Source organism: Thalassophryne amazonica, chromosome 9 (genome assembly GCF_902500255.1).
Source record: "Thalassophryne amazonica chromosome 9, fThaAma1.1, whole genome shotgun sequence".
Classification (NCBI taxonomy): domain Eukaryota; kingdom Metazoa; phylum Chordata; class Actinopteri; order Batrachoidiformes; family Batrachoididae; genus Thalassophryne; species Thalassophryne amazonica.
Window position 1 is genome coordinate 61,865,286 of NC_047111.1, and position 144,179 is coordinate 62,009,464.

Sequence of the window (144,179 nt, forward strand, 5' to 3'; positions counted from 1 at the left end):
GTCAAAATGAAAAAAAAAAGCATATTATCAATGGGTAACGGCCCATACATAAAATTCCTGCATTCAGGTGCAGTTTATATAACAAATAATTTAATCTCCTAGTGTTGTGAGGGCAAATAGTAATTGCAACTTAGGAGCAGGTCTGAAATATTCAGAGGCTGAGTAAAGTATTTTATCCTTGTTTTTATATTAGTCTTATGAGCCTATAGTTATTGAAGATTTTTTTATTTCATCTTAACAGATTATTATGTCATAGTACTTAGTACAGAACATTCACCCTGGTATCACTTTTCAATTACATTTAGACAATTTTAGGCATTACTTAGATTGTGTTTTAGTTTTGGCTATTCATTTATTTATTCTACAAACTGATTGATGTCTTGTTTTTTCTGGCAGCGCACACATCCAAGTTGTAAGTCAAAAATACAGTAGTTGCAGTTGTTATGATCAGTGAGGTTCAGTGCCGTGTGCAGGAGGACCTGGTTTAGCACTGAATCAATCTTACATTTGATCACGCACAGCGCACACTAATTTGGAGAGCAATATACTGTGTTTAGCGATAGGTAGGTGAGTAAAATAAGCACTTTTCAGAAAGTTGCACTTGCTCTTCACATTCAGAGACATAAACTGTGAATAAATACCTTGCAAATGTGACAGTCACCTGGCAATCACTTGACAGCGCGGCTGGGCGAGGTTACCACCAGTGCTCACAGGACAGCACCTCTGCTAAATGAGCGCCACCCACAGCAGCACCACACGACACAAACACGTGCCAGAGCAGAGAGATAGATGAATGTAGGCGTGCTTCGTGGATTGAACCATTTGCCCAAGAATGGGAGATGATCAAATTACTGTGTTCTTGTAATACATACGTATTTTGGCATAATGTTGGAAATAGGTTGTTTAAAAAAAATAGTAGTATAGAAGCATATATATATATATATATATATATAGTGAGGAAAATAAGTATTTGAACACCCTGCGATTTTGCAAGTTCTCCCACTTAGAAATCATGGAGGGGTCTGAAATTTTCATCTTAGGTGCATGTCCACTGTGAGAGACATAATCTAAAAAAGAATTCCGGAAATTGCAATGTATGATTTTTTTTAATAATTTATTTGTATGTTACTGCTCCAAATAAGTATTTGAACACCTGTGAAAATCAATGTTAATATTTGGTACAGTGGCCTTTGTTTGCAATTACAGAGATCCAACATTTCCTGTAGTTCTTGACCAAGTTTGCACACACTGCAGCATGGATTTTGGTTCACTCCTCCATACAGATCTTCTCCAAATCTTTCAGGTTTGCAGTTTCAGCTCCCTCCAAAGATTTTCTATTGAGTTCAGGTCTGGAGACTGGCCAGGCCACTCCAGGACCTTGAAATGCTTCTTACGGAGCCCCTCCTTAGCTTCCCTGGCTGTGTGTTTGGGGTCATTGTCATGCTGGAAGACCCAGCCATGACCCATCTTCAATGCTCTTACTGAGGGAAGGAGGTTGTTTGCCAAAATTTCGCAATACATGACCCCATCCATCCTCCCTTCAATACTGTGTAGTCGTCCTGTCCCCTTTGCAGAAGAGCACCCCCAGAGTATGATGTTTCCACCCCCATGCTTCATGGTTGGGATGGTTTTCTTGGGGTTGTTCTCATCCTCTAAACATGGTAAGTGGAGTTGATTCCAAAAAGCTCTGTTTTGGTCTCATCTGACCACATGACCTTCTCCTATGCCTCCTCTGGATCATCCAGATGGTCACTGGTGAACTTCAAATGGGCCTGGACATGTGCTGGCTTGAGCAGGGGGACCTTGCTGCCCTGCAGGATTTTAAACCATGACAGCATCATGTGTTACTAATGTAATCTTTGTGACTGTGGTCCCAGCTCTCTTCAGGTCATTGACCAGGTCCTCCTGTGTAGTTCTGAGCTTTCTCAGAATCATCCTTACCACACAAAGTGAGATCTTGCATGGAATCCCAGACCGAGGGAGATTGACAGTCATCTTGTGTTTCTTCCACTTTCTAATAAATAAATCATAACAGTTGTTGTCTTCTACCAAGCTGCTTGCCTGTTGTCCTGTAGTCCATCCCAGCCTTGTGCAGGTCTACAGTTTTGTCCCTGGTGTCCTTAGACAGTTCTTTGGTCTTGCTATAGTGCACAGGTTGGAGTGTGATTGACTGAGTGTGTGAACAGGTGTCTTTTATACAGGTAACAAGTTCAAACAGGTGCAATTAATACAGGTAGAGAGTGCAGAATAAGAGGGCTTCTTAAAGAAAAATTAACAGGTCTGTGAGAGCCAGAATTCTTGCTGGTTGGTAGGTGTTCAAATACTTATTTGCAGCAGTAACATACAAATAAATTGTTAAAAAATCATACATTGTGATTTCCGGATTTTGTTTTTTTAGATTATGTCTCTCACAGTGGACATGCACCTAAGATGAAAATTTCAGACCCCTCCATGATTTCTGAGTGGGAGAACTTGCAAAACCGCAGGGTGTTCAAATTCTTATTTTCCTCACTGTATGTATGTATATATATATATATATATATATATATATATATATATATATATGTATTTAGGGGTGCTTAAAATATATTTAGGGGTGCTAACTCCGCCCCCGTTCAATTCATTCATTCACATTGTGGTACTGTAGTGAGTAGTCTCTTTGAAGTTGCTGAAATGGATCAGTTTTTGCTGCCCAAATATCCATGAGTGGAACTGGAAAGGAGTGAAGCCTGCGTCGCCTAAAGAACTACCTGAGGAACAGCAGTGGGGACAGACAAACCAGTGACCTGTCACTCCTGCCATTTAACCCTCAGAGAACACGGGCCGTGGACAGCAACCAAATCATTGATGCTTTTGCTCTCAACCACAACAACGGCGCATTGTGCTGTTATGAAGACATCAATGGTAGGTAAAAGATTTTCTCTCCGCCTGCTGTTGGCATTTTTTCCCTTAGGCTATAGGCTACGTGTGTAGGTCTGTGGATATTTGTATTGAAAAGTAGCCTAGGTTTGTGTGTGATTTTGTTCATTCTCCATGTCATCAGTGACTGTTGCAGATCAGGACGTGGCTATGTGTAAGCAAGCACATGAACGTGGCAAAGGTGTCGCAAAGTGCGGTCACAAAATTCTACCCTTATTTCATTTGGTTATTAACCAGGGTTAAATAACCCTGGTTAAATAAAAAGAAAAAATGCGACTCATAGAATTTGAACCTGTAAGCTCTGATTACCAGATGGAAACTTTACCACTGCACTACCATCACTGGCTTGTAATCAAAGCAGAAAATGCTTGAAATCAACAAGGACATAGAGGAGGTGCACTATGTGCAACTGCTGCAGCCAGGCACAAAGGCAAAAGTTGCTGTATATTTCCACGTGAGGACAGCAGGCAGAGACACGCGCCGGATGGATGAATGTTGTAAGTTCATGTCCATCCAAGCATGGAATGTGTTCTCAAGCTGGGATGTCCAGGAGCAGAGATCTTTACAGCCACGGCTGTGAGCTGACACCCCCCTCACCATCTGTTCAGAGCCCAGACCAATGTGTCATTATGTGGTCATTCATTTTTGTTATTTGTTATATAGTTGGGTATGTAGGTGTTGTCGTAATTATTTATATAGCTGTCCTGGCGGTGGATTCTGTGTTTGTAATGTGTGCACTGAGCTGTCATCCAGCTGTCAGTGTTCTGTGATTAGCTGACAGGCACCTCCCCATGCTGTTCGTGATCAGAACATGTGATCGGTACATACTTATAAGGATTTTATGCAAATGTGCCCCCCCCCCCTGCCACGCCCATGCACCATACATGCACACATGACAGACACATGCACCGCGTGTGTTGCTTTTTGCAACTCCACAGTTGTGGGGGAACTTAGACAAATTTCACATACCAGTGGGGTGAAGGCCAACCAGCATCAGCAAGTCACAGCAACCCCCAAAAAAAAGGCCAGTTATCAGTAATAGTGTGTTTTAATTGAATTTGGAGGAAATACATTTTACAAGAGTGTATTTGACATCACTCGGCTACAACTTTGTACAGTAATAAATTTGGCATTAACACTATTCCATATACATCGTAACGTTGTACAGCACATTCCTCAGAGTCAGTACAGTGTTGTACAGAGATACACACACATGCAACGCACATGCTGCAGGCAGACAAAGTGCAGATTCAAACTGGTTAGTCAACAACACCATTTTGTTCCTAAAATTTAAGGTAGAAGAAGTAAATAACTACAGGGTATGCTGCTGGGTGCGATTGTACTCAGAGTCACAAATTATGTACACCCAGTTCCTCTTTCATAAGCGTGTGTCACTTGAAAAATAAACCTGTTTTTAACAAAGCACCTGACAACACAACAGCTGTGAAAATGCGATGTGCAGGGCAGGGACAAAGAAATTTAAAATAAAATAAAACTTTCAGCTGCATAAGTCTAGAGAACATTTAAATTAATAATAATAAAAAAAATAATTTTATTCACAGATTGTCTTTTGCAGGCACAATTAATAGCTTTTGAGGGAAATGAAAATCCATTCTTCATTCTGTGAGTCCATCACATTACCACCCTGCTCTCAGTGGTGGGCACAGCTAACCAAAAAGTTAGCTTCGATAACATAATCAGCTAACTGAAAAGTTATCTTTTGTAAAGCTGAACCAATAAACCACTCAAAAATGTATCAGAAGCTAACCAATAGCCGATAACTTTCAGTAAACTACTAACAAGCTGATTTTGAGTTTTAACACCACGATCAATTCTGGTAGCATCAAAGGCAACCACAGACCCAAACGAGTCAGCACTTCTGTCTTTGTTTGCCCTGCCCACTGCTGGAAGCTCCTGTTTACTACATATTTTACAGCAATAAAACAGTTGAGAGGAGCTAAGCTCAACTCTACACACACAAAACAAGCCATTGTTATGCTGCGTTTACACATAGGCAAGACGCGTTACGAATGTCATATTTGAGTCATTCTTGGCACATTCCTGACATTCTTAATGTGACTTAACGCATCTGAATAGGTTTCTTAATAGTGCGTGTTGTTGCATGATATTCTGATTTTCGTGGAGCATGTTTTTGGCTGTCAAAAAATCTTCCACGAATGTCACACACCACCCTCATTTCACCTCATGTTGTGGAGGTCGCAACTGAGTGTACTGATCTGTCTTGATGAGTGGTGATTCTTAATAGAGTGTGACAGCATTCTTCTCTGACGTGCGCACAATTAAACCCTGCTGCACCGCATTCAGTTTCATTGCTGCAGTATGCAGAAGGACAGTGGCACCAAGTCGGCTAAAAGTCTCGTTCCAGTGCTCATCAGCGCACTCCTGCAGGTGTTCCACCTGCTGCTGTGCCTGGTGTTTGGGAAAATGAGCGAGACAAGAGCCACGTGGAGCCACACATCTGGCTCTCAGTCGCTTCCTCCTCTCTGCACCACTCCATGGCACAAAGCCCAACTAAGCATGCAATCAAAAAGTTGTGTTTTGGATTTTCCTTGTTTTATCATTAGTGTTATGATGTGTTTTTATTCTTGTATGCTTTTATGGTTGTCTTTTTATTGTGTTTTAAATTTTTAATTCAGTTTTTTTATGTTGTGTGAAGCGCCTTGAGACGATTTCATTGTGAATTGGTGCTATATAAATTAATAAATTTGAATTTGAATTTTCGGTTAATATGGATTTTGAGGAGAAAACTGGAACGATCTGAATTGTTCAGCAACTGACGGTTGGATGAATATGGGGGTGTGTGTGGACACAATTCATCTCATTCACAACGTGACAGAACTTAACGATGCGTTGTTCTGCACTATCGCACGTAACGGCGCGCAACATTATTCTTGACCGTGCAAATGGTTCCTGATAATTCTCCAGCAACACGTGCCAACACGTGGTAACAGGTTGCAGCAGTTCCTGAGGACACCTGACGCCTCTGCCTCAAATCATCACATTTGTGATTAGCAGCCAAGAATGTATACTTCATGGCATTCTTGACTTGTCGTCATTATGTGTAAACACAGCATTAACAGGATATGGCAGTGCCACTGTGAGGCAAAGGTCTTGGAAAATAAAGCAGTTTTGACTTATGGTTTTGATTAAAAAATTAATCCAGATAGAATATCTCCATTAATGTCAGTTCTGTCATTTGTACAAAGTTAAAATACGAGGTCTGTTAGAAAAGTATCCGACCTTATTATTTTTTAAAAAAACCATATGGATTTGAATCACATGTGATTGCGTCAGACAAGCTTGAACCCTCGTGCGCATGCGTGAGTTTTTTCATGCCTGTCGGTTGCGTCATTCGCCTGTGAGCAGGCTTTGAGTGAGGTGTGGTCCATCCCTCTCGTCTATTTTTTATTGCGAATAAATGTCTGAATGATTTGGAGCTTTGCTGCATCAATTTTTTTCCAGAAACTGTGAAAGACCTCCAGGTGGACACCGTTCGAAAAATTAATATGGCTTTCACGGCCCATTTTATGGGGATTAAACAGATTACGGGGTGTTACTGCTGCTTTAAGGATGGCCCACAACTGCTGAGAGCACGGTGCCCTCCCAGCCCCCATCGACAGGCTGACACCCCGCTGGAACAACCAGATCATTTCCAACGTGAAAGCTTTGTTGATCCGGGACCTCGTCTGACTTTCACAAAAAGGCAGAAGATGTGGACATCAGCACTTTTTCCGGCACATTCCACCATTACAGGAGTTTTTTTCATGGAAAGAAAAGTGGAGGGACGCACCACGGCTCTGTTCATTACGCGGGACAAAACCACCTCGGTGCTGGTCTCTCAGGATAGCTTTCAGGTGGATTTCAGATTGATTCCGGTTGCTTTCCAGTCGTGTGAATATCCGATTGTGATTGTGCATGAGCTGGACATGCAGAACATGTCCCATGAGGCTTCATCACGGCGTTGCTTTGTGCCGAGCGGCTGCACCGCGACACGCGGTGGAGCAGCTTCTCTTTCCATGACAAAACTCCTGTAACAGTGAAATGTGCCGTTCATTTTTAAACTGGACGCTGTCTTGATCCGGTATGTCATCTGACTAGCACAGGAATTGTGAAAAGACGTGGACATCAGCACTTTTCCGGCACATTCCATCGTTACAGGAATTTTTTTCATGGAAAGAAAAGCGGAGGGACGCGCCACGGAGCCATTCATTACGTGGGACAATACCACCTCGGTGTTGGTCTCTCAGGACGGCTTTCAATCAATCAATCAATTTTTTTATATAGCGCCAAATCACAACAAACAGTTGCCCCAAGGCGCTTTATATTGTAAGGCAAGGCCATACAATAATTATGTAAAACCCCAACGGTCACAAACGACCCCCTGTGAGCAAGCACTTGGCTACAGTGGGAAGGAAAAACTCCCTTTTAACAGGAAGAAACCTCCAGCAGAACCAGGCTCAGGGAGGGGCAGTCTTCTGCTGGGACTGGTTGGGGCTGAGGGAGAGAACCAGGAAAAAGACATGCTGTGGAGGGGAGCAGAGATCGATCACTAATGATTAAATGCAGAGTGGTGCATACAGAGCAAAAAGAGAAAGAAACAGTGCATCATGGGAACCCCCCAGCAGTCTACGTCTATAGCAGCATAACTAAGGGATGGTTCAGGGTCACCTGATCCAGCCCTAACTATAAGCTTTAGCAAAAAGGAAAGTTTTAAGCCTAATCTTAAAAGTAGAGAGGGTGTCTGTCTCCCTGATCTGAATTGGGAGCTGGTTCCACAGGAGAGGAGCCTGAAAGCTGAAGGCTCTGCCTCCCATTCTACTCTTACAAACCCTAGGAACTACAAGTAAGCCTGCAGTCTGAGAGCGAAGCGCTCTATTGGGGTGATATGGTACTACGAGGTCCCTAAGATAAGATGGGACCTGATTATTCAAAACCTTATAAGTAAGAAGAAGAATTTTAAATTCTATTCTAGAATTAACAGGAAGCCAATGAAGAGAGGCCAATATGGGTGAGATATGCTCTCTCCTTCTAGTCCCCGTCAGTACTCTAGCTGCAGCATTTTGAATTAACTGAAGGCTTTTTAGGGAACTTTTAGGACAACCTGATAATAATGAATTACAATAGTCCAGCCTAGAGGAAATAAATGCATGAATTAGTTTTTCAGCATTACTCTGAGACAAGACCTTTCTGATTTTAGAGATATTGCGTAAATGCAAAAAAGCAGTCCTACATATTTGTTTAATTTGCGCTTTGAATGACATATCCTGATCAAAAATGACTCCAAGATTTCTCACAGTATTACTAGAGGTCAGGGTAATGCCATCCACAGTAAGGATCTGGTTAGACACCATGTTTCTAAGATTTGTGGGGCCAAGTACAATAACTTCAGTTTTATCTGAGTTTAAAAGCAGGAAATTAGAGGTCATCCATGTCTTTATGTCTGTAAGACAATCCTGCAGTTTAGCTAATTGGTGTGTGTCCTCTGGCTTCATGGATAGATAAAGCTGGGTATCATCTGCGTAACAATGAAAATTTAAGCAATACCGTCTAATAATACTGCCTAAGGGAAGCATGTATAAAGTGAATAAAATTGGTCCTAGCACAGAACCTTGTGGAACTCCATAATTAACTTTAGTCTTTCAGGTGGATTTCAGATGGATTCCGGTTGCTTTCCAGTCGTGTGAATATCCGATCGTGATTGTGCATGAGCTGGACATGCCAGAACATGTCCCGTGAGGCTTCATCACTGCGTTGCTTTGCACCAAGGAGCTGCACCGCGACGCGTGGAACTCCTCCGCACGTCTGTCTTAATGTGCCGGAAAAGTGCTGATGTCCACGTCTTTTCACAATTCCTGTGCTAGTCAGATGACATACCAGATCAAGACAGCATCCAGTTTAAAAATGAACGGCACATTTCACTGTTACAGGAGTTTTTGTCATGGAAAGAGAAGCTGCTCCACCGCGCATCGCAGTGCAGCTGCTCGGCGCAAAGCAATGCATGATGAAGCTTCACGGGACATGTTCTGGCATGTCCAGCTCATGCACAATCACAATCGGATATTCACACGACTGGAAAGCAACCGGAATCCGTCTGAAATCCACCTGAAAGCTGTCCTGAGAGACCAACACCGAGGTGGTTTTGTCCCGCGTAATGAACGGAGCCGTGGCGCGTCCCTCCGCTTTTATTTCCATGAAAAAAACTCCTGTAACGGTGGAATGTGCCGGAAAAAGTGTTGATGTCCACATCTTCTGCCTTTTTGTGAAAGTCAGACAAGGTCCCGGATCAACAAAGCTTTCACGTTGGAAATGATCTGGTTGTTCCAGCGGGGTGTCAGCCTGTCGATGGGGGCTGGGAGCGCGCCGCGCTCTCAGCAGTTGTGGGCCATCCTTAAAGTGGCAGTAACACCCAGTAATCTGTTTAATCCCCATAAAATCGTCCCTGAAAGCCATATTAATTTTTCGAACGGTGTCCACCTGGAGGTCTCTCACAGTTTCAGTTTCACAGTTTAATTATAGTGGGCGATTTTAACATCCACACAGATGCTGAGAATGACAGCCTCAACACTGCATTTAATCTATTGTTAGACTCGATTGGCTTTGCTCAAAATGTAAATGAGTCCACCCACCACTTTAATCATACCTTAGATCTTGTTCTGACTTATGGTATGGAAATTGAAGACTTAACAGTATTCCCTGAAAACCCCCTTCTGTCTGATCATTTGTTAATAACATTTACATTTACTCTGATGGACTACCCAGCAGTGGGGAATAAGTTTCATTACAGTAGAAGTCTTTCAGAAAGCGCTGTAACTAGGTTTAAGGATACCGCTCCTTTGCCTGCGTCGAAGCAGACAGACCAACAGCAACTCCTCACCCGCCACCCTCCAGCACTAGCACGCTAACACTTCAGGAACACGAAGTGAGATGTGTGCTGAAGGGTGTGAACCCCAGAAAGGCGGACAGCCTGGGCGGTGTACCTGGAAAGGTACTCAAAGCGTGCGCTGACCAACTGGCTGGAGTTTTCACCTGCATCTTTAACCTGTCCCTGTCAGAGGCCATCATCCCACTCTGCCTCAAATCTTCCACCATCATCCCAGTCCCAAAGAAGTGAGCAGTGGAGAGCATAAATGACTACAGGCCTGTGGCACTTACGCCTGTGGTCATGAAGTGCTTTGAAAGACTGGTCTCTCAGCACATCAGGGCCTGTCTGCCTCCCACTCTGGACCTCCACCAGTTTGCCTACAGGGCAAACCGCTCCACAGAGGACGCTATCACCACAGCGCGCCACACCGCGCTGAGCCACTTGGAGCACCGGGGGAGTTATGTGAGGATGCTCTTCCTGGACTTCAACTCAGCCTTCAACCACATCATCCCGGAGGTCCTTGTCCAGAAACTGACACATCTGGGCATCCCCACCCCCATCTGCCAGTGGATCAAGGACTTCCTCACAAACTGCCCACAGTCCGTGAAACTTGGCCCCCACCTTTCCCCCACCATCACACTCGGCACCAGCTCCCCCCAAGGCTGCACTGAAAAAAATGCTACTTTGGATCAACTTAAAAAAATTGATGTAATTTGTTACAGCTAATTTTTTTTAGTTTCTCACAATGTATATTTAGGATTTTGTAAAGTGATTCCAGCTGATTTAAACTGGAAACCACAATTTTCCATTAGACCAATGTAAATAAGTACTTTGAATGAAGTGCACTGTGTTTCACTTTTTTCAGTGTATGTACTGAGCCCCTTCCTGTTCACCCTTTACACGCACGACTGCTCTCCGACCCATCCCACAAACACCATCATAAAGTTTGCGGATGACACCACCGTGGTTGGGCTCATCTCAGTGGGGGATGAGTCTGATTACAGAGATGAGGTCAGTCGACTGATAGCGTGGTGTTCAGCTAACAACCTGCCGCTGAACGCCACAAAAAAAAAAATAATAATAATCCTGGACTTCAAGAAGGGCAGGGCGGACCCAGCCCAGCTCTACATTCATGGGGACTGTGTGGAAAGGGTCAGCTCCATCAGGTTCCTGGGGGTGCAGCTCTCGGACAGCCTCTCCTGGACTGCCAACACCACAGTGGTGGTGAAGAAAGCCCAGCAGCGATTCCACTTCCTAAGGGTGCTCAGGAGGAACAATCTGGAGGAGAAGCTGCTGGTGTTGTTCTAGAGAACCACCATCGAGAGCATCCTGATGTACTGCATCACAGTGTGGTACGGGGGGTGCTCAGCAGCAGACAGGAGAGCGCTGCAGAGGGTGATCAAAACGGCCCAGGGGATCACTGGCTGCTCTCTGCCCAGCCTGGAGGACAGTGCCAGCTCTTGCTACCTCAGCAGAGCTGCCAGTATCAGCAAAGACACATCCCACCCCAGCAACCACCTGTTTGACCTACTACCTTCCGGCCGACGGTATAGATCAATCAAAACTAGGACAAACAGACTCAGGGTCAGCTTTCTCCCCAGAGCGATCACTGCACTGAATAACAAACCACTTTAATCTGCACTTTTCAAGTTTCTTGTGCAATATCTGTAAACCATGTGCAATATTTCCCATGCAATATTATCCCACAGTTGTATATAATTCTCGTTTTACATTTTACTTGGTCCACATTTTATTTTATTTAGTTGTACATATACTTTGAATAATTTCTTGTTAAATTTTATTATCTTCTATTTGGCTAACAATTACTGGCACCTCGGAAAAGCACCTTTTGAAGTTGCACTCAAATCTCGTTGCAATGCAAATTACAATGACAATAAAGGCGATTCTGATTCTGATTTCAATAGAACAGCATACAACCCAAGCGTGTTTTCACCGAGCGGCCAGTCACAGAAATACAAATTCAACAACAATGTGAACAAAAAGCACAACCTGTTTATTTGATCCTATACCAACAAAACTGTTTAAGGACCTGTGGCCCACTCTTGGGCTGACTGTGCTGGAAATTATTAATCTTTCTTTAAATTCTGGATTTGTTCCTAAATGTTTCAAATCTGCAGTGATTAAACCATTACTTAAGAAACCTGATCTTGACCCTAGTGTATTAAAAAACTAATCGGCCGATATCAAATCTATCATTCTGCTGTAAAATTCTGGAAAAAGTGTGTCACGGCAGCTCGTAGACTATCTTACTGAGAATAATCGCTTTGAGCCACTGCAGTCTGCTTTTAAAAAATATCATTCCACAGAGACAGCTCTCACTAAAGTAGTGAATGATCTTCTGCTTACGATGGATTCGGACACCACTACGGTTCTGGTGCTGTTAGATCTCAGTGCTGCATTTGATACCGTGGATCATCATATTCTATTTGATAGGCTGGAAAATCATTTTGGGATTACTTGGAGTGCTCTTGCATGGCTGACGTCATACTTGACCAGTCGTACTCACTGTGTTTTGTACAGTAACACTACCTACAACCTTAGTGACATGAAATTTGGGGTTCCATAGGGGTTTGTCTTAGGCCCCTGCTTTTCTCCCTTTATAAAGCACCCCTTGGCTACATATTGCTGCGTTTTGGGATTACCTTTCACTGCTATGCTGATACTCAGTTATACATGCCGATAACTGCTGGTAATCTCGTTCACATAAAATCCTTAGAAGATTGCCTTGCATCAGTGAGAAGCTGGATGTCTAGAAACTTTCTACTTTTAAACTCTGATAAGACTGAAATGATGGTTCTTGGTCCAGTGAGACATCGGCATCAATCTGACCAGTTAACACTCAGCCTCAGCTCATGTGTCATACATCACACTGACAAAGTGAGGAACCTTGTGGTAATTTTTGATCCTACATTGTCCTTTGACCTCCACATTAGAAATATTACAATTTCCACCTGTGAAATATAGCGAAGATTCATCATATCCTGTCTATGGCTGATGCTGAGACCCTGATCCATGTGTTTGTTTCTTCTAGATTGGACAACTGCAGTGTTCTATTTTCTGGTTTACCGCAGTCCAGCATTGGGGCTCTCCAACTGGTTCAAAATGCTGCAGCCAGACTTTTGACATGAAGTAGAAAGTTCGACCACATTACACCCATTTTGGCTTCCCTTTACTGGCTTCCTGTCCCAGTGAGATCAGATTTCAAGGTTCTGTTATTAGTCTATAAAATTGTTCACGGACTGGCACCTCCCTACCTCGCTGACCTAATTAAACCTTACGTACCAGCCAGGGCATTGCATTCTCAGGGTGCAGGACTACTTTATGTCCCTAGGGTGAATAAGAAGTCTGTGGGTCACAGAGCTTTCTCTTATTGTGCCCCTGTTCTGTGGAATGATCTCCCTGCGTCAATAAAACAGTCAGTTTCTGTGGAGACTTTCATGTCCAGACTTAAGACGCACTTATTTTCCCTTTCGTATGGCTAGCATACTGGTATAGTTTTGTTTTATGCTTTGTACTTTTAATTCATTTTATTAGGAAACTGAGTGGGCTGCAGCCTCAACTTTACCTAAATTCTGGGTCTTTTAATGAAGTTTAGGGCTAGTGGCCGGCGATCACCTTAGTATTTCTTGTTTTTTTCTTGTTGTTTAATGCTGACAAATTATACTGTAGTTCTTGTCTTTCTGATGCCTGGTTCTGTTTTTTCTCTCTGTTTAAGGTGCAGCTCCATCCAGAGATGGGAATTGTATTTGTGCTGGAAACCCTCCTGTCCTGTGCACCAACAGCATTTCCTGTATATTCGTTTTGTGAATTGTTTCTGTGAATTGTTTTGAAATGTATGTCTATAGCATGGCCCAAGCAGAGAATCACCCCTTTGAGTCTGGTCTGCTTGAGGTTTCTTCCTCAGAGGGAGTTTTTTCCTTACCACTGTTGCTCTGGGGGTTCGTAAGGTTAGACCTTACTTGTGTGAAGTGCCTTGAGCTAACTCTGTTGTTATTTGGCGCTAAATTAAAATAAACTGAAATTGAATTGAAGAACATTTTACCATTGTGGCTACTGCAAGTGTTTCACTGGTGCCTCCACAAATGAGACAGAGAGCGAGAGAGAGAGAGAGAGAGAAGGAGAGAGAAAAGTAATGGGACAGATTTATATGAGTCGCGTTTACTTTGGTTTCCATCTGAACTTGTGCTTGTATAAGTAAATGATTAATGAAAGGAGGAGAAAGGGCGGGGGGAGGAGCCTGAGGACTTCTCCTTCTCCTGCCTTGTGCTTGCTGGAGATTAAACTTGACTCTTGTTGGACTTGGTCAAACCAGAAGAAGGCACTCGTTCGGGACCTGGTTGTTCCTTCACATGTTCACCAGCTGGGATATGAGGCAAGAGATCTGGACTGTGAAGCATAGAGGTCAGAGGTCACTGACACAATCAAAGCAGGACATCCATCCCAGAGAAATGGTCAGATTTGCCTCAAGACAAAAAGTGTGACGGTGTTTTGAGCTAATGGAGGTTTTTCTGTGGGAATGCTTGGTGTCTTTGCTGCCGTCTGTGGTGTTTGTGCTGCTGTCTGTGGCCCTGCACTGGCCCACAGTCCGATACTGGTTGGGGTTGCTTGTCAGGGATGCAGGCTGGAGCCTCTGGATCATAATGTGCCTGCTCTTGAAACTGCCACTGCACAGACGTTCTGAAACATTGACCAAGCAGGTCAGTTCAGCTGGGACAGACATTTGGCCTCACGTGTCAGAGAGCCCAACGCTGATCTGTAAATCCACGGCGCTGGCCAGCTACCTGCTGCAACACTGTGGCTCACTGACTTTGCCCAAATTGTCTCCTGGTTGGCCCACAGGAGACCCACACCTCCAGACTCTAAGCAGTCTGCTGTGGGGACACAAAGAAGACTCAGTGCAGTTCAGCAGAGACCACCTGTTGCTGAGCGATGGGGGGATTGTGGCTCTGGACTGGGCTGTGGGGACACAGACGAGTGAGGCTTTTGGGAGGAAGAGGTGGGATGGGAGGAAGGAGCACCACTCAGGGGGAAAGACGTTGGGCTGTTTCTCCTCCACACCGCCTGTCCTCCTCCTCATCCCTCAGGTGTGGGGAGGGATGACGCTGCACCTTAAAGCGCTGTCCCGTGTGGCCCTACAGCAAGGCTTCTATGTGGTTGTGTTTCACCCACGAGGCACAGCAGGGTGCCCGCTGACCACGGCACGCCTGACCGAGTTTGGAGACCCAGCTGACCTAGAGCAGGTACTGGAACACAAAATTATGATATTACCAATATGGTTCTTGTGAAGAATATAAATGAAGTCGCCAGTTACCAGCCCCAGGGCCAGTTTGATTCAGAGACTGGAATGAAAACTTCATCTTCACCAACAAAGCTATCACCTCCCACCTATCTCGGATTCCAGAGAACTGTTAGGGTGCGACTAAAGAAGACTAAAGTAGAGACAGCTGCTATTACTACTACGTTGCTGTTACTTGCAAAAATGAAGAGGCAAAAAGTTTAAAGGAAAAAGAAGTGTCTCTCCCTTTAACTAGTACTACTACTAAAGTGCGCAACAGCCAGTGTCAATCCCCATATGTCAAAGTATATGTGTTCCACGTTTGGCTCAATTCAGCAGCACAAAAGTGTTTCTCCCCTTAACTACTACTACTACTACTACTACCACTAAAGTGCTCAACAGCCTATGTCACGTATATGTTTGCCAAACTTGGCAAATATATACGAGGTACTTTGGCATAGGGGGGTATGTCAAAGTCCATGTTTGCCAAGTTTGGCTCAGTTCAGCAGCACAAAACTGTCTCTCCCCTTAACTACTACTAGTAAGTCCCTTCGGCTGCTCCCTTGTTTGCACTCAAGGTTGCCACAGCAAATCCAAGGTGGATCTGCATGTTGAATTGGCACAGGTTTTACGCCGGATGCCCTTCCTGAAGCAACTCCACATTACATGGAGAAATGTGGCAGGGGTGGGATTTGAACCCGGAGCCTTCCCTTAACTACTACTACTACTGTACTAAAGTGCTCAATAGCCTATGCCACTCTCTGTGTGTAAAAGTATGTGTGTGCCAAGTTTGGCGCAATTCCAAGCTGCTGTTTGGACAGGAGAGGGACAGATACACACATACAGTTGTCTCTTAGTGCATCTGGAAAGTATTCATAGTGTTTCACTTTTTCCACATTTTGTTATGTTATAGCTTTGTTACAAAATAGATTAAATAAACAATTATCACTTTAAAAACAAATCATGACACACACACACACACACACAGAGCTCTACTCTATTGCACTGAGCTTCGCTGAAAGCGCTCTACTCAAAAAGAGAAAATAATCTGCATTGTATTTTAATTTTAGTCTTTAATCTTAACCTAGCATCAAAGTGACTGTGCAGCCAAATCCACATTCAAGCAGAAAATGATTTATTCAAGACGCAGTGATGAAATAATAGTCTATAAATTCAAAATAAAACACATATTACTGCTGATCTAGGAGAACTAGGAGACTAGTCAGGTATGAGGAAAACATAAATGCATCAATGTCCAGAGACATTCTGAATGAAAACCTGCTCCAGAGCGCTCTTGACCTCAGACTGGGGTGATGGATCATCTTTCAGCAGGACAATGACCCTAAACACACAGCCAATATATCAAAGGAGTGGCTTCAGGACAACTCTGTGAATGTCCTTGAGTGGTCCAGCCAGAGCCCAGACCTGAATCTAATTGAACTAATGGAGCTAGAGAGGTGCTGCACCAAGGTTGTGGTATCATATTCAAGAAGACTTGAGGCTGTAATTGCTGCCAAAGGTGCATCAACAAAGTATTGAGCAAAGGGTGTGAATACTTACATACACGTGATTTGTTACTTTTTTCATGTTGTCATTATGGGGTGTTGTGAGTAGAATTTTGAGGAGAAAATGAATTTACTCCATTTTGGAATAAGACTGTAACATAGCAAAATGTGTAAAAGGTGAAACGCTGTGAATACTTTCCGGACGCACCGTAGATAAATGAAATCTTGGCAAGTTTTCCATGTGCCTTGTAGGAAACTGTAGCATAGATTTTCGCATTCTTTCTCTGTTCCACTAAAACTATGAAGCTGTGACTGCTGAATCAACACACAAATGTTGCACTATCAGCAGTTTCTCTCCAATCACAGTCACAGAAGCTTGCAACTAATTCTGAATTGTCAGAGATGGCTTAGTGGCTCCCCTCATTCATCGCACTGACAACTGCTTACTTCAGACAGAGTTACAGAGTAACGTACCTTTTTGGGGGGGGGGGGGGCAGGGGTGGTGGAAAGAGGTGCAAGACATATTCAGTGCCTTGGAAATATTCATGTAGCCATTATGTTTTTCTTTCATATATTATATTTACAGTGGAGGAAATAGATATTTGATCCACTGCCAGTTTTGCAGGTTTTCCCACCTACAAAGAATGGAGAGGTCTGTAATTTTTATTGTAGGTACACTTCAACTGTGAGAGACAGAATCTAAAAAAAATCCAGAAAATCACATTGTATGATTTTTAAATAATTAATTTGCATTTTATTTCATGAAATAAGTATTTGATCCCCTACCAACCAGCAAAAATTCTGGCTCTCACAGACCTGTTAATTTTTCTTTAAGAAGCCCACTTATTCTGCACTCTTTACCTGTATTAATTGCACCTGTTTGAACTCGTTACCTGTATAACAGACACCTGTCCACACACTCAATCAATCACACTCCAACCTGTCCACCATGGCCAAGACCAAAGAGCTGTCTTAGGACATCAGGGACAAAACTGTAGACCTGCACAAGGCAGGGATGGACTACAGGACAACAGGCAAGCAGCTTGGTAGAAGACAGCAACTGTTATGGTTATTTATTAGAAAGTGGAAGAAACACAAGATGACTGTCAGTCTTCCTCGGTCTGGGATTCCATGCAAGATCTCACTTTGTGCGGTAAGGATGATTCTGAGAAAGTTCAGAACTACACAAGCTGAAGAGAGCTGGGACCACAGTCACAAAGATTACATTAGTAACACACGATACCATCATGGTTTAAAATCCTGCAGGGCAACAAGGTCCCCCTGCTCAAGCCAGCACATGTCCAGGACTATTTGAAGTTCACCAGTGACCATCTGGATGATCCAGAGGAGGCATGGGAGAAGGTCATGTGGTCAGATGAGACCAAAATAGAGCTTTTTGGAATCAACTCCACTTGCCATGTTTAGAGGATGAGAACAACCCCGAGAACACTGTCCCAACCGTGAAGCATGGGGTTGGAAACATCATACTCTGGGGGTGCTCTTCTGCAAAGGGGACAAGACGACTGCACCATATTGAAGGGAGGATGGATGGGGTCATGTATTGCGAGATCTTTGGAGGGAGCTGAAACTCCAAACCTGAAAGATCTGGAGAAGATCTGTATGGAGGAGTGGACCAAAATCTCTGCTGCAGTGTGAAAACTTGGTCAAGAATGACAGGAAACGTCTGACCTCTGTAATGGCAAACAAATGTTTCTGTACCAATTCTTAAGGTCTGTTTTTCGGGGATCAAATATTTATTTCATGCAATAAAATGCAATTAATTATTTAAAAATCATATAATGTGATTTTCTTTTCTTTTTTTTCTTTTTTTTAAGATTCTCACAGTTGAAGTGTACCTGTGATAAAAATTACAGACCTCTCCATTCTTTGTAGGTGGGAAAATCTGCAAAATTGACAGTGGCTCAAAAACCTATTTCATGTAATAAAATGCAAATTAATTATTTAAAAATCATACAATGTGATTTTCTGGATTTTTTTAGATGCTGTCTCTCACAGTTGAAGTGTACCTATGATAAAACTTACAGACCATTCTTTGTAGGTGGAAAATTGACAGTGGATCAAATACTTATTTCCCCCACTGTTGATCTGTATTCCAACTGGGAAATTAATGGTCACAATTTTACAAGTTTTCACTTTGCAGAAACTTTGTTATAGGTGCAAATTTAAAAAAAGAAATCCCATATATTGAGGCACAACTGTATAATCAGCTATTCTCCAATAGAAATGTGTAAATATGTATGGAAATATTTATATAACAAAAATTTGATTGGTAGTGTATATTATCCGGTTTATTTGGGTGATTTGCCCTTGAGAGAGTAAACCACTGCTGTTATCTTTGATTTTGATGTTCAGGCGGTGGCATACATCCACAGCCGTCACCCGTCCTCTGTGCTGCTCGCAGTTAGTGAGGGATCTGGCTCAGGGATTCTGCTCTCCTACTTGGGGGAGTGTGGGTCCAGTTCACACTTGACAGCAGCTGCAGCCATCTCGCCGGTGCTCCTGGGCCAGCTGTGGTTTGAAATGGATATGCCTCCTCTGTATCACTGGGGGGCCCTATTTTTCAGGAAACAGCAGCTAAGGAGGTAAAGAAGGAGGGAGATTTGCATTCAGATGGCTCCAATCTAACCATAGAAGTAGAGAAATAGAATGCCAACTTCTGATCTTCGGGGCTGGGGTTGTGCCGTGCATGTGCCAGTAGAGTTTTGGTTATTTACTTCCATTGTTTGGAGCGCCATTCTGCTGAGAATAAGTGATATCAAACATCACAAAATAGGGTTAGAGATTAACCGATTATTGCTCACAAAGTCACTTGCTGTCAAAATGAAAATGCCGCACTGTTATTGCTGTGAAGGTTTGCAAACAACCGGTTAGGTTGAAAGCTCAAGATATAACCCACGTATCCCACACATCTGGAACTATTCAGATAAAGTATGCCTTATATAAAATCTAGATCTTGCAGTCGATTAGCAACATGGCAAGTTTTAAAAGACACTTAAAGTCAAGTTTATTCAGTCAGTTAAGGGAAGAGAAACTCAAGCCTTTTATTTGTTTTTATGTGATTCCTGGTCCAAAACACTAGTTTTTCTCTTCCATTATTTTGTAGTCTGAATCTTAGTGCTAAATTGTTGTTTTGTTGTCCAAAATGTGGTGCTGAATTTGTTGTCATCTACACATCCACAGGGATACAGTTACTATTTATTTTAATCTTGTTGTTCTCTGTTCAATTTGTACTTATTTTATTTTAATGGTATCTCAGTGTAAATATATATACGAGGGCTGTCCGTAAAGTATAGGTCCTTTTTATTTTTTTCAAAAACTATATGGATTTCATTCATATGTTTTTACGTCAGACATGCATGAACCCTCGTGCACATGCGTGAGTTTTTCCACTCCTGTCGGTGACGTCATTCGCCTGTGAGCACTCCTTGTGGGAGGAGTCGTCCAGCCCCTCGTCGGAATTCCTTTGTCTGAGAAGTTGCTGAGAGACTGGCGCTTTGTTTGATCAAAATTTTTTCTAAACCTGTGAGACACATCGAAGTGGACACGGTTCGAAAAATTAAGCTGGTTTTCAGTGAAAATTTTAACGGCTGATGAGAGATTTTGAGGTGACACTGTCGCTTTAAGGACTTCCCACGGTGCGAGACGTCGCGCTGCGCTCTCAGGCGGCGTCATCAGCCTGTTTCAAGCTGAAAACCTCCACATTTCAGGCTCTGTTGATCCAGGACGTCGTGAGAGAACATAGAAGTTTCAGAAGAAGTCGGTTTCAGCATTTTATCCGGATATTCCACTGTTAAAGGAGATTTTTTTAATGAAAGACGTGCGGACGGGTCCGCGCGTCGGGACGCAGCCGGCGCGGAGCGGCGGCACAGGAAAAACACCTCCGTGTTGATAACCATTTGTAAAATCCAGGCGGCTTTTGATGGCTTTCAGTGGAGTGAGTATATGAGAAATTGTTTAACAGCTGGACATGTTCCAACTTGTCCTTAAGGCTTCCAACAGAGAAAAAAATTGTACTTGTTCCCCTGCTAGAGAAATGGAAATACCCCAAGTTTTAATGAGCCAGCTCTAATACTTTAAGCACAGGAGCAGTTTTAAAATCGCAGCATTTTTGTTCTTATTTGAAAAAAGCACTTTCTGGCCAACTTTGGAGAGCAATATAGCCTAGCCAAATTAAGTGAAACCCTTCAAACTTACCACTTTAGGTAAAATCATGCTGGAAAAGCCATATCTGGCATCAAAACAATGATATCTGGCTTCATTTTTTATCCAACTGTTCTTAAAACCTACCAAAAATGGTATATTTTCTAAACGAGGTCTGACTTTGAGCATGCACTGTGTCAAAATAGATTAATGCCCATGCTTCTTACAGGCATATACTCTCATGAATCAGTTACAACACCAGAATGTTTCATTTTTCTATTTCAGCCAAAATTGTGCTTGTGAGGGAAAAATTGAAATCGTGCAATTTCGATTTTTTGCAAAAAATACCCTCTAATTAACTACACAAAAATCACCAGGTGAGCAATTGATTCAACCATCCATGCAATTATATGGATGTAAAGATGATATATACTAAATTTCAAGTTGGGCAAGAAATATTTCTATTTTAATTATTTTTTTACAATAGGCAATATTGTGTGAAATCGCACATCGACTATATGGTGTTAAGTCTTAATCAATGGGCTAAAAATGTGAATATATAGTTATTATATAATAACTATAATAATTATACAATTATTTTAACTTGGTAAAAAACTGTATTGCTGATGGATGCAACAGCACAGGGTACCCAAATGAATGATAATTTTGACAATTTCCCAGAAAAAGGTCAGGTTATATTTAGAATTTCCCAGAAGGTGGGATTAACTGAACAACCTAATTTCAACCTGGTTTCCCAGAAATAGGTCAAAGAATTTCTGGGAATTTTGACCACTGCCTAATCATATTCTCATCAATCATGGAGGCAAAATGTGCTCTAGGGTTGACTTTGCAAGATGAATGTCATCGAAACATTGTGTAAGACAGTTGGCTTTCACAATTTTGTTGATTTGAGTGATGCTGGTGCTCGCAAGTACAGTCTGAATGACAGTGATCAGAACAAAGTTGAGTCACTTCTCCCAGGGTTTTTGCACACATAACTGATGACAAATATTATTACAGTAGCTGATTTACTATTAGCCTTTTTGCCTGTGCTGTGTCTGCAGAAAACACGTTTTCCTGTACATAACCCAAGAACATATTTTTCAGACACGATGGCTTTGTTTGGTATACATGGTATACCTAGATTAAGAGCACTTTGTTTGCAAATGTGTGCATTTTAAATATTATGTAGGAAATATTACTTGTTCACTGTGTATTTGTACTAGGCTGGACTATTGTAATTCATTATTATCAGGTTGTCCTAAAAGTTCCCTGAAAAGCCTTCAGTTAATTCAAAATGCTGCAGCTAGAGTACTGACAGGGACTAGAAGGAGAGAGCATATCTCACCCATATTGGCCTCTCTTCATTGGCTTCCTGTTAATTCTAGAATAGAATTTAAAATTATTCTTCTTAGAATGGGAGGCAGAGCCTTCAGCTTTCAGGCTCCTCTCCTGTGGAACCAGCTCCCAATTCGGATCAGGGAGACAGACACCCTCTCTACTTTTAAGATTAGGCTTAAAACTTTCCTTTTTGCTAAAGCTTATAGTTAGGGCTGGATCAGGTGACCCTGAACCATCCCTTAGTTATGCTGCTATAGACTTAGACTGCTGGGGGGTTCCCATAATGCATTGAGTGTTTCTTTCTCTTTTTGCTCTGTATGCACCACTCTGCATTTAATCATTTGTGATTGATCTCTGCTCCCCTCCACAGCATGTCTTTTTCCCGGTTCTCTCCCTCAGCCCCAACCAGTCCCAGCAGAAGACTGCCCCTCCCTGAGTCTGGTTCTGCTGGAGGTTTCTTCCTGTTAAAAGGGAGTTTTTCCTTCCCACTGTTGCCAAGTGCTTGCTCACAGGGGGTCGTTTTGACCGTTGGGGTTTTTCCGTAATTATTGTATGGCCTTGCCTTACAATATAAAGCGCCTTGGGGCAACTGTTTGTTGTGATTTGGCGCTATATAAATAAAATTTATTTGATTTGTGTATTTAACTATTAAATAAATATAAGAAATGAATCATTCAGGTAAACCTTGAAAGTATTTTTAGATTACATGACATTGTATATCATGTGTTGTTGGATCTATATTCATAAAAATTATGACTTTTCAGAAAAATTAAAAATATATAAATATTTCTTGCCCAAACTTGAAATTTAGTATATATAATCTTTACATCCATATAATTGCATGGTTGAAATTTCAATTTTTTTTATCAATTGCTCACCTGGTGATTTTTGTGGTCAATTATGGGGTATTTTTGTGAAAAAATCTAAATTGCGTAACTTCAATTTTTCTCTTGCAAGTAAAATTTAAGCTGAAATGCAAAATTGAAACATTCTGGCATTGGAACTAGTTCATGAGTCTATGCCTGTAAAGAGAAGTGTGGGTATTTATCCATTTTGACACAGTGCATGCTCAAAGTAAGACCTCGTTTAGAAAATATACTGTTTTTGGCAGTTTTTAAGAACAGTTGGATAAAAAATGAAGCCAGATATCATTGTTTTAATGCCAGATATGGCTTTTCCAGTATGATTTTGCCTAGGATACTAAGTTTGAGGGGTTTCACTTAATTTGACTAGGCTATATTGCTTTCCAAAGTCGGCCAGAAAGTGCTTTTTTAAAATACGAACAAAAAATGCTGCGATTTTGAAACAGCTCCTGTGCCTAAAGTATTAGAGGTGGCTCATTAAAACTTGGGGTATTTCTATTTCTGTAGCTGGGGAGCAAGTGCAGTGTTTTTCACTTTTTTTGGAGGGGGTCATGTGGGGACCACTGGCTGACTTGGCATGGAATGACCCAACTTCATTCAAGCTACACTTTGAACATATTTCGAGGGGATAACTTGCTGAAGCCACAGCAGAAAGCACAAGAAAGCTGAAGCAGAAACTGTCCTTTACAAGCGCATCTGGTGTTATTACTGGCAGACGACCAGAAGTAAATTACCCCAGCTTTCGCAGCGGAGTGGCTGAAATCTCGGGGTTGCAAGCTCACAAACAGAACTCAATGGAATGAGATCTTGAGTTGGCATTCCAGTCTCTCTACTTCTATGTCTAAACTAGACCCAGTACCAACAAGGCACACACCCAACTACACCTAGTACTAAGTTGTCCCATTACTAGCTAGCACCACTACTTATGATAAAAACCTATACGTACCTGTATGTAACTCATTACCTCATGGTCTTTTGTTACAATCCTTTGGAGTATTTCACATAAGAGAAAACTGAACAAATCAGACATTTTTACAATGACTGAAAACCAAATAAGCATTAACAGGAACACATTCATATTCTACATTTTTATTTGAAGTCATGTTTAACATTTAACTAAGTCAGTGATTGCTATATTTAAGGTGTTTGGCTATATTTAGTACTTGGCACATATACAACCCCTGGCAATAATTATGGAATCACCGGCCTCGGAGGATGTTCATTCAGTTGTTTAATTTTGTAGAAAAAAAGCAGATCACAGACATGACACAAAACTAAAGTAATTTCAAATGGCAATTTTCTGGCTTTAAGAAACACTATAAGAAATCAGGAAAAATAATTGTGGTAGTCAGTAACGGTTACTTTTTTAGACCAAGCAGAGGGAAAAAAATATGGACTCACTCAATTCTGAGGAATAAATTATGGAATCACCCTGTAAATTTTCATCCCCAAAACTAACACCTGCATCAAATCAGATCTGCTCATTAGTCTGCATCTAAAAAGGAGTGATCACACCTTGGAGAGCTGTTGCACCAAATGGACTGACATGAATCATGGCTCCAACATGAGAGATGTCAATTGAAACGAAGGAGAGGATTATTAAACTCTTAAAAGAGGGTAAATCATCACGCAATGTTGCAAAAGATGTTGGTTGTTCACAGTCAGCTGTGTCTAAACTCTGGACCAAATACAAACAACATGGGAAGGTTGTTAAAGGCAAACATACTGGTAGACCAAGGAAGACATCAAAGCGTCAAGACAGAAAACTTAAAGCAATATGTCTCAAAAATCGAAAATGCACAACAAAACAAATGAGGAACAAATGGGAGGAAACTGGAGTCGTCTGTGACCGAACTGTAAGAAACCACCTAAAGGAAATGGGATTTACATACAGAAAAGCTAAACGAAAGCCATCATTACAACCTAAACAGAAAAAAAAACAAGGTTACAATGGGCTAAGGAAAAGCAATCGTGGACTGTGGATGACTGGATGAAAGTCATATTCAGCGATGAATCTCGAATCTGCATTGGGCAAGGTGATGATGCTGGAACTTTTGTTTAGTGCCGTTCCAGTGAGATTTATAAAGATGACTGCCTGAAGAGAACATGTAAATTTCCACAGTCATTGATGATATGGGGCTGCATGTCAGGTAAAGGCACTGGGGAGATGGCTGTCATTACATCATCAATAAATGCACAAGTTTACATTGATATTTTGGACACTTTTCTCATCCCATCAATTGAAAGGATGTTTGGGGATGATGAAATCATTTTTGAAGATGATAATGCATCTTGCCATAGAGCAAAAACTGTGAAAACATTCCTTGCAAAAAGACACATAGGGTCAATGTCATGGCCTGCAAATAGTCCGGATCTTAATCCAATTGAAAATCTTTGGTGGAAGTGGAAGAAAATGGTCCATGACAAGGCTCCAACCTGCAAAGCTGATCTGGCAACAGCAATCAGAGAAAGTTGGAGCCAGATTGATGAAGAGTACTGTTTGTCACTCATTAAGTCCATGCCTCAGAGACTGCAAGCTGTTATAAAAGCCAGAGGTGGTGCAACAAAATACTAGTGATGTGTTGGAGCGTTCTTTTGTTTTTCATGATTCCATAATTTTTTCCTCAGAATTGAGTGATTCCATATTTTTTTTTCCCTCTGCTTGGTCTAAAAAAGTAAGTTACTGACTGCCACAATTTTTTTTTCTTGATTTCTTAAAGCCAGAAAGTTGCCATTTGAAATGACTTTAGTTTTGTGTCATGTCTGTGATCTGCTTTTTTTTTTTTCTACAAAATTAAACAACTGAATGAACATCCTCCGAGGCCGGTGATTCCATAATTTTTGCCAGGGTTGTAGTAGGAACTAGTTGGTGATGGTGACTAGTAGACTTTTAAACAGAACAAAGAATATCTTAGGACTTTTTGGGTGCTGATTCCCCTATTTTTTCCCCCACCATGCGAAGGCCAAGTTTCTTACCAGGAGGTATAGGCAGAGGTGTCAAATCCAGCTTCAGAAAGTAAAAGTCCAGCCACATATTTGTTCCATCTTCCCAATAAATCAGCTGATTGTAATTAGTTTAGCTCTTCAGGCAGGTAGATGAGCTAATTATTGAGATCACCTGTTTTAGGTGCACAGGTAGAAGCAACACATGAGATGGTTTTTACTTTCTGAACGCGGATTTGACACCTCTGGGTATAGGTTAGGGTTTAGGGCTGGGGTGGGCATGAAGGCCTAAGAGAGTGCAGGTTTTTCTGGCTCCGATTACATCAGCAGATGACTTCACAGATGATCAGGACTGTAAATTGAAGGGACCCCTCAATAAAACCAACCGCTCAAGCCATCAGTTGTTAAAAAAAACCTGCTCAATCTTAGCTCTTGGTGGCACACTATTGCCCAGTCATGGTTTAGGGTCAGTATGAGGGAGTTGGCGAATGGGGTGACAGGAAATTGGCACCCAAAATGTCCTTGGAGAGTCTCACAAGAAAACAGCTAGGAAAGTACTTACTTACAGGACTGAGAACTTTGATTTAATGTTTTCTTCCTCTGTTGTGTTCTAAGATATGCAAGTTCCTTCAGCGAGTTCCTAGATGTGGATCGGGCCCTCAACTGCTCCTCCCTCAGAGACTTTGAGGAAATTCTTTTCTGTTCTTCAGTCCAGTCTCAGCGCAGCACTGCTGGACCTACAACAAACTTATTCACTTCTGCGGGAGTAGACCCTGGATTGAGTTCAGCACCTCCTTCTCCACAGGGCCTGAAGCCCTCAGTCACCCGGGTGCTGGTTGAGAGGGCATACTCAGCCAATAATTGGTCTGATTACTGGGAGAGGAATGAACCGCTGAGAGAAGCGGATGAGGTGGCGGTCCCTGTGCTCTGTATCTGTAGCCATGATGACCCTATCCTGCCACCTGCCTCCACTTTACCCCTTAACCTTTTCCAGAACAATCCTTACTTCCTCCTGCTCATGACAGACAGAGGAGGACATTGCGGGTTCACTATGGAGGACCAGAAAGAACGAGAAGGAATGGAGCATGAGCCGAGTAACTGGAGTCATGTAACAGTTCTGGAGTATTTCAAAGTAGTAGCTGATTTCCTAAAAGCAGAGGATGCTGCAAGGTGGGGAAGTTCAATGGGAGAATATAGCCAGGTGATGCAAAGGACCAGGAGCAGCCCCACGGATGCTCTTCGCAGGAGGAGAGCCACTGTGATGAAGAGACCAAGGCTACAGAGACTCAAACAAATCTGCACAGAGTCGGAGAATGAACACTTCACTTGGAAGAGATCATACACACGTTAATTATCATCAGGTTTTCAAACTTTTGTCCACCCTTGAAATAATCATGCACATCTAAAGCTTCCATTAAGAAAAATAACCACATTTAGTCTTACAATTGTGATACTTAAATTGTTTTTCTGTTACTGGAGCAATCTGGCTACAAGCCCACGAAGTCGACCATTGAGCACATCCCACTTATGTAAATAATCTGAGTGCAAGCACAAATATCTGCAGTGCTTTGTTGCAGCCTATGTTGATTTTCACCAAGTGTTTGATTTGGATGATCAGGCTGCTCTGTGCGACAACCTGAAATTCACTGGACCCTCAGTAAGTTTCAGGACATTATGTCTGAGAGACACGCAGGCACTTTAAGTGCTGGCTTCTTCCTAGAAAATTCTGATGTTCCTCATGGATGTGTTCTGGCTCCTACTCTATTTATTTTTTGCATGGACTGAGTATTGTATAGGACTGTGCAGTCTTGCTAGGTTGGTGCCTGTGTAAACAAGAAAATGCTCACTAATCTTGACTTTGTATGATGCTGTGAACTTTGTGTTGTAGCAACCAAGCTACACCTTTGAGACACAAACTGACCATAAACGTCTTTCATTCACCAAGCACAATGTCATATGTCATTTCACTGTGTTTGTCCCTGTCTGCCACTCAAAGCTGTATCCCAAGCAAATTAATGTCTGCCGAAAGAATTCCAGTCCGGGTCGCGACCTACTGCATTATACATGTTAATGCATTTTCATGTCCCAGGACCGGCAGCGGGCGTTAACACGGTAAGGTACAACGCGTATTCAATCCAGACGTTAAAGGTCTCTTTCATGTCCCCCCACAAACCGCAGGTAGCAAGCGACCACCTGTTCTCGGTCATATACAAATGATCAACAGTACAGATCGAAGTCTGTTGCCCGAGTCTCACTGTCCTTTGTTGACAAAAACAATCATTTCCTACTTCATTGTTGATCAATTTGTATAAATGCTGTACATCTAGAAAATAGTCTATTCACTACTAAGCTCACTCAGTCGACTCATTTTTCTCTCATGCTTGCCTGTGACGGCACTGAGATATGTAGAAGTCTTGCTCATTGGCACGGTGCTGGTTGCCAGGAGCCTGGCTTAAAGGCTCAACGCTGGTAACACCACAACCTTGAGAGCGGCGACCCCCGACTTCTACATTGGTGCTCCCAACGTGAGCCTCTACAGTGTATTGAATGGATGCTGAGCACAGCACTTGAAAAAGTATGTTAGGAATCAAGTGTCTGGATTTGTAAACTGTCCAGGATCAATACTAAGGCCTTGTTTATAATGCCTGCTCAAATAGGATTTATTGCAAATCTGGTTCAAATCAGATATCGCAAACACTAATTGACTGTCCACATTATGTATAGCAAGTGACCAGATCTATCTGTGTGTCCACATTGACATAGTTCTATCCATAGATTGCTATGGTAACAGGCTAAGCCCAGGATAAACATGAATGACAGCAAATCTTCTGCAGATGAATCCCCCCAGAACTTTCATTATTATTCTTCATGCTGTGTTGGCAGTTTGACATTTTTCCCCACTTATTCTGATTCCACAGGTAAAGCACCTTGAATCAACTTCAGTCTCTCTGGAACTACGTCGTCGTTTGTGTCACACTGCGAGCAATGCAGAGAACACTTTGAAATCCTTTTGGAGTGACTGAGACATTCAGATTGAAATGGATTTGCAAAAATGTGATTTGAATCGCATTTGAAATCACCTCATGTGGCTCGAATCTCCTTTGGAAAAGTCAGATCTCGTGGTTTTCCACTATACAACTACCCCCCCCCCCCCCCCCCCCCCAAAAAAAAAGTGAAAACTGAAGAGTGGTAACGTGAACAAGGCTTACAATCCAGAGTTTAAATTGTCAGGTGGAGATACTTGTAGTGTCAAAATAGTTGATTCACTTATCTTGGCAGTGGTGTTCATGTTTCTGTGACCTTGGCCTTTACGATGTAACGGCTCCTGGGAAGAGCCATAAGGCTGCTGGACAGAGGTATATGTGATATGTGATGGGATCCTGGGATTCCACTGGATTAACTGTGTTAAATGAAGGATTACTTCAGGAGACTCCAATGAGGCATGCTACTTGATCATGTTATAGCTGTGTGCATGATCCAGAGCGCAACCACCTCAATGCTGAGGACTCCAGCAACCAAGGCCAAAGTGATATTGACGAACGGTAATCCACCAAAAACAGGAAGTCCAGATTAGATTCTTGAGTTGAGTGAAATTTAAAGTGCAGTAAAACAAAAGTTATCTGTACTTAAAGAGTTCTGCTTTTAAATAGTTGACATTCATCATGTTTCTTACACATAAAACCCATGCATGAAGAAATATTAAAATTACTTTATTACAGATGATTCTTTATCCAGTAGCCCTCTTCCAACAAAAATAGTAATTACAAACAAAATATTACATTTATCCCCTAAACTTTGTTTCAGAATTACTTTTATACATTTTAAATCACTGTCATCAGTAAGGAATAGCTTTTCTCTTCTGCTATGCAACATTCAGCTTTTTTGCACAATCTATACAATTTAATACAGGTCTCTGGACCAGGGAGAATAAAACAGCAAGATCCACCAACGACAGGAGCGATAGAAGGAATACTGATAAACAGACTGTATAGAGACGTAACCGTGCCTCCAACACACGTCAGCCACGCTGACAATGATCACAGTAGACACACAATCAAACTAACACTTGTGCAATCAGTGCAACTGATCCAGTTCAGTGACCAAGGTCGAAAACTAGACTCTGCCCGACCGCTCATTCTAGTAAACACAAGAGGTCTAACATACTGCCACACGTTTGGCCCTCTGAAGACATCATTTCTAAAATTAAATGACTTTCTGCAATGAAAGCATGAATGTCTTATTAGACACTACAGAAACTGGGGGGGGGGGGGGGGGGGGGAAATAATGTTTGATAAAAGAGCCTGAAAACCCTGTCTTTCTCACTGCACTAGAAAAGAGCGACACTACTGTGTTTTGGCCTGTGTTTCACTTTGACATGAGTTAATAAAATAAAATAAATAAATAAATAAAATACTTATGGGGATAAGGACTGATTGTGTGTGTGTGTGTGTGTGTGCATGTGCGAGAGAGTGAGGGAATAATGTCACTGAACAAAAAACTGAAAACATCACAAGATGTGCATTCAGAAAGTTTAGAAGTCAAGAGTTAGTAAAGTTCTGTTTTGTGTGCTGACATTTAGATATAGTGCCCCCCCCACCACCACCACAAAAAGCCCCACTACAGATTGGGCCTCGACAATAAAATGAATCCATCTTTCAAATTATGTGCAAAATGTTCCACAGTGAGCATTGAAGTGTTGCTGTCTGTACAAGGCAATCTGACCTCCGTTTGTGTCATCAGTTATTACGGAGTATCTGTAACAATTTTTAGAATTTGCACGTGTGAGAAAGATGGTGAAAAACTGACACCTGTAACTCCCCCATGCTCATCATGTTCACTTTGAATACTGCTGGTCAAAAAACAAAACGGTTTTCTGTTGTTGCATCACAATCGGTTAATCTGTGAATTACATTTGTTGTTAGGTTGCAGTGTTCTCCAATTCAAAATGATCACAACAAAAGTGTTAATCTTTCTGTACATTCCATATCTGAAAAACAATGCATAATCTGTGCATTTCACCACAAGCTTGCTCTCTCGTTCCAACCCCCTGCCCCCTTTTTTTTTTTTGTAAATACACAGAAATTTTAACACAGATTTGTTTTAGTCTTTTCCCTCAAATAGCCCCCCCCAAAAGTGAACAGGAAGGAGGTGAAGCCCACACCACGCTCAGGGGAGGAGGTGGAGAAAAGCAGGGAGAAGGTGACGGTGGGGTGATGGAGAGCGGGTCGTTTCAGCGAGGGAAGCTTGCAGAGGCACGGAGGTGGAGATTACAGCATCACTGCCGCTGAAACATTCAGCGGTCAGTAACCAACACCAGCGCACCAGTGCAGTTTCAAGTGTCTCTGTATTGACCCCCGCTTGTTCGGAACCCTTAAAAAAAAAAAAAGGAAAAAAAATTGGGAAAATTAAAAACAACACACTGTGCAATTTTAGGCAGCTGTGATGGATGTTGACCTACAATTCACTAATGACATCAGCAGAGTGCATTTGTCATTTACAGCAAACGGAGCTAAGAGATGTGCACCACAAAAAAAAAACAAAAAAAAACAATCAGCTCATAAACATCTTTTTACACTGACGAGACCAGATCAGGCTTCAATTTAACACCACTTTCTCAAAATTTACCCCAGTACATGCATTTCTTAGCCAATTAAACAAACAGGCAAACTGTAGGCTTTAATGGCAGATTTAATAATAATAATAATGATGATAATAAAAAGTTTATATGTAAATATGTTACTGTTATGATTAATGCTTAGTGCATGTGAAGGCTTGCGCCACAAGCACGAGCCATTCAAGTCATGAAAGCTTCATGTGGCGAGTGACTGGACCATGTTCTAGAGGTAGGCCAACAGGTAATGAGTCGACTGATGAGAGAGAAGTTTTCTACTGCATAGTGCAACACTTATCAACCCCACAACAAGCCAAATTCCACCTTGAAGCGACTGAAAACAACACCAGACACCAGTTTTACAACTATTCAAGTACAGGTAAAGCGCCGCTGAAAACGTGGTTGTCGTAACAGCTGTGACTTGGTAAGGCCACCAACCAGTCAGACGTGTGCAATAATCAGGTGCGAATTAAGGGCGGAGGGTCTGTGGAAAGTCAAGCGCCAAGCCAATCAGGATGAACGTGTGAGTGAAACTACTTCACTGGCAGTTGGTCACAGTTGTAAAAGTGACATCTGTGGCAAAATCTCTGAATATACGATTCACTGGCATCAATCATCTAAATCATGAATTCCTGTCTACACACTGATTTTGGTCTTTTTTCTTTTTTGCAGCCACATAACCGATACAATAACGTGCACACCACTGACAGCTGAGCACGTACAGACTTTCTACTGAAATACTGCAGGTGAGTTCAGTGATACCAAGCAGCTCCATTAATTCACTCACTGTGCTTTGGGATTAACAATTACACATTCAATCATCTGGAAGACCGTATCCATCGCCACCTGACGACAGCAAAACCACATATGCACTAGTCTTCACTTACTGCATTTTTTCTTGTTTAAACCTGTCTATTAACTTCTGAAAATCTCATCTAATTATGACAACTTACATCTACTTTACCCACTGTCTTTTTGCAGGAACAATCTCATTAAAACATCAACCAGTAAAACTGTCACTTTAAATCACGTTCAAAGGATACAACCTGCAGACGTTGCCACTTTGATCAGTTACAAAAGCTCAAATTATATCTGCATAATGTGCATCTTAAATACCGTGCATAATCACGCCCCGTTTACCCCCATACGTCAAGGATAAGTTCACTTCCCCCACCTAACATTTGTTCCATTAAAACATTTTCAGGAATCAAGCCTGTCAGTGCTCTACTCTCCTTTAAAAACTGCTTCATATGTAAAAGTACTTTTTAAAAAGGAGTTGAGGAAAGAATGAATGATGGTGGACGGACCTGCCTAGAGTTACAGAACTCCACTGCACGCTGAAAATGGCAACACAAAATCACAAAAAAATCTACTGTGTCTGAAGAAGTGTGGCCAGCTCAGTGATTTTTCAAATATATCAGTTCATATAAATCTTGTATCAGTCTTAGAAGATACAAACCTGTTCACACAGCTTTTTAGGTTGTTAAATAAGTCAAAGATATGTCACGAAAATTTTAATCAATAGCTGAACATTCTGGACCTGTGAAACATACAATGATTATTTGTGTTAATGGAATATTGTTTTCCAGATGACGTAGAGATTGGGATTGAGGTGGGACTGGTCTGTAATTTTCTTGTAGTTTGCATTTCTAAAATCAAAACATACTGGCAGGAGTCTTAAAAAGCACATCAATCTGCAGTTAAAAGAGTGCTTTAGACCATAATCATCTGTTCGACTCAACAAACTGAAAGGAACCCCGTCACTGATGATATGGAGTTCTACGACAGGTAAAGGGCCAAGGCGAGATGACGGTCATTCACTCAGCATTCAATGCAGAGGTGTACAGTGACATTTTTCACTTTGTGTCCATATAAAATTGGTTTGGTGATGACAAAGAATTTTCAGTACGATAATACAGTGCATCCACAAAGTATTCACAGCAGTTTTTCCACATTTTATGTTACAGCCTTATTCCAAAATGGATGAAGTTCATTTTGTTTCTACAGCTTAATTGCAGCCTACCCACGGTAAATTCAGTTGATTGGACATGATTTGGAAAGACACACACCTGTCTACATATCAGGTTCCACAGTTGACAGTCCATGTCAAAGCACAAACCAAGAATGAAGTCAAAGGAATTGTCTGCAGACCTCTGAGACAGGATTGTCTCGAGGTACAAATCTTGGGGAAAGGTACAGAAACATTTCTGCTGCTTTGAAGGTCCCAATGAGCACAGTGGCTGAGCGCTCTTGACCTCAGACTGGGGTGACAGTTCATCTTTCAGCAGGACAATGACCCTAAACACACTGCCAAGATATCAACGGAGTGGCTTCAGGGCAACCCTGTGAATGTCCTTGAGTGGTCCAGCTAGAGCCCAGACGTGAATCTGATTAAACATCTTTGTAGAGATCTGAAAATGGCTGTGCACTGATGCTCCACATCGAACCTGATGGAGCTTGAGAGGTGCTGCAAAGGAATGGACAAAACTGCCCAAAGATGGGTGCACCAAGCTTGTGCCATCATATTCAAGAAGACTTGAGGCTGTAATTTCTGCCACAGGTGCATCAACAAAGTACTGAGCAAAGGGTGTGAATACTTAGAAATTGTAAATGTGACTTCTTAGTTTTTATTTTTAATAAATTTGCACAAAAAAACAAAACACCTTTTTCATGTTGTCATTATGGGGTATTCTGAGAAGAATTCTGAGGGGAAACAAATGAGTTTACTCCATTTTGGAATAAGACTAACATAAAAAAAAGTAAGCCCCTTCGGCTCCTCCCTTGTTTGCACTCAGGGTCGCCACAGCAAATCCAAGGTGGATCTGCATGTTGAATTGGCACAGGTTTTACATCAGATGCCCTTCCTGACGCAACTCCACATTACATGGAGAAATGTGGCAGGGGTGGGATTTGAACCCGGAGCCTTCTGAACTGAAACGAAGTGCATTAACCACTTGGCCACCACCCCTGCTAATAAGACTAACATAAAATGTGGAAAAGGTGAAGAGCTGTGAATACTTTCCGGATGCACTGTATGATTTGCTACAGAGCAAAGAGTTTTAAAGCTTTTTTTCAGAAAAGGCAAATCAACTGAAGGACAGTCCAAATCACAATCCAATTTAATATTTACAGTGAGGGGGAAGAAGAAGAAAGAGGGAGGGGGAAGAGAAGAAGGAATAATAGTAATAGTAGTAGCAGTAGTAGTAGTAGTAGTAGTAGTCCACAACAGAGCTCCATTCTGGAAAAGTGATTTGTTAACTGTTATTTCAGAAAAGTGGAGCCAGCTTTATGAAGAATATTGCTTATCATCAGTGAAGCCCAAAAGTCAGTCTGCTGCAAAAGTCAGTAGAGTAACAGATGATTCTTTTTTTTAAAAATCCATTTAAGTGTTCAGCTACTGAACAAATCTTGTTTTCTGTTGCATCCGACTTATTTGCTGTAATTGTGGTGATTCCAAAATTTCGGTCAAGAATTGCAGCTTGTTTGTTTACTACCGTGTGACATTGGTAAACAGTCACTATAAAACTTTGAAAATATCATCAGCAATATACATGTTGAAAGCAATTTATGGAAAAGGGGATTTCTCTCACCGAAGCTTGATTCCAAACAATGTTTTAATACGGCTAATCTTGTAAAAATGTGAAACTGACACTGAAGACCAGTACTGCAGTTAAAGTCCTTATTAAATTCACAACATATATTCAGAATGTCTATGGCAACAGAGACTAACATGGCAAATAAAAAGGTACAGCAGCACTGTAGGTTACTTTAAAAATGACACAAATGCACTATTGGCATATTGTATGCAGCCCTCAGCTGTCATGGATTGGTCTCAAAGCTGCTTGAGTTCCACAGACCCGTATAATGGGACAAAACTGGGTGAAAGGAAACCGAGTCTCAGTACTGATCAGTGTGTTTCAATGGTTCTGTTAAAAACAAAATGCATGTACAGTGTGTGCGTGCACTTTTCTTTCTGTGCATCTGAACTGAGTTTTAAGACTAATATTGTGTTGAGTGTGATTTAGGTGTATGACAGGTGGGAGCTGTTGGAAATCTGAGACGTGATGCTGGCACTCCGGCTCATGCCCTGATCACTCCTCCCCCCTGATGACGTCCTCCTCACAGCCTGTGGGCTGTTCCTCACCCCGCCTGCACCTCCTCCACTTCCCCGTTGACTGCCTCCCCCAGGGTGGTGGAGGCTCCAGGGGGGAGGGCCCCCAGCCAGCATGGGGTGTCCCCAGGGCTGCTGAGAGCTGGAGCCCCCCTGGTGGTGATGGCTGTGGTGGCCGCCTCCTCCGCCGCCCCTGGGCCAATGGCTTCCTCCCTGAGCTCCACCACCTCCCCCCCCCCAGCCTCCCTGGGAATCGGACGCCAGGTTAGTGAGCACCATGTTGCTGAAGCCAAGCCGCATGGACTCCGAGTCGAAAGCTTCGATTTCTCTGGCCTGGCGTTCCAACAGTGAGCGGATTCGTTCCAGGCGCTCGTTCTGCAAGGCGAGCATCTCCTCCTCAATCTGGATTCATAAGCACAGCAGGAAAAGCAGCTCAAAACAAAGAAAATGTACTGTGCAAAATTTCTGGTTTACTCTAAATGTTTGAAATGTTTGCAAGCATACTCCGCGAGAACACATTTACTAAATCCTGTCCTGTTACCATAGCCACTGCCTCAAGAAGTGTTTGAAAAATTGCCAAACAACATGTTGCAAGAAGCCATTATTTCACAAAACCTACTGAAATGTTTGGACACTGCTAGGTACAGGGACCATCAAATTTTAGAGCAGATCATTAAAGATACCTCCATTCTGGTGTTAAGCACCAGGGTGGAGGTATCTACTCAAATGAGTGAGAGTTGTAGTCTTACACACCTCTCTGCAGCTTCTCTCCCCCTGCCATCCCCTCATTACCCCATCCCCGTAGAGACGGTGCCTGCTCCCAGACTACCAATAACCAGCAAAAATCTATTTAAGCATAAAAATTCAAAAGAAAAAATAATATAGCACCTTCTACTGCACCACAGACTAAAACAGTTAAATGTGGTCTATTAAACATTAGGTCTCTCTCTTCTAAGTCCCTGTTGGTAAATGATATAATAATTGATCAACATATTGATTTATTCTGCCTAACAGAAACCTGGTTACAGCAGGATGAATATGTTAGTTTAAATGAGTCAACACCCCCGAGTCACACTAACTGTCAGAATGCTCGTAGCACGGGCCGGGGCGGTGGATTAGCAGCAATCTTCCATTCCAGCTTATTAATTAATCAAAAACCCAGACAGAGCTTTAATTCATTTGAAAGCTTGTCTCTTAGTCTTGTCCATCCAAATTGGAAGTCCCAAAAACCAGTTTTATTTGTTATTATCTATCGTCCACCTGGTCGTTACTGGAGTTTCTCTGTGAATTTTCAGACCTTTTGTCTGACTTAGTGCTTAGCTCAGATAAGATAATTATAGTGGGCGATTTTAACATCCACACAGATGCTGAGAATGACAGCCTCAACACTGCATTTAATCTATTATTAGACTCTATTGGCTTTGCTCAAAAAGTAAATGAGTCCACCCACCACTTTAATCATATCTTAGATCTTGTTCTGACTTATGGTATGGAAATAGAAGACTTAACAGTATTCCCTGAAAACTCCCTTCTGTCTGATCATTTTTTTAATAACATTTACATTTACTCTGATGGACTACCCAGCAGTAGGGAATAAGTTTCATTACACTAGAAGTCTTTCAGAAAGCGCTGTAACTAGGTTAAGGATATGATTCCTTCTTTATGTTCTCTAATGCCATATAACAACACAGTGCAGAGTAGCTACCTAAACTCTGTAAGGGAGATAGAGTATCTCGTCAATAGTTTTACATCCTCATTGAAGACAACTTTGGATGCTGTAGCTCCTCTGAAAAAGAGAGCTTTAAATCAGAAGTGTCTGACTCCATGGTATAACTCTCAAACTCGTAGCTTAAAGCAGATAACCCGTAAGTTGGAGAGGAAATGGCGTCTCACTAATTTAGAAGATCTTCACTTAGCCTGGAAAAAGAGTCTGTTGCTCTATAAAAAAGCCCTCCGTAAAGCTAGGACATCTTTCTACTCATCACTAATTGAAGAAAATAAGAACAACCCAGGTTTCTTTTCAGCACTGTAGCCAGGCTGACAAAGAGTCAGAGCTCTATTGAGCTGAGTATTCCATTATCTTTAACTAGTAATGAGTTCATGACTTTCTTTGCTAACAAAATTTTAACTATTAGAGAAAAAATTACTCATAACCATCCCAAAGACGTATCGTTATCTTTGGCTGCTTTCAGTGATGCCGGTATTTGGTTAGACTCTTTCTCTCCGATTGTTCTGTCTGAGTTATTTTCATTAGTTACTTCATCCAAACCATCAACATGTTTATTAGACCCCATTCCTACCAGGCTGCTCAAGGAAAGCCCTACCATTATTTAATGCTTCGATCTTAAATATGATCAATCTATCTTTGTTAGTTGGCTATGTACCACAGGCTTTTAAGGTGGCAGTAATTAAACCATTACTTAAAAAGCCATCACTTGACCCAGCTATCTTAGCTAATTATAGGCCAATCTCCAACCTTCCTTTTCTCTCAAAAATTCTTGAAAGGGTAGTTGTAAAACAGCTAACTGCATCATCTGCAGAGGAATGGTCTATTTGAAGAGTTTCAGTCAGGTTTTAGAATTCATCATAGTACAGAAACAGCATTAGTGAAGGTTACAAATGATCTTCTTATGGCCTCGGACAGTGGACTCATCTCTGTGCTTGTTCTGTTAGACCTCAGTGCTGCTTTTGATACTGTTGACCATAAATTTTATTACAGAGATTAGAGCATGCCATAGGTATAAAGGCACTGCGCTGCGGTGGTTTGAATCATATTTGTCTATAGATTACAATTTGTTCATGTAAATGGGGAATCTTCTTCACAGACTAAAGTTAATTATGGAGTTCCACAAGGTTCTGTGCTAGGACCAATTTTATTCACTTTATATATGCTTCCCTTAGGCAGTATTATTAGACGGTATTGCTTAAATTTTCATTGTTACGCAGATGATACCCAGCTTTATCTATCCATGAAGCCAGAGGACACACACCAATTAGCTAAACTGCAGGATTGTCTTACAGACATAAAGACATGGATGACCTCTAATTTCCTGCTTTTAAACTCAGATAAAACTGAAGTTATTGTTCTTGGCCCCACAAATCTTAGAAACATGGTGTCTAACCAGATCCTTACTCTGGATGGCATTACCCTGACCTCTAGTAATACTGTGAGAAATCTTGGAGTCATTTTTGATCAGGATATGTCATTCAAAGCGCATATTAAACAAATATGTAGGACTGCTTTTTTGCATTTACGCAATATCTCTAAAATCAGAAAGGTCTTGTCTCAGAGTGATGCTGAAAAACTAATTCATGCATTTATTTCCTCTAGGCTGGACTATTGTAATTCATTATTATCAGGTTGTCCTAAAAGTTCCCTAAAAAGCCTTCAGTTAATTCAAAATGCTGCAGCTAGAGTGCTGACGGGGACTAGAAGGAGAGAGCATATCTCACCCATATTGGCCTCTCTTCATTGGCTTCCTGTTAATTCTAGAATAGAATTTAAAATTCTTCTTCTTACTTATAAGGTTTTGAATAATCAGGTCCCATCTTATCTTAGGGACCTCGTAGTACCATATCACCCCAATAGAGCGCTTCGCTCTCAGACTGCAGGCTTACTTGTAGTTCCTAGGGTTTGTAAGAGTAGAATGGGAGGCAGAGCCTTCAGCTTTCAGGCTCCTCTAACTGTGGAACCAGCTCCCAATTCAGATCAGGGAGACAGACACCCTCTCTACTTTTAAGATTAGGCTTAAAACTTTCCTTTTTGCTAAAGTTTATAGTTAGGGCTGGATCAGGTGACCCTGAACCATCCCTTAGTTATGCTGCTATAGACGTAGACTGCTGGGGGGTTCCCATGATGCACTGTTTCTTTCTCTTTTTGCTCTGTATGCACCACTCTGCATTTAATCATTAGTGATCGATCTCTGCTCCCCTCCACAGCATGTCTTTTTCCTGGTTCTCTCCCTCAGCCCCAACCAGTCCCAGCAGAAGACTGCCCCTCCCTGAGCCTGGTTCTGCTGGAGGTTTTCTTCCTGTTAAAAGGGAGTTTTTTCCTTCCCACTGTAGCCAAGTGCTTGCTCATAGGGGGTCGTTTTGACCGTTGGGGTTTTACATCATTATTGTATGGCCTTGCCTTACAATATAAAGCGCCTTGGGGCAACTGTTTGTTGTGATTTGGCGCTATATAAAAAAAAATTGATTGATTGATTGATGAGTGCTCTTCTAACTGCCAGAATTTGTTAATATATACACTCTAGGAACAGAAAGCACATAAATTTTCAACTTTACTTGTTGAAAAGTACTGGCTGGGCTTTTAAATACATACAGAAAAGCAATCTGAAGACTGGTATGGAATTCTAAACAATTAGATGAGGAATGTTTTGAACAACTGACATCCAGAGGCCTTCTTACTTTCTGCTCGAGTAGAGCCCGTCGCAGAGACACCCTTTGCTCCAGTTCCCTCTTTTCTTTGTCATGCTGGGCGTCCGTTTGCATTTTGATCTTACTCTGGTAGGCGTTGAGTAACTCCAGCTCCTGCTGCAGCTGCATCTTCAAAACCTGACTGTCCCCCTCCTGAGCCTCGTCTAATCGCAACTGGGAGAAAAGAGAACAAACTTTCGTTGTGATGACCGGGGGGCTGATGTTAGTCACTGTCCTGTCAGGATGCCTGTAAATTCCCCTGAAATTAATTGGAAGGTTTTTTTTAATACAACATACAGGGCTTTTAGACCTGAAAAACCTCTATTTTTGTATTTGCCAAAGGCAGAGCAGGTCTAGGAGCAGACCTGGTCTACCTGAGGTGACTGGACTCTGAGGTGACCATCTATGTACGAGTGTGGTCAATATGTACACGATATCTTGACAAAAACTCTGTATATCAAGGTGAAACTTGATCCTCAAGATCAACTCACTATAGGAGTGGCACAGACTAGTTGATCAGTAGGGATGGGTATTGAAGATTTTATTGATATGATACCATTATTGATTCCGCTTATCGATCAGATTCCTTATCGATTCCCTTATCGATGCCTCTTGTGAATTTTTTGTGGACTAAAAGTAGGCTTTACGGGTTTTCTATGTCAGCGGGTCAAAGCGCTTTTTCTTATTGTGCACCCGCTCTGTGGAATGGTCTCGGAGTTCGTGGACATTTTTAAGTCAAGACTTAAAACCTATTTTTATTCTCTTTCTTATGAATAGTTTTTATTTTTTAATCTGTTTCATTCTTTTACTTCTGTTTTTAATTATGTATTTTTATTTATTTATTTAAATTTTTTATGTTGAACTGTTCCGTGTGAGGCGCCTTGAGACGGCTTTTGTTGTGATTTGGCACTTTATAAGCTGATTAAATTGAAACTGAACAACATTTTATTGAGTCTTAAAGTAAATAAATATGAAAATTGGTCACTGGATCCTTAAGCTTCGCTCTCAGACTGCAGGCTTACTTGTAGTTCCTAGGGTTTGTAAGAGTAGAATGGGAGGCAGAGCCTTCAGCTTTCAGACTCATCTCCTGTGGAACCAGCTCCCAATTCAGATCAGGGAGACAGACACCCTCTCTACTTTTAAGATTAGGCTTAAAACTTTCCTTTTTGCTAAAGCTTATAGTTAGGGCTGGATCAGGTGACCCTGAACCATCCCTTAGTTATGCTGCTATAGACGTAGACTGCTGGGGGGTTCCCATGATGCATTGTTTCTTTCTCTTTTTGCTCTGTATGCACCACTCTGCATTTAATCATTAGTGATCGATCTCTGCTGCCCTCCACAGCATGTCTTTTTCCTGGTTCTCTCCCTTAGCCCCAACCAGTCCCAGCAGAAGACTGCCCCTCCCTGAGCCTGGTTCTGCTGGAGGTTTCTTCCTGTTAAAAGGGAGTTTTTCCTTCCCACTGTAGCCAAGTGCTTGCTCACAGGGGGTCGTTTTGACCGTTGGGGTTTTACATAATTATTGTATGGCCTTGCCTTACAATATAAAGCGCCTTGGGGCAACTGTTTGTTGTGATTTGGCGCTATATAAAAAAAATTGATTGATTGATTGATTGATTAAACTCTAGATAATAAACTCTGCATGGTGGATCCTTGATCTCTGGACATAAAAAGAAATAAAATCTGCAGTTATTGTCAAAAGCATTTCCTTTCAGACATTATTGGCATGAATGTCTTTCCATACATCTGAGCTGAGCTCTTGCAGCTGGCTGTGCTGCACGTCAGGATGTAATTCATAAAGAATGCAGGATGTCTCATTTTGGGAGGAAAAAAAAAAAACGTTTTAGTCAATTGTAGTTTGATGTCTGTATTACAGCGTTTGTAAAGAGGTGTCATTTTATTTAAAGCGGCGATTTGTTTTGAAGCTATTAATTTCGACCAGACTCTGTCTCAGCAGAGAGCCGCGCAGCGTTTGAAGCTGTGCCAATGGAACGGAGGACGATTCTAGTTTCTTGACTGCAACAAGACAAGAGTCCCAGTAAGTGACTTTAATCCACACAAAAGTGACTCACAATATTTTAATGGCTTTGAGAGGGGTTAAGAAGCAGACTTGCCGCTTCTGAAGAACAGCAAATCAAAGAACTAACAAGCCAGTGGATTGAAGCATTGCTTCATTGGTTCATGCTTCAAAGTGGAGTTGCGCTGCAGAAACGGTTGATTACAGAGCCGCTGCAGGGTCTGTAATCAACGTAGAGGAATGATCATTTTCCCGACAAACAAAAACAAAAACAACGGCTGCTCTGAAGGACCGATAAGGGAATTGTTAAGTACAAAGGCTATGGATATTGGTGCATCAAATCATTTCTTAACAATACTCGAAAAGAACCGGTTCTTGATACCCAACCCCTTTGATCAGTCAACTTTACTACTCTGCATTGACATGTTAAGCTTCACACCAACTAGCCACTGATGATGTGGTTTGAGCACGCTGTCTGCCACAACATAATAACAGCAGTGCTTGGGTAGACATGAGCCTCAATCCACCATTAGGCCTCCCCAACACAGGGGTCACGGAAATCAACACTATGGATGTAAGCAATTTCTTTTGTCTTTTCCCTTTTTGCCAGGTTTGGCATAGCTGACCTGATATGGATCTGCTTGTTTTGGCACAAATTTTACACTGAATACCCTCAATGTTTGTATATGGAGAACAGGACACACAGGTGGCTCTGAATTGGGTACTTCTTGTCTTTAGCAGTTGTCACACTATGACAGACTGAAGAAACATATAAGCAACAGAAAATATATTTAGGTGTCCGTTCATGCCCGTTCTGTTCCTGTAGACGTCCTTTTCTCATTCATTAAATGTGTTCCTTGTCAGCTGAAGTCTGGCAAGTCCAACTGGAAAGTTTTGTACTTACATGCTGAAAACTTTGAGCCAACAGCATCCCTGGTGGCTGGACGTTTGTTTATCATTTTGCCCTGTATTGTTCATTAGCTTGCCAGTGGACATCTGGTAGACTTTAGCTTTATCCATGTGTTATCTGTTTGTCTTCTGTTCACATCAGGAAGCACTGTGCACCTGCATTCGTTGGTTGTTCACTCATTCCATCAGAGCACCAGAGGTTGATGGATCAGGGGATTTTTCCACCGGACTAATGATTTAAATCTGTTCTAATCAGGTTACTCCATCCCTTACAGTGTGACTACACCTTTAGAAGCAAATGCACTCCCTGCTTGCACCACCATGCCGCTGTCAGAAACCCACACAGTATAAAACTGTTTTCATGCATCATCATTTCCAGTAGTTCACTAAGCTAGTCCTTGTGGTGGAAAAGCACTCATTTTATACCCTATCCTGAATTCCTTCCAGTACTCACAGCCTGCGTGGAGAGCATTTCGTTGATGGAGTGGTCATACTGCTCAGCCAGAATGGCCAACTTCCTGGTCTGCTCCTCCTTCAGTCTTTTGAGGACGGCCTTGTGATCAGACTTGGGTGTGGTTTCCAGCAGATGGTTCCTGAGGGCCTTGTATTGCCTTGTCTGGGTTTTACATGTTTCCTGGAACTGCTTCTTGATTTGAAGCTCCTTAGACTGCAGTGGAAAGAAGAGAAACAAATGAAGATGCTGACCAACAATCATACAGATTCCTTCACCATGGAACAGTCAATTACAGAAAGTGGGAGGTTGGGGGGGCTACTGTTGCCTTGTACCTTGAGGCTCTTGGGTTGCTGTCGGACTTCCATGACATGCTTGCGTCTCAACTCCCTCTCCCTCCTCTTATTATATTCCAACTGGTTTGTGAGCTCCGTCTGGTGCTGGGTCCGGATCAGCTCAGCCCTTGCCTTTTGAATCATCCCCAGGTGCCGGAACTCAAGCTCTTGCATTGATTCATGATGCCTGAGCAGCATGGCATGTTCCAGGTCCTTCTGTGTCTGCCGCTTGTTCAGCTCCTAAAAAAAATTAAAAAAAATGATGAGACGGAGAATGAGAAGACAGCTACATAAATACATGGTTGAACAAAGACAGGAGTGTGGGTGGTGGGGGTCTAAGCACCTCTCTGGCCAGATCCTGCTCCACGTTGTGCCTGGCAATAAGGAGCCTGCGTTTGAAACGCCGGCACTCAAGCTCCAGGTACTGTCGCTGTCGTCGCAGAAGATTGGCCTCCTCCTCCGCCTGGAAATTAGTACCACAATGCATTACAATGTTGAACTGCAAACCTTCTGTATTACTGCAATAAAGTGCAAATGTTACCTCCAATCTCAATTCTCTTTTGTACCCCTTCCCCTTGGCCCTACCCTTACCCCTTTAAAACAAGCGGTAAGGCGAAGGGGTATGCCTCTAGCCCTATGAATTGAGACACCCCTCCGCCTTAGAGGAAAAAAAAAAAAAACCTGCCCATCTCAAACTGCCGTCTTCACTGTTTGTCAATATGGCAACCGAAATGCAACTTGTTGTAGTAGCCTGTTTGCTCTTTTTATTTTCTCGCCTTTCTGCATAAATACAAAGAAATAGAAGAAGTCGTAGATTTCTTCGATGCATCACAATCATGTCATGTTAATTAATTGAATTAATTTGTAATTTATAATAATAATAATTAATAGTATTAATGAATTAGTAACTGATTGTTAATAATACTAATATTAATTTATCAATAGTAATAATTAATATTGTTTGATTAATCAATTGATTGATTAGTAATTAATTAATTAGTAATTAAAATAATTTTCAATAATAATAATTTATTAATTTATATAGCGCCAAATCATGACTAATCGCCTCAAGGCACTTCACAAACATCATTTAAAAGCAGAATAAAATGAAATAAGATTAAAACACAATAAAAAAATGTAAAACATAAATAAGTAAAAGAAGTAAAATAATAAGAAGAATAAAAAAAGACACACAATCATAAAATACTAATGATAAAACAGGAAAACAGTTTATTTAAAATAAACAAACACGAAATATATCAGTCTGTGTGCAATGAATGTATACATTATACAAGTTTCACTTTTTGAATGGAATTACTGAAATAAATCAACTTTTTCATGATATTCTAATTATATGAGCAGCACCTGTATGTATGTTATGGGCTGCATCTAGTTCTGTTAACCTAATATTTCTTTTTCAAATTCTCCCATTTTTTGCATCCAGCCCTATTTCCTTTAGAAATTTCCTTGACAAATAATAGCAGTCTATTAGGACGTCAGGTTATGTGTTGCACATATACATGTGTGTGTATATATATTTTCCAACTTATTCCCATTGATGAAACTTCTCATTTTCTGCCTGAAAGCTTATTAGGAGACGAGTGTGCTCAGGGCTCCCTGTTTGTTTACAAAATACACACACATTACAGACCTTGAAATCCAACAGCAGGGATTGATATTATCCAAAGATTAATGAACATACAAATTAACGTGCTTACACTTTATCATGATTTTCTCCGTTGTGAGATATAAAAGTGTCTTACTGTAGCGTTCGTGTGTATATGCATTATAACGCCTCAGTGCACGTGCGCAGTTACGATATTCTTCAGAACGACAATATACACAACATGCATCCAGCAGCATACATGTTGCTGTCATAGGCAACTGCCTGTAAAGTTTTTTGGCAAGTTATAACTTTCTAAACAGCGTAATTTGCAATGAAAGCCGCTTAATTTGTGCGGCTCTTTCGGTGCCATGTTTGTTTTTTCGGAGACGGCGGTAAGCTCCTCCTACCCCTCCAAAAGGAGTGTGCATCCAGATTCACTCCATTTGGAGGGGTTTGAAGCCCTCCGCCTACTCCTCCGCCTCGCTCCAAAAAGAGAACTGAGACACCCCTCTGTCTCTCGTGCCTGAGCAAAATGGAGGGGAAGGGCCAAGGGGTAGAATTGAGATTCAGCCTTAATGTCAGTTTTTCCACGGACAGTAAATCCTACACTGGGTTTGTGAAAAAATCTACACGTTCATGTTCATAAGACTAAAGCACATACATTATGAGAAAATTCACCTGGAAGTGCTGAATGTTCTCCTTCTGCTTAGACAGCCACTCCTGCTTCTCCTTCTTTGGCGTGGACTGGTTCTCACTCAGTTCCTGTAAAACAAATGAACATTTTACAGTCAGGGTCAAAAGTATTGACATCCCTCATTTTCAAGTGCCATATTCACCAGCGTATAAGATGCTGTGTTTTTACTAGTTTGGGAGCTCCTGTGATTTGTACTCTGTTGCAAACTTGTACACAAAAAATAAAATAATCACAAGGTCATTAATAATAAGTATTTATATAGGGCTTTCCCAGCAATCAAAGCACTAAACAAAATCAACTCTAATGATAAAAGAATAAATGCCAATAATAAAACCTACACAACAACAATGCACAAAAATCCCAAATTAAAGAGCTGACAATACAGAATATATACTCTGGAAAATATGGTACATAATACAGATTATCTTCAGAAAAAAAATGCAGATGGACAAATTTTGTATATTGTGACTAGTTAATTAAATGTCCAATATAGTTGAACAACTTTGACCAGGAGTGTATTTGCAACAGGTACACTTCAAGACACCTTGACTCACACACACACACACACACGCACACGCACACACACACGCACACACTTAAAAGCATATTTTGTGGAATCATAACAGAGTCATTGTGTACACTTTAAGTGACTACCTCTTTTAGCTGCTCTTTGCGTAGCTTATATTCCCGTTTCTGTGATTCCAAGAAACTGCTGAGCTCCTTTTTCTGTTGCACCTGGATGTGCTGCTGGAACTTCTTTTCATCATTGGCAAATGTCTTTAGCTAAACAAAAAAAGTAATAAAGATTGACACATTGTGCAGTAAGCTGTTGCAGATACAAAAGAAGCAGCAAACACATGCAAGGTACTTATTGCAAAAACATGACTATAAATTAATTCTATGCATGTGCCACTGAAGAAGAACAAAAAAAAATGAGAGAAACTGAACTGCAGTTTCTTGAAAAATGCTGAAAAGAGTAAGCTAAAGAGCTCAGCATGGTCATGTTTATAAAATAATTTTAATCTCTCTAAATAACAGAAACCACTAGACAAACAGATACCAAACTTGTGTAGAGATGTAAAAACTATAAATTACTAGGTAACACTGCAACATGACGCACATGTTAAAATTAAATAATATAAATTGAAATATTTGCTCATTTCATTTGTTTCCTATTAGCTACCATATTGTTTTGACTGTAAGGCTGTTTTTGTTAACCTCAGCCACAAAGTTGGAGGAGGTTATTGTTTTTTATATATATATTTTTTATATATTAAGATATTTTTTACTGAAGATTCATATCCTGATAGGCAAGAACTTGTTCAATTTTCAAGGTCATAGTTCCACGTCAGGAAAAATCTTGGAAAAATCCCTGTCTTTAACATTCAACGAATTTTCAAAAATTCATAACGCTGTCAAAAAACATCAACTTTCTTTCATATTTGAGAGCATTTAGTAAGATGTTATCCTTTATTGATTGACAACGTTTGTTCCAGATCTGATCCACATTACAGATTTTGTGGCCTTTTAAATGTAACAATAAAAACCCATTTAATCTATATTTTACATTATATCTTAATCAAATGTGCCCCAATCACTCTCATATTTGAAAGTTTGGTGCAGACTGGCACTCACTAACACCTGATAAAGTTTGATCCAGATCTGATCTGGATTGTGGATATTGTGGACATTTAAATTTAATATTGAAAAGCCCATTTGGAGTATATTTTTCATTATATCTCAATCAAAAGTGCCTCAATCACTCATTTTTCTGTTATGGATTTACCTACACCACCAAAATTGGATGGAGATTTCAATTTTATGGCTGTTTGTCTATCTTCCAGTTAAGCCCCATTAAAAAAAACAGAAGTATATGGTCATGGGTTGCTGAATTTGCACTAAGATGCAGGTATGGTTTTTGTTGATTATGTATTTGTATTTTAATTTTGATCTGTTAAGATACTGTTTTTCATGCATGGGTGGTATGTATTGGATGTGTTGTTTGTGCAGCAGACCCCTCTGCCCAAGACAAATTTCTCCCTAGGGAGACTAATAAAGACACTTTGACTTTGAGTTTATGATCCCCGCCCGCATCAATTTTTAATTTTTTTTTTTTTTTTTTTTTTTTTTTTGGTGAATTTTATTGATGGCACTACAGCTGGTGCAAGAACTGGCACGCCCGGTAGGTGGTGAGAGTGCTTTGGTTGAAGACAGCCGAAGTTTACTGAGCCGAACCCGAACTTACCGTTTGTTGTCATTGACAACCACAGATGCGAGGTTGCTGACAAGAAGCTAAAGCCATGGTATGGAGTGAGTGTTCCCCTGAAGCGACCATAAGCGATATTTACAGCCAGTGTGCATGTGGTATGCTGCACAATGGAGGTAGCTTGGATGCTAAGTACAATGATTGCAAGGTGAGTTTTTCCTTATTCGCTTCTTCTATGGCAGTTTAGTGTCAAAAGCACTCATGCTGGAAGGGGAAGTTTCATTTTTAAGCCTAAAAAAATTTTACTGTATTGTTTGTTCTCTCTAAGGAAAAAATTAAAATAGTCTGCCCGCCTTCATAACTTTTTCTGATGTCAAGTATCAAACTAATGTTTTTTTTGTTTTGTTTTTAATGGGGCCTTATCAGTCAGAAACCAAGTGCCAAAAAGCAGTGACAAATTGTGCATAGCAAAGATAACCAATGTTCTGTTACAATTATTTGAAAGAGAATTCAGAAATCAAAAAAGTTGGAACGCCCCTCCAAAACACCGCAGAAAAACGTCAATTCAAGTGCATGAACTAAATACATACTCCCGGACAATTCGATCACATCTAATTTTTTTTATGAAAAGCCACTAACAGGACTCTGACCATGAAATTTTTTTTTCCCCCCCAAGGTAAAATTTTGTGGAATTGGAAACTAGTGTTAGTGGCGGTTTTATAAGAAGGTATTTGTAAAAAAGGTGTCTTATATTCAAGGTGTAGACTTTTACATAACATACAGCCTTAACTAGGTGGCGCCAAATACCTGTGAAATGAGCATGTCTCCCAGCACTGAAACAACCTGCACTTCTTAACTAGTTTAATTTACTGCTTCATGACGGGGAGATGCAGTGATCATCCTGAAAAGAGTGCAGCTCAAAAGTCATGTGAACATCTGGGACATTATCATGATGATAAATGGTGCAGATTCATCAAACAACTCAAGAAGCCAAGAAATATGATGTGACAGACTAATGTTAGAACAGTGGTTTCCAACCCTGCTCATTTTTCATTTCTCAAGCTGACAAGCTCATTCGGGTGTCTTAGCTCTTGATTAGCTGAGCACACCTGAATTAAATAATCAGCTTATGGCAGAGCAGGGAGAGGTGGAAAATGAGCAGGTTAGAGCCCCCCCCCCCAAGGACCAAAGCTGGGAACAACTGAGTTATAAGACAGCAAACCCATAACAACCATCTAAAAATTTTAAATGTAAAAAAGCTTAATGTGGTCATAAAAGTGTCAGTATATATCTTAAAAAAAAAAAACTACAGATGGCATCTTATTTTCAGAAGAACATGGTAATATTTGTGAATGTAAATAATTTGTGTGCATGTACATACGTCTTTTTCCAGAGCTGCTTGGTGCTTTTTGAGCAGTTTTTCCATTTCCTGTGTGAAGTTGCTCCTCTGACTCTCCAGCTCTTTGTCTAGCCTGAGCCTGTGTTCATCCATCTCCCCCTTCAACTTGTTCTCCAGAGCCAAAAGGTGCTTCTGATGTTGCCGTCTCATGCGTTTGTATCCTGACATCTGTTCCCGTAGCTCAGAGTCCTGCTCGTGCTCCTGCATTTCACGGGTCACCTGAAAGATGTAAATGAATACTAATAGTAACAGCAAGTTCAGAAAGATACAAAATAATAGGCACATTATTTTGAAGAGTACTTTAGAAGTACACAATTTTGAATTTTGGACATATGTGTATGCATTTATGAATATGAGTTACAGCAAAATTAAGAGGTCATTAAAAACAGAAAATTTTAGAGTTGGTTGTAGATTTCTTAGACATAAGGCACAATCCAGATTCTTGAAATATCCGACCATTTCTGTTACACAACTAGTACAAATATAGAATTTTTCCAAGCATGATGCAGAGTGAGACACCATGGAGATGTATGCATGTTCTCACAAGTGATGCTGTGCGTATTGTGGCAAAGTGCTCTCTGTTGCGGTAGTGCTTCCTAGGGGCCTGAGCTGGCGGTGGCTGAGGTTCAGAGGGTTGACTGCTGGCTGCCTGGTCCTCACAGTAGCTTTCCTCTTCCTCCTTCAGACATATGTCACCAGCATTAACATAGTATTTAACTACTACAGCATTTGAGAGTGCATGCACAGAGAGGATGATATGACAGAGAAAAGCAGAAAAGACTGAGATGAAGCAACATCATCATCTATAATAACACCAACTTAGATACAGTGTTTAGCAAATGAACACACTGCAACTGGTTCTTGAGATATCGCGCTAACAAGCAAAAATGGACGGACAACACCCCCCCAGCCCCATGTCATCTGTCCTTCCTTTGAAAACTTTGTATACTGACCAAATGCCTGGTTAACGTGTCCCATAATACAACCCCTGGCAAAAATTATGGAATCACCGGCCTCGGAGGATGTTCATTCAGTTGTTTAATTTTGTAGAAAAAAAGCAGATCACAGACATGACACAAAACTAAAGTTCATTTCAGATGCTGAGAATGACAGCCTCAACACTGCATTTAATCTATTATTAGACTCTATTGGCTTTGCTCAAAATGTAAATGAGTCCACCCACCACTTTAATCATATCTTAGATCTTGTTCTGACTTATGGTATGGAAACTGAAGACTTAACAGTATTCCCTGAAAACTCCCTTCTGTCTGATCATTTCTTAACATTTACATTTACTCTGATGGACTACCCAGCAGTGGGGAATAAGTTTCATTACACTAGAAGTCTTTCAGAAAGTGCTGTAACTAGGTTAAGGATATGATTCCTTCTTTATGTTCTCTAATGCCATATACCAACACAGTGCAGAGTAGCTACCTAAACTCTGTAAGTGAGATAGAGTATCTCGTCAATAGTTTTACATCCTCATTGAAGACAACTTTGGATGCTGTAGCTCCTCTGAAAAAGAGAGCTTTAAATCAGAAGTGCCTGACTCCGTGGTATAACTCACAAACTCGTAGCTTAAAGCAGATAACCCGTAAGTTGGAGAGGAAATGGCATCTCACTAATTTAGAAGATCTTCACTTAGCCTGGAAAAAGATGTCTGTTGCTCTATAAAAAAGCCCTCCGTAAAGCTAGGACATCTTTCTACTCATCACTAATTGAAGAAAATAAGAACAACCCCAGGTTTCTTTTCAGCACTGTAGCCAGGCTGACAAAGAGTCAGAGCTCTATTGAGCTGAGTATTCCATTAACTTTAACTAGTAATGACTTCATGACTTTTGTTTTGACCGTTGGGGTTTACATAATTATTGTATGGCCTTGCCTTACAATATAAAGCGCCTTGGGGCAACTGTTTGTTATGATTTGGCGCTATATAAAAAAAAATTGATTGATTGATTGACTGATTTCAAATGGCAACTTTCTGGCTTTAAGAAACACTATAGGAAATCAGGAAACAAATTGTGGCAGTCAGTAACGGTTACTTTTTTAGACCAAGCAGAGGGAAAAAAATATGGAATCACTCAATTCTGAGGAAAAAATTATAGAATCATGATAAACAAAAGAACGCTTCAACACATCAACACACCTCTGGCTTTTATAACAGCTTGCAGTCTCTGAGGCATGGACTTAATGAGTGACAAACAGTACTCTTCATCAATCTGGCTCCAACTTTCTCTGATTGCTGTTGCCAGATCAGCTTTGCAGGTTGGAGCCTTGTCATGGACCATTTTCTTCAACTTCCACCAAAGATTTTCAATTGGATTAAGATCCGGACTATTTGCAGGCCATGACATTGACCCTATGTGTCTTTTTGCAAGGAATGTTTCACAGTTTTTGCTCTATGGCAAGACACATTATCATCTTGAAAAATGATTTCATCATCCCCAAACATCCTTTCAATTGATGGGATAAGAAAAGTGTCCAAAATATCAACGTAAACTTGTGCATTTATTGATGATGTAATGACAGCCATCTCCCCAGTGCCTTTACCTGACATGCAGCCCCATATCATCAATGACTGTGGAAATTTACATGTTCTCTTCAGGCAGTCATCTTTATAAATCTCACTGGAACGGCACTAAACAAAAGTTCCAGCATCATCACCTTGCCCAATGCAGATTCGAGATTAATCACTGAATATGACTTTCATCCAGTCATCCACAGTCCACGATTGCTTTTCCTTAGCCCATTGTAACCTTGTTTTTTTCTGTTTAGGTGTTAATGATGGCTTTCGTTTAGCTTTTCTGTATGTAAAATCCCATTTCCTTTAGGCGGTTTCTTACAGTTCGGTCACAGACGTTGACTCCAGTTTCCTCCCATTCGTTCCTCATTTGATTTGTTGTGCATTTTCGATTTTTGAGACATATTGCTTAAGTTTCTGTCTTGACGCTTTGATGTCTTCCTTGGTCTACCAGTATGTTTGCCTTTAACAACCTTCCCATGTTGTTTGTATTTGGTCCAGAGTTTAGACACAGCTGACTGTGAACAACCAACATCTTTTGTAACATTGCGTGATGATTTACCCTCTTTTTAGAGTTTGATAATACTCTCCTTTGTTTCAATTGACATCTCTCGTGTTGGAGCCATGATTCATGTCAGTCCACTTGGTGCAACAGCTCTCCAAGGTGTGATCACTCTTTTTTAGATGCAGACTAACGAGCAGATCTGATCTGATGCAGGTGTTAGTTTTGGGGATGAAAATTTACAGGGTGATTCCATAATTTATTCCTCAGAATTGAGTGATTCCATATTTTTTTCCCCTCTGCTTGGTCTAAAAAAGTAACCGTTACCGACTGCCACAATTTTTTTTCTTGATTTCTTATAGTGTTTCTTAAAGCCAGAAAGTTGCCATTTGAAATGACTTTAGTTTTGTGTCGTGTCTGTGATCTGCTTTTTTTCTACAAAATTAAACAACTGAATGAACATCTTCCGAGGCCGGTGATTCCATAATTATTGCCAGGGGTTGTAGAACAGAAAATTGCATGAAATGTATCCTGGATACTTCTTCCAAACAGGTCCCTGTCTGTTATGCATCACAGGTCTGTTTACCCACCGGCTTGAGGTGTATGACCGAGCTGTTGGACATGACTGTGTGGTCTCCCTCCATCAGGTCCAGCTCACTGCGACTGTCCTGGGCCGCTTCGTTCAGACTATTGACAGAGCTGCTCTGAGAGCTGGCGCTGATGGACATGCTTGGGATTGACTGATTGCTACCAACACTGTTCACTGTTCCCATGCGACCTCCACCAGGCTCAAGCTCCTGGAGACACCGAATTAAGCATGCAGACATGGAAAAAGGATCAAAAGACAGAGGACAAGCATGCAAATACTTTGCTTTGATATTTTTCTGTGCAGTTGAATGCCGAGAGTCTGGCACAACAACTTGCATCTTTATACAGGAGTCTACAGAGCTTATTTTAGCGTTCCTTTCATTTTAACATACAAGCATCTCCATACCTCATCTACATCCTGGGCTTCTGCTGTGGGTCCATTGTGGGCCTCTTGAAGGAGGATCTTCTTCATTTTGCGGTACTGCAAGTTGTCCAGCTCTCGCACTGCATCCTTGGTTCTTTGAATAAGGTCCATCAGCACAGTGTCTGGACGCTCACGTTGCAGAAATGCATGCTGTGGTGGAAATTGACAGGTAAGGACAAGTGGAAAATTAAGATGATAAATGCTATAGTCTTCTTTTGTAAAATAAAATGTCTTTGTTATTGTACATACAGTAGTGTTCAGAATAATAGCACTGCTATGTGACTAAAAAGATTAAACCAGGTTGTGAGTATATTTCTTATTTGTTACATGGGAAACAAGGTACCAGTAGATTCAGTAGATTCTCACAAATCCAACAAGACCAAGCATTCATGATATGCACACTCTTAAGGCTATGAAATTGGGCTATTAGTAAAAAAAAGTACAAAAGGGGGTGTTCACAATAATAGTAGCATCTGCTGTTGACGCTACAAACTCAAAACTACTATGTTCAAACTGCTTTTTTAGCAATCCTGTGAATCACTAAACTAGTATTTAGTTGTATAACCAGTTTTTCATAATTTCTTCACATCTGCGAGGCATTAATTTTGTTGGTTTAGAACCAAGATTTTGTTGAAACATCCATTTCAAGGGCATGTCCTCTTCAGCATAAGGCAACATGACCTCTTCAAGTGTTCTGACATATCCAAACTGATCCATGATACCTGGTATGCGATATATAGACCCAACACCATAGTAGGAGAAACATGCCCATATCATGATGCTTGCACCACCATGCTTCACTGTCTTCAGTGTGAACTGTGGCATGAATTTAGAGTTTGGGGGTCATCTCACAAACTGTCTGTGGCTCTTGGACCAAAAAAGAACAATTTTACGCTCATCAGTCCACAAAATATTCCTCCATTTCTCTTTAGGCCAGTTGATGTGTTCTTTGGCAAATTGTAACCTCTTCTGCACGTCTTTTACTTAACAGAGGGACTTTGCGGGGGATTCTTGCAAATAAATTAGCTTCACACAGGCGGCTTCTAACTGTCACAGCACTTACAGGTAACTCCAGACTGTCTTTGATCATCCTGGAGCTAATCAATGGGTGAGCCTTTGCCATTCTGGTTATTCTTCTATCCATTTTGATGGGTGTTTTCCGTTTTCTTCCATGCGTCTGGTTTTTTTTTTTTTTTGTCCATTTTAAAGCATTGGAGATCATTGTAGATGAACAGCCTATAATTTTTGCACCTGCGTGTAAGTTTTCCCCTCTCCAATCAACTTTTTAATCAACTACGCTATTCTTCTGAACAATGTCTTGAACGTCCCATTTTCCCTCAGGCTTTCAAAGAGAAAAGCATGTTCAACAGGTGCTGGCTTCATCCTTAAATAGGGGACACCTGATTCACACCTGTTTGTTCCACAAAACTGACGAACTCGCTGACTGAATGCCACACTACTATTATTGTGAACACCCCCTTTTCTACATTTTTTTTTTTTTTTTTTTACTAATAGCCCAATTTCATAGCCTTAAGAGTGTGCATACCATGAAAGCTTGGTCTTGTTGAATTTGTGAGAATCTACTGAATCTAGTGGTACTTTGTTTCCCATGTAACAATAAGAAATATACTCAAAACCTGGATTAATCTTTTTAGTCACATAGCACTACTATTATTCTGAACACTACTGTACATATATACAACAAAATTTGTCCTCTGCATTTAACCCATCCTAATTGCAGTTAGCCACAATCCAACCACTAGAAGCAGTGGGCAATCACAGTCCGGTACCTGGGGACCAACTCCAAATGTTTGGCTGCTCCTGTTTGGGGCCACCAGCAGATCAATCATTTCCATCTCACCCTGTCCTCTACATCTTCACACCAACCACCTGCATGTCCTCCCTCAGCACATCCACAATCCTCTTATTTGGCCTCCCTCTTCTCCTCCTGCCTGGTGGCTCCATCCTCAACATCCTTCTCCCTATATATCTTGGATCCCTCCTCTGCACATCCAAACCATCTCAATCTCACTTTGTCTGCAAACTGTCCTACCTGTGCTGTCCCTCTATGTTCATTCCTAATCCTGCTCATCCTCATCACTCCCAAAGGGAATCACATCTTCAGCTCTGCCACCTGTCTTTTTGTTAGTGCCACCGCGTCTAAGCCATAAAACATAGCTGTCTCACTGCTGTCTTCTAACTTACCCCTTCGCTCTTGCAGATATCCTTCTGTCACAAATCACTCCTGCCACCTTTCTCCACCCACTCCACCCTGTCTGCAATCTCTTCTTCACCTCTCTACCACACTCTCTTTTACTTTGGATGGTTGACCCCAGGTACTCCTCTATTTTCACCAGCTCTACTCTTTGTAACCGCACTATTCCAGTGGGCTCCCTCCCCATTCACACACATATACTCAGTCTTGCTCCTGCTGACTTTCATTCCCCTTCTCTCCAGAGCACATCTCCACCTCTCTAGGCTCATCTTAACCTGCTCTCTAATCTCACTACAGATCACAATGTCATATGCAAAAATCATAGTCCATGGAGACTCCTGTTTGATCTCATCCATCACTCCTGCAAACAAGAAAGGACTCAGAGCTGATCCTTGATGTAATCCCACCTCCACCTTGAATCAATCAATCAATCAACAATTTTTTTATATAGCGCCAAATCACAACAAAACAGTTGCCCCAAGGCGCTTTATATTGTAAGGCAAGGCCATACAATAATTATGGTAAAACCCCAACGGTCAAAACGACCCCCTGTGAGCAAGCACTTGGCTACAGTGGGAAGGAAAAACTCCCTTTTAACAGGAAGAAACCTCCAGCAGAACCAGGCTCAGGGAGGGGCAGTCTTCTGCTGGGAGTGGTTGGGGCTGAGGGCGAGAACCAGGAAAAAGACATGCTGTGGAGGGGAGCAGAAATCGATCACTAATGATTAAATGCAGAGTGGTGCATACAGAGCAAAAAGAGAAAGAAACAGTGCATCATAGGAACCCCCCAGCAGTCTACGTCTATAGCAGCATAACTAAGGGATGGTTCAGGGTCACCTGATCCAGCCCTAACTAGTAGCTTTAGCCAAAAAGGAAAGTTTTAAGCCTAATCTTAAAAGTAGAGAGGGTGTCTGTCTCCCTGATCTGAATTGGGAGTTGTTCCACAGGAAGAGGAGCCTGAAAGCTGATGAGTCTGTCATTCCTACTGTGCATCTCACCACTGTCACATTGTCCTTGTACATAGCCTACACCACTCTAACATACTTCTCTGCCACTCCAGACTTCCTAATACAATAACACTACTCTTCTCTTGGCACCTTGTAAAAAGCTTCCTCAAAATCCATACTCACAATGCAGCTCCTTCTGGCCTTCTCTACACCTTGCCATCAGCACTGTCAGAGCAAACATTACACCTGTAGGGTTCTTTCTTGGCATGAAACCATATGGGTGCTGACAGACTCTCCCATAACTTCATGATGTGGCTGATCAAATTTATGCCTCTGTAGGTACTGCAGTTCTGCACATCACCCTTGTTCTTAAAAATCAGAACCAGTACACTTCTTCTACACTCCTCAGGCATCCTCCTTTCCAATATTTCATTAAATAGTCTGGTTAAAACTCAACTGCCATCTCTCCTAAGCATTTCCATGCTTCCACTGGGAAGTCATCTGGACCTTTTCCACTCTTCATCCTCTTCATAGCTATCCTCACTTCTTCCTTACACTTCCTGATTTACTCACTCTACATCATCCAGCCTTCTCTCACTCTGAATGAATGAATGAATGGAGTTTTATTCAGCATGCACATAAACAAAATACCAACATAAGAATCTCTTACTAACTAAACAAATAAAAAAAAAAACAGAACAAAATACAACAACTCAAAGGATTTCCAAATTGAGTGCAGACAAAAGGGCACAGGCTGAAGCAAAAGCTTATAAACGCCCACCCCCTACACCAGTTACTATGCACATTTAAATACAGTCAGAACAAGGTAACAATTAGAAAAACAATGTAACTGAACAGAATAAAGCAATCAGTAATATGATGTGCAAATAAATAAAAAAAGAACCACAAAAACAGTTAGCCTAATATAACGTGATATAGAAAGAAATTACGTTTTTATAAATCTTTTGACACCTACCAATGTACCAGATAATTTAACACTATCAGAACACTTATTCCAGATTCTAACACCTTTACAGAAATTCAATGACTTTTAACAGTAGTTCAAATCTTTCTTCTCTCAAATATCAGTGTTCTTCGCAAAATGACAACTGGACTCCCTCATTTTAAACAACTCCTGAACGTGTAGAGGCAAAATTTATTTTTAACTTTGTACATGGCCTGTATCGTAAAATAATCTACCAAATCTTAAAATTTCAAAATACACAGACAAGCAAACAATTGGTTCGTGTGTTCGTAATATGGTTTTTTACTTATAACTCTTATAGCTTTCTTTTGTAACAGAAAAACTGGATTTGTTTTGACTTGGATTTGACTCTCATTTTCTTCATTCATCAGTTCCTCAAATGATTTCCTCCACACACACTCCTCACTTGTTAGTAAATTACAATCTGCATCCTTTATCACCCTAACCTGTTACTCATCCTTTCTAACTCCCTTTGTCTGGCCAATCGGTAAAAGTCCTTTTCTTCTACCTTAGAATTTAACTTCATGTACAGCTCACTGCAGGATTGTTCCTTAGCCTGTGCCACTTCTCTTTTCACCTTATGCAACATCTCCTTGTACTCATGTTTACTTTCTTCATCTCTATGAGTATGCCAATTCTTTTTCACCAACCTCTTTTTCCTTATGTTTTCCTGAACATCTTCTTTCTACCACCAAGTCTCTGTCTTCCTCCCACTGTCCAGATGTCACACCCTACACCTTCCTAGCCATCTCCCTCACTTACATCTGCAGTACTTTTCCAGTTGTCTAAAACTGTGTCACTTCCATCCAGGGCCTCTCTCACCTCCTCCCTGTATTTCATGCATTCCTCCTTCAGCTTCAAAAATAAAAGCTATAGTGCTGCAAGAAATTTTATCTTTATGATTAGCATCCATCCAATTTAGCGGAAAATCACAAATAAATGGTGTTTATTTTGTTGATTAACTGGCACTGTTTTTATCCTTGTTTGAAGCAGTACTGCTGTACACCAAAGACAACTTCCATGAGCAATACTAAGTCCATTAGTGGGTTAAGAGACAGCTGCTCAGTTACTTAGTTTTAGATGCTGAATCGCTAAAGCAATCACATTTGCTTTCTATCTACATAACCAAGCTGTGTGCATGTGGGGATCAGCAAGCAAAGGATTAATTAATTAAAACAGAAGCTGAAGTTGTCAGAACAAACCATAAGCATCACAAGCAGATTCATAACCAGACAGTGTGACCAGTTTTTATCTCAGCTCTGTTTCTTTACACTTATGTACAGTATTTGTGTGCTCTTACACCCAGCATGTCATCAGAATGTGGTCTGTCCTGGGGGATTTTCTGAAGGCAAGAATCTACAAAGTTTCGAAAGTAATCCGTCCTGCAACATAGACAAGTTAAAGGTAAACAAATTAAAATTAAAATACACAGCCACAATGCTATACTTTACAATGTATAAATCATCATTTTCCTGTGGTTGGAAGAAAACTGATATGTAGTAGATAACATTTGCTTCAAGTACAATGTACGAAACAATACTTACACATTTCATTCAGCACTGGGTGCTGGGCAGGACTGACAAAATGATCAAAATTAGGAAGTGTCCACACATCAGTTATTGCTCCCACCAATCCACCTCCCCCACTTTAAAAAATCTCTCTATATTTACCAACCACGTAGTCACTCTCGCTCTCAGAACATTACCTAAAATCTCTGAATAGTGCTGAACATGTACATGGGTGTAGAGTACTGACAAAGCAAAATGTTTATGTACATTTGTAAAGGACACACACACACACACACACACACACACACACACACACACACACACACACACCACAACACACACACACACACACACACACACACACACACACACACACCACACACACAGTAAAACTTGCATATAATGGATTCAGGTGGATCAGTGAATTTTGTCTTATAATTCAAATACACTATATGTTGCTGCATCAAATTTTTCCAGAAACTGTGAGAGACCTCCAGCTGGACACCATTCGGAAAATTTAGATGGCTTTCAGCGACGATTTTAAGTTTAAAGACCGCCCACAGCTGCTGAGAGCGCGGTGCACTCAGAGCGCCGATCGACAGGCTCAAACCTCGCTGAAACAACCAGATCATTTCCAACGTGAAGGCTTTGCTGATCCGGGACGTCGTCTGACTTTCACAAAAAGGGCAGAAGGCGTGGACATCAGCACTGTTTCGGCACATTCTACTGTTACATGAGTTTTTTTCATGGAAAGAGAAGCGGAGGATTGCACCACCGTGCCGCTCATGGCGCGGGACAAAACCACCTCCGTGTTGGTCTCACAGGACGGCTTTCAGGTGGCTTTCAGATGGCTTCCGGTTGCTTTTCAGCTGGAGGTCTCTCACAGTTTCTGGAAAAATTTGATGCAGCAAAGCTCCAAATCGTTCATTTATTCGCAATAAAAATCTGACGAGAGGGGTGGACCACTGCTCACACTAAAGCCTGCTCACAGGCGAATGACGCAACCGACAGGCGTGAAAAAACTCACGCATGCGCACAAAGGTTCAAGCTTGGCTGATGCAATCATACGTGATTCAAATCCATATGGTTTTTGCAAAAAATAGAAAGGTCCGATACTTTTTGGACAGGCCTCGTATGAAATGGACAAAATCTGTTATATGTATATAACGGATTAGTTGCAGTCAGGAGGCGCCAAAGGATCTACGAGTGGGACTGTCCTGGTTGACACGTCCCTCTGTTTAAGAAGGGGGACCGGAGGGTGTGTTCCAACTACAGGGGGATCACACTCCTCAGCCTCCCCGGTAAGGTCTATTCCAGGGTGCAGGAGAGGAGAATTTGACCGATAGTCAAACCTCGGATTGAGGAGGAACAGTGTGTTTTCGTCCTGGTCGCGGCACACTGGACCAGCTCTACACCCTCCATCGGGTGCTCGAGGGTTCATGGGAGTTCGCCCAACCAGTCCACATGTGCTTTGTGGATCTGGAGAAGGCGTTTGACGGTGTCCCTCGAGGCGCCCTGTGGGGGGTGCTCCGGAAATACGGGGTCCAGGGTCCTTTGCTAAGGGCTATCCGGTCCCGTACGTCCGCAGCAGGAGCTTGGTTCGCATTGCCGGTAGTAAGTCAAACCTGTTTCCAGTGCACGTTGGCCTCCGCCAGGGCTGTCACTGGTTCTGTTCATTACCTTTATGGACAGAATTTCTAGGCGCAGCCAGGGGTCCGGTTTGGGAACCACAGAATCTCATCTCTACTGTTTGCGGATGATGTGGTCCTGTTGGCTTTGTCAAACCAGGACCTTCAGTGTGCACTGGGGCGGTTTGCAGCCGAGTGTGAAGCATCCGGGACGAAGATCAGCACCTCCAAATCCGAGGCCATGGTTCTCAACTGGAAAAAGGTGCCTTGCCCTCTTCAGGTCGGTGGGGTGTCCTTTCCTCAAGTGGAGGACTTTAAGTGTCTCGAGGTCTTGTTCACGAGTGAGGGACGGATGGAGCGTGAGATCGATAGACAGGTCGGTGCAGCATCTGCAGTGATGCGGTCGCTGTATCAGACTGTCGTGGTGAAGAGAGAGCTGAGCAGGAGGGCAAAGCTCTCGATTTACCGATCGATCTACGTTCCGACCCTCACCTATGGTCATGAGATTTGGCTCATGACCGAAAGAACAAAATCGCGAGTACAAGCGGCTGAGATCAGTTTCCTCCGCAGGGTGGCTGGGCGCTCCCTTAGAGATAGGGTGAGGAGCTCTGTCACTCGGGAGGAGCTCGGAATCGAGCTGCTGCTCCTCCATGTTGAAAGGAGCCAGCTGAGGTGGCTCAGGCATCTTTCCGGATGCCCCATGGACGCCTCGCTGGAGAGGTGTTCCGGGCACGTCCCATCGGGAGGAGGCCCCGGGGAAGACCCAGATCACGCCGGAGGGACTACGTCTCTCAGCTGGCTTGGGAACGCCTCGGGGTTCCCCCGGAGGAGCTGGGGGAGGTGTGTGTGGATCGGCAGGTCTGGGCGGCTTTGCTTGAGCTGCTGCCCCCGCGACTCGACCTAGGATAAGCGGAAGAAAATGGATGGATGGATGGACATTTGGTCAAATCAGTCTTTATTCTAAGTCCGCTGCAGAGGGTACCTTAAAATCCTAAAGACTGATTTATGCTTCTACAACTCCATAACTCTATGGCCATAAAATGATGCAGACGTGCACGTGACCCTTTTAAAGTTCTGTGTTGCGTTGGTGGGTCTCTTCATGCAATTTACCGCAGGAACAGTGGCTTTGTCTGCACCAATTTGACCCTCAACAAGCTCTTTATACAATGGTCACACTTAAAACCAATGGTACTGTACGTGTAATTTCCCTTAATGAACTGCGGGTCATTTGAGCATCTTTTTCCGACTCCATGTTGTAAAGTTGGTCATGTTTGCGGACTTTTCTGTCAAACATTCCTCTATTTGATCCATGATTGAAATGTAATCGGTGGGCGCACTGCAAAAACTTTTAAAATATGATGGGAGAGGAAGGAGTGAAAGCGAAAAAGTAAACAATCACAGCCTTTGCGGTCATCGTCATTTAGCAGGTGCACGTCAGGGTTCGGAGAGGGTTCATAGCTGATCAGAGGGCTTTGATTTAAAGCAGTTGTCTTTGATTCACCACACCCAGGGATATCTGTGTGAAACGTCACACCATATGACAGTGCAGGCAGCAAGCAAACACCCAGGCTTTTAATCAAGGAAATAGGGTACTCACTTTCCTTAAATCAGCGAGTGTCAGTGCTGAACTTCCTTTCACACCTCTGATGCAACTGGGCACGCACAGATTGGTCTGTCCAGTACATGCAAGGGCTTTATAATGGAAATGCATTGCGATTGGCTGGGACGTTTTGTCCAATGTGAGCGAAAATCCATCATACAAAATCTGGTACATACTGTGTTTATTACATGGAAAACCATACAAAAACATTGGGACTTTTGCTTTTGTCTGGTGAGTCCGAGTATCTGGTTTACACGATGATGGTTTAGGTGAGTTTTACTGTATACAGTGTTGCCACAATTACTTTGAAAAAGTAGTCCAATTAATGACTACTCCTTGAAAAAGTAACTTAGTTACTTTCCTGATTACTCAGTTTTAAAAGGTAACTAAGTTAAATTGCTAGTTACTTTTTTTAGTTATTTTCAGCAGCTGCAGACAACACCCCCCAACATGAAAATGACAACCTGTTTTGCCAATATTCACTTTATAGTTACCCTTTCTTGACTTCAATGAACATAAATACTTGTTTAACAAAAAAAATAAATATGACACCTTTCTTGCCCTCATAGTTAACTGTTGACAGCACTGTAATGGTAAAACTTACCATTTCTAACCTACATTGTTTATGAATGTTACTAAAATTCTAACATTTTTCTAACATATAAATTCTTTCTAAACATTTTAGTTGCTGAAATCATCATCATCATTATTATTATTATTACTATTATTATTATTAAGTAGTATTAGTAGTAATAGTATGAAAAAAATGTCTTCAAAAGTGGACCTTAAAGTGGCTGTTGTGGGGAGCCGCGTTCCCCCTGTCCATAATCCCTTCCCACATGGATTCGCCCCTGGCTTGCTGTTTGAGCAGGAAGATGGATAATGCTTATTTATGCAGAAAACACGACCAGACTGACAGGTAAGAAAGTTTTTATCAGCGTTTTTACGTCATGTCGTCCTCAGAAAGAGACTTGGGTGCATTTGGATGGAAAAAAGCGTGACACAAAGTTTAAAGTAAATAAAAGCGTAAAAATGTCTTTGTAAAACCACAGCTCTGAGTGCCACCGAGCTTTGAGAGAGAACTGCTTTTCAACTCGGTGCTGAGCTGCACAGTGGAAGCGGCTCTATACAGCTCAGCTCACTGAAAGCGGGCAGTTCAGACCTCCCCCTGAATCTCATCAGGACATCTGTTTTAAAGCTGTCATCAACCCACAATATAAAAATAATAAATAAATAAATAAATAAAAATAATAGTAACACACAGTGACTCAGAGAAGTACCGTATTTTCCGGACTATAAGTCGCACCGGAGTATAAGTCGCACCAGCCACTTTATCCATTATAAAGAAAAATAAACCATAAATAAGTCGCACCGGAGTATAAGTCGCACCAGCCACTTTATCATTATAAAGAAAAATAAACCATAAATAAGTTGCACTGGACTATAAGTCCCATGGACATACAGGTATGTTAACTTAACATGAAAAGTTCAGATGATAATATTGTGACGGCTACCGTTTTCAGATGCATATTTCACCAGTCGTAACTTACAATCTGCAGAGTATGATTTTCTTTTTGGTGGCATTTTTTCGGGCCTTCTCCGTTGTCTTAAGTTATCAGTAACGTTGAAATTTTTATTTTTCTATGGTAGTCAGAAGTCGCAGGAACAGTCACACAAGCCTTGAGTGCCCTCTCGTGAGCTGCATTTTACCTACAGATATGTTTGTATTTTGCGGACCACATTGCGAGCCGAACCATGCAGCACCTACCTGCGCAGCTCATGACCACCCAGCGTTGTCGATCCAGCTCCTTCCAAGTGCAGACGCTAATCCTCCGCCGTCGCTCAGTGCTCCCATGCAGCTCTCAGCGTCAACTCTGCTCACACTGATATCCAAGGGTTGAAGCTGTTTTGTTAGCCGTCCCGGAATAAACACCATGTTCGTCTGCTTCAAACGCTATTCACAATCTTCGACGCCAGCTCCTTCCAAGTGCACACACTAATCCTCCGCCGTCGCTCACCCGGTGCTCCCACGCAGCTCTCAGCGTCAACTTAAACACTCTGCTCACACTGATATCCAAGGGTTGAAGCTGTTTTGTTCGCCATGCCGGAATAACAGCAAGCACCGTATTCGTCAGCTTCACACGCTGTGGGTGAGGTGAGGAATACGCGTCCACGTTCTGTTCTCTGATTGGTTATCGCGACCAGCGTGACTTATAGGACGGCCGCCATACTACAGTGTCCATGATGCATTGCATTTCCTTTTCTGGTGGCCATTTTAAAACATAGATCGACTCTGTCACGTAAAATTGTTTTGTTACAGTAAATTAATTGAGATCCTACCGGTATATTTTTCATTTATAAGTCGCACCGGAGTATAGGTCGCACCCCCGGCCAAAACATGTAAAAAAGTGCGACTTATAGTCCGGAAAATACGGTAACTTTAATCTGACTACTGATTTGTAAAAATAACGCGTAGATTACTCATTACCGAAAAAAGCAGTCAGATTAGAGTAACGTGTTATGCGTTACCGGCATCACTGACTGTATATATAAATAAAGTAAAATGGCAGTGTTGAGATTTCAATTATATAATCATGTATCTTTTATCCCTTATCCCTGCATTTGATGGTGTCAACAGGCTTCTGACAAATCTGTGATTGGACATTTGACTGCTCTTCTTGGCAGAATTAGGTTTTTTGTTTTTTTTGCTTTCTGGCACAGAATTGTCTTTTTACAATATTAAACATATTATCAATTAGGCTGAGGCACGCATGTGCATGATCCAGTATGCAGATTCATCAGTGGTGAGGTCTCAAGTAGCTGGAGAAGGCCAGGGGATGCCAATGTTTCATCTGGCTGCAGTAGATAGATGGACACTTCCGAAAAGTGGGGATAGTTCGGTTGCTTGCCTCGATGGTTGCCATCCAGGACCTGGGCCATTGAAATCCAGGACCTGGGCCAATTTCAGTGTAGTGGAAATAGTGGACGGTGTTGGGACATGCTCCCAGTCTTGACTTGAGTTGTTGAGCTCCAAACTCCCCTCCTCCATGTGGATTCATTGCCCAAATGGAATGTCCACCTTTGTCCCAGCTTCAGCATTCTGGCTGATAGAAATTTTTAGCACCACTTCCTTCACTGTTCAATCCACTTTTTATCATACACCAGTTCCACTAGCAGGAAAACAGCTGCAGAGTATGATAACAACTAGCACCACTGTGTTTGACAGAGGGTATAGTGTTTTAGGGGCCGAAGGCCTAGGGCCAAATGTTTGTCCTTCAAACATACTTTTTGTTTAAGGGGGGGGTGATGGTCTAGTGGTGAAGCACTGGGCTTGAGACCAGAGGATCCTCAGTTCAAATCCCAGCCTGACCGGAAAACCACTAAGGGCCCTTGGGCAAGGTCCTTAATCCCCTTGTTGCTCCCAGTGCGTAGTAGGTGCCTTGCATGGCAGCAGCCTGACATTGGGGTGAATGTGATGCATTATTGTAAAGCACTTTGAGTATCTAATGCAGATGGAAAAGCGCTACATAAATGCAGTTAATTTTGGTCATTAGAGTCAAATCGCTCCTTCTTTGTTTGCTCTGACTGCAAAAAGGTTTGCTCTAGAAGGCTCTCTTCATTGGCTTCCTGTTAATTCTAGAATAGAATTTAAAATTCTTCTTCTTACTTATAAGGTTTTGAATAATCAGGTCCCTTCTTATCTTAGGGACCTCATAGTACCATATCACCCCAATAGAGCGCTTCGCTCTCAGACTGCAGGCTTACTTGTAGTTCCTAGGGTTTGTAAGAGTAGAATGGGAGGCAGAGCCTTCAGCTTTCAGGCTCCTCTCCTGTGGAACCAGCTCCCAATTCAGATCAGGGAGACAGACACCCTCTCTACTTTTAAGATTAGGCTTAAAACTTTCCTTTTTGCTAAAGCTTATAGTTAGGGCTGGATCAGGTGACCCTGAACCATCCCTTAGTTATGCTGCTATAGACTTAGACTGCTGGGTTCCCATGATGCACTGAGTGTTTCTTTCTCTTTTTGCTCTGTATGCACCACTCTGCATTTAATCATTAGTGATTGATCTCTGCTCCCCTCCACAGCATGTCTTTTTCCTGGTTCTCTCCCTCAGCCCCAACCAGTCCCAGCAGAAGACTGCCCCTCCCTGAGCCTGGTTCTGCTGGAGGTTTCTTCCTGTTAAAAGGGAGTTTTTCCTTCCCACTGTCGCCAAGTGCTTGCTCACAGGGGGTCGTTTTGACCGTTGGGGTTTTTACATAATTATTCTATGGCCTTGCCTTACAATATAAAGCGCCTTGGGGCAACTGTTTGTTGTGATTTGGCGCTATATAAATAAAATTGATTGATTGATTGAAGGTCTGGGTGAACTTTAGTCAAGCACATAGTTGTTGATTTATTTTTTTTAGCATGAGGTTCTTTCTTACATGGTATCTTCTCAGATCATGCATATGCAAAACTATCTTGACTGTGAACAAAGCTAGCTATTTTAATTCATGGCCAACCTGTTTTTGATTGGCATTTACCCATTTGGATCAGGTTTCTCTCAGTAGGAAGTGACATCTTATAATTTCCTCCTGATCTTGACAAACAAACTACAATGTACTTTGTACTTGCAAATAATTGTTTCTACAGATGAGTCGGGGACCTGAGGTGTGTTCAAACACCTTGAGTGAGTGTCATCCTGGGCTTATGCGAGCATTCTATCAAGTTTAACTGACATGTAAAAGCTCTTTTACCGAGACCTGCTCCATTATAGTGCATGTGGCTCAGTCTATCCAATTAGTCAACTAATTCCTATACAGGTCTTGAGGCTCGTTAGGCGCTCATCTTTGGATTCTGTAGGGTGAAAAGGATGAGAGTCTACAACATCCTCCTGGATGGGATGCCAGTCCAACATAGGTGATTTTCCCAGGCAAGGGCAAGTCACCCATGTTTACTGTACCAATTTATAGCTAGGTGGATTAGGATAATGCAGATTAAAGGTGCTGTCCAAAAATACAGTCAGGCAGCATAAATGGGATATGAACCCAGGTCGACATATTGTGACTAGTCAACTAGTCCTACATACAAGGCTACAGTTATGTTACAATGTACAATCAATCATGATCACTGACACACAATCAGACACCATGCCAGAGTTTGGCATTATAACATCCTACAACACCAAATGAATTATCCAAGTTGCTGTATGTATTATCAATGACAAAGAAGTATCTGTAGCACTCATTTTGCCACAAAAAACAAAACAGCTATACACACTGGAGTCTCAACAATCCCATGACATACTGTGCATCCAGAAAGTATTCACAGTGCTTCACTTTCTCCACGTTATGTTCCAGCTTTAGTCCAAAATGGAGTAAATACATTTTTTCCCTTAAGATTTCTACTCACAACACCCCATAATAACAACATGAAAAAAAGTTTTGTTTTTTTAATTCTTGCAAATTTATTAAAAATAAACAGCTATGAAATCACACCCTTTGCTTAATGCTTTGGTGATGCACCTCTGGTAGCAATTACAGCCTCAAGTCTTCTTTAATATAATGCCGCAAGGTTGGTGCACCTATCTTTGGACAGTTTTGTCCAAAGATAGGTGCACCTCTTTGCAGCACCTCTCAAGCTTCATCAGGTTGGATGGGGAGCACTGGTGCACAGCCATTTGCAGATCTCTCCAGAGATGTTCAATCAGATTCAGTTCTGGGCTTTGGCTGGGCCACTCAAGGACATTCAAAGTTGTCCTGAAGCCACTCCTTTGATATCTTGGCTGTGTATTTAGGATCATTGTCCTGCTGAAAGATGAACAGTCACCCCAGTCTGAGGTCAAGAGCGCTCTGGAGCAGGTTTTCATCCAGAATATCTCTGTACATTGCTGCATTCATCTTTCCCTCAATCCTGACTAGCCTCCCAGCTCCTGCTGCAGAAAAACATCCTCACAGCATGATGCTGCCACCACCATGCTACACTGTAGAGATGGTGCCCGGACACCTGGCATTTACACCAGAGTTCAATCTCTGTCTCATTAGACCAGGGAATTTAAATGCCTTTTGGCAAACTCCAGGCAGGCTGCCATGTGCCTTTTACTGAGGAGTGGCTTCCATTTGACCATTCTACCATACAGTCCTGATTGATGGAATGCTGCAGAGATGGTTGTCCTTCTGGAAGGTTCTCTTCTCTCCACAGAGGAATGCCAGAGCTCTGACAATGTGACCTTCGGGTTCTTGGTCACCTTCCTGACTAATCCTGGTGGATCTGACAACCTTCCATTTACAGATGATGGAGCCCACTGTGCTCAGTGAGACCTTCAAAGCAGCAGAAATATTTCTGTATCCTTCCCCAGATTTGTGCCTCGAGACAATCCTGTCTCGGAGGTCTACAGACAATTCCTTTGAGTTCATGCTTGGTTTGTGCTCTGACATGCACTGTCAACTGTGGGTCCTTATATGTAGACAGGTGCATGCATTTCCAAATCTATGTCCAATTAGCTCAACTTACCTCAGGTGGACTCCAATTAAGTTGTAGAAACATCTCAAGGATGATCAGCGGAAACAGGATACACCTGAGCTCAATTTTGAGCTTCTTGGCAAAGGTTGTGAATACTTATGTACATGTGATTTTTTTTTAAAGAATTTGCAAAAAAAACAAAAACAAACAAAATAAACAACTTTCACAGTTATTATGGGGTATTGTGTGTAAAATTAACAAAAAAGAATTTCATTCAATTTGGAATAAAAGCTGTAACATAAAATGTGGAAAAAGTGAAATGCTATGAATACTTTCTGGATGCAGTGTAGATGTCTTTTGATAGTGTACATAAACATTTGTCTTCAGCTTTACATACACATAGTGAAAACTGTGGATGTCATGCTTGAGACAATGTTTTACAACTGTATTTCAAAGTCCCAAAATGATTGCAAAAATATGAATTGTACGGTTTTTCATAATAAACACAAAGGTATTTCTTATCCTGATGGTAAATACGAGTACTATAGTGTTTATCATAAGCAACAAACAGTTTTTGGTCAGTGTACTAACGGAAACACAAGCTTGTATTTGCAGTTACTCCAGTCATTTCCATTGTGGCTTGCGTGTCTGCCTGAAGATTTGCAAAGAGGGCTTGCAAACTGTGTCTGAACCCTATGACCAGACAGCAAAATGTGGGTGGAATGTAAAAGAAGAGCACTTGTCACACTCTCACAAGCAATGTCCTTAATCCCCAAGTTGTTCCCATTGTAGCTGAGCGCCTTGCATTGTAGCACCCAAACATGGTGTGTTAATGTGATGTATCACTGTCACATGCTGTATGAGTTTACCACAGATGGAAAAACTCAGCATAAATACAGTCCATTTATCCAAAAGCCATTGATGACCATTTTGTTTTAACTCACCATTCACTGGATTGCAGTGCAGGGCTCTCATTCTGCGCTATGTGGTATAAGGCACTCATTGCATTCATGTTAAACAATGGGGGCTTCCTCTCCGCTGGAATACAGAAGCAACAGTCATCAAGCAGCCTGAAGTGATAACAACATCAAAGATCCCTACATAATTGAGAAATACCTAAGAGTAACAATCAACATTATTACTAAGAGGCACAAATCTTAGAAAAGCTCATGCATTGCACGTCTACCACATTGTAGCTAATATATGCCACCAGAGGATTGCATTCTGACAAGAATGATTGAAAGTGTAGAATTGTTAAACATTTTAACCCCTTAAGCCCTAGAGCCTATTTCACCAAAATCACATACCCATACATTATGATTTATTTCTCAGCTTGTACAAGGTCAAAAATGCAAAAGTTTGGATCAGCTAAAAGACAGGTCCTAGGGGATGTTGTGGATGTTAAAAAATTTAAAGTAAATAATACTTGGTAGGGGTGAATTAGGTTTTTTTCCCCCAAAAAATGAATTCCGATTTGTGTCTTTATTTGCTTGGCGTTTCAGCTGTGTTTAGTTGATATGTGATTGAAGTGGATACTTTTGTAGAGGAGACTTCGCTTGACATTTTGGTGTATAATAAGTGTACGTTGGTGTCAGCACTGATTAGTTATGAGTGTTCAAATGTTCCAAAACAGGGCAAGTCCCCAAATTTGGGGGCTCTAGGGTTTAAGAGGTTAAATTATGCAATGTCTGTTTATCCCAATTAACCTGCCACAGTAAGGGCCCCTTCACACACAGTACGAATGTGGTCGACTTGTGCATGAAGCAGGAATTGTATGCAATACGTGTAAAATCGTAGCTGCCTCCAACGCCTCGTACACCTGTTGCTACAAATATTTGCGCACACCAGCGGCTGAAAGACAGCGTGTGCGCTGTGACAGCCCATCAAATCCTCTCACAGCAGGTGTTGGCCAAATTCCAGCTGACACACACAAATGTCTAACATGGCTCGCATGGCACTGAGAAAATGTGTGGCCATTCACACTATTAACACAACAGTCAGCAGACAATCACTGTCGAGCTGCATGTGAAATCTGTCTAAGGGTCCCCACGGGTGTGGCTTTGCAAACAGACACAGTAACATGTTGGGGTGTGCGCTGAACTTACAGGGGGTGTGACCGCCCACAAGAGTGGCTGTGGAGATCTGTGGTTCTGGATGGCATGGCTGGGGAACATGTACTGTGTATGGACAGACATAACCAACAAGTGCCCACTGTGACGCACGTGTGTCTGCTTGCTGTCATCACATGGACATACATAAAAACATATATCACTGTTGCAAATGGGCTGCAGTGAGGGCGCGCATGGCTGGCGCCTAGCAGCTGACTTAGAACTGGTGCGGTCCAGGGAATCCGACTGTTTAATTAAAACAAAGCATCGCACCGACAGGCTACCCCAGGTGAAATGGACCGTCAGATCATAACGCGCAGCGGCCGATCTGAATGTCACGTCAACCACGTGAACTCTGTTCCACATGACACGGTGTCTGCCCTGCGGTGCGCCGTCCACAAGGCACGCGCGGGGCAGGACACGTGTGCGGGGCCGGCTGGGTACGCCAACAGCAGATGTGGACATGATAAGAGCACCCTGCTTTTCATTCATGTCATTTCATGACTGTACATCTATTACCATGGCTCATCTACAGAGGAACAGACGGATCATACTTGTATTGCCCACTTGATAAGAGGGATTCAATAAAATGTGGTGTCTTTATATGGTTTGTGGTTGTATTTTTTTTCTTAAATACATCAATGTCCATCTTGATTTCAGGCATTTTCCCGCACCTTTTACAGGACAGCGATGGTAGCTCAGTGGTAACGTTTCTGGCTGGCAATCAGAGCCTTTGGAAAGTGCAGGTTCAAATCCCGTGGGTGGCATGTATTTTTTTTTTTTTTACCACATCGCGCAGCTGCTCACACTGTGTTCCTGTGTGCCCAACACAGTCACACCGGAATCGTGCATGCCTGCCTGTCGGCTCGATGTTTAATCAAGAGTACATCGCAAAAATGAGTATTAATAGTGAGATTGAGACTAGATTCTTTCATTTATTTCAGTAATATTGGTTTCTTGTATATCAGACCCACATGGTGAATAATCATGCAAATTATCTCAGCTCTAACATAATTTGTTTAAAGTTATAGCTAGAAATATGCCTGTTTTTTGGGGTAAATTTGTGTGTTAAAAAAGTAAGTGTATATTTCAACTTACATTTTTATTACATTATAAAAGCCAGGACTCAATTTAATAATAATAATAATAACAACAACAACAACAACTTTCTTGGGCATCTACCAATACTATCCTGTCCATTTATTTAATGCTGGTGGAGATATATTTTTTCCAAGTAATCCCCCATGAAAATTTCACGAAAAAAAAATTCCCTCCAATACAAGGCTCCAAAAACATAAGCGCTGTGAGTCAGCAGCCTGTATTTTCTTGTGTCCATGCTGCTTATTTTTTGGAATTTAAGTTACCTTAAGTAACAGCACAGGCTGTGGTGTACATATGTGCTACAGAGTTCCTGTCCTTTGTTAAATTCACCCCCAGGTTACAGCTGTGTTAAAAAGAGAGTTCCACATAGAGGAAAAAAGGTGCTAATTATACTCTAGGGCAACCTATATATGTTTTTCTCCTCTTAGCAATGTATTTTCTTGACAGGTGTAACTTGTACTTGCACTCTGGAACACACAGAGATTATCTATACACATAGAGTCTCTGACCAACCTAATTCTATACAGGTAATCCCTAAAGACCAGACATCCACTTTCCCATCATACTGGCCCTCATCCATGGCTAGAATCACCTCCGGCGCCATCCTGGATAGAGTTCAGAAGTAAAATGAAGCAGGATGAAGAGTAAAGAAAGACAAATTAAAAAGAGGTTCAGTGTTTATACAAAACAACCTTCAGTGAGACCTTGTAGCACTCCCCTCCTTAAATTTATAAAAGCCAAAAGTGCCCTCATTTTACCATTAACTAGTTGTTCTGAATGAAAGAGCCATGTTTTTCCTAACTCAGCAGCATATGGGGGGGGAAAGCACATTTGACCATTTATAGTCTTGTTTTTAATGAGCCAAAGCAATGTAATGCCACACTATTAAAGGTTTCACCTTCATTTTTTTGTAAATGCAATAAATGAGCTCCAAACTGTCTCAAATCACAGTACAAATCAACTTCAATGTGTCAACAGCAACATGTTTTCTGTGCAGAGTCAAGCAAACAGAAGCAAATTTGTCTTGGTGTTTCACTGTTTAATAACTAACCGTGTTGCAAATGCACAATCATTGAATGCAAACTGAATGTTTCTCTGTGCTGGATTTACTTACCAATATGGTGTTCCTACAAATGAATTGGCTGGTGAGGCAATGGAAGCAGATCCAAAGTCTGCCAGTTTGACCTGCCCAGGCTCAGTTAGCAGGATGTTCCCTGCCTTGACATCCCTAAAAAAAAAAGGGGGGGGGAAAGAGCTTGAGCGGAAGGAAGAAAAAAAATTACAGATATTTCTTTAACATACAAAAATTAAAGCAATAAACACTGATTGTGATAAAATAAAGATCAGTCACCTGTGAATCATATTGTGTGAATGAAGGTATGCCAGCCCCTGCAAAGCACCGTGTGTAATGGCAGCAATTTCTATTTCTTGCAGTGGTTTTTTATGAACTGGAGAAGAAAAATGTTTTCATTGGTTAGTGAAAACAGATCAAAATTTTTGTTCCCTTTGTCTGCTGTATGCTGGGACAGTCGACATTTTATTCATTTATTTGTTGCTTTTGGATGTCCTCAGTTGCTCAAGATCGACATAGAGCTTTGAAGTGCGACGTCACGTATCCATCACAATGCTTGAGCTGGTTGCACACTATGTTTTCATTGGCCATTTGGTGTTTTGAAGACCAATCTGAGTGCAACACCTGGACCTATTCCATCCTCATGTACAGCGGTGATGAATTAAAAAAAAAGTTTTAAAAATATATTTTCTATTCATTACTTACCTTGACAGAATACATGTGAAAGTTAATCAAGGACAAACTCTCCAAACTTTTGACTATGCAGGTGATGTCTGCCAACTGGAGAGCACAAAAGCAATACAAGCAGCTCTACAGAGATATGATGATGGATTTACCACAGCAGGTGTGAAAAACAAACAAAGGCAGTGAGAAAACAGAAATCCTACTCTGCAGAAGGAAACCCTTAGATGCAGAAATCAAAGTGAGTGGTGACACCACAGGAAAAGTAGAGCAAGCTAAATACTTCAGGGAAACCGTATCAAGAGAAGCTAGACATGGTGTGGAGATTACAGAAAGAATTAACAAGTTCAGCCAGCAAGCCGCTGCCCTGTACCCCCATCCTTCAGGATAGGTTTGTGTCCTCAGATGTCAGAAGAACAATTTCCAACACCATTCTGAAACCAATTCTGTTGCACTGTTTGGAATCACAGATACCTACAAAAAACACATGAGGAGATGAGAGGCAGTGGAAATGAAGGTTGCCTACACATTCCCAGGAAAAAGCAGAATGGACAAAATCCCTAACACTGATCTAAGGAAAACGATGGGCACATCATCAGTTGCCATTCAAAGAGCATCCCTTAAGTGCTTGGGCTATGTGGAAAGAATGAAGGAGAGCAGAACTCCCCAAATTGCTTTCCACTTAAGACCAGAAGGTAAACTCCTACCAGGCAGACATAGGAAAAGATGGCAGAACAATATCCAAGAAATTCTCATAAAAAAACAGAACTGATAAAAGAATCTATAAGGAGTTTTCCTGGAGTGGGATGAGTGGAAAAGAAGATGCTCTTGGCTGACAGGCAACAATGCCCAGCTGGACAGAATATATATATATATATATATATATACTCAACAAAAATATAAACGCAACACTTTTGGTTTTGCTCCCATTTTGTATGAGATGAACTCAAAGATCTAAAACTTTTTCCACATAAACAATATCACCATTTCCCTCAAATATTGTTGACAAACCAGTCTAAATCTGTGATAGTGAGCACTTCTCCTTTGCTGAGATAATGAATGAATGAATGAATGAATGAATGAAAACTGTTTATTTCAAACATGTGATACAACAACAATTACAAGATAGATCAGTAAAGACAACAACAAAAAAGTTCCTACTGTGTACCCAACATGTCCGAAAAGGGGTAGGGTGAAGCATCAGCTTATTTATCCCTACCCCTTCTTCCCCACAACCAGTAATACCCTTTGCCACATATACACATAGATTCCTACACACCTAAACCGATATCATATATATATATAATATATACATATATATACACTACATATACCATCAACATACATACACATATACATACACATATATACACATATACATATATACACAAACATAAATATACACCTACACATACCTACTTACATACAAAATACTATATATTTACAAGCCGAAGCAAAAAACAAAAACACCCTAACCCTCATTACCCTTCCTCCTCCCTATACCCAGAAAAAAAACCATATTTTTGTACCGCTGTTTGAACTGGTTCATGCTTGGACATTGCTTGAGCCCCACTCCCAATCTGTTCCACATCCTCACCCCACAAACAGAAATACAGAAACCTTTTAATGTTGTTCGTGCCCACTGATGCTTTAAATTAAATTTCCCCCTCAGACTGTAATCCCCTGATCTGTTAAAAAACATATTTTTAATATTTGCTGGAAGTAAATTGTTTATTGCTTTATACACAATTTGTACTGTTTGAAAATGAACCACGTCTGTGAATTTTAAGAATTTGGATTGTAAAAATAGTGGATTTGTATGATCTCTATAGCCAGTATTATGAATAATTCTTATAGCTCTTTTCTGCATTACTGATAGTGATTGTGTTGTACCTTTATAAGTATTACCCCATACCTCTGCACAGTACTGTAAATATGGTAAAACCAGTGAGCAGTAAAGAATGCGGAGTGAGTTGTGGTCCAGAATATGTTTCGCTTTGTTTAGAACTGAAATGCTTCTTGACAGTTTACTTTGTGTATGTTTTATATGAGTCTTCCAGTTTATCTTATCATCTATTATCACCCCCAGAAACTTATTTTCATGTACCCTTTCAATATCTACCCCCTCGACTTGTAACTGAACCTGTATGTCTGTATTACAATAGCCAAATAACATGTATTTTGTTTTACTTAAGTTTAATGATAATTTGTTTCTGTCAAACCATATTTTCAATTTTCCCATTTCTATACTGATCCTCCTCAGTAACTCCTGCAAATCCCCCCCTGAACAAAAAATGCTTGTATCATCTGCAAATAATACTAATTTTAATATTTTGGAAACATTGACAATATCATTTATATAAATTAGAAACAGTTTTGGACCCAATACTGACCCCTGTGGGACGCCACAAGCATTGTCCAAGCATGATGATGTATATTCCCCCAACTTCACAAACTGTTTTCTGTTACTTAAGTAGCTTCTCACCCAGTGCAACACCAACCCCCTAATCCCATACTGTTCAAGTTTATTGATTAATATGTCATGATTAATTGTATCAAAAGCCTTTTTAAGGTCTATAAATATTCCAACTGAATGTAATTTGTGGTCTATGGCGTTTGTAATCTCCTCAACTGATTCTATTAATGCAAGTGATGTTGAACTATGTGCTCTGAATCCATATTGACTATCAGTAAGTAATTTATGTTTATTTATGAATTTGTCTAATCTATTATTGAATAACTTTTCTAATAATTTGGAAAATTGTGGAAGCAAAGAAACAGGTCTATAATTTGTGAAGTGGTGTCTATCCCCAGTCTTATACAGCGGCACAACCTTAGCTATTTTCATTTGATTGGGAAATTTACCGGTTTGAAATGATAAGTTACAGATGTATGTTAATGGTTCTACAATCCATTCAATGACCTGTTTTACCACCACCATATCAATTTCATTTAAATCGGTAGATGTTTTATATTTACAATTATTCACAATGTCTATAATTTCATTTCCATCCACTGCTGTGAGGAACATTGAACAGGGATTTCTTTCTATGAGATTATTATCCCAATCCTCAGGTTGGGAATCGGGAATTTTTTCTGCCAAGCTTGGTCCAATATTTACAAAAAAATTATTAAAACCGTTGACTACCTCATCCTTATTTTCCTTCTTGACATTATTATCAATGAAATACTGAGGGTAACTCTGTTTTTATTACCATTTTTGATAATGCTATTTAATATATCCCATATTCCTTTAATATTGTTTTTGTTATTATATAATATGTTACTATAATATTCCTTCCTACATACCCGTATAATATTAGTTAATCTATTTTTGTATTTCTTATATCTATTTTCTGCCTCTTTAGTCTTTAGTTTTATGAATTCTCTATACAGTGTATTTTTCTTATTACATGCATTTCGTAACCCTTTCGTCATCCATGGTCGAGCTTGGATTTTTTGTTTTCTGTAGTCTTGTTTAATTGGACAATTTTATCATATAATGATGTAAATATTTGTAAAAAAGTTTCATATGCACTATCAACATCACTTTCACTGTATACCTTTTCCCAGTTTTGCTCCTGTAAATCCTTCTTTAGTGTGTTCATGTTTTCCTCTGTCCGCACTCGCCTGTATTTTATTTTCTCCTCTGGCTGATTCCGCCGATGGTTCTATTATAAACGATGAAAACTGGTAGATGATCACTAATGTCATTGATTAATAATCCACTCACAGTGTTATTCTCAATATCATTGCTGAATATATTATCAATTAAGGTGGCACTATGGGATGTAATTCTGCTTGGCCTGGTGATTTTTGGATATAAACTCATACTGTACATTATACTGATAAATTCATCTGTTATTTTATGCTTATTTGGATTGATCAGATCAATATTAAGTCACCACAAATGAACACAGTTTTTTGATTAGTTTTTGAGAACGTTTTTTCCATACAGTCAGTGAATGTTTCAATACTAGATCCTGGTGCTCTATATATACAGCTGACTAATACATTTTTGCTTTTTTCTTCACATATTTCAATAGTTATACATTCTAATAAGTTATCAATCACAGTTGTCATATTGTCTACTATTTTATAATCCATGTTCTTATCCACATACACATCCACAAGATGCTGATTAGACACCATGATTACTGCACAGGTGTGCCTTAGACTGTCCACAATAAAAGGCCACTCTGAAAGGTGCAGTTTTATCACACAGCATAATGCCACAGATGTCGCAAGATTTGAGGGAGCGTGCAGTTGGCATGCTGACAGCAGGAATGTCAACCAGAGCTGTTGCTCGTGTATTGAATGTTCATGTCTCTACCATAAGCCGTCTCCAAAGGCGTTTCAGAGAATTTGGCAGTACATCCGACCAGCCTCACAACCGCAGACCACGTGTAACCACACCAGCCCAGGACCTCCACATCCAGCATGTTCACCTCCAAGATCGTCTGAGACCAGCCACTCGGACAGCTGCTGAAACAATCGGTTTGCATAACCAAAGAATTTCTGCAAACTGTCAGAAACCGTCTCAGGGAAGCTCATCTGCATACTCGTCGTCCTCATCGGGGTCTCGACCTGACTCCAGTTCGTCGTCGTAACCGACTTGAGTGGGCAAATGCTCACATTCGCTGGCGTTTGGCACGTTGGAGAGGTGTTCTCTTCACGGATGATGTGAAGGAGATGTGTTGCACTGCATGAGGCAAATGGTGGTCACACCAGATACTGACTGGTATCCCCCCCCCAATAAAACAAAACTGCACCTTTCAGAGTGGCCTTTTATTGTGGGCAGTCTAAGGCACACCTGTGCACTAATCATGGTGTCTAATCAGCATCTTGATATGGCACACCTGTGAGGTGGGATGGATTATCTCAGCAAAGGAGAAGTGCTCACTATCACAGATTTAGACTGGTTTGTGAACAGTATTTGAGGGAAATGGTGGTATTGTATATGTGGAAAAAGTTTTAGATCTTTGAGTTCATCTCATACAAAATGGGAGCAAAACCAAAAGTGTTGCGTTTATATTTTTGTTGAGTATGTTGAGTATATATATATACACACACACATACACACGCACACACACACATACACACACATACTGGTGGGCACAGTTCCGATAATCCGATAACAGCTAATTATCGAAGATAATGTTTTCACTATCGGATTATCTTTTTAGATAACTTTAAAAACAATTATCGGACTAATTATCTTCCGATAAATTTTTGTCTGATAACTTTTAGACCGATAACATAGTAAACAAAGCTGAACAGCGGCAAACATTTTTAAAATATAAAACCAGTTGAGCACCTACCTGTTCAAATTTTCCTAACAGATGTATAGTTCTACCCTCTGCAAACAGTAGAGAGCTGCTTCCAGGAGAAACCACTCTATCCTCTGCAGGCAAAGGAGAACTGGTCACACACACACACACACACACACACAAAAATCATTTCCTTTAACACCATACTGATACATTGGCAATATCACCCAAGTCATCCAGAGGCATACATTTTTAACTTATGGTTCAAATTTTAACCAAACTAATTTTGGACAAGTTATTTAAAATTACTGTCATGTCTGAAGTTTTATAAAGTGAAAACTCTCGTGAATATATTCTCTGGGTTTATAGACGTTATTGTATTCGCGTTTGTTAAATTCCACGCATCTTAAATGTAGCAGACACGGATTATCTGGAATTTTGATTTGGCAAGTTTTCAAGGCCTCTACTGCCATCTACTGACCAGTAGTGTTCATGGCAGTATTCGTCCTGAAGCTGAGCAGACACTGTATGATATTTTTAATCACAAGTTAAGTTTTTTTCCAAACTTAATTTACAAAAACTCTCGATGGGAGACATCAAAGTTTAAAAACAAACCAAAACGACAAAAAAAAAAACATTGGAAGACAGCTCTGCGGTGTTTGCACAGGAACAATGCGAGCGGTTGGATGCTTGTAGCTCTTCAGCAGCAGGATACCCTCAAGACGGCCGACCAGAATAATATCAAACAGGTTTGATTTTCATTCGACCATACAATCAGCGATCAGGAGGTGATTGTGAGATGTTAAACGTAGCTTGTTACTCCAGGTACACTACACGATGCAGGACGCATGATTAATCTGAAACTCGGTCCAAAAAATTCTTGCATGAATGAAAAATCACCTGAAAAAGGGCCAAAACTCGCACAGTGTAAAGCCAACATTAATGTGTCAAGACAATAATGAGTGTACGTTTTACATCATCATCAAACATGTGCACGCCACTAATAAAACGTGCGCACATTCTCTCCACATGCAAAACATTTTGCGATGACACTTCCAGGGCTCCGTAAAAATGCCTGTTTTTACAAATAAAAAATGGAATATTTTACAAAAGCATATTTATCTGAAACACATCACATTAACGTGTTGGTTTACATAATGAATGGCTGAACCAATCAGTGTTTAGCAGAGGCACTTTTACCCAGAATCCTTTACGATCTGTCTGTGTTTGTTACAAAACCTCAGAATTACCGCATTATTCAACATTAAAAGATATATGTTATATTTTAACTTTGTACAAATGACAGAATTGACATTAATGGAGTTATTCTATCAGTATTCACACCAAACCATAAGTCAGCATGACTTTATTTCCAAGACCTCCGCCTGACCAGAGCGTTGTGATTGGGTAGAGAGCTGGCTTTGTGGCTGCTCTCAGCTTGGTTCTGTGCTGTAAGCCTAGTAGTAAACAAGATCTTCCAGCAGGGGGCAGGATGATCAAACATAGAAGTGCGGGGCGGGCTCATTGTTTGGGTCTTTTGTCACTTTTGATGCTTCTAAAAGAACAAGACTCATTGATCACATTGCCTCTACTGGTGGTTGGCTCTCACTGCGGTATTGTATCACTTCCTGTTCCGGAGCACAGCGGTGTTTTTCTGTATCTGTTAGCTGTTTAATCTGCGCAGTTAGATTGATCTAGTTATCTAGATTACGATTTGTTTCCCAGTGTAATCTTTACGTGCCTTAACTAAAGCACTCCTCTAAATTATTTACACATTATTCACTTTGCGTGTTTTTAGGAATCCGCTAGCTTAGCGTAGCTACTAGCTCTTAGCCGATTTAGCATGGCGGCTTCTCCTGTCTCTCCTGCACTTTTCTGCTCTGGGTGTGAAATGTTTAGTTATTCCTTGGCCTCCTTTAGCAGTAACGGTACTTGTAATAAGTGTAGCTTATTCGTAGCTTTGGAGGCCAGGCTGGGCGAATTGGAGACTCGGCTCCGCACCGTGGAAAATTCTACAGCTAGCCAGGCCCCTGTAGTCGGTGCGGACCAAGGTAGCTTAGCCGCCGTTAGTTACCCCCTGGCAGATCCCAAGCAGCCGGGAAAGCAGGCTGACTGGGTGACTGTGAGGAGGAAGCGTAGCCCTAAACAGAAGCCCCGTGTACACCGCCAACCCGTTCACATCTCTAACCGTTTTTCCCCACTCGACGACACACCCGCCGAGGATCAAACTCTGGTTATTGGCGACTCTGTTTTGAGAAATGTGAAGTTAGCGACACCAGCAACCATAGTCAATTGTCTTCCGGGGGCCAGAGCAGGCGACATTGAAGGAAATTTGAAACTGCTGGCTAAGGCTAAGCGTAAATTTGGTAAGATTGTAATTCACGTCGGCAGTAATGACACCCGGTTACGCCAATCGGAGGTCACTAAAATTAACATTAAATCGGTGTGTAACTTTGCAAAAACAATGTCGGACTCTGTAGTTTTCTCTGGGCCCCTCCCCAATCGGACCAGGAGTGACATGTTTAGCCGCATGTTCTCCTTGAATTGCTGGCTGTCTGAGTGGTGTCCAAAAAATGAGGTGGGCTTCATAGATAATTGGCAAAGCTTCTGGGGAAAACCTGGTCTTGTTAGGAGAGACGGCATCCATCCCACTTTGGATGGAGCAGCTCTCATTTCTAGAAATCTGGCCAATTTTCTTAAATCCTCCAAACCGTGACTATCCAGGGTTGGGACCAGGAAGCAGAGTTGTAGTCTTACACACCTCTCTGCAGCTTCTCTCCCCCTGCCATCCCCTCATTACCCCATCCCCGTAGAGACGGTGCCTGCTCCCAGACTACCAATAACCAGCAAAAATCTATTTAAGCATAAAATTCAAAAAGAAAAAATAATATAGCACCTTCAACTGCACCACAGACTAAAACAGTTAAATGTGGTCTATTAAACATTAGGTCTCTCTCTTCTAAGTCCATGTTGGTAAATGATATAATAATTGATCAACATATTGATTTATTCTGCCTTACAGAAACCTGGTTACAGCAGGATGAATATGTTAGTTTAAATGAGTCAACACCCCCGAGTCACACTAACTGTCAGAATGCTCGTAGCACGGCCGGGGCGGAGGATTAGCAGCAATCTTCCATTCCAGCTTATTAATTAATCAAAAACCCAGACAGAGCTTTAATTCATTTGAAAGCTTGTCTCTTAGTCTTGTCCATCCAAATTGGAAGTCCCAAAAACCAGTTTTATTTGTTATTATCTATCGTCCACCTGGTCGTTACTGTGAGTTTCTCTGTGAATTTTCAGACCTTTTGTCTGACTTAGTGCTTAGCTCAGATAAGATAATTATAGTGGGCGATTTTAACATCCACACAGATGCTGAGAATGACAGCCTCAACACTGCATTTAATCTATTATTAGACTCTATTGGCTTTGCTCAAAAAGTAAATGAGTCCACCCACCACTTTAATCATATCTTAGATCTTGTTCTGACTTATGGTATGGAAACAGAAGACTTAACAGTATTCCCTGAAAACTCCCTTCTGTCTGATCATTTCTTAATAACATTTACATTTACTCTGATGGACTACCCAGCAGTGGGGAATAAGTTTCATTACACTAGAAGTCTTTCAGAAAGCGCTGTAACTAGGTTTAAGGATATGATTCCTTCTTTATGTTCTCTAATGTCATATACCAACACAGTGCAGAGTAGCTACCTAAACTCTGTAAGGGAGATAGAGTATCTCGTCAATAGTTTTACATCCTCATTGAAGACAACTTTGGATGCTGTAGCTCCTCTGAAAAAGAGAGCTTTAAATCAGAAGTATCTGACTCCGTGGTATAACTCACAAACTCGTAGCTTAAAGCAGATAATCCGTAAGTTGGAGAGGAAATGGCGTCTCACTAATTTAGAAGATCTTCACTTAGCCTGGAAAAAGAGTCTGTTGCTCTATAAAAAAAGCCCTCCGTAAAGCTAGGACATCTTTCTACTCATCACTAATTGAAGAAAATAAGAACAACCCCAGCTTTCTTTTCAGCACTGTAGCCAGGCTGACAAAGAGTCAGAGCTCTATTGAGCTGAGTATTCCATTAACTTTAACTAGTAATGACTTCATGACTTTCTTTGCTAACAAAATTTTAACTATTAGAGAAAAAATTACTCATAACCATCCCAAAGACGTATCGTTATATTTGGCTGCTTTCAGTGATGCCGGTATTTGGTTAGACTCTTTCTCTCCGATTGTTCTGTCTGAGTTATTTTCATTAGTTACTTCATCCAAACCATCAACATGTTTATTAGACCCCATTCCTACCAGGCTGCTCAAGGAAGCCCTACCATTATTTAATGCTTCGATCTTAAATATGATCAATCTATCTTTGTTAGTTGGCTATGTACCACAGGCTTTAAGGTGGCAGTAATTAAACCATTACTTAAAAAGCCATCACTTGACCCAGCTATCTTAGCTAATTATAGGCCAATCTCCAACCTTCCTTTTCTCTCAAAAATTCTTGAAAGGGTAGTTGTAAAACAGCTAACTGATCATCTGCAGAGGAATGGTCTATTTGAAGAGTTTCAGTCAGGTTTTAGAATTCATCATAGTACAGAAACAGCATTAGTGAAGGTTACAAATGATCTTCTTAGGGCCTCGGACAGTGGACTCATCTCTGTGCTTGTTCTGTTGGACCTCAGTGCTGCTTTTGATACTGTTGACCATAAAATTTTATTACAGAGATTAGAGCATGCCATAGGTATAAAAGGCACTGCGCTGCGGTGGTTTGAATCATATTTGTCTAATAGATTACAATTTGTTCATGTAAATGGGGAATCTTCTTCACAGACTAAAGTTAATTATGGAGTTCCACAAGGTTCTGTGCTAGGACCAATTTTATTCACTTTATACATGCTTCCCTTAGGCAGTATTATTAGACGGTATTGCTTAAATTTTCATTGTTACGCAGATGATACCCAGCTTTATCTATCCATGAAGCCAGAGGACACACACCAATTAGCTAAACTGCAGGATTGTCTTACAGACATAAAGACATGGATGACCTCTAATTTCCTGCTTTTAAACTCAGATAAAACTGAAGTTATTGTACTTGGCCCCACAAATCTTAGAAACATGGTGTCTAACCAGATCCTTACTCTGGATGGCATTACCCTGACCTCTAGTAATACTGTGAGAAATCTTGGAGTCATTTTTGATCAGGATATGTCATTCAAAGCGCATATTAAACAAATATGTAGGACTGCTTTTTTGCATTTACGCAATATCTCTAAAATCAGAAAGGTCTTGTCTCAGAGTGATGCTGAAAAACTAATTCATGCATTAATTTCCTCTAGGCTGGACTATTGTAATTCATTATTATCAGGATGTCCTAAAAGTTCCCTAAAAAGCCTTCAGTTAATTCAAAATGCTGCAGCTAGAGTACTGACGGGGACTAGAAGGAGAGAGCATATCTCACCCATATTGGCCTCTCTTCATTGGCTTCCTGTTAATTCTAGAATAGAATTTAAAATTCTTCTTCTTACTTATAAGGTTTTGAATAATCAGGGCCCATCTTATCTTAGGGACCTCGTAGTACCATATCACCCCAATAGAGCGCTTCGCTCTCAGACTGCAGGCTTACTTGTAGTTCCTAGGGTTTGTAAGAGTAGAATGGGAGGCAGAGCCTTCAGCTTTCAGGCTCCTCTCCTGTGGAACCAGCTCCCAATTCAGATCAGGGAGACAGACACCCTCTCTACTTTTAAGATTAGGCTTAAAACTTTCCTTTTTGCTAAAGCTTATAGTTAGGGCTGGATCAGGTGACCCTGAACCATCCCTTAGTTATGCTGCTATAGACGTAGACTGCTGGGGGGTTCCCATGATGCACTGTTTCTTTCTCTTTTTGCTCTGTATGCACCACTCTGCATTTAATCATTAGTGATCGAGCTCTGCTCCCCTCCACAGCATGTCTTTTTCCTGGTTCTCTCCCTCAGCCCCAACCAGTCCCAGCAGAAGACTGCCCCTCCCTGAGCCTGGCTCTGCTGGAGGTTTCTTCCTGTTAAAAGGGAGTTTTTCCTTCCCACTGTAGCCAAGTGCTTGCTCACAGGGGGTCGTTTTGACCGTTGGGGTTTTACATAATTATTGTATGGCCTTGCCTTACAATATAAAGCGCCTTGGGGCAACTGTTTGTTGTGATTTGGCGCTATATAAAAAAATTGATTGATTGATTGATCGTGGTGTTAAAACTCAAATTCAGTTTGTTAGTAGTTGCAAATGTACCAGAGACAATACCGGAATTTATCGGTTATCGGTTATCTGTAACTTCCGATACATTTTTGGGTGGTTTATCGGTTTATCTTTATCAAAGATAACTTTTCAGTTATCTGATTATCTGTTATCAAAGTTAATTTTTTGGTTATCTGTGCCCACCACTGTATATACAGTAGTGTTCAAAATAATAGTAGCGCTATGTGACTAAAAAGATTAATCCAGGTTTTGAGTATATTTCTTACTGTTACATGGGAAACAAGGTACCAGTAGATTCAACAGATTCTCACAAATCCAACAAGACCAAGCATTCATGATATGCACACTTAAGGCTATGAAATTGGGCTATTAGTAAAAAACAAAAAGTAGAAAAGGGGGTGTTCACAATAACAGCAGTGTGCCATTCAGTCAGTGGGTTTGTCAATTTTGTGGAACAAACAGGTGTGAATCAGGTGTCCCCTATTTAAGGATGAAGCCAGCACCTGTTGAACATGCTTTTCTCTTTGAAAGCCTGAGGAAAATGGGACGTTCAAGACATTGTTCAGAAGAATAGCGTAGTTTGATTAAAAAGTTGATTGGAGAGGTGAAAACTTATACGCAGGTGCAAAAATTATAGGCTGTTCATCTACAATGATCTCCAATGCTTTAAAATGGACAAAAAAAAAAAAAAAAAACAACATGCATGGAAGAAAACGGAAAACACCCATCAAAATGGATAGAAGAATAACCAGAATGGCAAAGGCTCACCCATTGATCAGCTCCAGGATGATCAAAGACAGTCTGGAGTTACCTGTAAGTGCTGTGACAGTTAGAAGCCGCCTGTGTGAAGCCAATTTATTTGCAAGAATCCCCCGCAAAGTCTCTCTGTTAAATAAAAGACGTGCAGAAGAGGTTACAATTTGCCAAAGAACACATCAACTGGCCTAAAGAGAAATGGAGGAATATTTTGTGGACTGATGAGAGTAAAATTGTTCTTTTTTGGTCCAAGGGCCACAGACAGTTTGTGAGACGACCCCCAAACTCTGAATTCAAGCCACAGTTCACAGTGAAAACAGTGAAGCATGGTGGTGCAAGCATCATGATATGGGGATGTTTCTCCTACTATGGTGTTGGTCCTATATATCGCATACCAGGTATCATGGATCAGTTTGGATATGTCAAAATACTTGAAGAGGACATGCCCTTGAAATGCCCTTGAAATGGGTGTTTCAACAAGACAATGACCCCAAGCAAACTAGTAAACAAGCAAAATCTTGGTTCCAAACCAACAAAATTAATGCCTCGCAGATGTGAAGAAATCATGAAAAACTGTGGTTATACAACTAAATACTAGTTTAGTGATTCACAAGACTGCTAAAAAAGCAGTTTGAACACATTAGTTTTGAGTTTGTAGCATCAACAGCAGATGCTACTATTATTGTGAACACCCCCTTTTCTTTTTTTTTTTTTTTACTAATAGCCCAATTTCATAGCCTTAAGAGTGTGCGTATCATGAATGCTTGGTCTTGTTGGATTTGTGAGAATCTACTGAATCTACTGGTACCTTGTTTCCATGTAACAATAAGAAATATACTCAAAACCTGGATTAATCTTTTTGGTCACATAGCACTACTATTATTCTGAACACTACTGTATGTGTGTGTGTGTGTGTGTATATATATATATATATCCATTCCACCTCACAGGTGTGGCATATCAACAGTATGATTATTACACAGGTGTGCAATAATCATACTGTAAAAGAAAGCCAAGTGGCCTCTGTGTGCTCGTGTGCATGACTGTGTATGGCTTCAATCACAGATAAACTGGGGAGAGCTGACATTTGCCATTTGGTATGCTTATGTATTTTGGGTCAAGGATGAATGCTGCAAAAACATAAATTTGACAGAACTAATATTTTTGGAGAAATTAGCGATATTAGCTAACGACAGTGAACAATGGATGTTATGTTGCAAAGCACCATGGGAGTTTGGGGTTTAAAATGTTGTTATTGTGGTTTATGTTAGTGTTACTCATTTATTGTGTTTTTGTTGTTCAATTGGTTTTAGTCAGTTTAGTTAAGTGTCAAGTGCCATTACCATGAGTGAGGATTGTAGTGCATTTGATGTCTTCCAACATGTCTGTTTGTGGGTGTGTAAAAAATAAAAGCACCTGCATGCAAAAAAACAAAAAAAAAAAGCTCTGCATGCATGCATGCATGTGTGTATAAGTTTGATCACGGAGAAACTATACGGCAAATGTCAGCTCTCTTGTATTTTGGATCAAGGATGAATGCTGCCAAAATGGAACATTGATATGACAAATATTTTTGGAGAAACTACTACTATTAGCTAACAACACTGAACAACGGAAATTGATAATTACCATTCTGGACTCACACACCATTCCAGCAGGGGGCGGTAAATCATCTATATATTAAAAGCATGTGTGCGCGCTTATATTTAATAAGTTCATTCTAAGTACAAGTGTAAATATGTTAAAAATACATGGATGACACAAGAAAATGAAAACATTTATTTCCATTGTGGTCCACTTAAAAATCAAATTACTAAACAGAAATAAAAATAAAATTAAACCTATAATAACAATAATCAGAGTGTATATGATAACAAGAACCTAAACAATTTATAAATACATTCAGACAGTAAATTAACATTACAAAATTACATAATTAACAGGAAATAAAAGTCTTGAGTTCCTCTTCTAAAAATAGTTTAAGTCTAAGGTTCTAAAAACATTAAAATATTCTGGACTCACACACCATTCCAACTCTAGAGCCTGTGGATCCCCACGGGCAACTTGCTAGGATGTATACATGTGGATATATATATGAACTTTTAAATTAACACCTATAGGCTCCAGCCCCCCACCCCCATAAAACATGACTGAAGTGGGTATAGAAAATGGATGGATGGATGAAAATCAACACTGAAAAATTATACAATATGCCAATGCCATAAGCAGACCAACACCATCTGTGCAATTCCAGCTGTGCCTCAGCATTTAACTTTTAACATGAAACTCAAATCAACACAGACGCAAGCAGAGGATTACAGTACCCACAGCAGTGTTAAAGAATGGACAACAGCAACACTTACCACAATGGTAAAAAGTTCTTTCCTTCATGTTAGCTCATAGAATTCCACATAGTCACCTGGAAAATAATTAATCCGCACGATAATATTTGTTGTGGTTTTCCCCTTGCTGTCATGATTTGTTTGTGTGTGACCACATGAGCAGTTGTTAAAGGGCTGTGACATTCTCACTTCAGAGCTCTACAGCAGATGTGGTCAAGATCCTCATTGGGATTTGGCACATTTTGTTAGACACCCTTCCTGACACAATTCCAGTTCCACATGAACAAATGGTGCAGCACCTGTTGTTTCCAAGTGTTCCACCCCAACCAAGTACTGATCAGCATCTATGCTGCTTAGCTTCTCAGATCTGTCAAGATCATGTGAGCGCTGTGGCTGCCCAATAATCATCTTTTTTTTCCCAGATTATGAAACATACAATGTCGGGAGACTTTGTTGCTGCTCACCTTCTAGTAAATCAGACGCAGAACCGAGACAGTATTCCATCACCAGCTACACAAAAAGACAAGACACAAAACAAAAATATAATCTATAGACATCTCCACAGTGTATTCACTGAACAAAAATATAAACTAAACACTTTTGTTTTTGCTCCCATTTTACATGAGCTGAACTCAAAGATCTAAAACATTTTCTATGTACATAAAAGACCTATTTTTCCTCAAATATTGTTCACAAATCTTTCTAAATCTGTGTTAGTGAGCACTTCGACTTTGCCAAGATAATCAATCCCACCTCTCAGGTGTTGCATATCAAGATGCTGATTAGACAGCATGATTATTGTACAGGTGTGCATTAGGCTGGCCACAATAAAAGGCCACTCTCAAATGTTCAGTTTTAATCACACAGCACAGTGCCACAGATGTCAAGTTTTGAGGAAGCGTGCAACTGTCATGCTGACTGCAGGAATGTCCACCAGAGCTGTTAACCATGAATTGAATGTTTATTTCTCTACCATAAGCAGTCTCCAAAGGCGTTTCAGAAAATTTGGCAGTATATCCAACTTGCCTCACAACCGCAGATGTGTAACCACACCAGTCCACAACCTCCACATCCAGCATGTTCACCTCCAAGATCGTCTGAGACCAGCCAGAGGGACAGCTGGTGCAACAACGGTTTGCAGAACCAAAGAATTTCTGCACAAACTGTCAGAAACCATCTCAGGGAAGCTTATCTGCATACTAATCGTCCTCATCAGGGTCTCAAACTGACTGTAGTTCGTCGTCGTAATAGACTTGTGTGGGCAAATGCTCACATTCGATGGCGTTTGGCTGCTGAACTCTATGTGGAGGAGATGTGTTGCACTGCGTGAGGCAAATGGTGGTACTGGTGGATACTAACTGGTTTTCTTACCCCCACCCCCACCACCACCGATGAAGCCAAACTGCACATTTCAGTGGCCTTTTATTGTGGCCAGCCTAAGGCTCACCTGTGCAATAATCATGCTGTATAATCAGCATCTTGATATGCCACACCTTTTAGGTGGGATATTTTATCTCAGCAAAGGACAAGTGCTCACTAACACAGATTTAGTCAAATTTATGAACAATATTTTGAATGAATGAATGAGTTTTATTCAGCATGCACATAAACAAAATGCCAACATAAAAATCTCTTACTAACATACGAGGTCTGTGAGAAAAGAAACGGACCTTTTTATTTTTTTATTTGTTAAACTATATGGATTTGAATCACGTGCGATTACGTTAACCAAGCTTGAACCCTCGTGCGCATGCATGAGTTTTTTCACGCCTGTCGATTGCGTCATTCGCCTGTGGGCAGGCTTTGAGTGAGCACTGGTCCACCCCTCCCATTGGAATTCCTTTGTCTGACAACTTGTTGAGAGACTGGCGCTTTGCTTTATCAAAATTTTTTCAGAAACTGTGAGGCAGATCCAAGTGGACACCATTTGAGAAATTCAGACGGTTTTCGGTGAAAATTTTAAGGGCTGATGAGAGATTAAGGAGTGTTACTGTCGCTTTAAGGACTGCCCACGGAGCCGGACGGTGCGCCGCACCCCGAGCCGCCGTCGTCAGCCTGTTTCAAGCTGAAAACTTCCAAATTTAAGCCTCTGTTGACCCAGGACGTCGTGAGAGAACAGAGAACTTTCAGAAGAGGTCGGGATCAGCAGTTTATCCAGACATTCCACTGTTAAAGGAGATTTTGTAATGAAAGACGTGTGGACGGATTCGCGCATCGGCACCCAGCCGCTCATGGCGCGGCGCCACAGCAAAACACCTCCGTTGGAAGCCTTACAGGACAAGTTTGAACATGGCCAGCTGTTAAACAATTTCTCGGATACTCACTCGACTGAAAGCCATCGAAAGCCGCCTAAATCTTACGAATGGTTATCAACACGGAGGCGTTTTCTTGTGGCGCAGCGCGATGAGTGGCTGCGTGCTGACGCGCGAATCTGTCCGCACGTCTTTCATTACAAAATCTCCTTTAACAGTGGAATGTCCGGATAAACTGCTGATCCCGAGCTCTTCTGAAACTTCTCTGTTCTCTCACGACGTCCTGCATCAACAGAGGCTTAAATTTGGAAGTTTTCAGCTCGAAACAGGCTGACGTCGGTGGCTCGGGGCGCGGCGCGCCGTCTGGCTCCATGGGCAGTCCTTAAAGCGACAGTAACACTCCATAATCTCTCATCAGCCCTTAAAATTTTCACCGAAAATCGTCTGAATTTCTCAAATGGTGTCCACTTGGATGTGCCTCACAGTTTCTGAAAAAATTTTGATCAAGCAAAGCGCCAGTCTCTCAACAAGTTGTCAGACAAAGGAATTCTGACGGGAGGGGTGGACCAGTGCTCATTCAAAGCCTGCCCACAGGCGAATGACGCAACCGACAGGCGTGAAAAAACTCACGCATGCGCACGAGGGTTCAAGCTTGTCTGATGTAATCGCACGTGATTCAAATCCATATAGTTTTTGAAAAAATAAAAAGGTCTGTTTCTTTTCTCACAGACATCGTAAATAAAAAAAAAAAAAAGAAAATACAACAATAACTCAAAACGATTTCCCAATTGGGTGCGGCTGAAAAGGCATGGGCTGAAGCAAAAGCCTATAAACGCCCACCCCGTACACGCAAAACAAGGTAACAATCAGAAAATAATGTAACTGACAGAACAATCAATAATATGATGTGCAAATAAACAAAAAAGAACCACAAAAACAATAAGCCTAATATAACATACTATAGTAAGAAATCGCATTGTTTTTATAGAGCCTTTTAACACCTACCAATGTACCACATGATTTAATGCTATCAGAACAATTATTCCAAATTCTAACACCTCTTACAGAAACACAATGACTTAACAGTAGTTCGAATATTTCTTCTTTCAAATATCAATGTTCCTCATAAATGACAACTGGACTCCCTTATTTTAAACAACTGCTGAATGTGTAGAGACAAAAGATTATTTTTAACCTTGTACATGATCTGTATCGTAAAATAATCCACCAAATCTTGAAATTTCAGAATACCCAGACAAGCAAACAACTGGTTTGTTGGTTCGTAACATGGTTTTTTACTTATAACTCTTACAGCTTTCTTTTGTAACAGAAAAAACTGAATTTGTTTTTGTTTTATACATGTTTCCCCAAACCTCAATACAATAGGTCATATATGGGACAAGTAATGAATGATACAACAAGACCAACGAATGTTGGGGGAGACAAAATAAGGTGCTTTGTACAAAATTGAAATAACTTTTGAAATTTTTACATAATTTATGTGAGTTTTCCAACTGAATTTATCATCAATAAAAACGGCAAGAAATTTGGTTTCAGATACAATTTGTTATTTGTGTATACAGAAAATGTTTCACATCTTTCGGTTCTGCTCATAAAAATGGGAGCAAAAAAAAAGTGTTGTGTTTATATTTTTCTTCAGTGTAGATTGTTGCATGAGACAATGATATGGTTATTTATTTATTTTGTACCCATGCTGTGTGCTCACGGAGGTAGCAACCCTTGTATTCTATACTGTTGGGGTGCCGGATCTTCTGGAGAAACTTCACCTCCTTAATAATGTCCTGCCATTTCTGTTGGAGGGGGAAAAAAGGTCACAGACTTTAAAATACAGTCAATGCACTGCTTGGTTTCTCTCATTCTTGAAACACAAAATACAAAGAAAGGTGGTTTTCTTCATGAATAGATTGTGTGTAATCTGACTGCGCCTACTATGAAACCAGGAGTAAACTGCATCAGGACCAATAAATGTGAGCATGAGCACAGACTAACCTCACAGCCATGATTTGTCTTACGTGTGCAAGCAGAAGAAAAATACTTAAACTGCAATATCTTAACCTGCAGAGACACTGCAACCATATATGTTGACATTACATTTGCAACTAGAAGACACTCAGGTGCATACCTTTGCCAAGGCCACATATGTTCTGAAAAATATGTGCCCGGATCAAATTCAAAATAAAATGCCTAGTTTTCTAGGACATTATTCATCTGCTAACAGAACAGTGGCTTCACAGCAAGAAGGTCATGGGATCAATTCCCACCTGTGGCCTTTCTGTGTGGAGTTGCCATGTTCTCCCCGTGTTTGCGTGAGTTCTCTCCAGGTGCTGCTGCTTCCTCCCACATCCAAAGACTTGCACGTTAGGTGGATTGGAAACTTTAAATTGCCCATAGGTGTGCATGCGGGTGTGAATGTGTTTGTTTGTTTACATGTGGCCCTGCAACTGACTGGCATCCTGTCCAGGGTGTATCCCGTCTCAAGCCCTGTGACTGCTGAGACAGGCTCCAGCCCTCTGTGACCCTTAATTGGAGTAAGCGGTTGAAGAAGACTTGAATGAGTATCCAATGGCTCACCAAATTTAATTACCATGCTCTCACAACTTTCTGAATGTTACAATGAACCAAACATTCTTCTGGATCTTAGTTCCAGAATATACCCTGGATCACCTCCAAAACTGAATCACTTATTTCCCGGAATGTTATCAATCTGCTCATCAAGCTTTATTAAAATCTATTCATTACTTTTTGAGTTGTTCTACTAACAGTCTAACACACAAACGGTGGTGAACATATTACCTCCTTGGTGGAGGTAAATATGAACACTCAAATTTTAGAGGGTACAGCTAGTTTTTAATGTCACACAGACTGGACAGTGAGGACTGGAGACGCCTGCTGCCAATATAGATGGGGAAGATCACAATATTTTTGGGTTATTCCCTTGGTTCCTTATCAAACAATGCCTGAAAACAATGAGGATACCTGTCAGAGTGGCACAAAGGTGAACAGCTCAATGCTTCATCATAAAAAAGGAGGAAGACAAAGATGGAGCACCTAATGTCCAGTGTACAAGCACAATTAATCCATCAATAAATAATTGTATTTATTTTCTATTTTGTGAGGATTTGATCATCTGAGCGTGAGTGGCAGATAGGGACAGAAATGTAAACATGGATGCAAATTTGATATGAGTGACATAAGAGCTGAAAAAAGTATTGGGGTTCCTATTCCATCAATGAATGTGCTTCAGAAACATCACTGCTACTGTTGGTTGAAGAATAGAAATGCATTCTTTGTTTGTGAATTCTTATAGAATAAAGAATGAACAAAGGAAGCCCAAGCAAATGGGCACCAAACCTGCATGCTTTTGTTAATTGCTTCAGTCTGAGGGCTTCAATGAACCAAGGGCAATCATATGAAAAAGTGGAAAGCTTGCAGAGTTTGGATCAGTTAGGACAGTAACAGTATGCAATAATAGGATTACAGGTCTTTAGGGGCTTTGCACAAAATGATGTGAAATCACTTGAAGATGGGTAGAGTCTGGATGAAGAATTTAGTAAAGTAGTTCTCCCACTAATATTGAAATGCTTCATAATATTGCACTTGTTAAAAGTAGGCATTGATGGATTATTATTATTAAATGTGGTTTTAACAGTTGCCTTTTCATTATATGGTGTAAATAGTCATAGATAGGATAGTAGAAACATTCATTATTTGATGCAAAATTATTTGTAGATTTAAAGATTTGTAGATTTAAAAGTCTGCTAATGAGATTTTCCATAATTCCTTTGAGTTAAATCATCTTTAAAAAAATATATGAATATATAAGAAGTATTCAAATAGGACCCCCCCCCCCCCCAAAAAAAAACCAAACAAAACAACAACTGCAAAATGTATCATGTAGCTAACTGTGAACCCTAAAGACTTTTTATACACAAGACTCTGGTTCTTTCTCCTGACTATAATATAGTCTGCTGCTAAGTACACATTTGTTTCCATAAGCTGACCATGTCCCAAACTAGCTAACCATCTCCAGTATCATTACATTCACCAAGAGTCCAAACTACGGCACTCATTCTCATCTTGGTGGCGTCCTTTACTGGTCTCCTTCTAGCACTATCACTCCATTTCTGAAAACTGCAGGCTTCAGGGACATTTTCCTTACAGTACACACATATTCATGTATCCATCTTGGGAGTTTTCACATAAAAACTAGCTGTAAATGTGATTAACAGTAATCTGTATATTTGGTCTGTTCAATTACTTATGACCTCAGAAAAATGGATGAACCATAAATAAAAATGGCTATAACTCCTTCATGGTTAATGCAATCTTTTTTTTTTATTGTTGAATATTTTTAATTAAAGCTGAAAGTTAATGTCATCCACATCTTGACTGTGTCACTTCAACTCCATTGTAGTGGTGTACAGACATAATATTACAACAATTGTCACTGTCCAAATACTTTGGTATCTAACTGTACTTTAAGATGCCCAACTGTTTAGCCCAAATCTGCAATTTATAAAGTACTTTTAATAACAGTTCATCATTTCATTGTTATCTCACCTCATTTGACTGTTTTCCACTGTAAGACATTTTCTTAATGGCCACCACCTCATTGGTGCGCACATCCCGTGCCTGAAAAACAAGAGTGCTGTAACGACCAAGTCAAATAACAACAAATAATTCATTTTCGATTCTATGCAAATAATGCGTTATTCAATACTTTTGTATTTTAACAGTGCAGTAACAGAGAAAAACAGTGCAATAACATTCCAATCACATCCATTGCTATTTAATTGTAGGAGTATGATATTTAGTGTATGGTAAATGTGTTTTCACATTACTACATCAAATCTGACAATATTAAATCCCATTACAACTGTAACACATCCATAACTTCAGGCCATCATATTCTCTTATAAAATTGTAGTTGCCGTACAAAGTAGACTGCGCCAAAGCTGCCATGTCCAATCTCTCTGAGGTCAGAGAAAAGCTTCTCTGGATCCTCTTTGAAGAAGAGATCAGCTACTTCTGGATCCTTCAGACTCCCTGCCCTTACAGACGAGGGCATCTTCGTCAATGCAGCCCCTTATCACCCACACAAAGGGTGATGGGACTATCTGGGCGATGAGCGACGCCGAAGGAGCTGAAGATTCATCTGCAGTAATAGGTGAGCATAAAGATGCAGCACATGGACACCTGCAGGGCAAAGATGGAAAACAGACATGTCAGTGAAGACTTAGCCTATAGTGACTATGCGCACTATGAAGATATTAACGTCACCCTCCCCCCAATAAAACTATAAAAATTAAAAAGGGCTGACTGTCTGTAGAAAGCATCATAGTGGCATAGCAGTGACATCTGAGACTGCATGAATGTATCTTAAGGGATCCTACAAAACCAAACCAGGCAAATTATGTTCCTCTTCATCTGTGGTTCCTGATACAAACATGCAACACCTGCCAGTAGTGTACTTACAAATATGGCAACTGGGAAAAGCCAACAGACATGGTTGAAGATATCGGCCTACAGATCCACCCAATAACAAGATGGCATTCACATAAGCAGGGTGGCAGACAAATGGCACTCAAGTGACAACAAAAACACTGAAACAAAGTTCAAAAGGGTTAGGGGCACCCAAACAGTCAATCTTAAATTGCTTCAGCCACAACCACACTAAAGTCCTGGTCCCACTGAATAATGAAGGATGAATAATGAGCCATGTAGGATGTTTTTTGGTATGAGTCCAGTTGGCTCTGAGAGGCTCTTAGAGGCAGAATATTCAGCTAACAAGGCTGATCTCTGAGTGTGGCATTAATTTCAAGAAGTTCAAAAGCAACAACAGGGTGGTGCAGTTTGTGTATGAGGACAAATGAGGATTTTAGAGGCACGTTTGTAGTGAGGATGAGGCTGTTAAAAGCCCATTGTCCGAGCGCCTGGTGGCTACGAGGACAGGCTATTTTGGCTCAGCCCTCTCCCGCACTACAATCCCACCTACTTTATGCACTTTATTTGTAATGTTTATATTGTCATGGTTGGTAAAACAGTTGCATGTTCATTCCTTCTTTATAAGCAGCTGTAAAAGTATGTTTATGATCGATTTAACATCTTGTTATAATGGATCAGATGAGGCGCACTCTGTGCGCGCTAACAATGACTCACACTCAAGACAAGCATTTACACAGAACACAAGCACGCAAAAGAGCAATTTTTCAGACAATAACGGACAACACAAAGTTAAAAGTTGGATCACCGGTGACAAAATGACTGTAAAGCCGCAGAAGAAATGAAGCCAGCGAGAAAAAGTGCAGAGGCGACTGTCCAGGAATCCGTGGTTCGGTTGGAGCTGGTCTATAGATGTGTTTTGCTTTTTAGTTTTTTTTTGGGGGGGGGGGGGGGGGGTGATCCACACAGTTGCAGGTGTATATAATTAAAGCGGCAACCTCATTGTGGTGTCTTTTTGTTTTTTGGTCAGAGAGAGCTGGGTGAACACACAGAACTGCTGCATTTAATGACTGTGTAATACAAGTGAACTGCAGCCTGACACATGTCGCACACTGGCCAGACTGTGCAGGAGTGGCTTTTTTTGGACTGCGTTTAAAAAATATGACATCTTGAATGGATGCTGTGAATTGAAAACCCACACTATGGGAGTGGTGGAGAGCTGGACTAAACCCATGCTTAAACGTGCACCAACATCACGTTACATGGTGCTACACGGATCGTATGTGGCTTGACGTGGATCATATGCAGCAACACAAGCCATTCAAGGCTGGACGGGGCTCGAATGACAGGCTGGCTGATACCTGGCACATGCGAGGTACTTAGAGGTATATATAGGCTTCTTCATAGCAGATGTGTGATAGATTTAAACGTGGATCATTATTCGAATAATCACTGACAAATCCATACGTAGCTCATTATTCATGGTTTTATTATTAAGTGGGAGCGAGGCTTAGACAATGTTTTATTTCCTGTAGCCTACTAACTACAGACTCACCATAATTACATGAATTCAGATCACTTAAACAATTATTAGAGATGTCTAAGATACTGAAATACCTCAGCAAATTGCAGATATTATTGCTCAAGAATTGATTCCAAGTTCACTGCAATGAGACATTCTAATGCAGTGCTGAAAGATCAATTAGAGCAAATTAGGTCCCATTTTACTTCATCCTGACCTTAAAAAGAGAAAAGTATGTACAAAACTGAATATTTCAGTGGCAGTGGATATTTGAATGAATGAATGAATGATTTATTCAGCACACACGAACAAAATCTCTCATTTACAAAACAAGTCAAGAGAAAACAAAAATTAAAACATATAGAACAAAAACAATTTACCAGTTTAGTGCAGCTGAAAGGGTGTGGGCAGAAGCAAAAGCTTATAAACGCCCACCCTGTACATCAGTTTCTGTGTACAAACCAAAAATAAACACGAAAAACAATTACCAGTCAGCAATGTAACACAGTGAAACATATAAAGTAATACAACAGACAAAAACAAAAAATAGCCACACAGGCAATTTACTTAATTATGCAAACTATAACAATATATTATTTTTATACAGTCTTTTAAAACAAGCCAATGTACTAGATACTTTAATACAATCTAAACAGTCATTCCACACTCTAACACCTTTTAAGGAAATGCAATGACTTTCAGCAGTAGTTCGAATCTTTCTTCTATCAAACACCAAAGATCCACGCAAATTATAAATGGACTCTGTCATTTTAAACAGCTCCTGGACATGTTGAGGCAAGAATCCATTTTTAACTTTATACATTATCTGTATTGTAAAATAATCAAGTCATAAAATTTCAAAAACTGAAGACGAACAAACAGTGAATTTGTTGGTTCACGATATGGTTTTTACTTATCACTCTTATGGCTTTTTTGTAACAGAAATATTGGATTAGTATTTGTTTTATGTGTATTTCCCCAAAGTTCAATGCAGTAAGTCATAAGGGACAAGTAATGAGTGATACAATGAAACCAACAGATGTTGGGGGACAAAGTATTTTACTTTGTACAAGATAGCAATAACATTTGATATTTTGGCCTCATTATGTTTTATATGAGTTTTCCAACTAAGCTTGTCATCAACAAAGACGCCAAGAAATTTAGTTTGAGATACAATTTCAATACCATTCAACAATAATTTACTGCTTAGATTTCTAGGCTTATTTCAAAACATAATGCACTTAGTTTTACCGAAATGAAGTGATAATTTATTAGATTAATTTATTATTATTTAAATTTTTGCAGTTCCCTCTCCACCAAGTCCAAGAGCTGTCTCAAATTCTCTCCACTACCAATCACAGTTGTATCATCAGCAAACAAAATACAACTCAAAGACTTAGAAACCAAACCTATATCATTAATATACAGCAAAAACAGTAATGGCCCGAGAACTGACCCCCGGGGCACTCCACATGTAATCTTCAAAAATTCTGATTTTATCCCATCAAGGTGAACACACTGATATCTATTACATAAATAACTAGCTATCCAGTTAAAGGCCAGCCCTCTAATACCATACATCTGTAATTTTTCCAATAATACAGTATGATCAATAGTATTAAATGCTTTCTGTAAGTAAAAAAAAAAAACAAAAAAAAAAACCCAACAGTGTATTGCTTCTTCTCTATTGCATTTGTAACTTGTTCCACAAAGTCTATTAAAGCCAAAGTAGTTGTTCGATTTTTTCTGAAACCATACTGCTGTTTGTTAAGTATATGATGTTTTTCTCTAAAATTGTTCAACCTCTTTACAAATATTTTTTCCAGAATTTTAGAAAACTGTGGTAACAGAGATTGGCCTATAATTTGAAAAAAAAAACAAATGGTATCACCTTAGCAATTTTCATTCTGGAGGGAAATTTCCCAGTCATGAGTGACAGGTTACAAATGTTTGTTAAGGGTTTGATAATACAGTCAATAATGTTCTTAATATTGCACACAAACAAATATTTCATTAATTTCAAGTGTGGCATGTGCCATGGCTATTTGGAGAAGAAGTTCAGTTTCTGTCAAGCAAAGTTCTAAATAATATTCAGTTACACTACTACTCTTCCTCCAGTTTTTGGCATAGGTTTCTTTTTTTTATCTTTGCATTGGCACCATTGTGATGTTGGCCAGTTAGTTATCAGTACCTCAAAGCTGTGACAAGAGATTATTTCTCTGGGCAGTACAGTCTAACAGCCCACTGTACCAAAGTCACAAGGCCAGTCCTGCTTTAAAAAAAAAAATGCTCAGCTGACTGAGAATAAAAACTGAAGCTCTTCTCCCAGCAAAAGATGCTCTCAAATACAAGAATACTTCAGCAGAGATATGATCAAAACTGATGTTCAGAGCAAACTGGAGTAACCAACCAACAGAGATCTCCTTTTTGTTGTTGATGTCTGTTACTAGAGATGGGCCAATCCACATTTCTTTAGTTGTTCATTTCTTCTGTCCGATTCCGACACACATTTGTTACAAGAGCTCTTGGTGAACTTGTTAAACCTTATGTGCCTTCTCGTGCCTTGTGATTACAGCATAGTCCTACACAATAGCCACCCAGGCAGGCAACCGGTCCATTCACACGTCTCTAAAATAACCATGAAACGTGAGTGTCCCCTCGGCCTTCTGGAGTTACTGGTGTCTTCAACACTCAGGCACCTGCATACTGGATCATGCAGAGAAACATGCCACATGGCCAAAATGTTGTTCTGAAGTAACTCCTTAAGTAACTGCTCATTTGATACATCATTTCAGTGGTACCCAAGGATCATCTGAAGACAGAGTACCAAAGACATCTAACATCTACTTGTTGTCTAAAGTCACTTGTTATGATCAAAGTCTCACAAACATACAGTAAAGACCCTGTCACACCTTGATGATTTAACATGCGTATCCCAAACGTATTAAAAACTCTGGCGGACGCTGGCATATGTCTAATAAATTAATGCAGCTGTCACACCTTGACGATTAACCAGTGTATACCGGTAGCCCCATTTCAACCCAGTGGTTTGGGTCAGTACTGCACGGTGTGGTGCCAGTCAGAAACAGAGTAAATTTTTTTTTTTCTTTTATCTTGTTGGACCATTTTCATTGTATACAGAATGCTGATGAGTGGACTGGCTGTGGTAAATGCTGCCATGAATGAATGAAGGGCTGTCTCTAAATGTTTAAAGCACCGGCTGCTTCCTGATCAGCGGATCTGGTCAGGTCTGATCAGGTCATCACAGACCTGAAAAATGAAAGGCTGTGATGATTAAGCGCCAGTCGACTGCAATCAGGTGTGATCTGACAGCCCAGTCTCACATTTTTTTTGTGCTACTGTCACGAAATGAGTCAAATTTTCATGACGGGGTTTTTTTTTTTAAACTCACTATTCCTAGCCCTACTCCTACCCCCAACCCTAACCTTAACCATAATGTAATACTACTCCTCCCCACCCTAACCAGCCATCACGGAACGAATTAGAATGAATTTGTTCTGCCATGATGAAAATGAGGCCCTTTTCGTCACAATATCACGAACCAATAGATTAATGTATATTTCGTGCTGCTGAATCACGACTTGCCGTGAGACCAGGTTGGATCTGATGGAAGTGCTGTGTGGTCCGTCGGTGTGGTGATCACCGACAGCGACGGTGCTTTAAATGTTTAAACAGCGCATTAATCAGGTGTGATCACCCTGATCTATCGATCAGGCGCTTTAAAAGTTTAAATCATCACAGCGCTTCTGTGTGTTCAGAGCGGGACACTTGCATCCTCTGAGAAATTCACCTGCAGTAGAAAAACGACTGAGGGACTTGCTTTAAAACGCTGGATTTCCAGCCATGAATTAAAGTACAGTGGTCCCTTGTTTATCATGGGAGTTACGTTCTAAAAATACCTCGCGACAGGTGAAATTCGCAAAGTAGTCAGCGTTATTTTTTACAATTATTATAGATGTTTTAAGGCCGTTAAATCTCTCACTACATACATTTTCTCACTTTTCTCTCCCGTGTAAACACTAAGTTCAAACCTTAGTAGAAAAATAAGACCAGTATTATAGAATGAAACCAAAGATCAAAACCTGTTTTCAGGCCCAAACATTTGTTTGAGAAATAAAAATAGAACTTTTCCTATAAATAATTATGATGGGTTTTAGAACGATCAACCTACGAGGTTGGACACATAAGAAATTATTAATATTGACTCACCAGTATTTCACAGTTCCTCAGATCGCGCCTCTGCGTCCTGGCGCCGCTGCGCAGCGTGTTTTTCCACTGAGAGACACCTCAGTGCAGGTGTCTTTTTCCGAGTGAAGAACACAGTTATGGGTAGTTGTTGGCGCACTTTTTTTTTTTCTGGGCGAGAAGATTCTTATAAACAGACACACGCAGAACACAATGCGCGTGCTCTCCCTTCGCTCACTGCCTCCAGTGTTACCGTTGCGGGACGGATGCGGGACCCGCAAAGAATCCAAGTCATTAAAAAGATACAAACTTCTCTCAGTGCCCACGGAGCTCTGTGGCTGCGGTTACCAAGGCCATGTAGCGCTGCTGAATTCTATCCTTGTGGGCTGCTGGAGCGCTCTGCATCAAAACAGCGAGCGTAGTCTCTGGACCTGTTGCCAGATTTTGGCTGCAACTCAGCCCAGCAGACAGTGGGGCAGTGCGAGTGGCCCACTGCAGCGCTTACCGAGCCCACAGTCTCGGTAAGCACATCGGAGGCAGTGAGAGCAATCGCGGTGATGCCGACCGGCCCACCTGATGAGGACACAGAACACAATGTGCTGTAAAAAAAAAAAGAAAAGAAGAAGCATGCAAAATTGCACAAAAAAAAAATCCATGAAACTGCGAGGCCGCAAAAGGTGAACCGCGATATAGCGAGGACCACTGTATTTTCAGAGGTCATTTTCAAAAATCAGGAGCTTTATGTGGATTCATGTCCAACTGTGATGGTGAATTGGACTGAAATGAACAGGTCAGTACTCCATGTGTGAAAGAAACAGTCTGCATGAGGACTGCACTTTAATTCAATCAGTGGACAGCATTAATGGACAGATTTAGAGTTATGAGTAAATTACAAGAAAGGTGTGCCAACAATCACATAATTTATCTACAACTTATGTCCAGCATGTTCAGGATGTATGAGTCACATGCTGGCATGCGTTGAAAATTTTCAGGATGCCCAAAATTTTTTGAGGCGCTTAACTTATTAGGATGTACATCAGCGAGCTTCAGCTTGTTCAACGTGCTTAAACTTGCTCTTAACTTATAAAAAACTTACACTTATCTTATTGGACCTTTGCCACCATTTTTTAATAGGGTTGGCATATGCTGGCTAAATCGTCAAGGTGTGACAGGGCCTAAAGTCTTGGAACTTTAAGCTTTGGTCCCACTGAATAATAAGCCATGAATAATGAGCCACGTATGGATTTGTCAGAAATTTCAGTGATTATTCGAATAATGAGCCATGTATATTAACATTGCGCAAACAATTAAAAAACACTGTGACTGAATGCAAGTGATTGAATCAGCACACACAGCGCAGCTCACCTGATCAATTGTAACGATGAGTTTAAATCTATCATAAACACACTTTTACAGCTGCTCATAAAAAAGGAATGAACATGCAACTGTTTTACCGAGCCATTACAATATAAACATTACAAATAATTACCTTTTAGGCTATTCCAAATATGTTCTCCACCTCATGCAGCGCACGAGAAAGAGAGGAAAGAAAAGCTGCAGATGAAACGGTGTCGTGGTCTGAGTTTGCGCCGGTCTCATTTTACCACGCGCATGCGCAAATAGATTTTTTTCGGTCAACTTCCGAGAGGTCTAGAATTACCATTTCTTGTGGCGATCTTCAACCGAGCAGATGTATTTTGAAATAACTGAATTTTCCACACACGTTTGATTCAGAATACTTGAAGTGGGACTATATTTGTGATATTCATCTATAGGTGGACAAGTTGTTTAATATGGAGGAGGAATCATACTGAGTTATACAAATCATCATTCATTTTTACAGTGTTAATGGGTTCATTTCAGATACAGAAATCCCATACTATGTTGTCCTGGTAAGTTCAGACTGGTATATATAGTCCAAGCTGGTAAATTCAGACTTGCAGGCTGGAAATTTCAGACTAGCTAGGTAACTAGTAACCAGAATTATAATGGTTAAATCAATAAGCATCAATAGAAAGTGACAGGATTTACTTGTGGTTCCAATTAATAAAATTATTTAATATATTTGCTTGGCAAATTTGGACCACGGTCAATAACACACAAGTCTCAATATACCAAGATGATAAAATCAGACTGGTGGTAAGTTCAGACTGTGGCTGCTACAGTCTCATTTTACCTGGTAAATTCAGACTGGTGGTAATCTCAGATCGTGACAACGGTCCTCCGTGATTCCAGAAGCGATTAACAGTGTTTTCAACAACCAAACTGAGTGAAAATGATTAATCCACTACAAAATAATTATTTTATACACAGCATGATTGTCACAATGAAGTGCGAAAGAGTGTGGAGCCAAAACAGCCTGTCCTGTCCTCGTACCCACCACGTACTTGGATATTGGGCTTCTAACAGCGTCGTTCTCACCATTAACATGCCTCTAACATCCTCGTTTGTTCTCATAGTACCTCATACACAAACTGCCCCACGCTGTTTTTGCTAAATTTTGAACTTCTCGAAATTAGCGCCATGCTCAGAGATGAGCCTCGTTAGCCGAATATTCTGCCTCTAAGAGCCACTATTCTCCCACATTTGTTGAATAACTCCACTCGTACCAAAAAAAAAAAAAAAACATGCTACATGGCTCATTATTCATCGTTCATTATTCAGTGGGACCAGGGCTTTATTCTCTTGCAGATATCGGCATAACCAGCCACCGTTGTTCAGTGACCTCATGACTTCGTAAGCCCTTCTCCTGAGTTCCACAGGGAACAATTTCAATATATACGTATAAAAAAGAAGACAGATCAAATCTGAGTTTGAGTCTCCCATGTGCATTCTGTCAAACGGTAGCCAAAATATTTACATTTTCTTTTTGACAAAAAAAATATGTGCCACTCCACCATGATGTTGGGACTGGTGGGACAACAGATTACACAGTTTCTCTAATGCACAGTTTCTCCAATTAGCCAGAGAAGCTTATAAATCCTTCAGAATTGTCACAGGTGCTGTGTTAGCTTCCCTCACTAGGCTCTGTCTTATACAGTCATCAAATTGTTGAAAACTGTCTACTGCAGAAAGATGTACCACAGAATACAGTACTGTTTGTATTTCCTAATGACTGACGCAAATGAAGTCTAAGGTAAGTTTGGTGACTTGGAAATGTTCATGTTTCCATGTCCTGACTTGGCTGAAGAATTTCTATGAACAGTAATTAATGTTTAGTTTGTCCAAGTACTTATGTCTCTGAAAAAGGAGGGACTGTATAAGAAAATAGTTGTATATCCTAAATGTTAATCTTATTAAACTGCTTAAACCTCTGGCAAGACTGGACTCTATAACATGCATGTACACTCGTAATCAAATCACAACAAACATGCTCAAGAGATGCACTTAAACTTGATTTGCTTTAATGTTTGAGAAAATGGATTCTACCCCTGATGTACTATGGGAAATGATTTCCTGTGCACTGTAAAATCCCCAACTCGCCTAATGAAGTGGCAACCACTACACAAAGGAGAATAACAAGGTGCATGAGTGCGCATATATGGAGTGCAGAAAGAGTGAGAGAAATGGGCAGAATAAATAAATAATCAAATACATTATTGAGCCTCATCTTCACTGTACAGGGATGGCGAAAGAAGATCAACCCTGTATAAGGCACACTAAACCTGGCTGCTCTGCTTCAAAGTGGTGTGCCTGAGGCTTTATCAAAATACAGAATGTACGAGGTCTGTCCATAAAGTATCGTACCTTTTTATTTTTTTCAAAAACTATATGGATTTCATTCATATGTTTTTACGTCAGACATGCTTGAACCCTCGTGCGCATGCGTGAGTTTTTCCACGCCTGTCGGTGACGTCATTCGCCTGTGAGCACGCCTTGTGGAAGGAGTGGTCCTGCCCCCTCATCGGATTTTCATTGTCTGGAAATGGCGGAATGAAAAGGACTTTTTTTCCATCAGAATTTTTTCAGAAGCTGTTAGAGACTGGCACCTAGAAACCATTCGAAAAATTTATCTGGCTTTCAGTGAAAATTTTACGGGCTTAACAGAGAATAAGGACTTTAACTACAGCTTTAAGGACCCCTTTAAGGACAGTCGGTGTGCCGCGCTGCGAGCTGCGACGATGCGGCACAAACCACTGGATCATTTCTAAGCTGATGGCTCTGTGGATACGAGACCGTCGTGTGCTCTTTCTCTGGTTATCACAAGACCTGGACATCAGCCATTTTCCGGTAGATTTCACTTTTAACAAGAGATTTTGTCATGGAAAGCGCGCAGAGGCTTTGCGCGTCACGACCGAGTCGCTGATGAAGCGAGACAAAGGAACACCTCCGTTTCGGAGTGTTAGAGGACAAGTTGGGACATGTCCAGCTCTCCACAAGTTCTTTTATACTCACTCGACATGTCCCAACTTGTCCTCTAACACTCCGAAACGGAGGTGTTCCTTTGTCTCGCTTCATCAGCGAATCGGTCGTGACGCGCGAAGCCTCCGCGCGGCTTTCCATGACAAAATCTCTTGTTAAAAGTGAAATCTGCCGGAAAATGGCTGATGTCCAGGTCTTGTGATAACCAGAGAAAGAGCACACGACGGTCTCGTATCCACAGAGCCATCAGCTTAGAAATGATCCAGTGGTTTGTGCCGCATCGTCGCAGCGCGGCGCACCGACCTTCCCTAAAGGGGTCCTTAAACCTGTAGTTAAAGTCCTTATTCTCTGTGAAGCCCGTAAAATTTTCACTGAAAGCCAGATAAATTTTTCGAATGGTTTCCAGGTGCCAGTCTCTAACAGCTTCTGAAAAAACTCTGATGGAGAAAAAAAAAGTCCTTTTCATTCCGCCATTTCCAGACAATGAAAATCCGACGAGGGGGCGGGACCACTCCTTCCACAAGGCGTGCTCACAGGCGAATGACGTCACCGACAGGCGTGGAAAAACTCACGCATGCGCACGAGGGTTCAAGCATGTCTGACGTAAAAACATATGAATGAAATCCATATAGTTTTAAAAAAAATAAAAAGGACCGTTAATTTATGGACAGACCACGTATTATGACATAGGATAATATTACTTTAACAACCAGCTGACTGAACCACAGTTTGTGATATGCCACCTATAAAAGCTCCTCCATAATTTTGGTAAATAATTCTGTAATTGCAGCATGATACCATTACAATGAAAGCCTATTATTAATCAGAAAGTTTAAAATTGTCCACTTTGTGGCTCAATAGCTGAGACTGAGCCAAGGAGATCTAAAACGAAATATTGAAGACTATTGGACTGCTTCACTTGAACACTCAGCTGAAAATTTTTTTATGAACATACTTTAGGCTCTCATACTTGACAAAAACAAATGGAATGGATAATGGGGGGGGCAACAAAGAGAAATTTAGATATGGCCTCATTTTATCAGATGATTAGTGTTAGACTTACAAACACTTTAAATAAAAAAACTTTGGAAGATTACAAGGAATCCATACCTTAAATTTAAGTACAGATATCAGGAAGGAAAAGCAGGTCGTGCATCCCTAATTTAAAGACAATCTGCCAAATACGAAACCATCGCAACATCACAGCTGACTGTTTAGAGTTAATTTCATGACCTAAATGGGCACTGTTGTTCATAAAGCATTCTATTTCATCAGAACGAGGGAGGGCAGGGCCCAGTGTTGCTTTCCAGGCTGATTATAGATTGCACCTTTCATTGAGTGGACGTGTTCTAGTTACATGATGTTAACAACAACAAAGAACATACTACAATTTTCAATGCCTCAAGTGTACACAAGGAGAGGAATACAATAAGAAAAACTAAGATGATTTTACCCATTCTAGTTCTCTCACAAAGTAGTATAATTCTCAGAGTCAAACTACATGCCAAAGTCTGTTCTAAACAAATCTCAGCTTGGCAAAGGAATGCAACAACCTTTGTTGTTTTTTTTTTTGTTTTTTTGTCATGATTATTTCACTAGTACACAAATGTTCCACACCAACAGGTTGAACAAACAACAGGCTCACTACACAGGTGTTCACTATTATAGGGAAAATAAAATTCCAGTCTAAAATTTGGAGTTTATTGTTGAGCAACACAATGCTCCAGATGTGGCAGATTTTAAAATAAATGAAAATAAGGGCCTTAGGAGTATGACTTTTGGTGGAGATTGCAAATACAGGAATTTTCAGCATTGTGAATGTCTATTTCTCTGCCATAAGCTGCCTCCAACATTTCAGAGCTTTTTACAGGACAGCCAACCAACCTCTCAATTGAAGCCTGACTGATATGAATTTTGGGGGGGCACGATATGATACAGATATGAGAGATTTAAAAAAAACTACACCATCAATATGCACATTTAAAAAATGGCAATCATTCCTAACATTTCAATATCAAACCCTAACCCTTGATGTCTTACAGTTTAAACACGAACTTTATTATAAATAACTATAAATCTGACCAACAACCAACCAAGATACATCAAGCTGCATTCACTCAGACTGGTAGCTGCCATGTTGCATTGCTCAGTATTTGCATAAGATAAGCATCTCTTCATTGGCCCCACCCAGCTGGCATCATAGTGACCACCTGTCTCTTGTAGCTGTAAAAACACCCACTCTGTTTGAAAATGAAGGCAGCTGGTCACTTTGCCCATCTCTTGTAGCTAAGGTGACCAAGGCGTGATGAGTAGAGCTGGGTATCGATTCAAATTTCAACAATCGATTTGATTCCGATTCTTAAGATTCAGAATTCTTTTGATTCAATTCAATCCGATATCGATTTGGGTTAGCATTATTAAAACCATTTTTCAGCTGTTACGTGATTGTCTAGTTATGCAACATATTAAAGCCTGGGTCCCACCGAATAATGAAGGGTGAATAATGAGCCACGCAGCATGCTTTCTTTGCTACAAGAGGGTTTCTTCAACTACTGTGGGAGAATGGTGCCTCTGAGAGGCATTATCTTCAGTTAATAAGGCTCCTCTCTGAACGTGGCGCTAATTTCAAGATGTTCAAAATTTAGCAACAACAGTGTGGCGCAGTTTGTGTACACATTACTGCGATGACTTAAAGGCATTTGCGTGGTGCTTACGAGTCTGCTAAAAGCCCATTATCCGTGCGCCTGGCAGCTACGCAGGACCTGAGAGGCTATTTTTGGAGCGGCTGCCCTCTTGCATACACAATTCCACCTGCTCTGTGCGGTGGACGCTGCATATAAAATAATTATTTTGTAGTGGATTATAATCATTTTCTGCCAAACCTTGGATGCTGAAAACACCTCTAATCTCTTCTGGAATCACAGAGGACTGTTTCATCTTGATGTTTTTTTCCCCCCTCTCTTTCCTGCTCCATGTGGACTGTATTTAAGGTAACTATTTTTAATGTTTGTATAGCTTTATAAAACAGTTTCTAGCTGTAAAAGCATGTCTACGGTTGATTTAATATCTTGTTAATGGATCACGAGCGCCGCTATGTGTGTGCAATGCGCACTGAAGCAGTGACTCATCACGCTCCAAAGAAGCATTTAGGCAGAACACCAGCTCACAAAAGAGTGATTTTTCAGTAAATAATGGACGAACACAAAGTTAAAATTTGGATGACTGTGAAAGTGGCTATGTGTTTAAAGCCGCGGAAGAAATAACTCCTGTGAAGCCGCTAAAAGCAGCGCAGAGCTGTGCAGCAACACAGAAGGAAAATGAGCAAAAGATCGATTTTGAAGACATAGCACAAAGTTAAATGTTGTATCACAGTGACTTGTAAGCTGCGGAAGAAATATATCAAGTGATCCACATGAGCTGCGGCAGCAGGTGTATATAATTAACGCGGCCACCTCAATGTGTATGCACGATAGCAGCTTTCTCGCAAAAGAGCACGGACGAGCACAAAGTTAAAAGTGGGATCACAGTGTGAGAATGACTGTTTAAAGCCAGGGAAAAAATAAAGCCAGCAAGCTACAGATGGAAAACAAACCAGTGAGAAGGAGCACAGAGGTGGCTCTCCAGGAATGGAGAACAGCAGAAGAGCGATTTTTCAGAAATAAATGGACAAACACAAAGTTAAAAGTGGGATCACGATGTGTGTGTTTAAAGCCACAGAAGAAATAAAGCCAGTGAGACGCGGAGCCAGCAAGGAGCACAGAGGCAGCTGTCCAGGAATCCTTGGTTTGGTTCTAGCTGGTCTGGGGCATTACAGGTGGTCAGTAACTTGGCGTACAGCACGCAACTGCGGGACTGTATTGGAGCATCTATTTTTGTACTGCATTTAAAAAAAAATGGGACATCTTTAAATGCTGCTGTGAATTGAAAACCCACACTTTAAAGGGACCAGGTGTGGGAGGGCTGGAGGTTTGGACCAAACCCATGCCTAAACGTGCACCAACATCGCGTTATCATAGTGCTTTCACGGCACTACGTGTCTTAGTGTAGCTGGTGCAAGCCATTCGAGGCTCTAATGACAGGTCAGTAGTGGCTCACTAGAGGCTGCTATGTGGCGCATGTGGGGTACAGAGAGGCACACAGAGGCACCTTAGTAGCAGATACGTGATAGATGAAAACGCAGGACATTCTTCGAATAATCACAGACACACCCATGCGTGGCTCATTATTCATGGCTTATTATTCGGTGAGACCAAGAGTTAATACTACTTCACAAAATTTGTCCCTCAAAATGCAGGCAGTAGTGTTTCATAGAGTTATAAATTAAAAAATTTTCTGGGGGATAACAGCCCCAGTCTCCCCTACAAAACTTGCACCTGCAGCACTCGCTGCATGGCACGCTGCAGCAGGAGAAGGTGGCTATTGGAAAAGTTATCCTGCAGCAGGGGGAAGTTCTCCTAACTTCTCGTGCAACAGGAGAACGCGACTTCCACAGTTCACACAAGAGAATCTTTGTGCGCTGTTCCACGGAAATGGCACGTTATGAGGAATGGGAAAAAAAACGACTTCAACAGCGGACAATTTTCTTTTCCTTCCTGCAACAACAGTCCCAGTAGCCAAGATTAACATCTTTAAATTGTTAATACGCACGCTCGGAAACAGCGCAACGGCCCAACTGCAGCGTATTATTTTTGAAAAAAATTGATCTTTAGATGTATGGATCGATCTGTGGGAATTAAAATGAGAACTGATTTAAAATCTGTGAATCGATCTTTTTGACCCAGCACTAGTGATTAGCATCCCAACCATGCTTGACAGCATTGTATACAATTCAGTCAAAGCTCCCTCTGCAGGACAAACTATGCAATGACACATTTCCAATAGCCAAAGCATTTTTTCTGCATTGTTCAGTCTGTAAAATATGTGTTTATATCAGCAAAAGCTAGCAATCACAGACACATTTTCCCAACAACATCATATCTGACTACTTTTCTTAAAGGAACATAAAGCAGCCACACAGACAACTAATAAAACAAATGGTTGGTTTTCACAACAAAAAAATTTGTTCATAAGCATGTCGTATGGAAGGATCATAGCCATGTGTCCTCATCTGTGTATCAAGTACTTTCAGGTTCTCCCTTTTGCTTGAGGTTGCCACAGCAGATCCAACATGAATGCATGTTGACTTGGCACACATTTTACACAACTCCATACTATTACATGGAGAATGGACACAGGTGGTCTTGAACCAGGAACATTCTGATTTCAAAGCAAGCGGACTAATGGTCTGGCCACAACGCTGCCCATCTGTGTATCAAGTATAATGCAATTTATATTTGTAAATTAGAGGCATGCAACCGTATTCCATGGAAAACAAATGTCCTTCAATCGATGCCAATATGAATGTCAAGAATACAGTCACACCCAGATGCCAACTGCAGTACCATCCCACCACAATTATTTTACCTAACAGATAGTAATGTGAAGGAAAAGACACAACAAATAAATACAGGTGAGAGCTTCAACAACATCATCACAACCAAGTTGTCACCCAAGCAGGTTAGGAGGGAAATAAAATATTGGGCATTGATAAGAAAGATTTCATCACTGCGTATGATTTAAAATACAAAAAATAAAATAAAATAAACTGCATTGCCATTTCCACAGCACCTCTGAGGTTCACAGTTAAAAAGCATGTGTATCACCAGTCTGTTGTGTCCGACAGACACTAAGAAACCACACCACTATTATAAACATTACTAGCGTGTTGCCTGTGGGGATCCATGGGCTCTAGATTGGCTAGTGTTTATAAAATAGGTAGCTGATATTTTTCAATGGTGGTAATAAATTGTGCGGTGTCTATAATTAATTGGAATGGCGTGTGAGTCCAGAATGTTTTTAGAAACTTATAGACCTCAACATTTTTTTTTGTTTTGGGTTTTTTTTAAGACAGACAAAATGAGGAACCTTGGGGTAATTTTTGATCCCACGTTGTCCTTTGATCTCCACATCAGGGATGTTACTAGGACTGCTTTTTTCCATCTGCGAAATATAGCGAGGATCCACCCCATCCTGTCTATGGCTGATGCTGAGACCCTGATTCATGCTTTTGTTTATTCTAGACTAGATTATTGTAATGTTCTATTTTCAGGGTTACCGCAGTCCAGCATCAGGGGTCTTCAGCATGTTCAGAACTCTGCCGCCAGACTTCTGAGTAGCAGAAGGTCTGAACATATCACACCCATTTTGGAATCTTTACACTGGCTCCATGTCTCTGTGAGAGCAGATTTTAAGGTTTTGTTACTGACTTATAAGGTTGTTCATGGACTGGCACCATCTTATCTGGCTGATCTGGTGGAACTTTACGTGCTGGCCCGGGCTTTGCGGTCACAGGATGCGGGACTTCTCTGTGTTCCCAGGGTGAAGAAGAAGTCAGCAGGTCCAAGAGCCTTTTCTTATCGTGCACCCACCCTGTGGAATAGTCTTCCTGCGACCGTGAGGCAGTCAGAGTCTGTGGACATTTTAAGTCAAGACTGAAAACCTGCTTTTATTCTCTTTCGTATGAATAGTTTTTATTTTTATCTGTTTTATTCTTTTACTTCTGTTTTTATTTATGTATTTGATTTTTTATTCATTTTTAATTATTTATTTAAATTTTATGTTGAATTGTTTTATGTAAGCCGCCTTGAGACGGCTTTTGCTGTGATTTGGCGCATTATAAGCTAATTAAAATTGAAGTGAAAACTGAAGTGAAAATTAAGAACTCAACCCTTTTATTTCTTGTTAATTCTGTAAATTTTAATGTTAATTTATTTATACATTGTTTAGGTTCTTGTTATCATATACACACTATTATTATTATTTTATTTTTACTTCTTTTTTGTCATTTGATTTTTTTTTTGGACCACAATGGAAATAAGTGTTGATCACAGCTGCCTTTTATCAAGTTTGTGGCACATAGCGCAAACTACCAGAGGAGCAAGTTAAGTTGTTCATTAATTGTTTAAAATAGGTAAAATAATGAAGATCTAGCTTTGTATTATAGACATATATATTTCTCTCTATATAGCCTAATAATATATAATAAATGCTAATAAAAGACAGCTGTCAGCAAGCTGCCGTTGGTGCATTCATCTTTGGTTAGTCATTTGTAGTTTAATACAGGTAAAATGATGAAGATCTAGTTTTGCACAATAATACAATACATACTAGAGAAAGACCGATATGGATTTTTTGAGGCCGATGCCAATAACGATATTTGGATGAAAAAATATGCCGATAATCGATAAATTGGCTGATTTGCCGAAAGCCGATAAATCAGCCGACATCATTATTATTTTTTTTAAATGAATAAAATGTTCTTTTTTGGACCCTTAACAAAAAAGGTATGAGCTAAACGCTGAAGCTTTGTCCTCATATTGATTAACTTTATAACAGAGAATAATTTTCAAGTTCAAAAAATGCAACTGGAGTAGTTAGGGGGCTATTCAAACGGGCCAACTAGTAAGATATCACTCCTGAAAAAAATCTTTGCCATATCACGTGAGGTAAATGTGCCCTACGATTGGATTTTGGAAAACCATGTGACGGAGAACCAATTCCAATTGGACACTCACACTGCGCAGTCATCACACATCTTCTTTGAGGGGTACCAAGATGGCCGCCGGTGGATCGAAAGTCCACGGAGTTAACTTTTCAGCAAAAAAAAAAAAAAAAAAAAAAAAAAAAAAAAAAAGTAAGTTTCTATCTCATATCATTAAAAAGTTATTTACAATTTAGTAAAGCTTGGTCCCAGCCGTCGTATATGACTGCTTTGGCCCCAGAGGGTTAATGGCGAACGGCAGTAATTCCCAGAACCCTTCCGGACGACCAGTGAATCTGAATGTTTCAACCTCTTAGCAGTAAACGAAAGTTTTTCATGCTAGAAATAAGGTCTACACAAAGTGGGCTTAATAAAAAGCGTGACTGATGCAATGAAGCACATCTGATACATTACTACATAAACTGAGTTAATCAAACTGAGTTGAACTGAAACGGGAGAAATGTGGGGTGAATGTAATCGCAAAGTTATTACAAACATCCTTATAAACTTACTTGTATGCTTTTGTCAGCCGATCTGTGCAGTGTGATGGCGAACTACAGGGGACAGTGATGAACAAATTTAAGTAGGAGTGTAAGCAGCTCTCAGCTGAATGGAGTCAGAGCAACATCTACTGGACAAACGGTGCAAGGACATTTTACATTGCCAACACAAACATTATTTCAGTAACTGTTCTGTTTATGAGAAATTATCGGCGTTCTATCGGCAAAATTTCGGCCGATAGTGAGTACTTTGAAAAGGGCTTATATCGGCCGATAATATCAGTCGGGCTCTAATACATACATATATGGCAAGTGGCGAAATAGCTAAAGTTGCTGTGGCAAGTGGCGAAGCCAGTATTTTTTTGTATCTGCCGCAGCAGATGCCAGTGTTTTAGCTAAAGTTGCTGTGGCAAGTGATGAAATAATGACCGTGGTAGCTACAGAATACACTGGCATCTGCTACGGCAGCTCTTCCGGCAGCTACAGCTGCCACCGGAAGTGCCGAGACAACGTGCCACTTGCCACAAAATGTGCTATGAAGTTTTCCTTTATTCAGTAACCCACGGATTGAGTTGAACTGCATAGTAGTCATGCAACTGACACACAAGGGAACTTTACCCAAATTTCTCCAGATGTTCATGGCCACAAATGCTGAGCAAAGGGAAGGCGCACAGCTGACCAAGCCTGTGAATGTTATGTTGGTCTGCATACATGCAGCAAAATAAACAAACTGCAAATATGCTGATCATGACAGGTAACAGACACAATAGGAAAGTAGAGATCGTTAGAATTGGAGGTACAAAAACAAAGCCTGTGGGCTGCATTTCTAACACAGACAATGTCTGTTCATCACGCTCTAAAGACGCCCACAAAAACAAGAAGCTGCACTGCTGATACTGCAGTGCCCCTTTGACAAACACAGCTAATGCAGACAAACAATGAAGCTGAAGGATGTTTGGCTACATCAGTAACAGAAGTGACATTTGACAAAGATCAACACACAAAGACTGCACGCACTGTTTTAATAATTTAGCCTCGTGTCAAATCTGTGTCGCTGATCCACAGTGCCATGCATAAATAATACAGCCACGACGAACTAGCTGCTGAATGGTATCGAATGTTACGCAATATCAACACAAAACTGAGGAATGCGACTCGTGTCAGAGTAGAGAAACAGCCATCAGCGGCAGCCTCTCGCACAAGAGAGACACGTGGACACGAAAGCAACGATCTGTCAGCTTCTCCCGGCTCATCCTACGTGGAAAACAATGACACCCACCGTCGCACAATTAGGCAGTATACAGGAACTACACAAGACATCCAAATCTCCGAGAGCCACCGTGGCCAAAAACGAGGGAGTGGCACTGCTTGCATAAAGCGGATTAGCCAGCTAATGTAGCTGGGCTAACTGTAGATTAAAGCGACCAGTATTTACAACAAACCACAACCATTCACAATTGTGATCATCTGTCCTGCCGCCTCTTAGAAATTTACTGCACGATTATTAGCTGCATTAGCAATCAAAACCATAAACTATTACCCACAGAAGTTGCCAAGACACCTAATTAAAAAAAAAATATATAAATCTGCCGACACGGCACAGTACAAGTTGTGACAGCAACTTTTTGGGGTCTGACGATTTACTCAGACTGACTAAATATGAGTAAATTACGTACTTTTGTTTATTTATTTATTTTTGTGGTTTCTTGGGGCATTTTGGAAATGCTCTCCTTCCTCAAAACAATACATAAACTCGTATGTAATTTTGGAGACGGCTGTGCCCTCTGGTGACCAAGATGAAAGTTTAGCCAATGACCCAGACTGGCTTCGAAAATCGAATAATTAATATTGCTCGAGTTTAATCAAGATACCCGCTCCGATTGCTGTACAATTTGAAAATGTAATATTGCAGTATAACTATTTGGGAACAATCCAGTGCTTTTCCCTTGGAGATGACGCTGTAACTAGAGCTGTCAGCATTGATGCGTTAATGTTTTGGGGTTTTTTTTTAATCGCGTTAACCGCGGTTGTTGACACGCTGAGGTTCCTTTAAGCTCCAGTCAGACTGTAACGAAAGTATGAAACGGGGGGTGACCGCGGTTTCAGGAAATATTCTAGAGTTATACTATAACGCTGTGGCAATAACACATCTACTAACAATGTGAAACAAACGTTATTCTCATCAAACGCTTGTAAATCGTTCTGATGTGCGCTGCGTCTCCTTTGTTTGTGGGCGTGTGAAGTTTGCGGCTCGTTTTGAGCACCGCGCTGCGCCGGCGGGGCGGGGACTCTTTCTCCTGGCGTTTCCAAAATATCACAAGAAACTAGCAAAAAAAAAAAAATTAAAGTACTTAAATTACTCATATTTGGAGTCAGTCTGGGTAAACCGTTGGATCGACTTTTTTGGTTAGCTAGTAGAAAACCTAGCTACATCTCTACTGCAGCAGAGACAGAGAACAAATGTAGTTAAAGTAACTCACCTCGGTATAAAATGAGTCCAAGCGGGTCGAGGAGTGAAGAACGGAAGGAGAGTTAAGCCATTCGTCGTGTACACGGCAGAGTAAAGTGGCTAAAATCACAGTCGAGTCAGTGCAGGGAAATCAGTGAGGCTAACTTAGCTAGCTCGCTAATGTCACAACAGCAGTACGATTGTTCAAAGCTGGCAGCAGTCACGCTGTCTTCACCACGAACGCTTCACATATATCTTGCTCCTGTAGCTTCTGTCATGTATATCCCGCAGAAATTATTTATATCCCGCGCCAGACAAGATGAGTTGACTGTCAAGCCTTAACTGGCTGCCAGAGCAAGCTACTAGCTAACTAGCTCGCTCGTAGCTACCAGCAAAGTTTCTCTTCTTGGATTAGGCAGTTCCCTAAAAATGGCGGCGAGCAGACAAACCACAGTGAGGAAAAGGAGACTAAAATCGGCGAGAATCCGCACCCCGCTATCAGACAGCTTTGACTCAAACAGATAGAAGAAAGATTTAACGCGTGTTGACATCCTGCGGAAGCTACAGGGTGTTGTGGCTGTGAAAGTTGCCCCCTCCCTATTCAGGTGGGTGCTGCAAATCTCCTCCAACCACAACCCGAGCTAGCTCTTACAGAGAAGGTCAACAGAATATCACAAGCTGTTCTGAAGAAGGAGATGAATTGTTAACCTCGAGAACGGTTTTCTGTCTTAGGTCTCACACCCTGCTGACTTTGGTGTTGATTATGGAGCACAAATTCCGTCACTGACACCAACACTATTATGTGATGAACAAAGATGATCCTGGGAAACTCAACTGACAATATCCAGTAGGAACTTCAACACGGACACAGACCTGATGCTGTAGTACCACATAGTCACCTACTAACTAAGATGAAAAGCATCAGCATCACAGACAACACACTAGAATGGGTGTAGTCTTAGACAGATGGCAGCACTAGAATAACAGTATTCATTATATTAGGTGTACCCCAAGGCACAGTACTTGGACCATTGCTCTTTCTTATTCGTATTAATGACTTATCGGCATATGTGAAATCTTCAAGATCAAGAGGCTCTGCCCAGATGATAGTGTATAAAATCATCAAGTGCCAGAAGCATTTGGATGCCTTACAGCAGACCTTGATAGGAAGCAGAAAATATCACAGAGTTCCACCCAGAAAAGTTCCAGGTGCTAAGGTTTACCAAGAAAAGATCCCCCATCCTCGGAAAGTGCAGGATTCACGTACATGTGCTTGAAGTAGTGGTGTCAGGAGAATATCTTGGAGTGAATTACCACAGCAACATGATATGCATCCATCATATCAACCAGACTGCAAAAAACTTTGGCCAATTATCAAACAGATCTTACCTACAATCAGGATCATACTGCGGTCAGTTGAGTGACAATGATTTCCTTTTTTTTTTTTTTTTTTGTCCCCACCAGCTGTATTGGCTTGGAAGGGGATACAGAATTCCATTCTGTGCACGTGTGTCCATGCATACATCGGTCACATTTGTTGTGAGTGATGATAACTTAAACAAAATGTGTCTGTCACCAAATTTGAAGTGGATGTTCTAAATTAGTGTATCTCAGACATGTTCAAAGGACCCCCCCCCCCAACCCGCATACATCCCAACACCCCACTTTACTAAACATACTTTAGTGAACAGTGTTGATTTTCATTGTTGTAATTTATATTCCCCAGCAGTCATATTTTTCCCCTTCCCAGTATCACATGACTCTAAAGAAAGAATATTGTGTGAGATTAAGCATAAAAGCATTACACTACAATAGGTGTGCAGCATCTACAGGTGACCCTCACTCCCTTTCAATTTCCCCTGATCCCGTTGTGCTAGCATGGCTAAATCAGCAGCATAGCTGGCTGTTTTTATTTCTAAATCCAGTATCAGAAGACAAAAGACATGCTTCAGTGGATACTCTAACTGATCAAACCAATGCAATGTCATGGTCCAAATCATCAGTGCATGAGTATGCCTTGTTTTCCATGAAATGTACATGATGTTTTGAGTTATTAAAAATGAAAACACCTTATCTTGGATTTGCATCTACTTTTTCATTTTGATCAACAAAATGAACATTTCCACCATGTTTCATAAAAAGTGGATCATTACATTTTGTGTAAATCAGCTGGTACAGGCACATAAAAGTCAAAGTAATCAAAGTAAAAGATATGTAATGTCCTTGACAGTTGTAGTGATGTACCTAAGGCTTTTGCCCCTTGTCCCAAGGAAAACTAACTTTTCAAGTTTATTGCTTACTCTTACTGGCCCTTCTTTGAAAAGTGTGGGAAAATCTTCTCACACAGTGCCAAAAATGCAGTGTCCATGCATGTTATTGCAATAAAGGAAGTGGTCAAAAACTTGAAAACTCTCCTATACAGGGTATGTCTAAAAAGTAATGGGACTGACTTCATAGAACTGTTACATAAATTAGATTGGAATCACAACATGTAGCCTTCAAAACAGTCCCCTGCCTGTCTAATACACTCTCCGTCCATCCTCTTGTTCCACGCTTTGATGCATCCCGCAGTGTGTTTCTGTAATCCGCAAGAGCTCCATGGTCAAGACCTCCACATCAGGAAATCTGGTCTCCTTGATCATCTCTTGAGCATTGCAAGAGGAAAATAAATCATAAGGGGCCATGTCTTAAATAAATATGAGGGTAGCTCCAGAGATGGAATGTTCTCCACCTGAACTCTCTGGTGGTCAGAGCATTGTGAGCAGGAGTATGGTGGAGCACCTACGTGCAGTTGTCCTACAGATCCCACCTTTTGTCTCAGACACAGGTTGATCTCACAAGGTGCCAGAATAGCTCTTCGTGGAACCCTTGATTCACTATTTGATTGTCCTGGTAGAAACTCAAAGGTGAAAAGGCTCATGAAGTAAAAACAAACAACCCTACACAAACCACAAACTGCTATTAGTATGGCACCCATTGTTATTTAAACTATCAAATGCGCGCTTCATTCACAACCCTAAGTTTTGAGCTTAAAATTTGTCCGTTTCCTCATGTACACCTTCTGTGCCGTGATGTCCCTCTTTTTCTCACAATAGTTGTGGTGGTTTGTTATTGGATGCTGTACAAAGTGGCAGAATATGGTACCATATCATTAGCCACTGGGGGGTTACAATCATCATTGTACCCTTCAACTTCAACATCCTCCCTTTCTTTGATCTTGGATTTTATCGACTCTGCTCAATTTTGGGATTGCAGTCTTATCCACCAAGATATTCCAGACTGTGGCTAATCTTCAACCTCCGTGTCCATCTTTGGACCATGCCATTAAAATGCACATGTATGCATTACTGGTTATTCTGTGTATATTTGCTGTCATATTGTGAAAATTCAGAAGGTGTTTTACCAAGACTGGCAAGAAATGTCAGAATGGTTCTCTGCTCATGACTCACAGTGTGATAACTCATACTGGAACACATGTAAAGCATGACCTGATTAAAAAAAAAAAGCATAAATGCAGCCAGGGTGAATTTCAAACTATCATCAAACTGGCATTTCATAAAAGTTACTTCAGTCTGTTAAAAAAAAGCACAAACAGCATGTAAACTTCTCCAAAAGAAAACCACACTTGCCGTTCTTAAGAAATCCAATAAGATCAGCCCTACACATTAAGATTTAGGACCATTTGCAAGAATCAATTAATAATTTTTATGCCCCGCGCGGCGTTTGCGCCCGCGATGCGGGGCATATAGCATCCGGGTTGTCCGTCTGTGCGTCCTTCCGTCAGTTCATCTGTCCATCCATCTGTCCGGCCACAATTCCTTCACCGCAACGTAGCTCGGCACCTATTGCTCGCAAAAACTTCATATTTGGTGGGTACATGCCTTGGAGGAGTACTTCGCATGGGTTCGAAGGCCAGTGACCTTGTCCTATTTTTCAAGGTCACCAGTAGTCACAACTGTCAAATCCTTCGCTGCAACGTAGCTCGGCACCTTTTGCTCGTAGAAACTTCATACTTGGTGGGTACATGCATTGGAGGAGTACTTGGCATGGGTTTGAAGGCTGGTGACCTTGACCTCCATTTCAAGGTCACCAGTGGCTGCATTTGTTTTGAAGGCTGGCGACCATGACCAACTTTTTATGGTCACTGTTTGTCACATCCTCTAAAAAATATTATGCCAAGCTCCAATTTTTTCATTGTATATCCTAGTTTACATCAAACACATAAGGTTTCAATGAAATACCCACCTCATACAAGTACATATTACTGCACTTTGCATGTAAAATAATACTGCACGCGGGGCATTTCATGATGAATGTCTCTAGTTTTGATTAATCTAAAGATTAATTAATTTATCTAATGTTTATTTTCTGCAGTTGATTAAACCTTTGGATAACTTACCAGTAAATCATTTCATCTCATCTACAACTGCTTTTCCGGGTTCGGGTCGCGGGGTCAGTAAATCATAAATTGGATAAATATATAAATTCTACAAATAACTTCCAATGTTGTATTATTAAAACGGTTTGTCATAAAAAAAAATATGTATCACAAATGTATATATATATTCCAAAGCCCAAGATATGTCTTCAAATATGTTTTGTCATCAGTATCAGTCATCAGTAATTGCTTTTTCATCAATCCAAAAATGTTCAGTTTACTGTATAGAGAAGAGTGAAGAAATAAGGAAAATACTTGGAAAATATTCACATTTAAGGAGCTGAAATCAGAGAATTTGGATTCAAAACAATTAATCAACTATCAAAATAGATGTTAATTTAGTAATTGATGAGCTCGACCCATGAGTCCAGACAAAATAGATCACTGTAGTTTGTGGTAAATAATGAATAAATTCTTGTAATCATGTTAATAAAAAAAACAATTAGTGGTATCTTCATCTTATGTTTTATAGCCCATGACCTGATCTATGTGGGAGTTATCTGTATACAGTATATGTGCACACATAAATATACAAATCCATTAAGCTGATGTGTTCATGTACATAAACACTTTTTTAAACAGATGGGTCCATCAGTCAAGAGTTCTTGTCATGTTTTTGTTGACAGATATCTGTGCAATAAGCCTCAGTACTTTGATGCTTTTGAATATTGACACATTTAAGATTTAACAAACAAAATGGTATCACTAAAGCGAGTATAAACCTATCTCCAGGGAGAATTTCTGTGGCTGTGAACAGCATTAAGGAATATAGTGTGAATACAACGCATGTGGCAGCCGAGAGGTTAAAGATGGGCATTCCACAACAGGCTGCAGGCCGGGAGACCAATCAGCTTCCAGAACAGCATCCAGATGGCTTTCATTGGTTGTTCGGTAGCTTTGTTGTCTGATGATAGGAGACGGTCCTGCCTGTGAGGTCTGTATCCAGGCACATCGGTATACCTTAGAAGATGATACGGATGGATAGGCTGCAGAACTTTCCACTGCTCAGAGCGTTCACAGCAAATCAGTTTTTCCAGCCACACGTTTGCAGAATGATTAGTCGTCAAGCCTTCGCTCACGTTCTACTGGACATAACAGTATGTTTGACATTGGAATTTTCCATAAATTCACTCCTTCTCAGCCTTTTCAGAGTCACTTTCCCAGTGATTACGTGCAGCACAGGACACCCTACAAACGAGTGAAACCTTACTGCTGACACTCACATGTTCTCCTCAGATGACTCCATGAAGGTTTTGGTACATTAAGAACCAAACCATCACAGATATTTTATAGGCCTTGTCCTTGGGGATATAGGGCCTCATTCACGAACCGTCCTTAAGAACAAATTTGTTTCTGGGTCCTGCTTACAAAGTTTTTATGAAGATTGTGGCATTCATGAATGTTTTCCTATCTAGTATTTGTTCTTAGGTAAGAAATCCTACGAACACTCAGAAGTACTCTTATGCACATTTCAGTGCCGACATGTCACATTGGTTGCATTGTCTGCTTATGTGAAGATCATTCAAATATGATATTGCAGTGATATGTCTGTGATATCTCTACTCATTATATGTTACATTTAGGTAATTTACAGAGTATTCTTAATATTAAAATAAATTAAATGTAGACTGTAAAAAATGATAGCCCCATTAACTTAACTTCCTGTCTTATTTACTCCATTTGTAGGTTTAGGATATTGGACTTAAGTTTATATGTTTTCTAAAACTGAACTTAAAGCTATCCATTGTCTTCACTAATTGTAAATTGAAATGAAGCTTATCTTTAAGGTGTGTTAAGTGATATTCATGTTGTGGTCTGCCTTTGTCTGCCTCCCTTTCCTGTCTGTTCTTAACCTTGTGTGTAGTTTGTTAGTTTCCCCCAGATGGCACACTCTTAGCCGAGCAACACTTGCTGCTCATCATCGACACACACCTGACATTCACGTGGCTCATCAGCAGCGAGTTACTTAAACCCAGGCTTTCAGCTCATTCACTGCCAGATTTTTGCATTGCAGCCTGATCGTGAAACTTCCATGACCTTGACCTCGTCTTTCCTGCCGCTTCCATGCACTCTGATGTCTGAGCTTTCCACAGCTTGTTCCAAGGTAACCTGGCCAACTCTAATTTTCGCATTAGAGCTCATTGATGCTTTTGGTGTTCCCACACACTCTCCTGCGTGGCTTCCTTGTTGCACACATTCCTGGCTCCTACGCCACATTGTGGACGCGACTTTGGAACTCTCTGGCTCTCAGCTACAGAGCGTGTAGCTCTGCCAAGCTTCAGTTAAGTTCTTTGAGATCGCGCTCTCACCCTCCCCGTTTGTGACTGTGCATGACTAAGAACTGTTTCAAAGAACTGGCTCCTTGAACTAGTACCAAGAACACTTTTCCCAGAACTGTATGAACTCTGATATTAACTACTAAGAAATTTCCAAGTTGTTTCTAAAGTCCTGCTTAATTGGAACTGTCACAAGATGCTGACCTTTGACCTCTGAAGATATTCATGAACTGTAAACAATTCCTGAAGAGCAAACCTTATTTCTTTGACTGAACATTATTTCCGGAACTACCATATACTCCAGGATTTCAGTTCTCTTACAAGACTGGCTCAGGAACCTGCAGCTCCCTAATTTCCACTGCTACGAGTGGGCTGACTCTCCACTCTGCAGGAACCCCCAGCGCAGCATTGTTATTGTAAATATCTTTTAGTTCACAAGCAGTTCTGTTCCTTGCTCCCAGCATTTGAGTTCATCTGTACCGGTCCTGTCCAGCCCTCTAACCATAACAATTCAGTTGAATTAACTCACATTTTCAAGGCAGCTGGTAAACTTTGGTTTTTAGAGTGTACCAACACTTGAACACTAATGAAGTGGAGTAGCAGCTGCACAGGGAGGTGATGGAATTGTTGCCTCCAGGCCCAGGTCTGTATCCAGACAGTCAATCAATGGTACTCCGAATAAGTAGGGTGGTGGAAAATTAAATATAAAATGATTCAATTTTTTTTTTTCCCATAGCCTACCTGAGAGTGCCATCTCCATGATGTTATATTTACAATTACTTTGAATAAAGTTTGTTTAAACTGTAAAACAACAAGCCTCTTACATTTCTTGAACATAAAGGTTTGATAATGTTAGGAATCATTGCATCTTTCCAGGGACCTCATGACTCAATCTCTTGCTCAGATGGGACTCAGACATGAACATCACTACAGAGATAAGCGAACCTCCACAAGTTTGATACTTTCACCACATACAGCTATACTTGATGGCTGAGAGTCATTGAAAGCCTGGCTCTTGGTCTTGATCCAGAACAATCACACACCCAGACTCCTCACTAAGCTTCCAAAATGTTACCATCAGGGTATCATTGATCCCATACAGATGATGGTATCATCCACAAAAACAAGGTCTGTGAACCTTTCCTCACCGGCACCTAAGCCACTCAACTCCACAACCCTACCCAACACCCAGTCTGTGCAAACATAAAACAGGGCAGGAGCCAGAACTCTGACAATCTCACCAAAATCTGGCTACAATTCACTAGGAAGAAGTCGAGACTCTGCCCCCTATCGGCACAACCATTACAGTCCTATGCCTAGGCAAGCTATGATGCAACTTATTGAGGATTGCCGGAAATCACAGAATCCCCCGGTCAGTCAAATACTGTGCCAAAGTCAACACATGCAGGCTATAAAGACACACTACAATATATTCTGCCATAGTAGAAACAACTTGATACTCTAGTTCTATATACAGCTGAATTCAGGATATAATGAAAAACTAATATGCAATGTTTCACTAGGAAACCACGATCTGAAGACCACAACGAGATATAATAGATATCTATTATCGATATAATGTTTATTTACCATCCAGTAAGAGAAACCTTCATATATCTGGGCACATTCTTTTCAGCACTAAGTTCATACATCAAATACTACAACCCCTGGCAAAAATTATGGAATCACCGGCCTCGGAGGATGTTCATTCAGTTGTTTAATTTTGTAGAAAAAAAGCAGATCACAGACATGACACAAAACTAAAGTAATTTCAAATGGCAACTTTCTGGCTTTAAGAAACACTATAAGAAATCAAGAAAAAAAGATTGTGGCAGTCAGTAACGGTTACTTTTTTAGACCAAGCTGAGGAAAAAAATATGGAATCACTCAATTCTGAGGAAAAAATTATGGAATCACCCTGTAAATTTTCATTCCCAAAACTAACACCTGCATCATATCAGATCTGCTCGTTAGTCTGCATCTAAAAAGGAGTGAACACACCTTGGAGAGCTGTTGCACCAAGTGGACTGACATGAATCATGGCTCCAACACGAGAGATGTCAATTGAAACAAAGGAGAGGATTATCAAACTGTTAAAAGAGAGTAAATCATCACGCAATGTTGCAAAAGATGTTGGTTGTTCACAGTCAGCTGTGTCTAAACTCTGGACCAAATACAAACAACATGGGAAGGTTGTTAAAGGCAAACATACTGGTAGACCAAAGAAGACATCAAAGCGTCAAGACAGAAAACTTAAAGCAATATGTCTCAAAAATCGAAAAATGTACAACAAAACAAATGAGGAACGAATGGGAGGAAACTGGAGTCAACGTCTGTGACCGAACTGTAAGAAACCGTCTAAAGGAAATGGGATTTACATACAGAAAAGCTAAACGAAAGGCATCATTAACACCTAAACAGAAAAAAACAAGGTTACAATGGGCTAAGGAAAAGCAATTGTGGACTGTGGATGACTGGATGAAAGTCATATTCAGTGATGAATCTCGAATCTGCATTGGGCAAGGTGATGATGCTGGAACTTTTGTTTGGTGCCTTTCCAATGAGATTTATAAAGATGACTGCCTGAAGAGAACATGTAAATTTCCACAGTCATTGATGATATGGGGCTGCATGTCAGGTAAAGGCACTGGGGAGATGGCTGTCATTACATCATCAATAAATGCACAAGTTTATGTTGATATTTTGGACAATTGAAAGGATGTTTGGGGATGATGAAATCATTTATCAAGATGATAATGCATCTTGCCATAGAGCAAAAACTGCAAAAACATTCCTTGCAAAAAGACACATAGGGTCAATGTCATGGCATAGGGTCAATGTCAATGAGCAGATCTGATTTGATGCAGGTGTTAATTTGGGGGATGAAAATTTACAGGGTGATTCCATAATTTTTTCCTCAGAATTGAGTGATTCCATATTTTTTTCCTCTGCTTGGTCTAAAAAAGTAACCGTTACTGACTGCCACAATCTTTTTTTCTTGATTTCTTATAGTGTTTCTTAAAGCCAGAAAGTTGCCATTTGAAATGACTTTAGTTTTGTGTCATGTCTGTGATCTGCTTTTTTTCTACAAAATTAAACAACTGAATGAACATCCTCTGAGGCCGGTGATTCCATAATTTTTGCCAGGGGTTGTAGATTTGAATTATGGGTAGTTTATATTTTTTCAAAGGAAAGAAAATAACCAAAGCAGTACAAATTCCCACTCATGTGGTGTACATTTAAACGTGTCAAAACAATTAATATAACTTTGATCATGCTAACAACAAAAACAAAAAAAGGCTCTCACACAGAACACTTCAAACACTGAACAGCAATCCTATTTTGTGTAAAACGACCCACAACTGGACAACAGAGGTGCAAACAAACAGAATGAATTAAGAAGTTATTTACTGGTTCACTTAAAGAAAACTTATACCATTTTCACAAATCCACTAAACTGCAGCTGAAAGTTGAACAGGCTTTGGTAACAAGAAACAGAATTTACAACTTGCATGCCATCACATCACAAAACTGTCATGCGTTTAAAAACCACCTGTTACACAAAAAGTAAAGAAAAAAAAAAACATTCACTCACACATCACAAATACTACCTATGTGGAGCATTTTATCAGTCTACAAGGTGTTTTCACTGACAGTTTTGGGATATGTGATGATTGGTATTATTTCAGCTCATTGGATATATGGACTTGGAGAAAAAAGATTAAAAATTAAAATGCTGTGTTGTAGAATTAAAAGGATAAAAAAAAAACCTGCAATGTAAAACTATATACAAAAGTTGTGTAAGTACGTAGTTGTTAGTCTTCAGGCATACAGCATCTTCAAAGAGTTCATAAAGGACCAAACCAAGTCCCCTCCAGGTGGCCATCCCAAATCATCTACAAGTTTAATTTTTGTTACTTGAAGGTGTTTGATGGGCAAAGTTTATCTCCAAGGAGAAAATAACAGGTGGTTAAACAACAAAGTGTATTTTGGAGACACAGAACGTGTAAATAATGAAATGCTACTGGAAAGAGTTGCCTCTGTATACCACAGCTGATTATTTTATTATTAACAAGAATGTTTATACCCACATTAAAAAAAAAAAAAAAAAAAAAAATCAAACTCAAAGCACAGGTGGACTTACAAGACTTATGATTTAGTTTGTGGAAACAAAACTTTGTTAAAGAAGACTCCAAAGCAAAAGAGAATGATGAACTTTTTGACATTTTCTGAAATTATGTGGAGATTCTGAGAAACCTGATGTTTGCATCAAGATGAAAGAGCCACCAGAGTTGCCTAACTGGTGTCAATCATTTTCTGCATTAATGGGAACATGCCGTCAGGCTGAATGAGGATTTGTAACATCGCTCACTACAAGCAGCCCATTTTTGCTGTATCGACACAGACCCTCCAGCTGGGATTCTGTGTCCTACCTTCAGCTCTGCTGCAGAGGCCAAAGCTCTGAGAGATGTAAGAGTACCAGCTATTGACTCAATACCAGTTGTTATTACTCATTTAAATGAGCAAAAACACCCTCCCTCTCTCCGCTGTATACGATCAATCTTGTACTTTTTCACAGCTGGCACAGTACTCACTTCCTAACGAGGCTGGACCAGACAACCTGAAACCTGAACAATGCCCCATTCTTATCTCTTTCCTCCTCTCCAGTCCAGCCTTTTTGAGACTTAGAAAGTCTCTCTCCTTCTGTGGAAGCTCACTGATCTCAATACATACACTCACACACACTCCACTAGAGGAGGGACAAGCTCACTGAAACCTCCCCAGTCTCAGGTGGTTTCTCTCATTCCAGTTCCCTCCATGTTTTCTCTCTTTTCTTCCTGTGCTTAAGTGTATCTTCTCTCCTGGCTATGTGGCAAGCAGGCTTCAGCAGTTGGGTTCCTTATATTTCCGCGTAACCCGTTTCAGCCTACTTTGGCCCAACTGAGGAAAGCGGGGATGTCTCGGACGGGGACATTGCGGGTCAACGCCTTGACCCGAAGGTTACGGTCATCTGTGAGAAGCACCACTTCTCTCCGCAGCCTCACTATCCCACCTATATGAGGAAGAGAAAGTCGAATGACACAAAAGTACTTTTGAATTCAGGGATCAGACATACGAGGTCCATTAGAAAAGTATCCGACCTTATTATATTTTTCAAAAACCATATGGATTTGAATCACGTGTAATTACATCAGACATGCTTGAACCCTCGTGGGCATGCAAGAGTTTTTTCACGCCTGTCGGTTACGTCATTCGCCTGTGGGCAGTCTTTGAGTGAGGAGTGGCCCACCCTCTCGTCGATTTTTTCATTGTTTAGGAATGGCTCAGAGACTGCTGCTTTGTTTGATCAAAATTTTTTCAAAACTGTAAGGCACAACTGAGAGGACACCATTCGATAAATTCAGTTGGTTTTCGGTAAAAATTTTAACGGCTGATGAGAGATTTTGGTCTGGTAGTGTCGCCGTAAGGACGGCCCACGGTGCCTGACGGCGATCTGCGCTTCGAGGTGTCAGCGTCTCGCCGTTTCAAGTTGGAAACTTCCACATTTCAGGCTCTGTTGACCCAGTAAGTCGTCAGAGAACAGAGAACTTTCAGAAGAAGTTGGCATGAGGAGTTTATTCGGACATTCCATTGTTAACGGACATTTTGTAATGAAAGAACGTGCGGGCAGAGTCGCATGTCGGGCCGGACCCGACCGCGGGGGGTCGCGACAGGAAAAACACCTCCGTTGGAAACCTTAACGGGCAAGTTGGAACATGCCCAAGCTGTTAAACAATTTGTCAGTTACTCACTTGTTGAAAGCCATCAAAAGCCGCCTGAATTTTACAAATGGTTTTCAACACAGAGGTGTTTTTCCTGTCGCGGCGCACACAGATTTGCCGAGTCATCACGGAAACGACTCGGCGAATTTGCGCGCACGTCTTTCATTAAAAATGCCCTTAAACAGTGGAATGTCCGCATAAAGTCCTCATGCCGGCCTCTTCTGAATCTTCTGTTCTCTCACGACGTCCTGGGTGAATTAAGCCTTAAATTAGGATGTTTTCAGGTCGAAACAGGCCGACGACGGCGTCTGGAAGCGCTGCGCGACGTCCCGCTCCGTGGGAAGTCCTTACAGCGACAGAAACACCCCATAATCTCTCATCAGCCATTAAACTTTTCACCGAAAACCAGCTGAATTTCTCGAATAGTGTCCACTCGGATATTCCTCACAGGTCCAGAAAAAATTTTGATAAAGCAACACGCACCGTCTCGAGCAGCGTGTGAAACAAAGGAATTCAGCCGAGAGGGCGGGACCACATCTCACTCAAGGCCTGCCCACAGGGAAATGACGTCACCGACACGCGTGAAAAAACTCACGCATGCGCACGAGGGTTCAAGCATGACTGCTGTAATCGCACGTCATTCAAATCCATATAGTTAAAAAAAATAATAAAAGTGTCGGTTTCTTATCTAATAGACCTCGTATTTATAATTAAGATCCATGAAGAGTGACCATAAAAACAGCAGCTACAACCCCTGGCAAAAATTATGGAATCACCGGCCTCGGAAGATGTTCATTCAGTTGTTTAATTTTGTAGAAAAAAAAGCAGATCACAGACATGACACAAAACTAAAGTCATTTCAAATGGCAACTTTCTGGCTTTAAGAAACACTATAAGAAATCAGGAAAAAAAATTGTGGCAGTCAGTAACGGTTACTTTTTTAGACCAAGCAGAGGGAAAAAAATATGGAATCACTCAATTCTGAGGAAAAAATTATGGAATCATGAAAAACAAAAGAACACTCCAACACATCACTAGTATTTTGTTACACCACCTCTGGCTTTTATAACAGCTTGCAGTCTCTGAGGCATGGACTTAATGAGTGACAAACAGTACTCTTCATCAATCTGGCTCCAACTTTCTCTGATTGCTGTCGCCAGATCAACTTTGCAGGTTGGAGCCTTGTCATGGACCATTTTCTTCAACTTCCACCAAAGATTTTCAACTGGATTAAGATCCAGACTATTTGCAGGCCATGACATTGACCCTATGTGTCTTTTTTGCAAGGAATGTTTTCACAGTTTTTGCTCTATGGCAAGATGCATTATCATCTTCAAAAATGATTTCGTCATCCCCAAACATCCTTTCAATTGATGGGATAAGAAAAGTGTCCAAAATATCAACGTAAACTTGTGCATTTATTGATGATGTAATGACAGCCATCTCCCCAGTGCCTTTACCTGACATGCAGCCCCATATCATCAATGACTGTGGAAATTTACATGTTCTCTTCAAGCAGTCATCTTTATAAATCTCATTGGAACGGCACCAAACAAAAGTTCCAGCATCATCACCTTGCCCAATGCAGATTCGAGATTCATCACTGAATATGACTTTCATCCAGTCATCCACAGTTCACGATTGCTTTTCCTTAGGCTAGTGTAACCTTGTTTTTTTCTGTTTAGGTGTTAATGATGGCTTTCATTTAGCTTTTCTGTATGTAAATCCCATTTCCTTTAGGCGATTTCTTACAGTTCGGTCACAGACGTTGACTCCAGTTTCCTCCCATTCGTTCCTCATTTGTTTTGTTGTGCATTTTCGATTTTTGAGACATATTGCTTTAAGTTTTCTGTCTTGACGCTTTGATGTCTTCCTTGGTCTACCAGTATGTTTGCCTTTAACAACCTTCCCATGTTGTTTGCATTTGGTCCAGAGTTTAGACACAGCTGACTGTGAACAACCAACAACTTTTGCAACATTGCGTGATGATTTACCCTCTTTTAACAGTTTGATAATCCTCTCCTTTGTTTCAATTGACATCTCTTGTGTTGGAGCCATGATTCATGTCAGTCCACTTGGTGCAACAGCTCTCCAAGGTGTGATCACTCCTTTTTAGATGCAGACTAACGAGCAGATCTGATTTGATGCAGGTGTTAGTTTTGGGGATGAAAATTTACAGGGTGATTCCATAATTTATTCCTCAGAATTGAGTGAGTCCATATTTTTTTCCCTCTGCTTGGTCTAAAAAAGTAACCGTTACTGACTGCCTCAATTTTTTTTCTTGATTTCTTCTAGTGTTTCTTAAAGCCAGAAAGTTGCCATTTGAAATGACTTTAGTTTTGTGTCATGTCTGTGATCTGCTTTTTTCTACAAAATTAAACAACTGAATGAAAATCCTCCTAGGCCGGTGATTCCATAATTTTTGCCAGGGGTTGTACAACACTACATACCTCTCTGATTTGGCATGAAATCCTTTGCCTTCTCTTTGCAGTAGTGCAAACAGCATGACAAGATCACATCATCATTGTTGCCCTGAGGAAGAAAGAAAATGTATTTCAGATACTTTTTAACCTGTTAATTTACTGCTCACACATACAAATCAAAGTACGTGCTGCAGTTTTCACTTTCACCTGCATCGTCACTACAGGTGGAGCTACGTCAACTTGAGATTTTGTGATTCATCTTGAAACTGGGGCCCAATCATGGCACTTAGCAAGGTTGCATTGACAGTTATTCTTGTAGTTTAAGGAGTTTTGTTGAAGATTATCTGTATTTTAAGTCCTAATTTGTCAAACACTGCAAAGCACCCATTCAACTGAACCAGAAAACCTCAGTAAAATAATAAAAATACTTTGTAGCCAAACCATTCCCTCTACAGAACATAAAAAAAATCTTCAAGCATAAATGAGGGGCAATACATACACTGCTTGTGTACATAATATTATGTTGTATAACACTGGCATCTGCAGTGAGCTTTAAAGGATGTTGGAGCCCATCTGATTTCATACAATGGTGGGATATATCAATCAACAAGGTGCTTGTTGGACTACATTTTTGACATTTTAGTGATGTCATGATATCAGTCATACCATAGTAATAAGAGTATGTTGTGGTTTCATGCAATATCAGTATCTGTGGCTATTTTTAATGGCAGGAAGGTATTGAAAACTATACAAAGAAATTGGGAAAACATGCAGACAAATTCCCGACCTCTTTAAAGGAACCATGAGAATAACTCAACTTACCACCTCTACCGGTTACAGATACATCCTGGAAAATGATTTTTCTTTAAAGGGGATAGAGAATCAAAATCATCTTTTTCATGTTTTTGGTGTTAGTTCAGAGTCTCCCCGCTGTGGGGAATACACACGAAGTGCCAGCAAGTTTCAGAACCTCTATTTCAAATATTTCTCTTTTTTTGAATTGCCCCTAGAAAACAGGCCAATCCGTTTTTGAGAGAAAACTTACATCACTTTTTCACCAATAGCCACCCCCCCCACACACACACACACCCACACCCTTTCACACACGCCCCTTCGAAATTAATTATTCATAAGGTTGTGTCCACCCATTCGTAACACTCAAAGAAGAGCAATGGCGAGCTACAGGTGTGCTTTCCCAGGCTGTTTTAGCGGACTACGATCTTTACATATTCTTCCCATGGAAAGCAATGTACGCGATCAATGGCTTTTATTCATTTTTAACCGCATCCCCAGTACATACAACCACCGACTATTTCTTTGCTCTGCGCATTTCACGGAGGACTGTTTCACAAACCTTGCACAATTTCGAGCTGGCTTCAGTAGGAATTTAATGCTCAGTAGAGGGTCAGTTCTGTCTCTGCGACAAACTCAACCCTAACATGCCAATTTGTGTTGCACCATGGCAACACAAATTGGCATGTTAGCTCTGGTTTGTTCCTCTAAAGGGAATGAGCTAACCCCTTAGCAGCTAGCTATTTGCATTATTATGCTGGCAGCAAGTAAGCGTGCAAAGGGCAGCTTGCTTATTTCAATGCATAACCTTCGGAAGTCACAGTAACCTAAGTAAAACAAAACAAATGAAGTTTCGCGGATTTTTTTAGTCCAATTTTGCATGTTTTTTTTTTTTTTTTACGTCCTCATCAAGCAGCCGGTCGCGGTGCCGCGAAGGGAGAGCACGCGCATTGTGTTCTGCGTGTGTCTGTTTATAAGAACCTTCTCACCCAGAAGAAAAAAAGAGCGCCAACAACTACCAGTGATGTCGGTAACAGCACCGAGCTTTACAAAAACATTTTTATGCTTTTTTTCTCCGAGCCACTCCGCATCTGCTGTTAAAAACAGCTGATCCTCCGCGCTTTCTTTTCAGTGAGAGCAAGGGCAGCCAATCAAACAATGGCAACCGATCAGCGCCAACACCTACGTGCATTTCATAATGAGGTTGCCAAATAAGCTCCGAAACGACGTCATTAAGGGCAAACGACGCGTTCTAAACCCAGCATAGTAACATAGCTGTTTCAGAGAGCCTTTTAGGAAGGTTCTGAGCCATTACAGACCCAACCAATTGTTTTTGGGCTACATATCACATCACAGAACAAGGATTAATGCCCCATTCAACCTCTCTCTATCACCTTTAAATTCCTGGCACTTCCTGTTTTACTGTATTATTGCGAGACTTGGACACTAACCTGTGACCTCCAGTGATGACTGCATGTCAGAGGTGGGACGAAGTCACCATCAAGTCACTCTCAAGTCATGAATCAGCAAGTCCCAAGTCATATACCAACAACTGTTTGCAAGCCGACTTGAGATTTAACTTGGGACTTGCAGACTGATGACTTGAGAGTGACTTGACAGTGACTTCATCCCACCTCTGCTGGATGTCTTTGGTAACAGTTTTTTTTTTTTTTGGAGGATCCTTATGTACTTCTGAAATTATTTATTTATTTATTTATTGGTCACAGGAGTGGTTACTTGGGGAGAGCCAGTTGGGGCATGTCACTTGCTTTATGACAGTGCATCAGCCACAACATTTTGGTGATGTACCACGTTTCCCTGCGCATGATCCAACATGCAGATGCCTCAGTGTTGAGGATCCCAGCATCTGCAGAATGCACCCATTTCACATGACTGCAGCAGATGGTTATTTTCAAGAGGAGGGAATGGACTAGTTTTCTGTCCAGTTGGTTGCCATCTAGGACCCAATGCAGTTTCATATTGTGGTGGCTGCAGCAACCTGTGGCACTAGGGCATGCTCCCAGACTTGATAAAACTAGCAAAGTACAAGAGCGAATGCAAAAACAGCACTTCTGCATGCAGAATGCAACGCCCTGATTTCCTGGTTTAGAGAAACTCCTGTGCCACCTTTGAAAATGCACTAACATGGTGGCTGCAACATGAGCTGGGTTTTCACACTGCAGTGCTATGCATATCCCAAGATATAATGAATACTTTACAATACCATCATCTGAAAGTCTCTTACCTGCTGTCCAGAGGTATCTTCACTGCGAAAAGCAATTGACTCGAGCTGATTTCCTCTGCTTGTTAGAGCTCTGAGACACTGTTCCCTGGCCTCAAACCCTTTTTCCAGAAAGGCCACTGCCAACCGGGCCTTCTCTTGCACTGCCCGTAGATGTGCCACACTGATATTGGAGTTGCCACGGCTTCCAGTGCTGCGCCCACACAACCCAGCCCCTCCAGCGAAGTTGTCCTGGCCTTTGGCCAAGCCATCGAGCTCTGTAATTACTGTAAAGATACAAAAACAACAAAAACTAGTGTAAAGTTCCCCTTTATTGCCTTTACATTTCATGCAGGGAACATTCTCACCACTTTACACACGTCACCAAAATTTCATTCTTCTTCATTCCCCGAAGTGACCATTCATTTTATTTCATATTTTCTCCCTTTTTCAGTCTTACCTACAAGTGGCACAACTATAATGTATGTTCCACATTGGAGTAGTTTCTTCAGGCCCTCCAAGTGATCAATGAACCCATTAGTGTCTGGAACCAAGAAGAGAGGCTGCACTTCCAGCTCCAATACTCCGCCTGTCTGCAGCACCTCCTGGAACACACACATTTCACATGGAATTCAATCCGACCCTAACTTTGCTTGACACCACATCCGTACCTAATCCCATTCGTTTCTACTGTATAAACCTTTTTGGCAAATATAACCTTCTCATACTAAGCGATAAGATGTTGCTTTTGATATGATGTAAAACTGAAAATTCAACAGCCACTGCATGTTTTTATTTTGGAGAAGGTAAGTTCTTTCAGATTTCACCAGAACTGTATATTATGTAATGCAAAATTTCTTAGCTTTAGAATGAATGACTCACTTCTCACTGCCTCTTTCCCACCTACATGCAAACAGGACACTGTCAGTAAGATTTAAACCCACATCTAAGTGTTGTTTCATTATTGATTATTCTCCTGATAAATGTTTTGATACATCAGGGAGCGGCCATGTGCATTCATCTCTACCACTTATTTTTAAACCAGAGGTCTGACATTTACAGCTTTTGTGAACAGAACCTGTAACAAAAACAGATGTGCAACTTTGCAAATGATTTCTTTTACTATGCATCCACTGAGATTTACCTGTATCTTATCTCTGCGCCTCTGCTGCTGCGCCAGCTTGTTGGCGAGGGCGTGCCGACGAGCTCTTAACTCCCTAATGTCACTGTCACTCTCCCCTGCCTCCTCCACATCCTCCTCTCCTTCAGAGGCAGATGGAGATGACTCTCCCTCGACTAGGACGTCATCACCCTGCTACAGAAGCAAGACACATTTTCAGTCCTTTGCCTCACACTCTTTCCAGCAACATCTGATGAAGAGCAACGTGCATCTTATACGATTCTGATTTAATTAACATAAAACTGATAAACACATGCAGCATGACATAAAAGAGATGAACTTAAAAATAGATTAGATTGTTTGAGGGGAAAATATGATGCAAAAGACATCACCTCTTCCTCTGTGAAAAAATCCTGTCTGCTGTTTCTCTCTTTTGAGTGGTTAAGTGAAGGAGTTGCTACAGTGATGTATTTGCCTCCCTTGAAAGCCAAGAGAGGCTCTTCCTGTCCACACAAAGCCTCCAGAAAGTACTTCAGTACTATTACTCTCTTACAATCGGCTGCTATTGCCTGAGGAAAGAGTAACAGCATGAATGAGAAGAAAAGGTAACAAGATATTAAACAAATCACAAATTCTACAGGATTAGACAATACAGGGAGATTGTTTCCACGTCCCCAAATCAGAAAACCTTAGGACAAAATGGAAAATGCAAAAACCAACAACAACCAAAACAAAAACAAACAAAAACGCTGTAACAATCCTTGCATTTACTTTGTCTTTATTCCATTTCAGACAGTATGAACTCGGGTTGTACGATATGACCTAAAATTCATATCACGGTATAAATTGAATCCTTTCACGGTAATGGTATATATCACAATATAAACCTAAGTTTAAAAATTAGAATGTGTTTTGGAATGGGTCCCTTAGCAAAAATGAATTGATCAAAAAATAAATAAATAAATAAATGAATGAATGAATAATATATATATATATATATATATATATATATATATATATATATAAAATGTAATTTTGAAAACATTTATTGTGCAGATCTCAAAATCACAGTACAATTTGCCAGAAGGTACATCTAAGATGCAAGCCTAGATTTGATGTTTTGGTGAAAGAATTTAATTATTTACTGCTGGGTCAGAGGCTGAAGTTTCATCTCTTGAACACTAGATGGCACACCTGCTCTGAATACATGAAGTGGTTTCAGGACGGTAACTGGGGCTTTTCTTCATTTACAAAACAGCACGAAAAAACATACACACACAAAAATTAATAAACATACCTAATTTACTCATATTTGAAGTCAGTCTGGGTAAATCGTCTCATACAGGCTGATTTTGTCTTTTTGCTTAAAAAAAATCCTGGCATTGTTAAATGTGGCATTTTTTCAAATGTTTGATTCAGGACGTAACGGAGCACCTGCCTTCCCCCAGTGTGTCCGCTGAAATAAATAATGGCTTTGCAAATATCAGCAACAGCCTGTCCAGTGGATTTTTATTTTATTTTTTACCACTGTTGTCGTGTGTTACCTGTGCTGCTCCACAGCCTGTCCAGTGGATTTTTATTTTATTTTTAGCACTGTTGTCGTGTGTTACCTGTGCTGCTCCACAGCCTGTTCAGTGGATTTTTATTTTATTTTTTAGCACTGTTGTCGTGCGTTACCTGTGCTGTTCCACAGCCTGTCCAGTGGATTTTTATTTTATTTTTTACCACTGTTGTCGTGTGTTACCTGTGCTGCTCCACAGCCTGTTCAGTGGATTTTTGTTTTGTTTTTTGGCACTGTTGTCGTGTGTTACCTGTGCTGCTCCACAGCCTGTCTAGTGGATTTTTATTTTATTTTTTACCACTGTTGTCGTGTGTTACCTGTGCTGCTCCGCAGCCTGTCCAGTGGATTTTTATTTTATTATTATTTTTTTTTTTTTTAGCACTGTTGTCGTGCGTTACCTGTGCTGCTCCACAGCCTGTCCAGTGGATTTTTATTTTATTTTTTACCACTGTTGTCGTGCGTTACCTGTGCTGCTCCACAGCCTGTCCAGTGGATTTTGATTTTTATTTTATTTTTTTGGGCGCTGTTGTCGTGCGTTACCTGTGCTGCTCCACAGCCTGTCCAGTGGATTTTTATTTAGCGCTGTTGTCGTGCGTTACCTGTGCTGCTCCACAGCCTGTCTAGTGGATTTTTATTTTGTTTTAGCACTGTTGTCGTGCGTTGCCTGTGCTGCTCCACAGCCTGTCCAGTGGATTTTTATTTTTATTTTATTTTTTAGCACTGTTGTTGTGCGTTACCTGTGCTGCTCCACAGCCTGTCCAGTGGATTTTTATTTTGTTTTAGCACTGTTGTTGTGCGTTACCTGTGCTGCTCCACAGCCTGTCTAGTGGATTTTTATTTTGTTTTAGCACTGTTGTCGTGCGTTACCTGTGCTGCTCCACAGCCTGTCTAGTGGATTTTTATTTTGTTTTAGCACTGTTGTTGTGCGTTACCTGTGCTGCTCCACAGCCTGTCTAGTGGATTTTTATTTTGTTTTAGCACTGTTGTTGTGCGTTACCTGTGCTGCTCCACAGCCTGTCTAGTGGATTTCTATTTTGTTTTAGCACTGTTGTCGTGCGTTACCTGTGCTGCTCCACAGCCTGTCTAGTGGATTTTTTTTTGTTTTAGCACTGTTGTCGTGCGTTGCCTGTGCTGCTCCACAGCCTGTCCAGAGAATTTTTATTTTTATTTTATTTTATTTTTTAGCACTGTTGTTGTGCGTTACCTGTGCTGCTCCACAGCCTGTCCAGTGGATTTTTATTTTTATTTTATTTTATTTTTTAGCACTGTTGTTGTGCGTTACCTGTGCTGCTCCACAGCCTGTCTAGTGGATTTTTATTTTATTTTAGCACTGTTGTCGTGCGTTACCTGTGCTGCTCCACAGCCTGTCTAGTGGATTTTTATTTTGTTTTAGCACTGTTGTCGTGCGTTGCCTGTGCTGCTCCACAGCCTGTCCAGTGGATTTTTATTTTATTATTTTATTTTATTTATTTATTTATTTTTATTTTTTTAGCGCTGTTGTCGTGCGTTACCTGTGCTGCTCCACAGCCTGTCCAGTGGATTTTTATTTTATTTTTTAGCACTGTTGTCGTGCGTTACCTGTGCTGCTCCACAGCCTGTCCAGTGGATTTTTATTTTATTTTTTACCACTGTTGTCGTGCGTTACCTGTGCTGCTCCACAGCCTGTCCAGTGGATTTTGATTTTGATTTTATTTTTTTGGGCGCTGTTGTCGTGCGTTACCTGTGCTGCTCCACAGCCTGTCCAGTGGATTTTTATTTAGCGCTGTTGTCGTGCGTTACCTGTGCTGCTCCACAGCCTGTCTAGTGTCGGATTCCCTGTTTGGGAATCCGCTAGCTTAGCGTAGCTACTAGCTCTTAGCCGTTTTAGCATGGCGGCTTCTCCTGTCTCTCCCGTACTTTTCTGCTCTGGGTGTGAAATGTTTAGTTATTCCTCGGCCTCTTTTAGCAGTAACGGTACATGTAATAAGTGCAGCTTATTCGTAGCTTTGGAGGCCAGGCTGGGCGAATTGGAGGCTCGGCTCCGCACCGTGGAAAATTCTACAGCTAGCCAGGCCCCTGTAGTCGGTGCGGACCAAGGTAGCTTAGCCGCCGTTAGTTCCCCCCTGGCAGACCCCGTGCAGTCGGGAAGGCAGGCTGACTGGGTGACTGTGAGGAGGAAGCGTAGCCCTAAACAGAAGCCCCGTGTACACCGTCAACCCGTTCACATCTCTAACCGTTTTTCCCCACTCGACGATACACTCGCCGAGGATCAAACTCTGGTTATTGGCGACTCTGTTTTGAGAAATGTGAAGTTAGCGACACCAGCAACCATTGTCAATTGTCTTCCGGGGGCCAGAGCAGGCGACATCGAAGGACATTTGAAATTGCTGGCTAAGGCTAAGTGTAAATTTGGTAAGATTGTAATTCACGTCGGCAGTAATGACACTCGGTTACGCCAATCGGAGGTCACTAAAATTAACATTGAATCGGTGTGTAACTTTGCAAAAACAATGTCGGACTCTGTTGTTTTCTCTGGGCCCCTCCCCAATCAGACCGGGAGTGACATGTTTAGCCGCATGTTCTCCTTGAATTGCTGGCTGTCTGAGTGGTGTCCAAAAAATGAGGTGGGCTTCATTGATAATTGGCAAAGCTTCTGGGGAAAACCTGGTCTTGTTAGGAGAGACGGCATCCATCCCACTTTAGAGGGAGCAGCTCTCATTTCTAGAAATCTGGCCAATTTTTTGGGATCCTCCAAACTGTGACTGTCTAGCGTTGGGACCAGGAGGCAGAGCTGTGGTCTTATACACCTCTCTGCAGCTTCTCTCCCCCTGCCATCCCCCTATTACCCCATCCCCGTAGAGACGGTGCCTGCTCCCAGACCACCAATAACTAGCAAAAATCTATTTAAGCATAAAAATTCAAAAAGAAAAAATAATATAGCACCTTCAATTGCACCACAGACTAAAACAGTTAAATGTGGTCTATTAAACATTAGGTCTCTTTCTTCTAAGTCCCTGTTGGTAAATGATATAATAATTGATCAACGTATTGATTTATTCTGCCTAACAGAAACTTGGTTACAGCAGGATGAATATGTTAGTTTAAATGAGTCAACACCCCCGAGTCACACTAATTGTCAGAATGCTCGTAGCACGGGCCGGGGCGGAGGATTAGCAGCAATCTTCCATTCCAGCTTATTAATTAATCAAAAACCTAGACAGAGCTTTAATTCATTTGAAAGCTTGTCTCTTAGTCTTGTCCATCCAAATTGGAAGTCCCAAAAACCAGTTTTATTTGTTATTATCTATCGTCCACCTGGTCGTTACTGTGAGTTTCTCTGTGAATTTTCAGACCTTTTGTCTGACTTAGTGCTTAGCTCAGATAAGATAATTATAGTGGGCGATTTTAACATCCACACAGATGCTGAGAATGACAGCCTCAACACTGCATTTAATCTATTATTAGACTCTATCGGCTTTGCTCAAAAAGTAAATGAGTCCACCCACCACTTTAATCATATTTTAGATCTTGTTCTGACTTATGGTATGGAAATAGAAGACTTAACAGTATTCCCTGAAAACTCCCTTTTGTCTGATCATTTTTTAATAACATTTACATTTACCCTGATGGACTACCCTGCAGTGGGGAATAAGTTTCATTACACTAGAAGTCTTTCAGAAAGCGCTGTAACTAGGTTTAAGGATATGATTCCTTCTTTATGTTCTCTAATGTCATATACCAACACAGAGCAGAGTAGCTACCTAAACTCTGTAAGGGAGTTAGAGTATCTTGTCAATAGTTTTACATCCTCATTGAAGACAACTTTGGATGCTGTAGCTCCTCTGAAAAAGAGAGCTTTAAATCAGAAGTGTCTGACTCCGAGGTATAACTCACAAACTCGTAGCTTAAAGCAGATAACCCGTAAGTTGGAGAGGAAATGGCGTCTCACTAATTTAGAAGATCTTCACTTAGCCTGGAAAAAGAGTTTGTTGCTCTATAAGAAAGCCCTTCGTGAAGCTAGGACATCTTTCTACTCATCACTAATTGAAGAAAATAAGAACAACCCCAGGTTTCTTTTCAGCACTGTAGCCAGGCTGACAAAGAGTCAGAGCTCTATTGAGCTGAGTATTCCATTAACTTTAACTAGTAATGACTTCATGACTTTCTTTGCTAACAAAATTTTGACTATTAGAGAAAAAATTACTCATAACCATCCCAAAGATGTATCGTTATCTTTGGCTGCTTTCAGTGATGCCGGTATTTGGTTAGACTCTTTCTCTCCGATTGTTCTGTCTGAGTTATTTTCATTAGTTACTTCATCCAAACCATCAACATGCTTATTAGACCCCATTCCTGCCAGGCTGCTCAAGGAAGTCCTACCATTATTTAATGCTTCAATCTTAAATATGATCAATCTATCTTTGTTAGTTGGTTATGTACCACAGGCCTTTAAGGTGGCAGTAATTAAACCATTACTTAAAAAGCCATCACTTGACCCAGCTATCTTAGCTAATTATAGGCCAATCTCCAACCTTCCTTTTCTCTCAAAGATTCTTGAGAGGGTAGTTGTAAAACAGCTAACTGATCACCTGCAGAGGAATGGTCTATTTGAAGAGTTTCAGTCAGGTTTTAGAATTCATCATAGTACAGAAACAGCATTAGTGAAGGTTACAAATGATCTTCTTATGGCTTCGGACAGTGGACTTATCTCTGTGCTTGTTCTGTTGGACCTCAGTGCTGCTTTTGATACTGTTGACCATAAAATTTTATTACAGAGATTAGAGCATGTCATAGGTATTAAAGGCATTGCGCTGCGGTGGTTTGAATCATATTTGTCTAATAGATTACAGTTTGTTCATGTAAATGGGGAATCTTCTTCACAGACTAAAGTTAATTATGGAGTTCCACAAGGTTCTGTGCTAGGACCAATTTTATTCACTTTATACATGCTTCCCTTGGGCAGTATTATTAGACGGTATTGCTTAAATTTTCATTGTTACGCAGATGATACCCAGCTTTATCTATCCATGAAGCCAGAGGATACGCACCAATTAGCTAAACTGCAGGATTGTCTTACAGACATAAAGACATGGATGACCTCTAATTTCCTGCTTTTAAACTCAGATAAAACTGAAGTTATTGTACTTGGCCCCACAAATCTTAGAAGCATGGTGTCTAACCAGATCGTTACTCTGGATGGCATTTCCCTGATCTCTAGTAATACTGTGAGAAATCTTGGAGTTATTTTTGATCAGGATATGTCATTCAAAGCGCATATTAAACAAATATGTAGGACTGCCTTTTTGCATTTACGCAATATCTCTAAAATCAGAAAGGTCTTGTCTCAGAGTGATGCTGAAAAACTAATTCATGCATTTGTTTCCTCTAGGCTGGACTATTGTAATTCATTATTATCAGGTTGTCCTAAAAGTTCCCTAAAAAGCCTTCAGTTGGTTCAGAATGCTGCAGCTAGAGTACTGACGGGGACTAGCAGGAGAGAGCATATCTCACCCGTGTTGGCCTCCCTTCATTGGCTTCCTGTTAATGCTAGAATAGAATTTAAAATTCTTCTTCTTACTTATAAGGTTTTGAATAATCAGGTCCCATCTTATCTTAGGGACCTCGTAGTACCATATTACCCCATTAGAGCGCTTCGCTCTCAGACTGCGGGCTTACTTGTAGTTCCTAGGGTTTGTAAGAGTAGAATGGGAGGCAGAGCCTTCAGCTTTCAGGCTCCTCTCCTGTGGAACCAGCTCCCAATTCAGATCAGGGAGACAGATACCCTCTCTACTTTTAAGATTAGGCTTAAAACTTTCCTTTTCGCTAAGGCTTATAGTTAGGGCTGGATCGGGTGACCCTGGACCATCCCTTGGTTATGTTGCTTTAGACGTAGACTGTGTTTCATAATTATTGTATGGCCTTGCCTTGCAATGTGGAGCGCCTTGGGGCAACTGTTTGTTGTGATTTGGCGCTATACAAGAAAAAAGTTGATTGAGTTGATTGAACAGAACAGGCATCTCACAAACTTACATGAACAGCAGTGAGAGTTACCTCAGCTTAGAACACCCCTCTCCGCCGCAGCAAACTGGTTCACACACACAGCCGCTGGAACGAAAAAGTCCACCGGTGTTATCGCAATTCGGTGGAGTCTAAATCTCTACCATCGGCCAAAATTATATTGTGTACCGATTAAACCGGCTATATCATGCAATGCTAGTATGAACCCAAGATTTTTCATGTATCGCGTGGTCAACCTCTTTTCATTTGTTAATATACTAATTAATCAAGAATTTGAGACCTGCAACTACAGTGTAACAGATCATATTTGACCCGTGATCCATACAGGCCGCTCCCCTTGTGCATGTAAACTGCACATTAATTGCAAAATTGCAGTAAAGTCACAGTCTCAGCTGAGATTAATGCGGCTGCACGTGTATGTTGTGAAAACACGCTGCTAAAAACAGATTCACACCCCACTAGACAGCTTGCTGCATGCTCAGCGTACTTTTGGATCAAAAAAGAAAGGAGGAAAAAAGATTCTTTTAACTAATTAAAGGAACTAAAGATGGAAGTTGCACAATGCAGTTTCTCCACTCACATCCATTAAGCCAATTTTTCAGAGTTACCATACAGTGCCATAGTATTTACTGGTCTTAATGATTTAGGTAAATGAAGCGCAAGACATTATT

At 40.8% G+C, this 144,179-nt stretch overlaps 3 protein-coding genes across 3 annotated transcripts in view; 1 reads left to right on the forward strand and 2 right to left on the reverse strand.

Annotated features, from left to right (window-relative positions):
- The first annotated feature begins 14,319 nt into the window (after positions 1-14,319).
- Positions 14,320-27,394, forward strand: LOC117517932 (protein ABHD15). The gene is made up of 3 exons (XM_034179062.1): positions 14,320-15,063; positions 18,977-19,206; positions 26,527-27,394. Exons 1-3 carry the CDS (start codon positions 14,320-14,322, stop codon positions 27,260-27,262), a joined length of 1,710 nt encoding a protein of 569 aa, XP_034034953.1. The 3' UTR covers positions 27,263-27,394.
- A 7,497-nt stretch (positions 27,395-34,891) lies between these two features.
- taok1b (TAO kinase 1b) lies at positions 34,892-117,523 on the reverse strand. The gene is made up of 21 exons (XM_034178199.1): positions 116,950-117,523; positions 95,795-96,054; positions 95,419-95,490; positions 92,547-92,648; positions 89,050-89,095; positions 73,586-73,682; positions 73,349-73,462; positions 72,748-72,839; positions 69,970-70,063; positions 59,148-59,229; positions 53,684-53,851; positions 53,280-53,486; positions 50,211-50,345; positions 49,649-49,885; positions 46,716-46,844; positions 46,046-46,129; positions 44,105-44,224; positions 43,762-44,001; positions 43,430-43,642; positions 40,044-40,226; positions 34,892-36,035 (listed from the first exon to the last, which is right to left on the reverse strand). The coding sequence occupies exons 2-21, from the start codon at positions 95,924-95,926 to the stop codon at positions 35,544-35,546; spliced, it is 3,039 nt and encodes a 1,012-aa protein (XP_034034090.1). The 5' UTR covers positions 95,927-96,054; positions 116,950-117,523; the 3' UTR covers positions 34,892-35,543.
- Positions 117,524-127,397: 9,874 nt separating this feature from the next.
- LOC117517255 (telomerase-binding protein EST1A-like) overlaps positions 127,398-144,179 on the reverse strand; it is a 23,039-nt gene continuing 6,257 nt past the window's right edge. The window contains exons 4-9 of the mRNA XM_034178202.1: positions 136,343-136,519; positions 135,975-136,145; positions 135,291-135,435; positions 134,855-135,117; positions 131,845-131,926; positions 127,398-128,685 (exon numbers count right to left, since the gene is read on the reverse strand). Of these exons, the coding sequence (XP_034034093.1) occupies positions 128,555-128,685; positions 131,845-131,926; positions 134,855-135,117; positions 135,291-135,435; positions 135,975-136,145; positions 136,343-136,519 (969 nt within the window). The 3' untranslated portion in view covers positions 127,398-128,554. The remainder of the gene's footprint in view (positions 128,686-131,844; positions 131,927-134,854; positions 135,118-135,290; positions 135,436-135,974; positions 136,146-136,342; positions 136,520-144,179) is intronic.

Bases quoted from the DNA above. Each gene is read 5' to 3' on its own strand.
- LOC117517932 (XM_034179062.1), top strand. From the start codon at position 14,320: ATGGAGGTTTTTCTGTGGGAATGCTTGGTGTCTTTGCTGCCGTCTGTG. The intron at 15,064-18,976 runs GTACTGGAACAC...TTTGATGTTCAG, and splicing joins ACCCAGCTGACCTAGAGCAG to GCGGTGGCATACATCCACAG. The intron at 19,207-26,526 runs GTAAAGAAGGAG...TTGTGTTCTAAG, and splicing joins AGGAAACAGCAGCTAAGGAG to ATATGCAAGTTCCTTCAGCG.
- taok1b (XM_034178199.1), bottom strand. From the start codon at position 95,926: ATGCCCTCGTCTGTAAGGGCAGGGAGTCTGAAGGATCCAGAAGTAGCT. The intron at 53,852-59,147 runs GTAAGAGCACAC...TTTCCACCACAG, and splicing joins ATTCTGATGACATGCTGGGT to CATGCATTTCTGCAACGTGA. The intron at 44,225-46,045 runs GTGAATTTTCTC...ACTAATTTCCAG, and splicing joins AGAACATTCAGCACTTCCAG to GCGGAGGAGGAGGCCAATCT.